Source organism: Myotis myotis, unplaced genomic scaffold (genome assembly GCF_014108235.1).
Source record: "Myotis myotis isolate mMyoMyo1 unplaced genomic scaffold, mMyoMyo1.p scaffold_m19_p_24, whole genome shotgun sequence".
NCBI classification, from domain to species: domain Eukaryota; kingdom Metazoa; phylum Chordata; class Mammalia; order Chiroptera; family Vespertilionidae; genus Myotis; species Myotis myotis.
In genome coordinates, this window is record NW_023416329.1 from 5,499,048 (window position 1) to 5,620,404 (window position 121,357).

General features: G+C 41.0%; 1 protein-coding gene across 4 annotated transcripts; it reads left to right on the plus strand.

Moving 5' to 3' along the window:
- Positions 1-1,874: 1,874 nt before the first annotated feature.
- ZFAND4 (zinc finger AN1-type containing 4) lies at positions 1,875-105,157 on the plus strand. Of its 4 annotated transcripts, none has more exons than XM_036356041.1 (9): positions 1,875-1,937; positions 13,846-14,143; positions 52,067-52,142; positions 60,897-60,964; positions 65,221-65,407; positions 76,324-76,471; positions 86,714-87,868; positions 88,875-88,929; positions 103,539-103,946. In XM_036356041.1, the coding sequence occupies exons 2-9, from the start codon at positions 13,963-13,965 to the stop codon at positions 103,667-103,669; spliced, it is 2,001 nt and encodes a 666-aa protein (XP_036211934.1). In that variant the 5' UTR covers positions 1,875-1,937; positions 13,846-13,962; the 3' UTR covers positions 103,670-103,946. The 4 variants fall into 4 exon arrangements, with proteins under 4 accessions (XP_036211934.1, XP_036211933.1, XP_036211936.1 ...); XM_036356040.1 differs by lacking the exon at positions 1,875-1,937 and adding an exon at positions 1,962-2,221; XM_036356043.1 differs by lacking the exon at positions 1,875-1,937 and adding an exon at positions 104,627-105,157 and having other exon boundaries at positions 13,903-14,143; positions 103,539-103,656.
- The last annotated feature ends 16,200 nt before the right edge of the window (positions 105,158-121,357 follow it).

The window sequence follows — 121,357 nt, forward strand, 5'->3', positions numbered from 1 at the left end:
ATCATTAGCTGATTCTTGCTCTCAGGCATCCATTTCCATTCCTTGGAGCTTTGTATTATTTTGTCCAAGAGGCAGAATGAACCTCGGTAATTGTAAGGAGAAGTGCTAAGGGTGGACATGTCATCCTCTAGAGCAGTACTTAAGGGAATGTCCTGTAATTGTTGCCACATAGATGGCTGTCCCTCCCAGTCTGTGTTTTCCTGTGCTGTGCCATCTCGGTGCTCAGTGGTCAATCTGTAATCCCGAAGCCACCAATCCCGAAGCCACTTCTTCCTTGCCCACTTTTAAGATTGAACTGGGAGTTGCTTATCTCCTAGCCAAGGGTTTTGTACAGCTGCCACAGACCAGCTCTGCTTACCCTATGACTGGAGAGGGTGTTACTAGTTGCCTATTCTTTTTCTCTGATCCTTTTGTGCATCTGATATTGTTGTACTTAACCCAGTTATTAATTAACTGGAAAGGAACAGAGGAAAGGCCAAATATTATAGGCATGCTCACCAAAGTCTAAATGATGTAGAGGGTGCTTGCCTGTCTGTTATACCTGGGAATAGGGCATTGGCCAGAGTAGGCCTGTAGGAGTGGCCACTGCAAGTGCAGGAAGATTTGATATTTAAGCTCCTGAACAAAGGGGCTCTTGTGCTCTTGCCTGCTCCTTGCTGCTGGGGTCTGACTCCTGGCTTGGGCTCACCACATGGCCCACAGCCATGTGGACCCCACACACATGGACTGTGACTAGCCTGACACTACGCCGGGTGGAACGGAAACTGGATGCTGGCTTTGCTTTGGCTCTGCTGACTCCTACCTGCGTGTTTTCCAGGACTGGTTTAAGGGGAAAGGGACTTTGGAAAATGAGCGATATAATTCCATACAAATAAAGTTTTCTACCACATCTCATCCTCATGGGGCATCTGGAAATTCTTATTCCAGAGGAGCCTCAAGAACCCCACTTCCACTAGCAACGGAGAAGAGCAGCCCATGCAATTATCCGATAACACATATATGTTCTGTCCCCTATGTACGTAGTTTCCTGCTCTGAGCTCACTGTGGTGGGTGGCCCAGGAGCATTTGTTAAACATGGTTTTCTTTGGGAGTGAACAAATCTGATCTGTTCTTATGATTGATTCCAGGGAATTCAGGAGAGTTAGAAATATGGTTAAAAAATAGGAAAATTGCTATTTTGAGAAGTTTGAAAGGGGAGGGAACTTATATTTATTGGCCCTGTGGTGAGCATTTATGTTATGTTATTACAGAAAAGGCTAACATCTGGAAGCAGTGTAGAATGGTGGAACAGGTTTGGATCTTTTATTATTATTATTATTTTATCTTTATTGTTGGAGGTATTACAGATGTCCCCTTTGTATGTCTTTCCCCATTGACCCCCCTCCACCCCATACCCAAGTTTGGATCTTTTTGAGACCTAGATTAAATCTGACTCTCCACTCAGAGCTGTTCGAATGTAGGCAAATTGTTTCCCTTTCTTAGCTTTTATTTGGTCCTTTGTCAAGTAGGGTTTTCAGTACCGACTTTGCAGGATTATGAGGGGAGCGCATATGCAACGCGCACATTCAAGGCAGGCGGGGACGCTGGAGGCGCTGGGCTCTGGAAAGCCCGCCCCCGTGGCCTGGGACCCGGCAGCCGGAGGCCGGCGCGCCGCTCCCGGCAGCCTGTGCGCGGTCGCCAGGCCGCCCCGGGCGCTGGGCAGGTGTCCACTTCAGTCATAAAGGGTCAACATCCGGGCCACTCCCAACCGACGGCCGCCACCGAACCCGGAGAAAGCCGGCGCCCAGCAACCGCCGGCGCCTGCGGCCGGGCCTGATTGGAGGGCGGCGTGAGCGGCGGCGGGCGATTGGGTGGGTGTCACAAAGGGGCGGGGCGCGGCCGGCGGCGGTGCTCCCAGTGCGGGCGGCGGGCGACCGAGCGAGCGCACCCGACAGCCGGTGAGGGCGAGCGGGCCGGATGGGGAGGGCGCCCCGGGCCGCGGGCCGCTGAGCCGGCCGCGCTGCCGCCGCTGCCGCCGGGGGCCCTAGAGCAGCGCGGCCTCCGGGCGCAGCGCAGGCGGGCCGCCCCTGCGCTGCTGCCGGAGACCCGCGCCGGGCGTCGCCGCCGGGTCACAGCCTCCACTTCCCCCCGCGCTGGGCGCGACGCCAGCCCTGACCGGAGCCGAGCGCCGTCCTCGGCGTCTGTGGAACCAGCTGCTCCCGGAGGAGCCCGGGCCGCGCAGGTGACTCGGGTGCCTGTTCCCGCGGCGCAGGATGCCCGGTGCCATAGGAAATGGCTGCAGGCTGCAGTCTAGGGCACAGGCAAGGCGTAGGCATGTGATTTCGGTAGCTTGTGCCGGAAGCTCAGGGGTTAGTGACAGCAGCTCATTAACATCACCATTTTAATGACCGCATATCACCCGGATCTCTTGACGTTGGAGGGAAAGTTTAAAAGATAACTGCTCTTATGTGGCTAATACTCTTTAGGACGGGATAAAGCGGATTCCGAGTCACTGACATTGCTTATTTGGCGCTATTATTGTTGCCTTACCTCTTTGGTTGTATTATTTTTAAAAAGTTATATATTTTTATTGATTTCAGAGAGGAAGGGAGAAACATCAATGATGAGAATCATTGATCGGCTGCCTCCTGCACGCCCCCTACTGGGGGTCGAGCCTGCAACCCGGGCGTGTGCCCTTGACCCGAATGGAACCCGGGACAGGCCGATGCTCTGCCCACTGAGCAAAGCCAGCGAGGGCTCTTTGGTTGTGTTTTTAAGAACTCTTTCAGCCCCGCCAGTGTTGCTCAGTGGTTGAGCATGACCCATGCACCAAGCGGTCACAGGGCGCATGCCTGGATTCCTAGTAGCGGCGTGCATGAGGCAGCTGATGGATGTTTCCCTCATAGATGTTTCTATCGTTCTCCTTCTCTCTCTTCCTCTCTCTCTAAAATCAACTAAAACTTATTTTAAAAAAATTTTAAAGATCTTTTTTAGAAGGAATGAGAAATGTTTTGGGAATTTAGATATGTTTTTCGATTCCATTACTCTACAAATATATATACCTTTTTATTGATTTCAGAGAGGAAGAGAGAGGGAGAGAGAAACATCAATGATGAGAATCATTGATCTGCTGCTTCCTGCACGCCCCCTAGTGGGGATGGAGCCCACAACCCGGGCTTGTGCCCTGACCCGGAAAGGTGAGCTCCTGGTTCATTGGTCAACGCTCAACCACTGAACCACGCAGGCCGGCTGATTCCATTACTCTTAATAGCTAAGTCTGTTTTTTAAATTATTGGTAAAAATTCTGGAAGAACTCTTTTTTCTTTATCTGCCTTCCTTTCCTCTTCCATTTTTTACCTTCTTGTTCTTGCATCATTTCCCATCCTTTAAGTCTTCAGTGCCCTTTGCTTTCCAACATCATAGGGTTCCGTAATAGGCTCAGCTGAGCATGACCACACAGCACTTTCAGAAGCTGCCATGGACCCTGCTTGTAATACTGGCTGGGTCTTTGGCGTGGTGAGCTTCTATTTGACCCTCTACCATCATGTAGTCCTCCGGTCAGTTTAACAAGATTTAATGGCCTAAAAGTGTCCTCTGTTACAGTCATTTCTACTACTGAGGAGAAATATATTTTCCTGAGGCATATATTTCAGTTTTTGATTTGGTTACCAACCTTGCTTCTTTTTGGACATTGATTTTGCTCCATTGATGAGGGCCCACAATTATGTTGGGCGTTCCAGCACAATTAATGCTGTCCTAGGGTGCTGTTTTTCTTTTAGCCCATACTTTATTGATTCTCCTGGTAGATGGACTTCCAAATCTGTCTTTCCTCCCATCCCCAGCTTGTCCCATTATTACATTCGGGGTATTGCTATGGAAGAGTATTGTGTGCTCCTTACATCTTCTGCCTCCAAATTCCTTGTTCAGGCACTGGTCACCCATTCCTTTATTTCTGTAACATTCATTTCAGCATTCCTGACCCCTGACTTCTGTTGCTAGAGCTGCTACCATATATGTAGGAATGCTATTGGCTTTGGGGGAACAGATACTGCTAGTTCTAAAGTACATTTCTTATTTAGTATATCATGATAAGTATGCTCTTAAGAATCCACATGTTATCTAAAATATTAAAAAAGAAGTTTCAGTGAGGAGGAGGAAGGGTCAGGGGTTAGCTTCATACAGAATAATTTTTTCTATAGGCATTTCATTGTATTAAAGATATAAGAAATAAAACCTGAGCAATAAGGCCATTTATTTGGCTTATATTTAAAAGCAATAATCTTTCTCTACTATCATCAGCAGTATTATTAGCACAGTACTTTGTATCCTTATATTTATTACTCATTATTTTGATAAATATATAACTATACTCAAAACAGCTGTGTTGCTAGCAACAACTTTTCTTCCTGTGATGCCATCTCTTTAGGACCATTAGCAGTTTGCACAATGCAATTCAGGTTCCTTATTAAATTAATTATACTTCATTAGTATTATAAAAATTCATACTATAGCAGAAATCACTGTATGTGCTTGTATGTCATAAGTTGTATAAACTTTGGTGGACTTAGTTTGGAGTGAATCATAACATGATTCCCATAGGAAACCAACAAATATTTGGAGCACAACCAACCATTCCTTCATCTTTAAATCAGGGATAATATAGTTCCTATATCACAGGTTTGTTCTAGGAGCAATTGAAAGACTGAATATTTATGTACTTTTTCATTGAACAAACCTTTAGTGAGTACCAATATGTACAAAACACTGTCCTAAGTAAGTAGTGTACAGTTCAGTAGAATAAGAAAGCCATGTAAAAGATGAAATTGATTGTAATGGGTGCAATATATGATAGAGGTATATGATAGAGGTGCAAAGGAGAGTAACCATAAAAGGCTTTGTGGAATAGTTGCCACTTGAGCTGAGTCTTGAAAGATGATTAGGTATTCTCAGGTAGCCAGTTGTGTTGATGGCAGTGAGTAGAGCAAAGCAGGAGGAATGATATAGAGCAGTGGTTCTTAACCTTGGCTGCACATTAGAATCACCTGGGAATCTTTTTAAAATCCTGATTTCTGGGCCTCATCCTCCAGAAATTCTGTTTCTTTGTTACTAATGTTGTGGCCCCACCCCATAACAAAGAAACAGAATTTCCAGAGGATGAGGCCCAGAAATCAGGATTTTAAAAAGATTCCCAGGTGATTCTAATGTGCAGCCAAGGTTGAGAACCACTGATATAGAGGCTATGTGTTCCAAAACTGCAGGTGCAAATGATTAGAGGAGAGAGGTACCAAAGGTGTTACAGGGTGGGATGAAGTAAGTATATGAATAATTACCAAGGTGGAGACTGCAGACACGAAGTAGGTTTGTAGGAAAGATGATAAGTTTTGAATATAGTGGATTTCAGATGTTTGTCAATAGTTAATATTGCAGATGCTTATGGGATATAATGGCTATAGAATGGAGATGTAGGTTACTAGTAAAACCACAGCCTTTAAAAATAACTGCTCTTTTAGACAACATTTCTATGAAAAGTGCAGTGACTTCAGTGATAACTCATATTCTTTGAAAAAAAAAGTATATAATTTATCACCCATTTTTCTTCTTTACTCTTTTTTAACTTCCCTAGTGTTCATTTTTTTATTCACCTAGGCTTACTTACGGTATCCTTCCACTCTGAGGCTTTACCCATTCTGAAATACATTTAAAAGTTTAACCACTTCTGGACTACATCAAACAAAAAGTTTTTGCACAGTGAGGGGCACCATCAACAAAACAAAAAGTCAACCAACTGAATGGGAGAACATATTTGCAACTTATACATCTGATAAGGGGTAATATCAAGATTATATAAGGAACTCATACACTTAACACCAAAAAAGAAAAAAAGAATACAATTAAAAAATGGGCAGAGGACCTGAATAGACATTTCTCTAAAGAGGGCATGTAGATGGCCAACAGATATATGAAGAGATGCTCAGCATCACTAATCAGGGAAATGGACATTAAAACCACAATGAGATATCATCTCACACCTGTCAGAATGTCTGTTATCATTAAATCAACAAATAAGTGCTGGTAAGGATGTGGAGAAAAGGGAACCCTCCTATGTTATTGGTGGGATTGTAAATTATTGTAGCCACTATGGAAAACAGTACAAAGATTTCTCAAAAATAAAAAATAGAAGCCCCATATGGTCCTGCAATTCCACTTCTGGGTATTTATCCAAAGAATACAAAAATACCAATTCAAGAAGGTATGTATGCACCCCTATGTCCTTACAGCATTACTAATAATAACTAAGATATGGAAGCAACCTAGACATCCATCAATAAATGAATGGATAAAGAAGACGTAGAATATAGATATAATATATATATAGACAATAAGCTTATGGTTGCCAAAGGGGATGTGAATTTTTTTAAAAAGGTCCATTAAAAAGAAACACCAGCTTTGTATCCCTAGTGGTTGGTACATAATTGATACCTCAATAAATACTTATTGGAAGAATACTTCATTTGCAAATAATGCATTTAGATAACATGAGTGAACAGGTTAAAACATTTATCCACCTCTAGGAAATACTTCCCAACTTATTCTATGAGACCAATATCACTTTGGTAAGAAAATCAGAGAAAGGCATATAGAGAAAATTAGGTCAAGCTTCTGGTAAAGATGGCTGAGAAGGTAAATGTGATATTCGCAGCCTCCCACAACCACATCAAAATTACAACTAAATATAGAACTACCATCATTCAGAACTGCCTGAAATCTGGCTGAATAGAAGTCCTACAACTAGAGAAGTAAAGAAGAAAGCACTTTGGGATTGGTAGGAGGGGCAGAAGTGTGGATGGGCTGGTCTGACACCCATGTGTAGTAGTTTTTTAATTGGAAAGGATATCTTCAAGGCCTTATGTGAGAAGCAGGGGTCCCCAGTCCCACACCAGCCCCCCAGCCCCCAGAAAAGAAGAGCTGGGAAGAGAAGTCCTCATAACTTCAGGCTGTAAAAACCAGCAGGGATTGTGACTGAGTGACATGGAGGCTGCTAGAGTCCCAGGGCCAGTGCACAAACTTACAAGGTCCTGCTTACTCTGAGCTCCAGCGCGGAGCGGCAGCTTTGGGGGAATCCAGGGACATATGGGTAGGAACTGGACTATCTGGCATCAAGGCAGGAATCGGGGGTGGCTTTTTCCCAGACAGGGGTGCTAGCAGGGGTCATTGTTCCTCTGCTGGAACCTCCCTGTCACAGAGTTGACTGGCAGCCAAATCTGAGTTTCCATCAGCATAGCCCACATTGTTCGCTCTACCCTGCTGATTCCCTGAGACCCTGCCCCATCCAGTTTGCAGCCCCATCCAAGCTGCAGTTGCTTTTCTATATGAATGACCTGTCCTTGCTAAGGCTCCAGACTTTGCTAAAATCTCTTAAATAAGCAGCAGCTTGAGTCAGCGTGCCCCAAACCCATTTACCAGGCTGTTTTGCTTCACAGCTGGGCCTCACCTGGGCACTTCCTAATGAGGAAGTAGCAACCACCTGCAGATCTCTTGGTAGCTCCTGCTGAGTGGCCCCAGGCAGTTGCTGACTTTGCACCTCCCAGGAGGCCCCAGAGCCAGGGCACCAGTGGGCAACTTCAGAACATACCAGATTACAACTCTACACATCCACAAGTGACACACTGAAGGGAGAGACTTGGTGAGTACCAAAGCCCCACTGAAGCAAGTCCTGCTCTATAGGTTGTCTCTTGCACAGCAGCTCTTCCATTGTACACCCAGCTGGTCTTCACAGTCAATTCCTCCCAGTGACGCCAACAGCAATCAAGGCTCAACTATAACAAGACTGTGCACACAGCCCACACAGGGGTGCAGTGTACCTAGAGTGCCCAGCTCAGGTAACTGGGGAGGCTGAGCCACTGGGCCCTACAGGACACCTACTACCCAGGGCCACTTTACCAATTCCAGGAAACATAACAATTCTACCTAATACATAGAAACAAACATAGGGAAGCAGCCAAAGTGGAGAAACAAAGAAACATGTTACAAATGAAAGAAACGGAAGCAAGAAAACTACTGGATACAGAGTTCAAACCAATGGTTATAAGGTTACTCAAGGATCTTAATGAGAGCCTCAAGGGACTTAATGAGAGTTTTAAGGGACTTAGTGAGACTTTCAAGGATCTGAATGAGAATGTCAAAGACATGAAAAAAGGACCAGTCAGAAATTTAACATACACTAACTGAAATAATATATTACAGAGATTCAGTAGTAGAGTAGAGCATTCAGAGAATCAAATCAAAGATGTAGAATATGAGGAAGCAGAAATCACCCAATCAGAAGAGCAAAAAGAAAAAATAATCCAAAAATATGAAGGTAGTGTAAGGAGCCTCTGGGACAACTTCAAGCGTATCAACATTTGCATCATGGGGGTGCCAGAAGAAGAGAGAGAGCAAGATATTGAAAACCTCTTTGAAGAAATAATGACAGAAAACTTCCCCCACCTGGTGAAAGAAATAGACTTACAAGTCCAGGAAGCACAGAGAACCCCAAACAAAAGGAATCCAAAGAGGAACACACCAAGACACATCATAATTAAAATGCCAAGAGCAAAAGATAAAGAGAGAATATTAAAAGCAGCAAGAGAAAGAAAATCAGTTACCTGCAAGGGAGTACCCATACGACTGTCAGCTGATTTCTCAACAGAAACTTTGCAGGCCAGAAGGGAGTGGCAAGAAATATTCAAAGTGATGAATAGTAAGGACCTACAACCAAGATTACTCTACCCAGCAAAGCTATCATTTAGAATTGAAGGTCAGATAAAGAGCTTCACAAACAAGAAAAAGCTAAAGGAGTTTGTCACCACCAAACCAGTATTACATGAAATGTTGAAGGGTATTCTTTAAGAAGGTGAAAAAGAAGGGGCGGGGGGGAAGAGGGGAAGGTGAGAAATAAAAATATGAAAAATAAAAATGGCAATATCGACAATTCAATCTAAAAATCAAACAAAAGGAACAAGAAATCTAATGAACAAAATAAACTGATGAATAAAATAGAATCAGAGCCATAGAAACATGGAACCTACTGATGAATCTCAGAGGGAAGCGGGCTGGGGGAGAGCGGGAAGAGATTAACCAAAGATTTTATATGCATATATGCATTATCTATGGACACAGACAACAGGGTGGTGAAGGCCAGGGCAGAGCGGGAACTGGGTGGAAGGGGGCAATGGTGGAAAAAAAGGGGACATCTGAAATAATATTAAAGATTTTTTTAAAAAAGCAGCCAGGTGAAGACTGGTGGGAGGGGCAGAGATGGAACTGGTTGGTGTATGTGAAATACAGAATTTATTCTTGTATTATTTATTTATTATTGTATTAATTACTTTAGCCTACCTCTGTATGTAAAGGATTATACACCATATACAAATAGAACTTACCTTAGGAATACAAGGTTTGTTCAACATCAATGTAATACACTATGTTATAGAATAAGAGACAAAATCCACATGATTATCTCAATAGACTGGAAAGAAAAACATTTGTCAAAATCTAACACACTTCATAGTTAGAAAAGAACAATTACCTAAACACCTGATAAAGGTAATCTGTGAAAATCCATAGCTAAAATCATATCTTATGATGAAGGACTGAGTGCTTGCTCCCTACAATCAGGAATGAGACAAGAATGTCTGCTCTCATCCCTTAGCTTCTTTTATTTATTTATTTATTTTTACCGTCACCATCTCACCATTTATTTCAACTTTGTGTTGGAGATTCTTGTTAGGACAATTAGGTAAGAAAAGGAAATAGCCATCAATTGGAAGGGAAGAAGTAAAGATCTCTATTTATAGATCACATGATCATGTATGTAGAAAACCCTAAGGAATTCACTAAAAATACTTTTAGAAATAATAAATGTTTTCAGGAAGGTTGCAGTGTACACGATCAATATATTAAAAGCAATTTTACTTCTATACACTAGCAGTGAACAATCTGAAAGTGAAATTTTATTTCAATAGTTTCAAAAAGGATAAATTTCTTTGGAATAAATACATTTTTTAAAAAAAATTCAAAACTTGTACTCTAAAAAGCATAAAACATTGTTGAATTTTATTTTAAAATATTAACAAATATTTTTAATTGACTTCAGAGAGGAAAGGAGAGGGAGAGATAGAAATATCTTTGATGAAAGAAAATCATCCATCAGCTGCCTCCTTCACTCCCCACAGTGGGAACTGAGCCCACAACCCAGGTATGTGCCCGACCGGGAATTGACCCGTGACCTCCTGGTTCATAGATCGATGTTCAACCACTGAGCCACACTGGCTGGGCCACTTTGATGCCTTTGATGTTGAACTTAGGAAGTCTCTGTGGTCAGAGTCATTGTCCAATATCAAAAGAACTTTAAAAGGCAGTCTCGTACTGGCGAGGTACTGTCTTCAGGGGAAGCATCGATAGAACCTATCCAGAAAAAGGATTCTCATCCAGGCCATCTGGTGTACAACCAAACGCTGGAAGCCGGTTTTTATCTTTTCCCTTCAAGGCTCAGGGGTGAGCAGCTTTATAGAGAAGGCAGTCCTGATTATAAACGCTATTGCATTTGCACAAAGCAGGAGAGTTAGCTTATCCCTTCCTTTCTTAAATACTGGTGTTTGTTTTTCTTCCCTACTAATAAATGCCTTTTTTGGCATCCCCTCGGCCCACCCCCCCCAGAATAGGACACCTTTGTCTGCATTAAAAAACTTGTGACGTAGACACCCTTTCTCTTCATTGATTTTCTTTTTTGTTCTTCTCAATAACTTTCTTAATGGCATTTGGGGACTGGTCTGCTGCTTCTTGGTTAGCTGAAGCTCCTGTTATCTTGACATTTTAAAAATCAAACCTCTTTCTAAAATTATCAAACCATCCTTTCCTGCCATTAAATTCTCCAGCTTTAGATCCTTCACCTTCCTTTTGCTTTAAGTTGTCATATAATGACTGTGCTTTTTCTCGAATGGAGTCTATAGGTATGTTTTTCTAGTAGCTATCTTGCCCCAACATAAAAGCTACATTTTCAATCCAAGATCAAAAGGTATTTCACAAAAAGTGCAAGGTTTTTGTGCCTGCTGGTGTAACTGCAGCAGTGGGTTCACAAATTTCATTCCCTACCCCCCCCCTTTTTTTTTTACAAGGGTCCTTATACTGGATTCATTTATCTTGAAATGGTGAGCAACTTCAGCAATTCAGCTTTTTCTTGTAAAATGACTTTACTTCTTGGGAATACTTCTAGAATCACTAGTGGCACTTTGGGTCTTATGATGATAGTCAAGGTTTATGGTATTATACTGACCATGATGAAAAATATATGAGATCCTTGAGAGATCACTTTTAATAGCAATATGCAATCTATTGGAGAGACGAAGCGCTTACATGGCGATGATTACTATCATGGTATTTTAAGCAGATTCTCACAACACGAGCTCACCACTTATAGAGGTAGGAGGTAACTACAAAATTATTATAGTAGTACAGTATGTACTACAGTTAATTTTATAAAGTTATGATTTAATATATATTTACATTTGTTTTTATTTCTCTCAACTGAATGGTGTGTATAGTCTGGTTTGTGTGCTTAAATTTTGATAAATCTTAACTGTGTAATAGATTTGTATATATTTTGTGGCAGTAAATTACAAAATAAATTAGTTTCTACATATATTTTTTTATATTCATGACATACCAAACTTTTTTTTCAATATTTCAAGGCACCACAGTTTGTGAGTTGAGTTTTTCAAATTGTCACAAATCTCCCTGCATATAAGTGAACCTGCACAGTTCAAACCTGTGTTATTCAAGGGTTAGCTGTAACATAAAACTTTATTACTTTGGATTAGGCAAAGCTTTTAAAATATGACACCCAGCCAAAACCGGTTTGGCTCAGTGGATAGAGCGTCGGCCTGCTGACTGAAAGGTCCCAGGTTCGATTCCGGTCAAGGGCATGTACCTGGGTTGCGGGCACATCCCCAGTAGGAGATGTGCAGGAGGCAGCTGATCGATGTTTCTCTCTCATCGATGTTTCTAACTCTCTATCTCTCTCCCTTCCTCTCTGTAAAAAATCAATAAAATATATTTTTAAAAAAATAAAAATAAATAAAATATGACACCCAAAGCACAAACAGCAAAAGAAAAATAGCCAAATTGGACTTTATTAAAATTAAAAATTTTTATTTAACCATCAAGATAGTTAAAAGACAACCCTTAAAATTTAAGAGACTTCTATTTAGAAAACAAAAAATCCTTACAACTCAATAACAAAAAGACAACCCAGTTAAAAATGGACAAAGGATCTGAATAGACTTTCTTAATAGACATTTCTATTAAGATATACAAATGACCAATAAGCACATAAAATGATGCTTAACATCATTAGTTATTAAAAAAGGCAAGTCATAACCACAATGAGATACTACTTCATACCAACTAGTATGGCTTTAGTAAAATATACAATAAAAGTATTGGCAAGGGTGTAGGGAAATCGGCATCCTCATTCATTGTAGGGGGGAATGTAAAATGGTTCAAAACTTGAAAACTTTTTAAAGCAGTTTGATAGTTCCACAAATTACTAAATGTGGAGTTATCACATAACCCAGTAATCCCACTCTTAGATATATCTATGGAAGAAAAAGGAAAACATCTCCACACAAAAACTTGTAATTGAGTGTTCTCATAGCATTATTCATAAGAACCAAAAATTAGACACAACCCAAAATGCCCATTTACTGATGATTAGGTAAACAATATTTATTCATTAATTTAAAAAAAGAATGAAGTACTGATACATCCTAAAACATGGATGAACTTTGAAAACATTATGTTAAGTGTACGAAACCAGTCACAAAAGGTTACATATGTAATTTTCTACTTATGTGAGTGTCCGGAATAGGCAAAATTATAGGGACAGAAAGTAGATTAGTGCTTGCCTAGGGCTGAGAGGGAAAGGAGAATTTGGTAGTGATGTCTAAAGAGTTCCTTTCCTAGGTGATGAAAATGTTCTAACAAGGATTGTGCTGATGGCTGTACAATTCTGTGAACATACTATAAACCAGTAAGTTTTAGACTTTAAATAGGTGAATCCTATGGGATGTAAATTATATCTAGGGAAAGCTTTTATAGGATCTACCTACCTTTCCAGGAAGATGTATATAATCTGTTCTCTCGTTTAAGTTCAAGGCCCCCTTCCTTTACAAAGTTTTTGCTGATTAATAGCAATTTATTTGATTATTCCTATTCTTCTAATTATACACTGGTCATTTACCTTACTACTACTGTTGGTTATGTTTGCCTCTCGTATTTATTAGTCATTTTATGTTTGTGTGTAGAGATTATGTTTAATGTCCATTACCAATATTAACTATCTCAATGCTATACTGATAGATAACCTGTAAATCCAAATCCTCATTGATTATTTAGTGATTCTTATTTTTAAGGAAACTATTAAGATGATTGCTATTCCTTTTATTTAGTGTGATTCAAATGTATAGTGGTTATGAAGTTATGCTTTGTACGGGTTAGAAAACATGATTTACATATTTTAGAAAAGGATATGCATAAATTTTTGAAAGTCCTGCAAATGTATACCTATTAATAAGAAAATATTTGTAAGCAACTGTGCTGAGCTCTAGTAAGACACAGAAAATTATTGCAAATATACAGTTTAAAATGATCTTTTAGTCTAATGGAGTGGAGGAGTGATTTCAGAGGCAAATGTGAGAAGCTTAGGATTAGACAAATTAAGCACTTAAAATGAATTCTGGGGTGTGGAAGACGGGGCCATAGTTCAGAAAATGTTTATGGAGGAGTGAGATTTTCAGATAGGCTTCTTAAAAAATTCTTGTTTTTTAGGTACTAAAGTCAAAACATGAACAATGATATATATTACCAATGTTCAAAGCTGATTTGGCTAGAACTGGAATATAGTTGCCTACTACATATTCCAAAGGATTTAACAAAGTCAAAGTAATGGATAACAAAAAAGATCCTCCATTCTTCAATGAAGATAATGTGGGACCACTTTACTACAAACTTCTTTTTTATACCATGGAGCTCTTCATTGAAACATTGACTGGGACATGTTTTGAACTGAGAGTTTCACCATTGGAAGCTGTTATTTCTGTGAAAGCAAAAATTCAAAGATTGGAAGGTACTCATCTTTCTTTTTTCCTTCTTTTTTTAATTTTTAGGATATGAGGACTATATTTGTTCATCAAGAGTGTATAAATAACTTTAACTTTTCTTCCAGAGAAAATGCCAAACATACATGGATTTAGAAAATATAGGATAATGAACCCCCATATATAGCCCTTACTCAGCTTCAACAGTTATCAACTCATGAGCTATCTCATTATCATTTCTGCATTCCTCTACCTCAGTTCTCTTCTACCCAGAGTTTTTTTTTTTTTAAGCAAATCCGTGGTATCATGTTAGTGGTGTGAAATAATATTTTAAAAATGGTTTTCCAACAGGTTATGATGACATGCAAATTCTTCCATAACTACCTTACAGTTACTTTTTTAATTTCTTTTTTTTTATTGTTTAAAGTATTACATATGTCTCCTTTTTCCCCCCATCGACCCCGCCCTGGCCACTCCCACCACCCAGGACAAGCCTCCACTGCCCCAGTGTCCAGATCCATTGGTTATGCTAATATGCATGCATACAAGTCCTTCGGTTGATCTCTTACCCCTTTCTCACTTCCCTCCCCTGCCTTCCCTCTGAGCTTTGACAGTCCATTTGGTGTTTCTTTTCTTTTCTTTTTTTTAAATATATTTTATTGGTTTATTAATAGAGAGAAAGGGAGAGGGATAGAGAGTTAGAAACATCGATGAGAGAGAAACATCGATCAGCTGCCTTCTGCACACCCCCAACTGGGGATATGCCTGCAGCCAAGGTACATGCCCTTGCCCAGAATCGAACCTGGGGCCCTTCAGTCCACAGGCTGACGCTCTACCCACTGAGCCAAACTGGTCAGGGCCATTTGGTGTTTCTTTGTCTCTGGATCTGTTTTTGTTCATCAGTTTATGTTGTTCATTATAGTCCACAAATGAATGAGATCATGTGATATTTATCTTTCTCCAACTGGCTTATTTCGCTTAGCATAATGCTCTCCAAATCCATCCATGCTTTTGCAAATGGTAAAAGTTCCTTCCTTTTTACAGAAGCATAGTATTCCATTGTGTAACTGTACCACACTTTTTTAATCTACTCATATGCTGATGGGCACTTGGGCTGTTTCTAGATCTTAGCTATTGCAGATTGTGCTGCTATGAACATAGAGGTACACACATCTTTCTGATTGGTGCTTCTGGTTTCTTAGGATATATTCCTAGAAGTGGGATCACTGGGTCAAATGGCAGTTCCATATTTAATTTCTTGAGGAAACTCCATACTGTTTTCCATAATAGTTGCACCAGTCTGCATTCCCACCAGCAGTGTACTAGATTCCCTTTTCTCCACATCCTCGCTCACAAATGTCATTTGTTGATTTGTTGATGGCAGCCATTCTGACAGGTGTGAGGTGATACCTCATTGTCTTTTTAATTTGCATCTCTCTGATGATGAGTGACTTTGAGCATTTTTTCATATGTCTTTTGGCCATCTGTATGTTCTCTTTGGAGAAGTGTCTATTTAGGTCCTTTGTCCATTTTTAAATTGGATTGTTTGTCTTACTTTTGTTAAGTTGTATGAGTTCCTTATATATTTTGGATATTAATCCTATATCAAATGTATCATTGCCAAATATGTTCTCCCATACAGTGGGCTCTCTTTTCGTTTTGTTGATGGTTTCTTTTGCTGTGCAGAAGCTTTTTATTTTGATGTAGTTCCATTTGTTTATTTTTTCCTTAGTTTCCTTAGCCTTAGGAGATGTATCTGTAAACATATTGCTACAAGAGATTTTGCTGCCAACGGTTTCTTCTAGGATTTTGATGGTTTCACAGCTTACATTTAAGTCTTTTATCCATTTTGAGTTTATTATTGTGTATGGTGTAAGTTGGTGGTCTAGTTTCATTTTTTTTTGCATGTATCTGTCCAATTTTCCCAACACCATTTATTGAGGAGACTGTTTTGACTCCATTGTATCCTCTTATCTCCTTTGTCACATATTAATTGAGCGTAATGGCTTGGGTCGGTTTCTGGGTTCTCTGTTCTGTTCCATTGGTCTATATGTCTGTTCTTGTGCCAGTACCAGGCTGTTTTGATTACAGTGGCTTTGTAGAATAACTTGAAATCTGGTATTGGATTCCTCCAACTTTGTTTTTTCTTCTTCTCAAATTTGCTGCAGCTACTCGGGGTCTTTTTTGATCCAAAAATAATTTATGGAGTATTTGCCATTGGTATTTTAATAGGGATTGCATTAAATCTATAGATTGCCTTGGGTAATATGGACATTTTAATGATGTTGATTCTACCAATCCATGAACACAGTATATTCTTCCACTTATTTATAGCTTCTTCTATCTCTTTTTTCAACGTCCTATAGTTTCCCGGGTACAGGTCTTTTGCCTCTTCGGTTAAGTTTATTCCTAAGTATCTTAATTTTTTTTGTTGCAATGGTAAGTGTGATTGTTTATTTAGTTTCTCTTTCTGAGAATTCATTATTGGTGTATAAAAGAGCCATTATTTTTTGTTTAAATGTACTTTTCTGAGAAGAGTTTTTGGCTTACACTTACATATATTTAAAGCTTTGTCATTATAGCAGGGCTACTGAATATTGTACAATATCTCTTTTGTGGTTTGTATATTTGTGTAATGTGTCATAAATTATGTAAAATTTGAGTCTTCTTCTTTATACTTTGCAGATTCCTGAAATAAATGGTATTTTCCTTTGTAGTCAAAAATCCAGTTTTGATTAGAAAGTTAAAGTCCTCCATACAACACTAAATGGATTTTTGCTTTTTGAGTCAGCTGGAATTTGCTTGTAAAGATAGTAACATCATTGCCTTTCAGCACTGTTTAAATTCAAAATTGTAGAAGGATGAGGAGGGTTGGAGTTTTTGATTGGTAAAATCAAGAATCCTGGTATCTGATCTTCTGAGTAACTAACTTCTTGTCCTCTGTAGGAGGGGGCAATGGCAGGGTAAAACCAATGGCTTTGTAGTTATTAGATAGTTGAATCCTAGGTTATATAATTAGAAATGCAGTTATTGGGAAATTAAATGAGGTAATATATAAAAATGCCTATTGTCTTAGTCTGCTTGGGCTGTCATAACAAAATACTATAGACTGGGTGGCTTAAAGAACAGAAATTTTTTTTCTCGCAGTTCTGTAGGCTGAAAGGCAGATCAGGATACCAGGATGGTCAGGTTCAGGTGAGGGCTTTTCTGACCTGTAGACAGCCACCTTCTCACTGTGTTCTCACCTGGGAGACAGGCAGAGGGAGAGGGAGAGGAGAGGGAGGAAAAGAGAGTGCTCTGGTGTCTCTTCCTAAAGGGCACTGATTCCACCATGAGGTGGTCACCCTCATGACTTCATCTAAACCCAGTTATCTCCCAAAGGCTATCTCCAAATACTATCACAATTGGGAATTAGGGCTTCAGTCCATAGCACCTACCACTAGTGGTCAGTAGATCACAATTCCTATTTGCATTCCTCATCCTCATACCCTCCAATGCTTTCTTGTAACTTCTTGCAGTCCATGGGCAGTGACCGTCATTCTGTTCTTCAGGAGACTACAACCAGTTATTGAATTAGTCTAGTCTTTCCTCACTAATGTAATTTCATATCTGTCATGTATAACATTTTTTATACATTGCTCTTGTGATCACTCGATCTTTGTTTAGCTTTATCTATGACAATATTATACTCTCTTATTTATTACTAGAGGCCCAGTGCACGAAATTCATGCACTTGGGGGGCGGGGGTTGTCCCTCAGCCCAGCCTGTGCCCTCTCGCAGTCCAGGAGCCCTTGGGGGATGTCCAACTGCCGTAGAGGTGGGAGAGGTTCCCACCACCGCCACTGCACTTGCCAGCTGTGAGCCCGGCTTCTGGATGAGCGCGCTCCCCCTGTGGGAGTGCACTGACCACCAGGGGGCAGATCCTGCATTGAGCGTCTGCCCCCTAGTGGCCAGTGCATATCATAGCAACCAGTCGTTCCCCTGTTTGATCGATTTGCATATTAGCCTTTTATTATATAGGACTAGAGGCCCGGTCGTGCACCAGTGGGGTCCCTCAGTCTGGCCTGTGGGGATCAGGCTGAAATCAGCTGTCGGACAATCCCGAGGGGTCCTGGATTGTGCGAGGGTGGTTCTCGGGTGACGCACCCTGGAATTGGGCTCCCTTCTCTTTGGTTCCAGGTGCATCACCCAAGAACGGCAGCTACCAAGTCACCGCAGCTCAGCAGCTCCTGTGTTGAGCATCTGCCCCCTGATGGTCAGTGCATGTCATAGCTACTGGTCAGAGCGTCTGCCCCCTGGTGGTCATTGTGCATCATAGCTACCGGTCGGACAGTTGAATGGTAGGATGGTTGCTTAGGCTTTTATATATATAGATAATATAATTTATGTTTTATTTTCATTTTTAAATATATTTCTGTAGATTTCAGAGAGGAAGGGAGAGGAAGGGAGAGAGAGACACATTGGCTGCCTCCTGCATGCCCCACACTAAGGATCAAGCCCGCAACCCAGGCATGTGCCCTGACTGGGAATTGAAGCATAACCTGCTGGTTCATAGATCAGTGCTCAACCGTTGAGCCATGCTGGGTTATTTATTTATTTATTTATTTATTTATTTATTTATTTTTTATTGCTTAAAGTATTACAAAGAGTATTACATATGTCTCCTTTTTTTTCCCCCACCCTTGACAATCCCTTGGCCTCCCCTACCCCCCAGTGTCTTATGTCCATTGGTTATGCTTATATGCATGCATACAAGTCCTTCGGTTGATCTCCTATACCCTCCTCCTGCCCCCCCCATCCTTCCCGGCCTTCCTGCTATAGTTTGACAGTCTGTTCAAGGCAGCTTTGCCTCTGTATCTATTTTTGTTCATAAGTTTATAATGGTCTTTATTATCCATAAATGAGTGAGATCATGTGGTATTTTTCCTTCATTGACTGGCTTATTTCACTTAGCATAATGCTCTACAGTTCCATCCATGCTGTTGCAAATGGTAAGAGTTCCTTCTTTTTTACAGCAGCATAGTATTCCATTGTGTAGATGTACCACAGTTTTCTAATCCATTCATCTACAGATGGGCACTTTTATTGCTAGAGAGAGGAAGGGGGAGAGAGAGAGAGAGAGAGAGAGAGAGAGAGAGAGAGAGAGAGAGAGATTCATTAATGTGAGAAGGAAACATCCATGGCTGCCTCCTGCACACCCTCCTATTGGGGATCAAGCTCACAACCCAAGACGTGCCCTGACTGGGAATCAAACTGGCAACCTTTTGGTGCACAGGACAACACCCAACCAACTGAGCTACCCCGGCTAGGACTATCTATATATATAAAAGGTTAATATGCAAAGTGTCCCGTAGGGAGTTTGACCGTGAGACCAGGAGTTTGATCGCTCGCTATGACGTGCGCTGACCATGAGGGGGCAGTGCGGAACATGGTGGACGACCAGTGGCAGCAGCAGGGCACTGAAGGAGTGAGGAAAAGAGGAGGCGAGGAGGTGGGAAGGCAGAGGGAACCGCGCGGGTGGCGGTGCACGGATGGTGAGGGAAGGGGGAGGCGGGGAGGTGGGGAACCCTACCGGCCACGCCTAGGGACCCTACCCATGCGTGAATTTCATGCACCAGCTCTCTAGTAATTTATAAGTTTTGATAGCTGATGGTGCCTGTACATTAAGGATTATTATGTCTTCTTGGAGAATTGACTCCCTTATCATTATGTAATGCACCTCCATCCCTGATAACTTTCCTTGCTCTTAAGTATACTTTATGTACAATTAATTTAGCGACTCTCGCTTTCTTTTGATTAGCATTAGCATGGCATATCTTTCTCCATCTTTTTACTCTCCCCTCCCTTTGAGGTATAGTTGAAAAAACTGTATCAGCCCCTATTCAATCAGTCCTCTGTATCGTAGGTTTTACATTGATTAAAAATAGTTTCAATCTATGGTTAGGAATCCATAGATGTGGAGAGCTGACTATATGCATTGTTTTATGCCATTTCATTTCTTATTTATTTATTTATTTATTTATTTTTTATTCCTTACCTGAGGATATTTTTCCACTGATTTTCAGAGAGACTGGAAGAGAGGGACAGACAGAGAGAAATAGTGATGTGAGAGAAACACATTGATTGGTTGCCTCCTGCATGTGCACCTACTGGAGCCCAGGCCCGGGAGGAGCCTGCGACTGAGGTATGTGCTCTTGATTGGAACTGAACCTGGGACCCTTCAGTCTGCAGGCCAATACTCTATTGACTGAGCCAAACCAGCTAGGGCTTTTATGTCATCTATACTAATAAAAGAGTAATGTGCTAATTAGACTGGGAGACCTTCCGGGAGACCTTGCAGACGTCCTTCTGGACAAAGCCTTGGTGGCAGGGCTGAGGCAGAGGTGGTTAGGGGTAATCATGCTGGCAGGTGAGAGAAGTTGGGGGTGATCAAGCTGGCAGGGGGGCGCAGTTGGAGGCAAGCAGGCCAGCGGGGGGTGGGGGGCAGTTGGGGGCGAGCAGGCTGGCTGGGGGGCTGTTGGGGGTGATAAGGCCAGTGGGGGGGGCATATGGGGGTGAGCAGGCCAGCAGGGGGGTCAGTTGGGGGCGAGCAGGCTGGTGGGGGGGCAGTTGGGGGCAAGCAGGCTGGCAGGGAGGCAGTTAGGGGCAAGCAGGCAGGCAGGGGCAGCAGTTGGGGGCGATCAGGCCAGCTGTTGGGGTAGTTGGGGGTGAGCTGGCCGACAGGGGGGCAGTTTTGGGGGATCAGGCCGGCAGGGGGCACTCAGACCAGCGGGAGGGGGCAGTTAGGGGTGATCAGGCCAGAGGGGGGGCAGTGGGGGTGATCAGGCCGGCAGGCAGAGTGGTTAGGGGCAATCAGGCAGGCAGACAGGTGAGCAGTTAGGAGCTAGCGGTCCCAGATTGTGAAAGGGATCCCAGATTGGAGAGGGTGGAGGCTGGACTGAGGGACACCCCCCCTCCCGTGCACAAATTTCGTGCACCGAGCCACTAGTTTTACATAAGGGACTTGGGCATCTGCAGATTTTGATACCTGAGGGTGGTTCTAGAACCAATCCACATGGATACCAAGGGACAACTACTTTTAATCTTATATGTATCTGTATATTTAAAGTGGTTTTATTATAGACAACATATAGTTGGGTCTTACTTTTTGATCCAGTCTGATGATCTCTAATCATTTTATATGGTTCTATTTTATCTCCTTTCTTAACATCAGTTATATATAAACTTTTTTTAATGGTTGCACTAGAGTTGACAATATGCATTTATAGCTAATCTAAGTCTGCTTTCAAATACTACCTCTTCACAGGTATTGTAACTATCTAGTAATAACTAAATATTCCTAATTTCTCTCTCTCACTTGTATCATTGTTATCATTCATTTTATTTATAAGCCATAATCAATGATACATTGCTGTTATTATTATTTTTAACAAATTATTATCTGTTAGATCAACTAATATTAAAGCTAATAAAAGTTTTTATTTTATCTTCACTTATTCCTCCTTTGGTGCTCTTACTTTTTTTTATGTAGATCTGACTTTCTGACCTATATCATTTCCTTCTCTCTGAAGAACTTTTAACATTTCTTACAAGGCAGGTGTACTGGCAACAAATTGCCTCAATTTTTGTTTATGGGAGAAAGCCCATTTCTCCTTTACTTTTGAAGGATAGTTTCATAAGGTATAGGATTCTAGGTCAGTGGTCTTTTTCTTTCAACACTTTATATTTCACTCCACTTTCTTTTTTGTTATTTCTGATAAATTCCCTGTAATTATTATCCATGTAATTTTTCCCTCTAGCTTCTTTAAAGATTTTTCTCTTTGTCTTTGCTTTTCTGCAGGTTTTTTTTAAAATATATTTTATTGGTTTTTTACAGAGAGGATGGGAGAGGGATAGAGAGTTAGAAACATCAATGAGAGAGAAACATCGATCAGCTGCCTCCTGCAAACCCCCCACTGGGGATGTGCCCGCAACCAAGGTACATGCCCTTGACTGGAATCGAACCTTGGACCCTTGAGTCCGCAGGCTGACGCTCTATCCACTGAGCCAGACCGGTTAGGGCACTTTTCTGCAGTTTGATATGATGTGCTTAAGTATAGATTTATAAATTTTATCCTACTTGATGTTTTCTGAGCTCCTTGTCAATCTGCTTTGGTGTATCTTATTAATTTTGGAATATTCTGGCCACTATTATTTAAGATATTTCTTCTGTTTCATTTTATCTTTTTTACTAGTATTCCAGTTGTACTTTATGAATTTTTCCCACAGTTCTTGGGCGCTCTGTTTTTGTCTTCATTCATTTTTTTTCTTTACATTTTAGTTTGGGAAAGTTGGTATTGACATTTATTTAAACTCACTGATTTTTTCCTTGCCATATCCCATCTACTGATGAGTGAACCCATCAAAGGCAATCTTTATTTGTGTTTTTTTATTTCTAGAATCTACTTCAATCCTTTCTTACAGTTTCAGTCTCTGTCATTACCCATCCGTTTTTGCATGTCATCTACTTTTCTGCTAAAATTCCTAACATATCAATCATAGTTATTTTAACTTCCTTGTCTGATAATTCCAAAATTTCGGCACTGATGTTTATTTTGTCTCTTCAGACTGTATATTTTTTCTTGTCTTTTAACATGCTTTGTAAATTTTTTTTGTTTAATGTTGGATATAATATATCAGATAATAGTTACTGAGGTAAATGGGCTTTTTTTATATTCAGATGTCTAGGAAGATGGGCTATATTTAATGTTTGTTGTAGCTATCTATAAGTGCCAGAGATTTCAAATTCTTCTAGCTTCCTTGTTTTGCCTTCCCTGTTGTTTTTAGGTTTCCCTAAGAACTTCTCCTTAGGAAGAGTCTGTGTCTTGTAGTTTTTTCACCTGTAATCCGCTATTATACTAGAGCCCTGTTAGTGTGCTGATAAAGTACTGAGGGAAAAGACCATCTATAATCTTTGGTTAAATCTCAATCTTTTGGTGGTTCTGTGTTGCAGGGCTGTGACCTTTAAAGTGTTTCTTAGCCTCTCCCCATCCCCCATCCTGTAATTACTTATGATAGGAAAACTAGAGGGTTTTACACTCAGTGAAATAGCCTTCCCCCAGGTGGGATAAGGCTCTGATAAAGTCAATAGGCCTTTAATATAGAGAATGAATGCTCAGGGCTTTTTTTCTTTTTTTTTCCCCCCAATGCAAAAGCAAAGAGTCTTTATTCGAACTAGTTCGGCTCCCCGACCACCCTCACCGATGCAACGGCAAGCCAAGTGGCAGAGAGAGAGAACTCTGTATGGAGAGAGGTTTTATAGGGAAGGGGAGGAGAAAGGACTGTGGGCCCTGCTGATTGGCCAGGCGCAAGTCAGTGTCTCATTACACAGGATGTGGTCATATCTATTGCGACTTCACTCAGGGCTTTTTATAATGTTTACTAGAGGCCCAGTGCATGAGATTTGTGCATTCGGGTGGGTCCCTCAGCCCGGCCTGCGTCCTCTTGCAGTCCGGGAGCCATCAGTCAGCCAACCTTAGTGCTTCCATGGAGGCAGGAGAGGCTCACGCCTCTGCTGCTGCACTCTCCAGCTGTGAGCGCTTCTGGCTGAGTGGCACTCCCCTGTGGGAATGCACTGACCACCAGGGGTCAGCCTGGTGGTCAGTGCGCATCATAGTGATCAGTCGTTCTGCTCTTTGGTTGATTTGCATATTAGGATTTTATTATATAGGATGTTTCCCCTCCCTCTGCCTGAGCTACAAGGCCATCTTTCTTGACTCTTCACAGTGATAACCAGATAGTTTTTCTAGAGATAAAAGTATCAAAAGTATGAAGGCTCCCTAAGACTGTGGCCCCCAGGGATTCTTATTTGTTGTTGTTAATACTCACCTGAGCATATTTTTTCCATTGATTTTTAGAGAGAGTGGGAGGGAGGAAGGGAGAGGGAGAGAGAGATCTGAGAGACACATTGATTGGTTGCCTCCTACATGCACCCCAACTGGGTGGGAGAACAAACCTGCAACCCAGGTACATGCACTTACCAGAAATCAAACCCATGACCCTTCAGTGCACCAACCACTGAGCACACCAGCCAGGGCCCCAGGAATTCTTAAATCTTATGCTAGTCCATCTTCAGCCTCTGCCAGATTCTCAAAGTTACCATTTAAATGTTCCTTTCGGTTGATGTCTCTAGAGCAACCGTGGGCAAACTACAGCCCGTGGGCCGGATCCGGCCCGTTTGAAATGAATAAAACTATTAAAAAAAAAGACCGTACCCTTTTATGTAATGATGTTTACTTTGAATTTATATTAGTTCACACAAACACTCCATCCATGCTTTTGTTCCGGCCCTCCGGTCCAGTTTAAGAACCCATTGTGGCCCTCGAGTCAAAAAGTTTGCCCACCCCTGCTCTAGAGTCTTCTGTTTCTATGTCAAGTAAGCAGATCTTAGCTGTAACTCTCTGGATTTGCCAAACTCTGTAGATTCTGGGGTGGAGTTTTGCCCTTCTACCTCATTTCTCTAATGGCTCCAAGAAAAGTTGTTGGTTTTTATTTTATTCAACTTTTTTCTTTTTGTAAGGATGGTGGCAACATACAAGCTCTTCACATGTTGTAATTGAAACTGGAAATCTTAACTTTTAACTGTAAGAAGTTATGATTTAAAATTTCCTTTCAAGAATTGTGTTATAACCTACATGTTCTAAAAAATTAATTTTAGAGAGAGAAAGGGAGAGGGTGAGAGGGCTAGGAACATCAATAACGAGCAAGTGTCATTGATTGGCTGCTTACTACACGCCCCCTGGGGATTGAGCCCGCAACCTAGGCCTGTGCCCTGACTAGGAATTGAACCGTGACCTCCTGGTTGATGGGTCCATGCTCAACCACTGAGCCACACCAGCCAGGCTAACCTATAAGTTTTTAAGTTGAATTTTATTGTCATTAAATTCTAAGTGTTTGTTTTACCAATAATATTTTTTTTTATCATTTTAAAATTGTAATGGTCATGGGCTCTGTAACCACAGAAATATATAGGGTTAAATAGATTTGATCACTTTTTGTATTTTATACACATTCCCAATATTCTGACTAATAATACTAAACATGTTTTCAGAAGTTTAGCAAACTCTTTTTCTCCATTTTTAATTTACGTATTATAAAATTCACTATTTTTCATATTGTATTAATTTACTAGAGATGCCAAAGCAAGGTACCACAAACTGAGTTGCTTAAGAGCAGAAATGTATTCAGTTCCAGAGGCTAGAAGCCCAAGATCAAGGAGTTGGCATTACTGGTTGCTCCTGAGAGCTCCTAGAGAACATCGGTACATGCCATTGCCTAGCTTCTGGTGGTTTGCTGTCAGCCTTTTTTGTTCCTTTGCTTCTAGAAGCATCATCCCAGTTTTCTCACATGATTATCTCTCTGTGTATGTGTGTTTCCAAATTTCCCCCTTTTTATAAGGACACCAGTCATATTTGATTAGGACCCTCCCTAATGACCTTATTTTAACTTCATTATATCTGTAAAGACCCTATCTCCAACTAAGGTCACATGGTGAGGTACTGAGGATTAGGACTTCGATACAGGGACTTTTGGGGGACACAGTTTAACCTCTAACTAGTACATAGTTGTGTCATTATTGGAAAACATTACTGTCATGTTACCACTACCTAAATATATGTATTATTGATGTGACAAGTTAAAGTGTAATGTCTTCAAAAGTAGAATCAAACAGGTTTCTGATTCTGACCATATGGTAGAAACATTTCCTAAAACAGAACACAGAAATTCTGGGTAAAGGTTTTTTAAAATACATTTTCAATGTCTGTTTCAACTTGTATTAATATAATGGAAATAGAAAGAGGCCTGAGATGACAATATGTAATTCTTCAAGAACAGGTTAGTATAGCAGATTTTGTCCCTAAAGCATCTTGCTTGAGGCAAAGGGGAAAGGAGAAAAAAATCTGGAACCTCAGTACAATGCTCAGAGATAAATATTTGTTCCCCAAACCCCTGAACCAGTATGTTTGTGGTTATTTTGTTTTCTTTTCCCACTTACTTTGTGGCACTACAAGGTGATTTAGGATCATCTTGTGTATTTCTTCCCCTGTCTTAGAATCAGCCATTTCTTTTTTGTTTTATCTTGCTAACCTTCACCAAGGATATCTTTCCATTGAATTTTTAGAGAGAGTAGAAGAGAGAGGGAAAGACAGAGAGAAACATCAATGTGAGAGAAACATCGATTGGTTGCCTCCTGCAAGCACCCCGACCAGAGCCTGGGCTGCGGAGGAGCCTGCAATCAAGGTACGTGCCCTTGACCAAAATCAAACTCCGAACCCTTTGGTCCGCAGACCAGCCCTCTATCCACTGAGCCAAACTGGCTAGAGCAGCCATTTCTTTAGCGAGCCCTGGTTCCATTTATTGGACTATGGTATTAGAAACCACGATTTGGGCATAACAATGGACTTTTTAATAATAATAGAAACCAGAAGACAGTGGAATATTATCTTTACAGTGCTGAGAGAAACAACAGTCTCTACCTAAAATTAAATTTATTTTTCAAGGATGAGGACAAAATAAAGACATTTCCAGAAAAACAAAACTTGAATTTCCCAACAAAAAATTCTTGCCAAAGGAATTTCTGAAGGATATATCTTAGAAGGCAAATCTTTAAAGGAAGTTGATGATACAATGTAGAATATTTATCAAAATGGCACACTTGTGGGTGAATCTAAAAAAATTTTTACTTAATAAAACAAATAAAACAATAATATATGACAGTTTGAAAAAATCTATTTAAAATCCTGGTAACAATGACATATAATTCAAGGTAGATCTGTGTGTAATGAGAGTGCTAAGGCTCTTAGTATTATTCATGAAGAGGTTAAAGATGTGATTTACTTTAGGCTTTATTTTATTAAATCTGATTACTTAAATTTCTATAGTAAACATTAGAGATTAGAAATAGTTATATAATTTCTAGATGATAGAAGTGCCTTACCTTCTGCCATCTATCTAAATTAATACATGAAGGAGGCAGGCAGTTAAAGCAGGACAATTAGAAAATTCAAAGTAAGATAGTGAAAATGAATAGATATATGTCAGTAATTCCAATAAGGTAAAATGGATAAATCTCTTTAATTGAAATACAACTGATAGATTGCTTTTTAAAAAAGTTCATATGAGCCGAGACCGGTTTGGCTCAGTGGATAGAGCGTCGGCCTGCGGACTGAAGGGTCCCGGGTTCGATTCCGGTCAAGGGCATGTGCCTGGGTTGCGGGCACATCCCCAGTGGGAGATGTGCAGGAGGCAGCTGGTCGATGTTTCTCTCTCATTGATGTTTCTAACTCTCTATCTCTCTCCCTTCCTCTCTGTAAAAAATCAATAAAATATATTAAAAAAAAAAAGTTCATATGAAATGCTTCTTCTTTTTTTTTTTTTTTTACAAGAGACCTAATCTAAAATGTAAGGACAGCAAATGTTGAAGGTAAAGGATTGAAAGATACACCAGTAAAATACTAACCTGTAGAAAGTGGATATTTCTGTATTAATAAAGTTATATAAAATACGTTATAAAGTGAAACATGTGAATAAGTTATGTAAGAGGGATATTCATAGTAGTCTTGTTGGTAATGTCAAAATTCTAGAAACAACTCAAATGAGTACACTAGACTGGATAAATTGTGGTATATGTAAATATATGTGCCATATATTGTAATTGAATTCTATAGGATAGTTCACAACAGAGAAACTAATGGAATAATAGTCCCATGCATGACATGGATAAATTAAAAACAATGGTGAATAATAAAAGCAAATCATAGAGAAACACATACTATGATTCCACCTATATAAAGATCAAGAATAAGCGAACAGAGAAGAACTATAAAAATAAAAAAAGAATAAAATGCAAAACTACATGCCTATTGGTAATTACTTTAAATGTAAATAGATTAAATGCTCCAATGAAAAGGCATAGGGTGGCCCTGGCCAGCGTGGCTCAGTTGGTTGGAGCATCGTCCTCTACACCAACCTGGCAGGTTCCATTCTGGTCACCAGGTTGCGGGTTCGATCACCTGTTGGAGTGAATATAGGAGGCAACTGATTAATGTTTCTCTCTCACATTGATGTGTCTCTCTCTCTCAAAAAATAAAAAATAAAAAAGATATAGGGTGGCTACATGGAGAAGAAAACAAAACGATTGAATATACTGTCTACAAGAGACCCACCTCAGAATGCAAAACACACACAGCCTAAAAGTAAAGGGATGGAAAGAAGTATTTCATGTATATGGAAATAAATTTAAAAAGCTTGGCAGAATACTTACATCAGACAAAATAGACTTTAAAATAAAGGCTGTAACAAGAGACAAAGTGGCATTTCATAATGATAACTTCAAGTTATGCAAATATACCTCTTTCAGGGGAAGACTAGGAGATGTGTGTTTCTTTTTTTTTTAATTAAATCTTTATTGTTTAGTTATTACATTAGTTACTCTTTTTTCCCACCATAACTCCCCTCCACTCAGTTCCCACCCCACCCTCCGCCCTCACTCCCCACCCACTGTCCTCATCCATAGGTGCAGGATTATTGTCCAATCTTTTCCCTCGCCCCACACCCCTTCCCTCGCCCCAAGAATAGTCCATCCATTCCTTTTCTATGTCCCTGATTCTATTATAATCACCAGTTCATACTGTTCATCAGATTATTTATTCCCTTGATTTTTAGATTCACTTGTTGATAGATGTGTATTTGTTGTTCATAGTTTGCATCTTTACCATTTTCTTCTTCTTCCTCTTCTTAAAGGATACCTTTCAGCATTTCATATAATACTGCTTTGGTGGTGATGAACTCCTTTAGCTTTTTCTTATCTGTGAAGCTCTTTATCTGGCCTTCACTTCTGAATGCTAGCTTTGCTGGATAAAGTAGTCTTGGTTGTAGATTCTTGGTATTCATCACTTTGAATATTTCTTGCCACTCCCTTCTGGCCTGCAAAGTTTCTGTTGAGAAATCAGCTGACAGTTGTATGGGTACTCCCTTGTAGGTAACTGATTTTCTTTCTCTTGCTGCTTTTAGGATTCTCTCTTTGTCTTTTGCTCTTGGCATTTTAATTATGATGTGTCTTGTTGTGTTCCTTTTTGGATTCCTTTTGTTTGGAGTTCTCTGCGCTTCCTGGACTTGTAAGTCTATTTCTTTCACCAGGTTGGGGAAGTTTTCTGTCATTATTTCTTCAAAGAGGTTTTCAATATCTTGCTCTCTCTCTTCTTCTGGCACCCCTATAATTCTGATGTTGGTACGTTTGAAGCTGTCCCAGAGGCTCCTTACACTATCTTCGTATTTTTGGATTCTTTTTTCATTTTGCTTTTCCGTTTGGGTGTTTTTTTGCTTCTTCGTATTTCAAATCTTTGACTTGATTCTTGCGATCCCCTGGTCTGCTGTTGGGAGTCTGTATAATGTTCTTTATTTCAGTCAGTGTATGCTTAATTTCTAGTTGGTCCTTTATCACAACATTGAGGGTCTCATTAGATTTCTTGAGGATCTCACTACATTTATCGGCAGTCTCACCAGTCTTCTTGAAGATCTCACTACATTTATCGGCGGTCTCACCAGTCTTTTCGAGGGCCTTATTAAGTTTATCGGCAGCTTCTAGACAGTTCTTTAAAGACCTTAAAAGTGTGGTTTTGAACTCTATATCCAGCAGTTTGCTTTCCTCCAATTCTGTCGTTTGTTTCCTGTTTCTTTGTCTCAGCATTTTTTATGCTTCGCTGTGTCGATAGAGTGCCTTTCTGTGCTAAGTGTCCCAATTACCTGAGGTAGACACTCTTGGTGCACCACTTTGTGCACAGTCTTCTTGTAATTAAGCCTTGATTGTTGTAGTTATCACTGTGAGGAATTGACCTCTAGGCCAGTTGGCTGTGAGAATCAGCTGTGTCTGCAGTGGGAGAACTTCTGTGCTGGAGACACCCTTCTGGGGGTAGACTTGCTTTGATGGGGCTTTGCTGCTCAATGAGTCTGCCCCCTGAGTGTGTCTTTTATGGTTCCACGGAGCTGCAAACTTGATGGTCCCAGTCTGACCTCTGGGCTTCCTGGCTCCTGGATCTCTAGGGAGGTGCTAATCTAGCCTTTGCCTGAGGCTATCCAGCAAAAGTCTCCCTGCAGGGCTTGGGCAGGGCAGATCCCACGGGATCAACAGGGTGGGGTTAGCAATTATGGCTGCTCTCAGTCTTGCCCTCAGAGGCTCTGCTTCTCTGTGTCCCAGTAATTGCTGCAAGCCCCACGGAGAGAAAGCTGCCCTAGGGTTCTGAGCGATAGCAGACAGTCCCGCTTCTCCTGTATGAGTCTGGGTCCCTAGAGACTCGCCTAGAACTGGAGCTCAGAGCCTGAGACTCCCTCCCGATTGAAAACAACAACCACGCCCTCAGCCGCCAGCCCGCTCTGCATGCACTCCACACCTTAGTATTTTACTTCAGCACTGCTCCTCCTCTGAGTCTCGGTATGTTTTTCTCTTTCCTCCTAGTTGTAGGACTTCCACTCAGCCAGCCTTCCTGTGGTTCTGGATGATGTCCGTTACATCTTTTAGTTGTATTTTTGAAGTGGTTGTTTGAGGCAGCAAACTCCGGTGTTTACCTATGCCGCCATCTTGGTTTCCTTGAGATGTGTGTTTCTATCTGCTGCCTCTGCACTGTGCCCTAGGATAGCTCTTTGTTTGTCACAGTCCCTTGGTGTACATATTAACATAAGGCCTGCTGACCACCAGGGCCAGGCAATCAAGGGGTATACCATGGACAGCAGCCAAAACCACCAGGGTGCCAAACAAGAGCATAAGATTGTTTCTAGGAGATACCAGCGACCTGGAGCAAGGCAAAGGGAGCGTGTGAAGATGGCACCCACAGGCTCAAGACATTCTCATCACCTCAAATGAAACCCTATACCCATTAAATAATCATTTTTTTCATACCCTTCTCCAATCCCCTATCAACAACTAATAATATACTTTCTATCTTTATGGATTTACTTATTCATATAACTGAAGTTATGTAATATGTAACCTTTTATGTGTGACTTGTTTTACTTAGCATAATGTTTTAGGGGGTCCATCTGTGTTTTATCATATATTAGTCCTTTCCTTTTTATAGCTGAATAATATTCCATTGTATGGGTGGATATATACTACATTTTATTTATTCATTATTCAGTTGATGGACATTGATGCTCCACTTTTTTTTTAAAAATATATTTTACTGATTTTTTTATAGAGAGGAAGGGAGAGAGATAGAGAGTTAGAAACATCGACGAGAGAGAAACATCGATCAGCTGCCTCCCGCACATCTCCTACTGGGGATATGCCCGCAACCCAGGTACATGCCCTTGACCGGAATCGAACCTGGGACCTTTCAGTCCGCAGGCCGACGCTCTATCCACTGAGCCAAACCGGTTTCGGCCTGATGCTCCACTTTATGCATAATATGTATAAAGCTGTGAACATATGTGTACAAGTCTTAGAGTACCTGTTATCAATTCTTTGGTTATACCTATGAGTGGAATTGCTGGGCCATATAATAATTTTATGCTTCAGTTTTTGAGACACTTCTTGTTTTCCCTGATCTATTTTGAGCTGATTTTGTCTATGGCTTAAGGTAGGGAGTCCAAATTTAATACTTTGCATGTGGGACAATATCCTGTTGTCTTATCACCATTTTTTAAAAGACTATTTTTTCCCTTTGGAATATTTTAGAACCCTTGTCAAAATTCAATGAACACATACATACGAGTTTTTTTCTGGTTTCTCAATGGTCTTCCATTGATTTATATGTCTTTCCTCATGCCAGACCCATACTGTCTTGATTACTGTAGCTTTGTAGTAAGTTGAAATTGGAAAGTGTAAATCTTCCACCTTTGTTCTTCCTTTTTGGGATTATATTCTTCCTTTTTCGGATTATATTGTCTCATCTCTTGCAAACTCAAGTTACTGGTATAGTAGGTTGCTTGAAATTGTCCCACAGCTCACTGATGTTTTCTTCTGACACTTTTTATTGTTTCATGTTTCATTTTGCTTAATTTCTCTATTGCTATACCTTTTAAAAATTATTTTTATATTTTAGAGAGAGAGTTACTGGGGATCGAGCCTGCAACCCAGGCATATGCCCTGACCAGGAATTGAACTGGCGACCTCCTGCTTCATGGGTCAACGCTCAACCACTGAGTCTCACCAGCTGGGCTATGATTAATTTTTTTTAAGTGGGACTGGAGCAATATTCAGTCTAGGTCTAATGATTCCCTATTACTGAGGCAAGATCTTCCTAAATATGCTGCCCATTACCAGATGAATTGTGAGATTTCTTTTGAGTCTGGTTGCTGGGTTTCCTGTTTTCTATTCCTTTGTGAGTGGTGGGCAGTGTTCTCTCTCTGATGTTTTTTTCTTGCCTTGGGGTAGTTTCCTTATATGGTCACTGTTTTGCTGAATACTTGAATAGCACCTTCTGCATATTTCTGTTTTGCGGTTTTTTCTCTCTGGTACTTTTTTTTTTTAATTAAATTTATTGGGTGACATTGGTTGACATGATCATATAGCTTTTAGGTGTGAGTTTCTATGTTATAAGATCTGTATATTGCACCCTGTGCCCACCATCCAAAGTCAAATCTTCTGCTGTCACCATGTATTAGGACTCCCTTCTCTCCTCTCTGCCTTTGTGGCCTTGGACTCTGAGCTCCACTTTCAATTCTCTGAGCCTGCTGATATTCACCTCAATTTCCCATCCCTCTACATGGCTTGGACCTTCTCTCAGAGCAGTTCCAACTACTGCTCTCACAAGTGTAACAGTGAGTGACCTCAGTTACTAGAAATGGTTCCTTTACCTTCTACTAATTCTCATGTACACCCTTGTTACCTTGTGAGAATAATGTGTTTTAAATTTTTTTGGTAGATTCCTTTTCTAAAAGTTAAGGAAGTGTCTTTCTATTACTGATATTTGAAAACATGCATTATTACTGTAACAACTGGCTCCAGAATTTTTCTTCGAGTGAGAACTTTGGGAAGAATCTAGACTAATAAAAGACAAAGATACTAATTAACCATACCATCGCTATGCCCCAAGCCACGCCCACCAGCCAATCAGAGCGACTATATGCAAATTAACCCAACCAAGATGGCAGCCGGCAGCCACGAGCTGGAGCAAGCAGGAGGCTTGGTTGCCCGGGTGATGGAGGAAGCCAAGCTTCCCACCTGCTCTGAGCCGGCTGTGGCCTCCGCTCATGGCAACAAAGTTTCAATTATAGAAGACAAATAAATCCCAGATACCTGCTTCCAGCCAGCCTCCACTGGGAGATTGGGTGGCTGGGGGCCATGGCCAGCCTGCAGCCAGCCATCAGCTCCTCACCCAGGATGGCCACATCATGGGGTGAGGGTCCCCGCTGGGGGGCTTGGCCAGCCTGCAAACAGCCATCAGCCCCTTACCCAGGCTGGCAACACCCTCTTGGGGTGAGGGTCCCCACTGGGGGGCTTAGCCAGCCTGAAAACGGCCCTCAGCCCCTCACCCAGACTGGCCAGGCACCCCAGCAGGACCCCCCACCCTGAAGGGGCTGTGGCCAGCCTGCAAATATCCATCAGCCCCTCACCCAGGCTGGCCAGGCACCCCAGTGGGGACCCCCACCCTGAAAGGTCTGTGGCCAGCCTGCAAACAGCCATCAGCCCCTCACCCAGGCTGGCCAAGCACTCCTATATAATAAAAGGGTAATATGCTAATTGACCCTAACAGCAGAACGACTGGGAATGACTGGTCACTGGCACACACTGACCACCAGGGGGCAGATGCTCAATGCAGGAGCTGCCCCCTGGTGGTCAGTGCACTCCCACAGGGGGAGCTCTGCTCAGCCACAAGGCTGCCAGTACAGCGGTGGTGGTGGGAGCCTCTCCTGCCTCCTCAGCAGCGCTAAGGATGTCCAACTGCAGCTTAGGCCTGCTCCCTGCTGGCAAGTGGCCATCCCCCGAGGCCTCCCGGGCTGCCAGAGGGATGTCTGACTGCCAGCTCTGGCCCAATCCCCCGGGGAGCAGGCCTAAGCTAGCAGGTGGTCATCCCCCAAGGGGTCCCAGACTGCGAGAGGGCACAGGCCGGGCTGAGGGACCCACTGAGTGCACAAATTTTTGTGCACTGGGCCTCTAGTACTTAGATAAGTTACTCGGAGTAGAAGGCAAGTCTTTAAAGCATGAACATCAGAAGAGGACCACAGCCTTCATTCCCCCAGTGATGTTAACACATTTCATACTGCTCAGGAGTTTTCTTGTGTTTCACGCGCCATCTGTTAAGGACTGCTCACGAGTGTTCTCGTTTTTCACGCCCATGGAAAAAGGAGCAAATCTAGATACTTATGTAAATTTTGTTTGGTCCCTCTTCATAGAGGGAAATGTTTTACGCGGTACCATATGTTAAAAAAGTACTAGGAACTTTAATTGTTTAGTTGTTTATGTAAATAAAAATGTTATAATTATTGAAAAACAACACCTAAAGTGCATTATGATGATTTAAATAACATGCAGTTTGCCCAAAAACGTGCGGTCCCTGGCGTATGTCTTAGAGATTTCTATGCGGTACACAATGTGTTAAATGATGAGTATGCTGTTCCCATGAAAAGAAAATGGGAGAAATTTTTTTGGCTTATTGGAATGAGAAAAGTAGAAAATAGAGAGGTTCTGAGGCTAAGGTGGAAAACAGAAGTGGTGAGATTGTGTGATGGTTCATTTTATGTGTCAACTTGACTGGGCCATGGAATGCTTAGATATTTGGTCAAACATTATTCTGAGTGTTTCTGTAAGGGTGGTTTTAGCATTTAAATCAGTCTTCTTTGAATAAAGCAAATTTCCTTCCATAATGTGGGTGAGCCTCCTCAAATTAGTTTAAGTATTACTAGAATAAAAAGACCAGCTTCCCTTGAGCAGGATAGAAATCCCCAGATAGCCTTCAGACTTAGTCTGCAACATTGGCTCCTGGTTCTAGAGCAGAAGCATTTCAAACTCATGCAGGAATTTTAGCTCTTCGGGTCTCCACCCTGCTGGCTTCCAGACTGGAATTATAGACTCAGCTCTTCGGAGTCTCCAGCCTGCCAGCATACCCTGCAGATTTTGGACATTCCTGCCTCCATGAGCCAATTTCTTATAAATCTCTCTTTCAATCTCCCCCTTCCCCATCCCTCTACCACCACCACACACACACACACACAAACACAAACACACACACAGCCTTTGATTCTATTTTTTTGGAGATCCTGACTAATACAGACGGTGTGAAGCTGAAATATTACATGTACTAGTATTAGTCGATGAATGGAAAACCCCTAGAACAGGATAGCTCAAGGATGCTAAACACATCCGTTGCATTTAAATTCTTTCTAACACATATCTTTAACCCTGTCTGTCATTACTCTCCATTTTAGTAATTTTACTTGAGGCACACTTACTCCTTTTTCAGTAAGTCCAACTTCTTCCTGCCTGAAGATATCTGCTCTTCCAGATATCCTTATCGTTCCTTCCCTACTTTATTAAAATTCTCACATGTCATTTTCTCATGTCTGTCTTGACAATTTTTTTCAAAAATACACTCCCCACCTGTGCAAATCACTCTCTATCCCTGCTGTATTGCTTTTCATTGCATTAAGGAACCTATAGTTATATTATAGGTAAGTGTATGAATGAATGTTTCTGTCTTAAGTAAAATCTAAGCTTCATGAAGGCAGGGTCTTCTTCTGATTCACCAATATATTTTTAGCTCAGAATAATGCCTCATACAGAATAGGCATTGAAATATTTGATGAATGAATGAGTAAAGGAAATCAAAATGATGTTTAATAAATAGTTCTTATCTATATCTAATTGAAATATGGTCTTCTGGTGTAGATTATTTTTCTATTTGTGACTTCAAAATATGTAATCCTCTTTAGGTATATACCATTCCTTCTCTAGTTCATTCTGATAACACTTTTCCTACAATTACTTTTTTTCCTGAAGTGACTACATTCCTAGAGTGTTTTCAAAAGTACTTTCAAAGTTTTTGTTTTAAGAGTTTGTATGTAATGTATGTACTTGTCACATAATGTAACCTTAAGAAGTAAAGTTGTAATTGACATGTGCTTTCAGTATAACAAGCAACCAGGAATGGAAATGATTTTCAGTATATTGATTTCCTCAATTTTAAAAAAATATATACTTTCATTTAAGTTAATAAACTTTATGTTAGAGCAATTTTAGGTTTACAACAAAATTGAGCAAAAGGTAGAGCTCTCATATACTTGATATACCACAGACAACTTCCCCACTATCAACACCCTACACCAGAGTGGTTCTTTTGTTACAGCTGATCAGCCTACATTGACACATCATTTTCACCTAAAGTCTGCAGCTTACATTAGGGTTCACTGTTGATGTTGTACATTCAGTGGGTTTTTACAAATGTATAATAACATGTATCCACCACTATACTATTATAGAAAACTAGAGGCCTGGTGCACAAAAATTTGTGCACTCGGGGGGGGTCCCTCAGACCGGTCTGTGCCCTCTCCCAGTCTGGGACCCCTCGGAGGATGTCCACCTGCTGGCTTAGGCCCTCTTCTTGGGGGATCGGGCCCAAGCTGGCAGTCAGACATCCCTCTGGCAGCCTGGCAGCCCTCGGGGGATGGCCACTTACCAGCAGGGAGCAGACCTAAGCTGCAGTCGGACATCCTTAGTGCTGCTGAGGAGGCAGGAGAGACTCCCGCCACCACTGCTGTGCTGGCAGCCATCAGCCTGGCTTGTGGCTGAGCAGAGCTCCCCCTGTGGGAGCACAATGACCACCAGGGCACAGCTCCTGCATTGAGCGTCTGCCCCCTGGTGGTCAGTGTGTGTCATAGTGACCAGTCATTCCCAGTCGTTCTGCTGTTAGGGTCAATTTGCATATTAACCTTTTATTATATAGGATAATTTTATTGCCCTAAAAATCCTCTGTGCTCTGCCGTCCTTCCTCTGTGCAACCCCTGGCAACCACAGTCTTTTGCTATCTATTGCATAGTTTTTCCTTTTCCAGGATGTCATACAATTGGAATTATATAGTATGGACTAGCAACCTTTTCACATTGGCTTCTTTCGCCTAAAGATGTTTATTTACATTTCCTCCATGTATTTTCATGGCTTGATAGATTTTTTTCTTTTTGTTTTATCTTTAAAATCTTTATTGTTGGAAGTAGCACATATATCCTCCTTTCCCCCCCATTGGATAGTTTATTTCTTTTTTAAAATATGTTTTTTTTTTCATTTTTTAGAGAGAGAGGAAGGGAGAGGGAGAGGGAGAGGGAGATATAAACATCAATGAGAGAGAAACATTCATTGGCTGCTTCCTGCACACCTCCTACTGGGGATTGAGCTCGTAACCTGGGCATGTGCACCTGACGGGAATTGAATTGGTGACCTCTTGGTGCATGGGATGACACTCAACTACCTGAGCCACACCAGCCAGGTGATGTTTATTTCTTTATAGCACTGAATAATATTCCGCTGTCTTCATATACCATAGTTTATTTATTCACCTACCAAAGGACTTCTTGGTTGCTATCAAGTTTTGGTGATTATGAATGATACTATAAACTTCTGTGTACAGATTTTAGTCTGGGCATAAGTTTTAACCCATTGGGAAAATACCAAGGAGCCCTATTGCTGGATCGTATGGCAAGATATGTTTAGTTTTATAAGAAATTGCCAAAGCGGCTGTACTATTTTTTTTCTTTTTCCCCCCTTTATTGATTAAGATATTACAAATGTGTCCTTATCCCCCCAATGTCCCCTTATCCCCCCAATCCTGCCCTCACCCTCACCCTCACCATGGCTGTACTATTTTGCATTCCCACCAGCAGAGCCTGAAGTTTCCTGTTGCTGCACATCTCATTAGCATTTGATATCAGTGTTTTGGATTTTGGCCATTCGAATAGATGTGTAGTGACATCTCACTGACATTTTAATATCCATTTTCCTAATGACATATGATGCTGATCATCTTTTCAAATGCTTACTTGCTGTCTGTACATCTTTTTGGTGTCCAGGTTTTACCCCATTTTTAATTGGGTGGTTTGTTTTCTTACTGTTGAGTTTTAAGTGTTCTCTATAGTATATATTTTGGATAATAATCCTTTATCATATATGTTTCTTGCAAATGTTTTTTCCCAGTCTGTGACTTGTCTTCTCATTCTCTTGACATTGTCTTTCATAGAGCATATTTTTTTAAAAAATTTTAATGGTCTAGTCTAGTTTATCATTTATTTCTTTCATGGATCATGCTTTTGGTATTTTTTTTCTTAGTTAAATCTTTATTGTTCAGATTATTACATTTGTTCCTCTTTTTCCCCCCCATAACTCCCCTCCTCCCAGTTCCCGCCCCACCATCCGCCCTCACTCCCCACCCACTGTCCTCATCCATAGGTGCACAATTTTGTCCAGTCTCTTCCCGCATCTCCCACACCCCTTTCCCCCCCAAGAATAGTCAGTCCATTCCCTTTCTATGTCCCTGATTCTATTATGATCACCAGATTATTTATTCACTTGATTCTTAGATTCACTTGTTGATAGATGCATGTTTGTTGTTCATAATTTGTATCTTTACCTTTTTCTTCTTCTTCCTCTTCTTAAAGGATACCTTTCAGCATTTCATATAATACTGGTTTGGTGGTGATGAACTCCTTTAGCTTTTCCTTATCTGTGAAGCTCTTTATCTGACCGTCAGTTCTGAATGATAGCTTTGCTGGATAAAGTAGTCTTGGTTGTAGGTTCTTGCTATTCATCACTTTGAATATTTCTTGCCATTCCCTTCTGGCCTGCAAAGTTTCTGTTGAGAAATCAGCTGACAGTCGTGTGGGTACTCCCTTGTAGGTAACTGAGTTTCTTTCTCTTGCTGCTCTTAAGAGTCTCTCTTTGTCTTTTGCTCTTGGCATTTTAATTATGATGTGTCTTGGTGTGGTCCTCTTTGGATTCCTTTTGTTTGGGGTTCTCTGCGCTTCCTGGACTTGTAAGTCTATTTCTTTCACCAGGTAGGGGAAGTTTTCTGTCATTATTTCTTCAAAGAGGTTTTCAATATCTTGCTCTCTCTCATCTTCTGGCACCCCTATAATTCTGATTTTGGTACGCTTGAAGCTGTCCCAGAGGCTCCTTACACTATCTTCGTATTTTTGGATTCTTTTTTCATTTTGCTTTTCCGGTTGGGTGTTTTTAGCTTCTTCGCATTTCAAATCTTTGCCTTGATTCTTGCGGTCCTCTGGTCTGCTGTTGGGAGTCTGTATAATATTCGTTATTTCAGTCCGTGTATGTTTAATTTCTAGTTGGTTCTTTATCATAACATCGAGGGTCTCATTAGATTTGTTGAGGATCTCATTAAGTTTATCAGCGGCTTCTAGACAGTTCTTGAGAGACCTTAAAAGTGTGGTTCTGAACTGAATATCCTCCATTGACAGTTTTGTCCTGTTTCTTTGTCTCCGCATTTTTTATGCTTTCTTAGTGCACCCCCTAGTGGTCTTTGTGTGCAGTCCTCCTGTAGTTAAGCCTTGATTGTTGTAGTTAATACTAGGGGGATTTGACCTCCAGGCCAACTGGCTGTGAGAATCAGCTGTGTCTGCAGTGGGAAAACTTCTGTCCTCTAGGGAGGTGCTAATCTAGCCTTTGCCTGAGGCTATCTGGCAAATGGCTCTGCGCAGGGCTTGGGTGGGGTGGGTGGGTCGCTCGGGCTCGGGATCAACAGGGTGGGCCGGAGAGAGCAGTTATGGCCGCTCTCAGTTCCGTCCCTAGGGGCTCTGCCTCACAGAGTCCCAGCAACTGCTGCAAACCTCGGAGAGAAAGCTGCCTTCGAGTTCCGACTGAAGCCAGACAGTCCCACTTCTCCCGTTTGAGTTTGGGTCCCTAGAGACTCGCCCGGATCTGGAGCTCAGAATCTGAGACTCCCTCCCGATTGAAAGCACCAACCGCGCCCTCCGCTGCCAGCCTGCTCTGCACGCACTCCGTACCTGAGTATTTCACTTCAGCACTGCGCCTCCTCTGAGTCTGGGTATGATATTCTCTTTCCTCCTAGTTGTAGAATTTCCACTCAGCCAGCCTTCCTGTGGTTCTGGATGATGTCCATTCCATCTTTTAGGTGTGTTTTGATTTGGTTGTTCAAGGCAGCAATCTCCGGCGTTAACCTATGCCGCCATCTTGGTTCTCCACTTTTGGTATTGTGTCTAAAAAGTCACCACCATACCCAAGGTCTTCTAGGTTTGTTTGCATGTTATCATCTAGGAGTTTTTTAGTTTTGCAATTTACATTTAGGTTTCTGATCCATTTTGAGTTAATTTTTGTGAAGGGGATAAGATCTGTGTGGAGATACGTTTTTTGTTTGTTTTTTAAAAAAGTGAATATTCACTTGTTCCAGCACTGTTTATTGAAGAGACACTGTATTGGGGACATGTTGAATGGCTGGATATGTTTGCCTTGGGTTCAGGGAAGATATCTATGCTAGGGAGAGAAATTTGAGAGGCTGATATTTAGCTGGTAGGATGAGCTCTCAAAAAGATAATCTACATCAAGCATGTTAAACTCAAAGGCTAACACGGGCCAAATAAACAAGATTTTAGTTTATGTGGGTCACAAAAAAACAAAAGCTTCAATTTTCATAGAAACGTAGGTTTATTTCGATAGAGACATGCTGAATACAAAGGGCTGAAATAAATGAGTAATTGTTAACATAAAATAATAGAACTTTTAAAAAAAATTGATACTTTTTCTTGAACATTAATTTACCAGACACTGAATAACTACACAAATTAGTAAGCATAATGCAAATAAACCAATTTTTCTTGTTCTCCGAAAGCGAACTATTTCCTGTTGCGCAAACCAAACAAGTCAGCACAAGATTAATGATGTGGCAATCAGCTGCTAAAATATTTGCTGCTGATATTAGTGGACAGAAATGGTGCACCTGTGCATAAGGCGCTTAAGGGAAATGAATGCGGCACGATTATAGTAATCAGTCATTAGCGAACGTTGTAGTTTGTTATTAATAACTAGAGGCCCGGTGCACGAATTCATGCACCAGTGGGGTCCCTCGGCCTGGCCTGCAGGATCGGGCTGAAACCAGCTCTCCAACACCGCCTGAGGGGTCCTGGATTGTGAGAGGGTGCAGGCCAGGCTGAGGGACTCCACTGGTGCACGACTGGGGCCGGAGAGGGATGTGGAAGGTTGGCCAGCTGGGGAGGGACCGCAGGAGGGCTCAGGGTGTGTCCAGCCTGTCTTGTTCAGTCCTAATTGGCCAGACTCCAGCAGCAAGCTAATCTACCGGTTAGAGCATCTGCCCCCTGGTGGAGAGTGCATGTCATAGCAAGCAGTTGAGCAGCCTTAGCGTATCATTAGCATATTACACTTTGATTGTTGAACAGATGACTGGATTACTAGACACGTAGTATATTAGGCTTTTATTAATAGGATTATGTGTAACAGGATATTGTAAAAATTAAATTACAAAATATTTATTAAAACATTTCTTACCGTTATATTAGCTGAGCTGCAAAAATATTCATTGTGTGTTGCATGCAGCCTGTGGGCTGTGAGTTTGACATGCTTGGTCTACATTGAAAAAGAAAAGAGATCTGAGGGTACTGCAAAATTAAGAAGTCAGGGAGTTGAGGTTGAGCAGCCTGGGAAATTGAGAGGGAGTGGCTAAAGAGGTAATAATAAAACCAAGGGAATGTGGTATCTTAGGAGTAAAATTTTTCTAGGAGGAGTAAGTGACCAGTTGATTTGATAAGCCCAGGAGGAAGAGAATTACCATTGACCATTGGATTTAGCAAATAGAGTTTAATTGGTGATTTTGATTGCATAGGTAAGTTGGTATTGGACAGATTTCTCCACTGAAAAGTTACTGTTTTTATCTTTGTAATCCTATCTAATAAAAGAGAAACATGGTAATTAGCATACGACCACTACCCTTCCCATTGGCTAATCAGGGCGATATGCAAATTAACTGCCAGCCAAGATGGCGGCCGGCAGCCAGGCAGCTGGAAGCGAACAGGGAGGCTTTCTTGCTTCAGTGACAGAGGAAGCCAAGCTTCCCCGCCTGCCTTGCCGGCCTCTCAGCTGCACTCTAAGCAACATTGTAGCAAATATAGAAGTTAAACAAAACTCCTGGCTTCAGCCAGCAGGACCGCAACATTGTTTCAAATACAGAAGGTAAACAAAGGCCAGAAACCTGGTTTCAGCAGCAGAGGTCTCATAGTTGGAGCCGAGCCTCAGAGCTAAAGCTGGCCCAGAATTAATAAAAAAGGAAAAAAGGAGCGGTTGGGAGCTTCAGTCACCTGCCAGCCTGAAAACGGCCCTCAGCCACTCACCCAGGCTGGCCAGGCACCCCAGTAGGGACCCCCACCCTGAAGGGGGTGTGACCAGATGCAAACAGCCATCATCCCCTCACCCAGGCTGGCCAGGCACCCCAGTGGGGACCCCCACCCTGAAGGGGGTGTGACCAGCTGCAAACAGCCATCATCCCCTCATCCAGGCTGGCCAGGCACCCAAGCGGGACCCCCCACCCTGATCCAGGACACCTTCAGGGCAAACCAGCCGGCCCCCATTTGTGCACCAGGCTTCTATCCTATATAGTAAAAGGGTAATATGCCTCCCAGAACCGGGATCAGTGGAGCAGCGAGGCCTCCTGGCACCGGGATCAGCGTGAAAGGGGGCAGCGACCAAACCCCCTGATCGCCCTGCGGCTCTGTGTGTGACAGGGGGCGAGGCCACAACCTCCCTATCCGCCCTGCTCTGTTCGTGATAGGGGGAAGCTCCTCAACCCCCTGATCGCCCTGCTCTGTGCCTGATAGGGGGGAGCTCCCCATCCCCCTGATTGCCCTGCGGCTCTGTGTGTGACAAGGTGCGGCGCCCCAACCCCCTGATCGGCCCTGCTCTGTGTGTGACAGGGGGGAGCTTCCCAACCCCCTGATCGCCCTGTGGCTGTGTGTGACAGGGGTCGGGGCCACAACCTCCCTATCCGCCCTGCTCTGTTCGTGACAGGAGGGAGCTCCTCAACCCCTTGATCAGCCCTGCCCTGAGTGTGACAGTGGCAGTGCCCCAACCCCCTGATCCGCCCTGCTCTGTGTGTGACAGGGGGCGGTGCCCCAACTCACCTATCGGCCCTGCTCTGTGCGTGACAGGGGGGAGCTCCTCAACCCCCTGATTGGCCCTGCTCTGTGAGTGACAGGGTACGGAGTCCCAACCCCCATGATGGGCCCTGCTCTGTGCGTGACAGGGGGCAGCGCCCCAACCCCCTGATTGACCCTGCTCTGTGTGTGACGGGGTGGGGCCACAACCTCTCCATCGACCCTGCCTTGAGTGTGAAGGGGGCGGTGCCCCAACCCCCCAATCGGCCCTACCCTGAGCATGACTAGGGGTGGCATCACAACCTCCTGATCCACCCTGCTCTGTGCATGACAGGGGGCGGTGCCCCAACTCCCCAATTGGCCCTGCTCTGAACCCGACCAGGGGCTGCACCTAGGAATTGGGCCTGCCCTCTGCCACCCGGAAGCAGGCCTAAGCCAGCAGGTCGTTATCTCCCGAGGGGTCCCAGACTGCGAGAGGGCACAGGCCGGGCTGAGAGACCCCCTTTCCCCCCCACCCGAGTGCACAAATTTTTGTGCACTGGGCCTCTAGTCCTATATAATAAAAGCCTAATATGCAAGTGGTCCCCTCGACTGACCGGGAGTTCTGCTGGGAGTTCAACTGCTTGCTATGATGTGCACTGACCACTAGGGGGCGGCGCGGACCATAGCGGGCGTTGGTGACGTGGTACTGGCAGCAGGTGGCAAGTGGAGTTGCTGTAGGCTCTCATGGGCCCCAATGAGAGCGGGACCAGGGTGGGATGGGGGAACAGGTGAGTGGGCGGCACCAGGCCAAGGCAGGTGCAAGCCACTGGTTGCCGGGTGGAGGCCTGATTGCCCTGCTGATCTGATTGCAGGGCGACCAGTGGTGGCAGCAAGGGGGCGTCAGCGTGATTGGTGGGGCAATCGGGCCCCCACAGGCAGCAACCAGCTGGGGCGGCGGGGGGTAGAGTTGCTGCCCTGCTCCCTCAGCACCTGGAAGCCGGGCAACAGCTAGGCAATCAGTGGGGCATTCGGGCCCTGCAGGCGGTGACCAACAGCAGCAGCAAGGAGGGGGTGGGTGCTGCCAGTCTCCCTCAGGGTTTGGGAGCCGGGCGGTGGCAGCGGGGGTGGGGGGTGGCAGCAGCACAATCGGCCAGGTGATCAGGCCCTTCCAGGCGGTGACCAGCCAGGGGGGTGGGGCCACCGCCCGGCTCCCAGACACTGAAGGAGAAAGGGCAAATAACAATATTAAAATATTTCTTCTAATTATTTTTGTTCAATGTGCATGAATCGGTGCACCAGGCCTCTAGTTAATAAATATCTTGTGAGGCCTACCTTGATCTTGTTCTTATTATTTTGGCCAATAATTTTAGTATTCATTGATGACTTTGCCAGGTACATCTGTTACTGTAGTATTTGCCTGGTGATGATTTTTCTATTTCCCTTATTGCTTCTGCATTTATTGGCATTCTACTGTAAGGAAATGCTGCCCATTAGCCTTTATTATTTATTTATCCAGTTATTTATATCAGCATGGGCTCATGGATATTTATTTTATTCTATGGGTTATGCTATATTACTGTTGTTATTTTATTGCTAAAATTGGTTCATATGTTCTTTGGAAATGTCCCCATTATTTTTTAGGCATATCCTTGCTTTGTGTGATACCACAAAATATTCCAGGTTAATCTTATATTTTTCCTGCCTCAGTCCTGCCATCAGTCATTTCTCTAAGGTTATTTTTATTGGAATTCTAAGGTTACTTAATGGAAAGGTATGTAGAAACCAAGATCCAGTGCTAAGTGTGCACACATGGCTATTGGGGTATAATTGCTTCTAGGCCTTCATAATGGACAGAGATAGGAAATATGTATATTTACTACACATGTATACTTCTTTATCTATCCAAATCTTATATATATTAAAAACCAGGATTTCATACAGATACCTCTAATTTCAATTTATTACCATAGTATTCATTCTAGCCTTTTCTCTTTCCTCATTTATAACTTCTTTCTTGCACAGTGATAAACTTGGTTCACATTATTCACAATCTACGTATTTGCTCAGACTTACCATACACATAAATTAGTTTACAATCACTAACCCATCTATCCTCTATAATAAAAGGCTAATATGCAAATCGACTGAACGGCAGAACAACTGGTCACTATGACGTGTACTGGCCACTAGGGGCAGATGCTCAATGCAGGAGCTGCCCACTGGTGGTCATTGTGCTCCCACAGGGGGAGCGCTGCTCAGCCAGAAGCCTTGAGCCGGGCTCACAGCTGGCGAGTGCAGTGGCGGTGGCAGGAGCCTCTCCCACCTCCGGGGCAGCGCCAAGGATGTCCGACTCCCTAAGCGGTCCGTTTGACATCCCCCGAAGGCTCCTGGACTACGAGAGGGCGCAGGTAGGGCTGAGGGATGCCCCCCTCACCCCCGGGTGCACGAATTTCGTGCACTGGGCCTCTAGTATATATATATATATATATATATATATATATATATATATATAGAGAGAGAGAGAGAGAGAGAGAGAGAGAGAGAGAGAGAGAGAGAAAGAGAGGTAATATGCAAATTGTCCATTGCGGCGTCACAGTAACCGTTCAACAGGCTGCACGTGCATAGAGCACCTCTAGGTCCCCCCCCCCCTCCCCCGCCGTTACTGTGGGTGGCGGTGGCGGGGGCTCCCTTCCACTTCCCAAAGCAGCACGGCTCCCTCCCACCTCCCATGGGTGCTGGCAGCTTGCTCCTGCCTCTTGTGGAAGTGGCGCGGCTCCCGTGGAAGCAGCATGGCTCCTGCAGGCGTGCTGCGGCTCCCGCCGGCTCCCGCAGGCACACTGTGGCTCCCGCAAAAGTGGCGGGTGACCTACTGCATGTGATATCACACACTGGGCCACTAGTATCTACATAAGAAAGAATTTTACTAACTAGAGTATTATATTCCTGTACAGTTCTTAGCCTAATGTATACAGTCAACATATAGTATTTTCTTTATCTATTTGTGTCAATAAACATTTAGGTTGCTTCTATCTCTTGACTGTTTTGGATAATGCTGCAATGAACATGGGTGTGCAAATATCTCTTCCAGATCCTGATTTCTTTTGATATATACCAAGAAGTGAAATTTCTGATCATATGGTAATTCTAATTTTAATTTTTGAGGAGCAATAATTCTAATTTTACTGTTTTCCATTGTGGTTAATTCTGTATTCCCCCCAACACTGCACAAGGGTTCTAATTTCTTCATATCCTTGCCAAAATTTATGATTTTTCTGAGTTTTTTTTTCTTTGCTAGTGGACATCCTAATGGTTGTGATATCATATAGTGATTTTGATTTGCATTTTCCTGATGATTAGTGATGTTGACTATCTTTTCGTATAAAAGCCTAAGCAACTGTTATGACCAAATGGCCAGAACGACCAGTCGACCAGTTGCTATGACGCGCACTGACCACTAGGGGGCAGACACTCAATGCAGGAGCTGCCCCCTGGTGGTCAGTGCACTCCCACAGCCAACCTCCCCATGGCCAGCCAACCTCCCTTTACTAAATATGTACTTGAGTTGATTATCTCTTGTAATTTATTCTTATTTTTGAGGTAATTTTATCTTTTTCCTTCATTTCTTTTCTAAGTTTAGTCAGCTCTTTTTTAGTTCTATTTTTTTTGTGTGTGGACATTTTCTGTTCTAATTAAAAATATATATTTGAAAAATTGATTTTACAGAGAGGAAAGGAGAGAGAAAAGAAACAAACAAACATTGATGTGAGAAACATCAATCAGTTGCCTCCTGCACATGGCTGATCGGAGATCAAACCCACTACCTGGTTATGTGCCCTGACCACAAATTGATACTGCAACCTTTTGGTGTACAGGATGACACTCCAACCAACTGAGCCACACTGACCACGGCTCTAGTCTTAATTTTTGGACTTCTGATTCAAAGCATTTTCTTAAATATCTTCAAATGCTTGAGTAAGTTGTGGGTGTGGCTCTACAGTGTTCTTCTTCACAGCTATTTTTTTTTTTTTTTTTTTTGGTAAAATTTACCTTGGTTGATAGGTGTGGAATTTTGTTTGCTAGTTTTTACTATTAACTCTTTATGGATTTGTTAATTTTTACCTTGTTGATTTTTGTGGTATTGGGGTGTTTTACAGATTCTGTTTAATAGTGCTCTCCCTATTAGTAGAGCAATGTGCAGATATTTTAGTAGATGTTTTATGTTTTGTGGTGATGGGGGAATTGTGAGTCCTAAAGTCCTTTTGTCTTTTAGGACTCTTGAGTTTTTCATCCCTTATTCCTTTTCCCCTTGACTGCTAGATTACTGAAGGGTTCTCTCTCTCTCTCTCTCTCTCTCTCTCTCTCTCTCTCTCTCTCTCTCTCTCTCTCTCTCTCTCTCTTTGCCCTCTGCCCCACAACCCTTTTCCCAAGCTCCTTCCATTGCTTGGCTTTAAAGTCCCTTCCTTGTAGCCAGTGCTCTAATCTACCTGAGTTCCTTTTGTAGACTTTTCGGACTTAGAATGGCCTTCTCTTCTTTGTGATGATTTTATGCTGAATTTATATAATGTCACTTGCTTCTCTCTCTCTCTTCTCCAAAATTTTTCTCAGTGAGCTCTGCAGGGGCAGAAGCATGAGACATCCTGCACTGGGAATGAGTGATTGCCCCTTTTTATTTCCAGTTATTTTGAAATTTGAACATTAGCTGATTCTAAGTTATAAGGGCTAAAGGCATGGTTTCTTTGTATCATTTCTCTTCTCTTTATTCTGTATTGTTTTGGGAGGAGATATTTGGAGATGGGAACTATGTTTCAGCGTTGTCTTTAGTTATCCATAAATCCTACTGATTCTGGTTTATTTTCTAAATGCAGATATGAACATGTTGTCAAACACAAATGTATCTGTGTGAAAACTCTAAAAAAGACAAAGCCATGTGCTTGAGTAATTATTAGGATTAGATGAGGTCATGAGGATGGGCCACTCTTGATGGGATTAGTACCTTTATGAGAAGAGACACAAGAAAGCTCCCATTCTCTCTGTGTACACTCAGAAAGAAGTAGTCATGTGAGCACACAGGAAGATGTCAGATGCCTACAAGCCAAGAGAAGAGGCCTCAGGATGAAACCTACTTTGCTAGAACCTTGATCCTGGGCTTTCCAGCCTCTAGAACTATAGGATCTATTCATAACATTTGGGGTATATTTCTTTTTAAAACATTTTTTTGTGTGTTTAACAAATGGCACTTTAATATATATTTGTCATAATTTACTTACCCAGTCTTCTATTAAGAGATATTTTTACCTATCTAATTATTTATTATTATAAACAAAACTGTGATAAGTAATATATGGGTGCTAGTGTATTTGCAAATAGCACTTACTGTTACTATTCTAGTGAATTTATTTTATAGTATCATAAGCAAAAGTAATTAAAGAAGGCAGTGTGTGACATGTTTGGAAAAGATTTTCATCAATATCAGTATCCATTAAATGCTGTCTGTGTATATAATGCTCATTCTCTGGCTAATATAGTGCAAATATTCTTTGGACATTCAAATGTGCAGTTTGCCCCCCGCGCCCCCCCCCCGCCAAAAAAAGGTTACTTATGCTGGAGTGTGGGATCTACCTTAATATTCCTTTAACATCACAAAAATGTAAAGAAACTGTCATTCAGACTATTATTTTTAGCATTGAAAATTGTTCATAATATACTTTTTTCCTTCCAAGACTGAGTTATTCTGTAATTAGTATTCAAGCTCTACAAAAAAAGGATGTTAATATACAATTATAACTATAATCACAGACAAACACTGAAGTGGAATGAATTTTCTAATATATTAATGTTTTTTTATTGGAAATTGTATTTTCTGCTTTCTCTTTTCAAAGTTACTGGCATTTCCATTCACAAGAAATGTGAAAGATGCCACCTTAATCACTAAATAAATTCACATATAAGCAGTCATCATTCCATGTGAACATGTTACTCTGGGAACATATTTTTAGAATACAAACCCCTAAGGACAGTAAACTAAATGTTTTATATACTGCATATATATTGGGTTTAATGTATGTTTACCAGGGTTATATCCTCTTGTTGTGTTAATCCCTTTAGTATTATGTAGTGGCCATCTTTGTCTCTTTTTACAGCCTTTGCTTTGAAGTCTATTTTGCCAAGTATAAGTATTGTTACCCCTGCTTTTTTTTTCTTTTCCATTTGCATGGAAAATTTTTTCCCATCCCTTTACTTTCAGTCTGTGTGAATCTTTTGTTTTGAGGTGAGTCTCTTATAGACAGCATGTATATGGGTCATGTTTTCTTATCCAATCAGCTACTCAGTGTCTGTTGATTGGAGCATTTAATCCATTTACATTTAAGGTTATTATTGATAAGTACTTATTTACTGCCACTTTTTTCTTTATACATATGTTCCTCTCTCTCTCAATTTCTTCTTCTTCTTAAAGCACTACCTTTAGCATTTCCTGCAATCCTGGCTTAGTGGTATATACTCCTTTAGCCTTTTTTTTTTTTTTTTTTTTTTTGGTCTGGGAAGCTTTTATTTCCCCTTCAATTTTAAATGATAGCCTTGCTGGGTAGGGTAATTTTGGGTTCAGGTCCTTGTTTTTCATTACTTTGAATACTTCATGTCAGTCCCTTCTGGCCTCAAGTGTTTGTTTTGAGAAATCAGCTGACATTCTATATTCTAAAGTTACCTTGTCAGTAACTTTCTGTCTCTCTCTTGTCGCCTTTAAGATTCATTCTTTGTCTTTAATGTTTGACATTTTTATTATGATGTGTCTTGGAGTGGGTCTCTTTGGGTTCATCTTGATTTGAACTCTCTGTGCTTCCTGAATTGTGTAACTTTTCCCTTCACCAGGTTAGCAAAGTTTTCTGTCATTATTTCTTTGAACAGGCTCTCCATTCCTTGCTCACTTTTCTCTCCTTCTGGCACCCCTATGATGCAAATGTTATTACATTTCATGTTGTCCCCAAGTTCCCTTAAACTATCTTCCTGCTTTTCAATTCTTTTTTCTTTTTTGCTGCTCTAATTAGGTTTTGTTTATTTTTTTACTTTGTCCTCCAAGTCACTGATTCAGTCTTCTGCCTCATTTAATCTACTTTTGTTTCCTTCCAGTGTATTCTTGATGTCAGATATGTTATTCTTAATTTTCAACTGATTATTATTTCTGGTTTATATTTCTTGTTTTATACTATTGTAGTTCCCACTAAGTTTCTTGAAATTCTCACTAAGTTCATTGAGCATCCTTATAACCATTACTTTGAACTCTATATCTGATAAATTGCTTGCTTCCATTTCATTTCGCTCTTTCTGGAGTTTCCTCCTCTTATTTCATTTGGGGGTTGTTTCTCTGTCTCTCCCTTTGTATTTGTTTCTGTGTATTAGAGCAAATTGCTGCCTTATATAGCTGGATGTTACGTGGGTTACTGGTCTTGGCTGTAGTGCTCTAGAATGAGGAGTGCAGCCTGGGTCCTGGGCCTCCATCTTCTCAGGGGAAAAAACCCTCCCATAGCTGAGAACTCCCTCTTCACTCTTGGCCTGCTACCTGTGAAAGCCGGGTCAGCCTTTCTCATGACCTCGCCCTTCCCACTGGTCACCAGGTGTTTTCTGTCTTTCCTTGATATAAGCCTTCTCAGCTGGACCTCAGTTGGTAATTCCAGATGAATGTTCCCCACTTTAGTGGTATTTCTAGTCTGGCCCTGGGAGGATGTGCAAGAAAGGTCTGCCTATTTGGCCACCACCTTTCTGTCTCTTGCTGTTTTTTTTATTTAGCTATTATTGACATATATGAGTTTCAGGTGCACCACATAATCCTATATAATAAAAGGCTAATATGGAAATCAACTGAATGGTGGAATGACCAGTCACTATGATGTGCTCAATGCAGGAGCTGCCCCCGGTGGTCAGTGCACTCCCACAGGGGGAGCACTGCTCAGCCAGAAACCCTGAGCCGGGCTCTCAGCAGCACCAAGGATCACTGCTGGTGGGGAGTGGGCCTAAGCCATCATTTGGACATCCCCTGAGGGCTCCTGGACTTCGAGAGGTTGCAGGCCGGGCTGAGGGCCCCCCCCGCCCCGAGTGCACAAATTTCATGCACTGGGCCTCTAGTGATTTAATATTTGTATGTATTGCAAAATGATCTCCACAATAAATCTAGTTAATATCCATCAGCATAAAGTTACAAAAGTTTTTTTTAATTAAAATTTTTATTGATTTTTAGAGAGAGGAAGGGGAGAAGGGAAGCATCAAATTGTCATTCCCCTTATTTATACATTCATTGGTCTGTTTCTGTATGTGCCCTGACTAGGGATCAAACCTGCAACCTTGGCATATTGGGACAGCACTCTAACCAACTAAGCTACCTGGCCAGAGCAAAAGTTTTTTGGTTTTTTTTTTCCTCTGATGAAAACTTTTAAGATCTCTCTTGGCAACTTTTAGATACACAACACAATATTATTAATTCTAGTCTCCATATTATACATTACATCCCCATGACTTATTTTATGGCTGGGAATTTGTACGTTTTAACTGCCTTTACCCATTCCCACTCATACTTTTAACCTTGACAATAACCCTGAATGAAGACTTGTACTTTGCAGCATTTAGAACTGTCTTCCAGTTTCAAGGTCAGAGAGTTACTGAAACATACTGTTCTTTTCTAAAGTGAGTGGATTGAACTATATCTACGTTTAGCTATGTCTTCTATCTGTGATTCTGTAAGTGTTAGTTAAGCACTCAGCATTCAATATAGAAGTGTGTTTAATTTCTTGTTGTTGTTATTATTATTTTCATTTCATACATAGCTTTGTATCATACTTTTAAGATTCTATTGCATTTTAAACCATTTTTTATAACCTTTCCCTAAGGTATTCCCATCTGTCAGCAGCACTTAATTTGGAATAACGTGGAACTTGAAGATGATTATTGCTTGAATGATTACAAGTGAGTGTAATTGCGTATTAATTGTTTTATAGATGCTCAGTATTGCAACTTCATTTAGTACCATTGTTTTTCTTCTGAATCTGTGGATCATGTCTCTTCTTCTGAATAGTTCTGTTTTTTAGATTTCAGTGTAAATCCCGAACTAAATAAACTGTTGAACAAAACAGAAACAGAAGCATGGAAACGTGTGGAACAGACTAACAGCTGTCAGAGGGGTGGGGAAGCAGGGACTGGATGAAAGAAGGTGAAGAGATTAGCCAAAAAACTTATATACATACCATACAGACACAGACAACAGTATGGTGATAGAGGGAAAGGAGCAGTGGGGGGTAGGTGGATCTGGGCAAAGGGGAAGAAAATGGGGACATAAAGAGATTTTGCTTGGAGTGATGGATACACAATGCAGTTTGCAGATAATGTGGGTTTTTTTTGCCAATTTATTATTTTTTTAACTAGAGGCCCAGTGCATGAAAATTCATGCACTGGATGAGGGGCCCCTTAACCTGGCCTGCACTCTCTCACAGTCTAGGACTCCTCAGGGGTGGGAGATGACCCAGAAATCAGGGGAAGGCAACACCCCATCACACCTCTGCTGCTGCCACTGCTGGCAGCGCAAGCCTCGGCCGGCCCTGGTTACCTGAGCCTCCGGCGGCCTGGGGCGGCTGGGCAGCCACCATCTGAGGCTTGCCTGTGCCTTGGGCCAGCCCTGGTTGGCTGGGGGGCCGAGGGGACTGAGGGACTCTGGAGGCAGGCATGTGGCAAGGCCGGGTGGGCGGGCCCGGCCTTGCCGCACACCTGCCACCCCAGCAGGGTGGAGAGGACTGGGCACCACCATCTTGTGGCTGTGAGTGCTGCCATCTTTGAGGGTATGGCAGTCAATTAGAATATTCCCTCCTGATTGGCTGTGGGTGCCGCCATCTTTGAGGGTGGGGCAGTAATTAGCATATTCCCTCTTTATTGGCTGTGGGCACTGCCATCTTGCAATGGCATAAGGGTCAATTATTATATTCCCTCTTTATTAGATAGGACTAGAGGCCCGGTGCACAAAAATTTGTGCACTGGCGGGGGGGGGGGGCGTGTCCCTTAGCTCGGCCTGTGCCCTCTCGCAGTCTGGGACCCCTCGGGAGATAACGACCTGCTGGCTTAGGCCTGCTCCCGGGTGGCAGAAGACAGGCCCAATCCCTAGGTGCAGCCCCTGGTCGGGCTCAGAGCAGGGCCGATTGGGGAGTTGGGGCGCCACCCCTTGTCATGCACAGAGCAGGGCGATTGGGAGGTTGTGATGCCACCCCCAGTCACGCTCAGGGTAGGGCTGATTGGGGGGTTGGGACACCATACCCTGTCACACTCAAGACAGGGTCGATGGGGAGGTTTCAGCGCCACCCCTGTCACGCACAGAGCAGGGCCGATCAGGGGGTTGGGGCGCTGCCCCCTGTCACGCACAGAGCAGGGCTTATCAGGGGGGTTGGGGCTCCGTACCCTGTCACACACAGAGCAGGGCCGATCAGGGGGTTGGGGAGCTGCCCCGTGTCACGCACAGAATAGGGCCGATAGGGGAGTTGGGGCACCACCCCCTGTCACCCACAGAGCAGGGCCGATCAGGGGGTTAGGGCACTCCCCCGTCACACTCAGGGCAGGGCCAATGGGGAGGTTGCAGCTCCACCCTGTCACACACAGAGCAGGGCCGATCAGGGAGTTGGGGAGCTCCCCCTATCGGGCACAGAGCAGGGTCCATGAGGGGGTTGGGGCGCCGCACCCTGTCACACACAGAGCAGGGCCGATCAGGGGGTTGGGGAGCTCCCCCATCAGGCACAGAGCAGGTCCGATCAGGGGGTTGGGGCACCTTCCCCTGTCATGAACAGAGCAGGGCGGATAGGGAGGTTATGGCCTCACCTCCTGTCACACACAGAGCTGCAGGGCGATTAGGGGGTTTGGGCACTGCCCCCTGTCACGCTGCTCCAGGGGCCAGGAGGCCTCGCAGCTCTGCTGATCCCAGTGCTGGGAGGCCTCGTGGCTCCGCTGATCCCGGTGCTGGGAGGCCTCGTGGCTCCGCTGATCCCAGTGCTGGGAGGCGTTGCGGCTCCGCTGATCCCGGGGTGTGAGGCCTTGTGGCTCCGCTGATCCCGGGTTCGGGAAGCTTTGCAGCTCCACTGATCCCGGTGCCGGGAGGCATATTACCCTTTTATTATATAGGATAGAGGCCTAGTGCATGGGTGGGGGTCAGCTGGTTTGCCCTGAAGGGTGTTCTGGATCAGGGTGGGGGTCCCGCTTGGGTGCCTGGCCAGCCTGGATGAGGGGATGATGGCTGTTTGCAACTGGTTACACCCCCTTCAGGGTGGGGGTCCCCACTGGGGTGCCTGGCCAGTCTGGGCGAGGGGCTGAGGGCCGTTTTCAGGCTGGCAGGTGACTGAAGCTTCCAACCTCTCCTTTTTTCTTTTTTTTTTTTATTCTGGGATTTATTTACCTTCTATGGCTGGAACTGAGAGCCGGCTTTAGCTCTGAGGCTCGGCTCCAGCTCTGAGACCTTGGCTGCTGAAAGCAGGAATCTGGGTTTGTTTGGCTTCTATAATTGAAACACTGTTGCAACTCCAGCTCGGCTGGCTGGCTGAAAGCATGGGGTTTGTTTAGGTTCTATAATTGCAACATTGTTTCTTTGAGTGCAAGCTCAGAGCACAGCAGCGGCAGGCGGGGAACCTTGGCTTCCTCCTTCACTGGAGCAAGCAAGCCTCCTGTTCGCTTCAGCTGCCTGGCTGCCGGTCGCCATCTTGGTTGGCAGTTAATTTGCTTAGCGCCCTGATTAGCCAATGGGAATCATGTCGGAGGTACGGTTAATTACCATGTTTGTCTATTATTAGATAGGATGTGTGTTTTTGTTGTTGATGGTATTATAGTTATCTCCCATTTACTCCCTTTACCCCCTGCTCCCAGCCCCAATGCCACCCTATTGCCCCTGTCCATGGGCTATGCATATAAGTATATACGTTCTTTGGTTTATCTCTTCTCATTCCCCTAACCCCACCTCAAGATATGTCAGTCTGTTTCATGCCTCCATGCTTCAGGTCTTATTTTATTGGTCAATTCATTTTGCTTATTAGAGTCCACAAATAAGTAAAATCATGTGATATTTTTCTTTCTCTGTCTGGCTTATTTTACCTAGCATAATATTTACAGGTCCTCCAGGCTGTCCCAAAGGGTAAGAGATCCCTCTTTTTAATAGCTGCATAGTATTCCATTATATAAATGTCCCACAGCTTTTTTATCCATTCATCTACTGATGGGCACTTGGGCTGTTAAAAAAATCTTAGCTATTGTAAATAACGCTGCTATGAACATAGGGATGTATATATTCTTTCTAATTGATGTTTCGCGATTTTTAGGATATGTTCCCAGAAGTGGGATCACTGGGTCAAACAGAAGTTCCATTTTTAATTTTTTGAGGAAACTATACTGTTTTCCATAGTGGCTGCACCAGTCTGTATTCCCACCAGCAGTGAACTAGTATTCCCTTTTCTGTACACCCTTGCTAGCACTTGTTTATTTTTTATGATAGCCATTCTAACAGGTGTGAGGTGATATCTCATTGTGGTTTTAATTTGCATTTCTCTGATGAGTAGTTATTTTGAGTATTTTTTCATGTGTCTCTTGGCCATCAGTATTTCCTTTTTGGAGAAATGTCTATTTAGCTCTTCTGCCCATTTTTTAATTGAATTGTTTGTCTTCCTTTTGTTGAGTTGTATGAGTGCTTTATATGTTTTGGATATTAACCCCTTATAAGATGTATCATTGACAAATATGTTCTCCCATTCAGTGGTTCCCTTTTCATTTTGATAATGGTTTCTTTGCTGTGCAGAAGCTTTTTATTTTGATGTGGTCCCATTTGTTTATTTTCTCCTTAGTTTCCATTGCCCTAAAGATGTATCGGCAAAAATTCTGCTGTGTGAGATGTCTGAAATTTTACTGCCTATGTTTTCTTTCAAGATTGTTATGATGCCGAAACCGGTTTGGCTCAGTGGATAGAGCGTCGGCCTGCGGACTGAAGGGTCCCGGGTTCGATTCCGGTCAGGGGCATGTACCTGGGTTGTGGGCACTTCCCCGGTCGGGGATGTGCAGGAGGCGGCTGATCGATGTTTCTCTCTCATCGATGTTTCTAACTCTCTATCTCTCTCTCTCTTCCTCTCTGTAAAAAATCAATAAAATATATTTAAAAAAAAAAAAGATTGTTATTTCATGCTTTACATTTAAGTCTTTTATCCATTTTGAGTTTATTCTCTCTGTTTTTGTTTTTGTTTTTTAATTAAATCTTTATTGTTGAGATTATTACATTAGTTACCCTTTTTTCCCACCATAACTCCCCTCCACCCAGTTCCCACCCCACCCTCCGCCCTCACTCCCCACCCACTGTCCTCATCCATAGGTGCACGATTATTGTCCAATCTCTTCCCGCATCCCCCACACCCCTTTCCCCCTCTCCAATAATAGTCAGTCCATTCCCTTTCTATGTCCCTGATTCTATTACAATCGCCAGTTCATACTGTTCATCAGATTATTTATTCCCTTGATTTTTAGATTCACTTGTTGATAGATGTGTATTTGTTGTTCATAATTTGTATCTTTACCTTTTTTTTCTTCTTCCTCTTCTTAAAGGATACCTTTCAGCATTTCATATAATACTGGTTTGGTGGTGATGAACTCCTTTAGCTTTTCCTTATCTGTGAAGCTCTTTATCTGACCTTCAATTCTGAATGATAGCTTTGCTGGATAAAGTAGTCTTGGTTGTAGGTTCTTGGTATTCATCACTTTGAATATTTCTTGCCACTCCCTTCTGGCCTGCAAAGTTTCTGTTGAGAAATCAGCTGACAGTCGTATGGGTATTCCCTTGTAGGTAACTGATTTTCTTTCTCTCGCTGCTTTTAGGATTCTCTCTTTGTCTTTTGCTCTTGGCATTTTAATTATGATGTGTCTTGGTGTGGTCCTCTTTGGATTCCTTTTGTTTGGGGTTCTCTGCGCTTCCTGGACTTGTAAGTCTATTTCTTTCACCAGGTAGTCGAAGTTTTCTGTCATTATTTCTTCAAAGAGGTTTTCAATATCTTGCTCTCTCTCATCTTCTGGCACCCCTATAATTCTGATGTTGGTACGCTTGAAGCTGTCCCAGAGGCTCCTTACACTATCTTCGTATTTTTGGATTCTTTTTTTCATTTTGCTTTTCCGTTTGGGTGTTTTTTTGCTTCTTCGTATTTCAAATCTTTGACTTGATTCTTGCGATCCTTTGGTCTGCTGTTGGGAGTCTGTATAATGTTCTTTATTTCAGTCAGTGTATGCTTAATTTCTAGTTGGTCCTTTATCACAACATTGAGGGTCTCATTAGATTTCTTGAGGATCTCACTACATTTATCGGTGGTCTCACCAGTCTTTTCAAGGGCCTTATTAAGTTTATCAGTGGCTTCTAGACAGTTCTTTAAAGACCTTAAAAGTGTGGTTTTGAACTCTATATCCAGCAGTTTGCTTTCCTCCCATTCTGTCGTTTGTGTCCTGTTTCTTTGTCTCGGCATTTTTTATGCTTTGCTGTGTTGATAGAGTGCCTTTCTGTGCAAAGTGTCCCAATTACCTGAGGTAGACACTCTTGGTGCACCCCCTTGTGGGCTTTGTGCACAGTCTTGTTATAATTAAGCCTTGATTGTTGTAGTTATCACTGTGAGGAATTGACCTCGAGGCCTATTGGCTGTGAGAATCAGCTGTGTCTGCAGTGGGAGAACTTCTGTGCTGGAGACACCCTTCTGGGGGTAGACTTGCTTCGATGGGGCTTTGGTGCTCACTGAGTCTGCCCCCTGAGTGTGTCTTTTATGGTTCCACAGAGCTGCAAACTTGATGGTCCCAGTCTGACCTTTTGGCTTCCTGGCTCCTGGATCTCTAGGGAGGTGCTAACCTAGCCTTTGCCTGAGGCTATCCAGCAAAAGTCTCCCTGCAGGGCTTGGGTGGAGCAGGTCCCACAGGATCAACAGGGCGGGGTTAGCAATTATGGCTGCTCTCAGTCTTGCCCTCAGTGTCCCAGTAATTGCTGCAAGCCCCAAGGAGAGAAAGCTGCCCTAGGGTTCTGAGCGATGCCAGACAGTCCCGCTTCTCCCGTATGAGTCTGGGTCCCTAGAGACTCTCCCGGAACTGGAGCTCAGAGCCTGAGACTCCCTCCCGATTGAAAACAACAACCACACCCTCAGCTACCAGCCCGCTCCCCATGCACTCCACACCTTAGTATTTTACTTCAGCACTGCGCCTCCTCTGAGTCTCGGTATGTTTTTCTCTTTCCTCCTAGTTGTAGGACTTCCACTCAGCCAGCCTTCCTGTGGTTCTGGATGATGTCTGTTCCGTCATTTAGTTGTATTTTTGAAGTGGTTGTTTGAGGCAGCAAACTCCGGTGTTTACCTATGCTTCCATCTTGGTTTCTCCCGAGTTTATTCTTGTGTATGGTGTAAGTTGATGGTTTAGTTTCATCTTTTTCATGTGTCTGTCTAATTTTCCCAGCACCATATGTTGAAGAGGATGCCTTTTCTCCATTGTATGTTTTTGCTTCCTTTGTCAATTATTAATTGACTGTATGGTGTGGGTCAATTTCTGGGGCTTCTGTTCTGATCCGTTGATTTGATTATAATGACTTTGTAGTATAGTTTGATATCCAGTATTCTGATCCCTCCAACTTGGTTCTTCTTTCTTTTCTTTCTGCCACAGCTATTTGGGATCTTTATGGTTGCATATAAATTTTTGGAGTATTTATTCTAGTTCTGTGAAGTGTGCCATTGGTATTTTACTGGTAATAGTGATTGCATTGAATCTATAGTTTTTTTGGGTAGTATAGACATTTTAATGATGTTAATTCTTCCAATCCATGAACATGGTATACGTTCCCATCTTTTTGTATCTTCCTCTATTTATATTTTCAATGTCCTATAGTTTTCCAAATACAGGTTTCTTACCTCCTTAGTTAAGTTTGTTCCTAGGTATCTTTTTGTTGTTGTTGTTGTTGCAATGGTAAATGGGATTGTTTTTTTAGTTTTTCTTGCTGAAAGTTCATTATTGGTGTATAAAAATGCCATTCATTTCTAGATGTTGATTTTGTATCCTGCTACCTTACTGAATTAATTTATTATGTCCAGTAGTTTCCTGGTGGAATCTTTAGGGTTTTTTATGTACAATATCATGTCATCTGAGAGTAATGAGAATTTTACTTCCTCCTTTCCAATTTGGATGACTTTTATCTCTTCTTTTCTGATTGCTGTGGCTAGGACTTCCAATACTATGTTGAATAAGAGTGGTGAAAGCAGACATCCTTGTCTTGTTCCTTTTCTTAAGGGAAAAGCTTTTAGTTGTTGACCATTGAGTATTATGTTGGCTGTAGGTTTGTCATATATGGCCTTTATTATGTTGAGATATGATCCCTCTATTTCCACTTTCCTGGGAGTTTTTATCAAAAAAGGGTGTTGCATTTTGTCAACTGCCTTTTCTGCATCTATTGATATAATCGTGTGATATTTATCTTTCAATTTGCATATGTGATGTATCACATTTACTGATTTGTGGATATTTAACCAGTCTTGCATTCCCTGAATAAATCCCACTTGATCATGGTGTATGATCTTTTTAATATATTATTGGATCCGATTTGCTAATATTGCAGATGATGTTTTATTGAGTTGTACACATGAAACCTTTTTGGTTTGGGGAACCAATGTCACCCCAATACATTCAATTAAAAAAAGATGTGTTGGCTAAGTACCTCATATTACCTGATCCTTGTCCTTTGAATCTTTGTTTTACTTTTTCATTATTGACTCTAAGCCAGTGGTTCTCAACCTGTGGGTCGCGACCCCTTTGGGGCTCAAACGACCCTTTCACAGGGGTCACCTAAAACCATCGGAAAACACATATATGATTACATATTGTTTTTGGGATTAATCACTATGCTGTAATTATGTTCAATTTGTAACAATGAAATTGGGGGTCACCACAACATGAGGAACTGTATTAAAGGCCGCGGCATTAGGATGGTTGAGAACCACTGCTCTAAGCTATTAATCTCCTTCCTTTTTAGATCTTTCTCTTCTGATCTTGCATTCTTTGCTTTTTTCTTTGAATATTGACCCAATTCTCACCTGACTAGGTTCCTTTTCTTTCCATTTTCACAAGTATTGAGTGAGAGAGTATTGCTCTTCACCAAGTCTTTCATTTTCCATTAAGGACTTCTTCCATTACTAAGTGGGACTGTGCATACCAATAACTGCAGATATACTGTCTGACATTTTACCTTTTCCCCCTCCTATAAATCTTCACTCTTAAGAAAAGAGCAAAAAGGCAATATGGAATAGCTGAAAGAGCACTGGGAGACCTTGTAGATGTGCTGTTTTTCTGTTTCCTATTTTACTAAACATATCTGCTATTTTCTAATACTTTGGGTCTTGAATAAGAATCTCTTTTTCTTAGGGCCTCTTTTTCCTTACATGTAAAATGAAGAGGTTAAACCGCATGGTCACAGATCCTTTCCAATACTTTTATTCTGAAATTTAATGTCATATTTAAGGATTATGAAAACTTCTTCACTTTTTCATTATTTAAGAAGTAAATAAATTAACATTTTATATTTATGCACATTGCTATATCTATTTTTAGAGGACAGGCACTATGCCTGGTAAAGCAGCAATAATTATGTACATATTTAACAGTGAGTGTATTTTGATGATTGTATTTTATTTTTTTATTAATTATCCACAGCATTTCAGAAGGCTGTACCTTGAAGCTGGTACTGGCTATGCGTGGTGGACCTATAAATACTAGAAGAGGTAGGCATATGTTAAAATTATGTATATTAAGCACTTCCACAATAACAATCTTTAAGCCAGTTGGTGTTTTTATGTTTTGTAGTAAGGTTCTCTTTCTGCTCTCATGTTTAGAAGAACCACATTTGTTTTTATAGGCATTGTTCTTTAAAGCCTAAATGAACAGTGGCAGGAACTCATATACTAGAAAGTCTAATGATTCATGATTCTGTCCAGTGAGATTTAAAAATAAACCTCATCGTCCTAGCTGGTTTGGCTCAGTGGATAGAGTGTTGGCTGCTGACTGAAGGGTCCCAGGTTTGATTCCGGTTAAGGGCATGTGCCCAGGTTGCAGGCTTGATTCTCAGTAGGGTGGTGCAGGAGGTGGCTGATAGATGATTCTCTCTCATCATTAATGTTTCTCTCTTTCTCTGAAATTAATAAAAATATATTTAAAAAATAAATAACTAAAAATAAACCTCATCAGTATAGGGAAGGGAAATGGACTGGCATAATACAAATATGTTGTTATTGTGATTAGGTTCATGCCAGTCTTGTTTGTTTTTATCCACTGATTCTTTAATTCCTGGAGTAATGTTTTTTTAAAAAATATATTTTTAATTGATTTCAGAGAGGAAGGGAGAGGGAGAGAGATAATATATAAACATCAATGATGAGAATTATTGATTGGCTGCCTCCTGCATGCCCCCTACTGGGGACCGAGCCCACAACCTGGGCACGTGCCCTGATGGGGAATCAAACTGTGACCTCCTGGTTTCTGGGTCAACACTCAATCACTAAGCCACACCAGGTGGGCCTGAGGTAAAGATTTTTGTAGAAACTTCTTGGATATCTGTTAGCCTTGTCTGTGATGTATTTGGGTGTCATGGATATTATCATGGCCCTGTTGAATCCTTTTTCAGAATGTGGGCAGTCCTTGGGAGTTTATTTATTCGTTTGTTCATTCATTCATTCAACAAATACATTTTGAGCATCTACTAGATGTTCAGTGCAATATTTTATGGGAGAAAATGTCCCTAATTCATGAAGGTCCCCACAGTAAGTGTGTTAGGAATGGATGTCATTTTAAGCAGTCATAAATGCTGTGGAGGAAACAGGGTAGTATGATAGAGTCTGTGGAGGCAGGGTGATAGGAGGATGATTGGGGAAGGGCCCTGGGAGAAGATGATGTGAGCGGAGACTTGATCAATGAGAACATTCTAAGCATGGGGAGAATTGGGAGTGTTTACATTGGTCCCTGATTCAGGTATGCCACATGAATCCCACCAGATAGAGGCTCCCAGAGACTGCTTAGAGTAGTCCTCATTTTGGGAAAGGACTTCATAGTTGTTTGAGCCTTCTTTAATCAGAAAACTGAATTAAGTATTGAGTCCACTGCTGGCTTATTTCTTCCACAAGTCAAATTTTATCCCCATGCTTCAAATTTTAGTTAAAAAATAAAGGTATTACCATCTTGTTCCAAACTACTTCAAGAGGATTTTGAGAGATATGTTTTTTTTGCTGTTTAATTATTTTTGGATAAGTTATAAAAGATGAAAATAAGGTTAGAGCTGATTAATTAGCACTCCTAATATTAGGGGCTGTCTATTAACATGAAATTCTCATATGTGACATAAGTTGATGTCTGTAGTACCGATTCTGAGGGTAGTGCAAGACCCTAAAGCGTTTGCTGGGTCATTATTGTAAGATAGAATTATACAGTGTTTAATGACATGTGAACTCCATTGTATTATATTTTTGAAAGTTGGTTATTTGTGTATACTATTTTCTTTAAACCAGGGTTTTAATCAGAACACCTATTTTTCTTACTAGGATTAAAATTGTTTTATGTTTATGAGGAGGAGTGTAAGTGCTAAGATTCTGAGTTAGAAATATATGTATTTTTAAAACTTAAAAAATTTAAAATGAAATGCATCACCACCCTTTGGTAGTTGAAGCTTTGTAATACCCTTTTTCCCTACAACATTTTGTGCCTTATTTGTAAATTGAAAAATCAGCACTTAGAAATTATCTGTTTTTTAATATTTTAAATTAAGTTTTTAATAATTTTGCCTTTATCGAATCAACATTTTTAAAATTAAAAGCTTGATATTGTCTACCTTACATCATTAAAGTCTTTGTGAACCCAGATATAAAACTTCTCCATATGGTATTTGAGAAACCATGTTTTTTTTTTTAGCTCTTTAGTCTTATTTAAAACTTATGGTTTAGAAAGTACCTTTATCATCTGAGTTCCAGTAAGTAATATTTAGCTTAAAAATTTTTTTTAATGAACCATTATTAAAACAACATAGAAAATACTTTCTTTCCTAAAACTAAATTTTATCTTAAACTATATATACAATGTTTTATACCTGATATAATCTAAGTGATTTTTCTGTTATGAAAATGTGTGGACATATATATACATATGTGTATAAGCATATTAAATCCCAGTGCCTCCCTAAGAAAGGCACACTATGTTGATTTAAGTAAGGCTTTCATGTGGCATTAGTAATGACAATAGCATAGGTTTTTATTTCTCATGAACATAATGTGGAAAATATATCATTAACTTAAAACTGGCAAGAACTTGTTTTAAAAATGTCTTTTAATATTTATGCATTTTGTGTCTATGAAAGAGTCAATCAAAACATCTGAACATTTAAAAACTATTTTTATTGATTTCAGATAGGAAGGGAGAGGGATTAAGAGATAGAAACATCAATGATGAGAGAGAATCATTGATCAGCTGCCTCCTGCACAGCCCACACTGGGGGTCGAGCCCACAACCAGGGCATATGTTCTGACTGGGAACCGAATTGTGACCTCCTGGTTCATAGGTCAATGCTCAACTACTGAGCCACACTGGCCAGGACCCAAACATTTTTATAAAATAATCTAAATCCTATTATATTTCTAAAGATTTTGTGTTTTAGTAGTGGTGGTATTGAATTTAGGATATGAGAACATCTTTAATGTTTTTACCTTGTTACTTTCAGAGTTCAACTTTTCTTATAATTTTTTAAAAGAATAGTGCAGCACTGTGATTCTGGTAATAAATAAGCTACTTGAATGAGAGTTATGGAGTTTGAGAAATTATTGCTTCTTTTAGGAAAGAGCAAATGTTTCTTTAACTTATCATGAGAATGTCTTTAGGAACTATTTTATTTGCTGTAACCATTACTTAGACACCCAAGTGTGGAGTTCAGGGGCTTTTAGAACACTCACCCTATGAGCCAACAATCTCTTCAGGCCAATTCCCACCACAGGAGCAGAATCCGTGGCTGCTGTGGACAAGAGCAGGTTGTAATATCATTCAAACCCGAGGACATCTTTGTCTTCTAGAACCCATCAGTAGTGAGGGCTTTGCCCCAGTCCTGTGCTCTGCCTGGGCACATGGCTGTATTCTATTCAAGAACAACTCGGCTCCTGGGAAGATGCTTTTAATAAACAACATTCTGACCGTTATACACATTGCGGTTTCAGTACTTAAGTGGCACCCTTGATTCTGAATTACAGGGTACTTTTAAAAAATATATATTTTATTGATTTTTTACAGAGAGGAAGGGAGAAGGATAGAGAGTTAGAAACATCGATGAGAGAGAAACATCGATCAGCTGCCTCCTGCACACCCCCCACTGGGGATGTACCCGCAACCAAGGTACATGCCCTTGACCGGAATTGAATCTGGGACCCATCAGTCTGCAGGCTGACGCTCTATCCACTGAGCAAAACCGGTTAGGGCCTACTGTGTACTTTTAATTACCTGACTGCACATCAAGAAATAGCTCTAAGAGGACTCAGCCTCTATATAAAACGAGAAAGAAGAAGGATTCAGCTGCTTCTCACTTCTAATATGTCTCCTAATTATGTGTGTGTTTATTTTTTAATATAAAGTAAGTGGGATTTATATTGCTTTTAATTGTTGGTTGATGGAACCAATATTGGAAAATATAGGAAGCAGAGGTGTCAAGTGAAAGCAATCATAGATAATTATGTCATAGAGTCAGCAACTATACAGACTAGTGGTATAGGAAAAACCTTGTGTATCTTTGTACCTAACAACACAATAATGCATTTCATTTATTTCATATTAATACAACATAGGGAGTGCTGTATTAACTATAAAAGACCAGAAACTTTTTGAGGAATACTATATATATATAATATATAGTATGCACAGGGCTGTTCAAATTCATAACATTATGTCCTGTCACTACCAAGATTCATAAAACGATATAAATTGAAAACTTGTTTATCAATTTTTCCATTTGTAGTTCCTATGGAAGACCCACTTAGGGAGATGGCTGAGTACATGGATTCCAGTCAAGACGAGGTCTGGGAGAAGACCTCCTACAACAAACAAGTTACATTTTTGGTATACCGAGAAGGAGAGCAATTGAATTTCTTTCGTGTAGTAGATAGGGGAGATGGCACTTTAACACCATTATCTGAATCTTTAAGGTAAATAAATAGGTTTTCATTTGCATGTTTAACTTAGAAAAGGATAACATCATACAATATACTCCTTAAACCTTTATGTTTACCTTGTTTTGTCAAAATAATCTTATTATATTCACAAGACTGACTAAATTTCCCGCATTCTTCTCTATTCCTGTGGCCCCACGTATGTGATTATGAAATTCCCCTTTATATGATTAATACTTAGAGAGTAATTTTTAAAACTGAAATTTATTTTTTAAAAAAATATGTTTTTATTGATTTTAGAGAGAGATGAAGGGAGAGGAGAGGAGAGGTGAGTAGAGGAGAGAAACATCAATGTAAGAGAGACATTGATTGGCTGCCTCCCATATACACCCCAGCCTGAGATCAAACCTTCAACCTGGGTATGTGCACTGACTGGGAATCAAACCAGCACTGGATGATGCTCAACCAACTGAGCCATACTAGCCAGCGTTGAAATTTCTTTATGGAATAATATTTTTCATATAAAATATTTATTTCTGTAACATTATGAAACTAAGATGCCTACTAGATTAGAGTCTTGTTATAATAGTGTTATTATAATAGAAAGGATTGAATCTAAAATTACTAGCTTTTTTCAAAATTTAACTCTGCTGCTTAAAGGTGTATAAATCTTGCCCTAACCAGTTGGGCTCAGTGGATAAAGCGTCGGCCTGCAGACTGAAGGGTCCCAGGTTCGATTCCGGTCAAGGGCATGTACCTTGGTTGCGGGCACATCCCCAGTGGGGAGTGTGCAGGAGGCAGCTGATCGATGTTTCTCTCTCATCGATGTTTCTAACTCTCTGTCCCTCTCCCTTCCTCTCTGTAAAAAATCAATAAAATATATTTTTAAAAAAGGGTGTATAAATCTTACTTCTCCAGTCTTGTTTTTCTACTCTAATAAAGGGGGGAAGTTATATTACTTATAAAATTAGAAAGATACAACCTAAAGGTACTTAGCTAGGCAAAAAACATTTAGAAGTCCGACTAGGTAACCTATAGGTTTTTGTGCACTCTGTCTTACTATGATTCTTTACTGCCTTTCATTTAAGTCACTAAACATATACTGAACTTTTTTTAGCATGTTTCTACACTAGGCACTAGGTTACACAGATGATTACTCCTCCCCCATGGAACATGCAATCTGCTATAAATATATCTGTAATACACTGTTGGCAATTGTTAAGGATAGCAGCATCTCTGGAAAATCAGATGAGAGGGGCTTCATTTTGCTTGAAAGGAGGGGAGTTAGGGACAACCTCTGAAAAGAAGCAACTGTGAAAGAAGAGTAGGAATTTGCCAAACAAAGAAAGGAACAGTGTTACAGGTAACTAAATTAAATCCACAGCATAAAAAGCTAATGGCAAATCATTCATGGAAAAGATAACTGTAGCCTGGAGAACAGTGTCTGAGGGTCTGGAGTCCTGGCACAGTTTAGCTGGGTGCTCTGCTCAGGGTTCCACAAGCTGCAATCATGGTTTTGGCAAAGGTGCACTTTTCTCTGGAGGCTTGGCTGGGGGGACATAATCTGCTTTCAAGCTCAGTCACAATGTTGTCATAATTCATTTCCTGGTGGCTCTATGACTGAAGGCCTGGTATTTTTTTGCTGGCTATTGGCTACTAGAGGCTGCCCACAGCTCCCTTTTGATGAACTCAAAGTCAACTGATTTAGGACCTAACTTACATCTGCAAAATCCTTTTATTTTTCATCTAATCTGTTGGCTAGATGTAAATCATAGGTCATGCCCATGCTCAAGGAAGGGTAGGAGAGTATACAGGTGTGAGCATCAGGGATCAGGAATCATGGGGATTCCTTTAAGATTCTGGCCACCACAGAGTGCTGTGGGGAAGGAAGATTAGACTCCTTCTTTGTGGCCACAGAGAACAGACTGTAACAAATGAGTGTTGACTGTTGATTCTTTTTTTATATATATAATATATACTTTTATTGATTTCAGAGAGGAAGGGAGAGGGAGAGGGAGAGTAAGAGAAAAGAGGAGGGAGAGAATGAGAGAGAGAAACATCGATGTGAGAAACATGGATTGGATGCATCCCCTACACACCCTGACTGGGGCTGAACGAACAACCTGGGCATATTCCCTGACCAGGAATCAAAGTGGTGACCTTTCAGTACATGGGACGATGTTCAACCAACTGAACTATTCCAGCCAGGGCTCGCTTAAATTTTTAACTTTTGAAGACATGACTTTATATATGTGATCACAGTAATGCTAGTTGTCAAAATGACATTACTACAGTATCAGTTTCTCATGTAAGTACTGTTTTTGCCTTGTAATATTAGGTGGAATTCACTAAGAAACATTATCAAGTTCACAGCAAAAGCTAATTTCCAAAGGCACTTAGTGTTTATATTAGCAGTTGAAGGCAGTTCTTTTCATTCAGAAAAATTCATTATCATCCCTGAGCTAAAAAAACACACAATAAAATTACTATCAAGCCATTAAACTGATGGCTAAATCCAGGAGACAAATGAAGTTTACCATTGAATTACTGGTTCAATAACACATGATAGATTCAAATATTGGCTCTAGAAGACCTGCTTATGAATAATACAATGAGTAACCTTAGGTGTTAAACACCTTACATTTTCATTACCTTTGTAAATTTGCTAAGCTCTTTTTTTGTTCTACACATATTTTTACTCCATTAATTGTAGCAGATTTCGCTTCAAGTTGTACTGAATTAGTGTTTTAGCAACTTCTTTGAAAATATTCTTAACTCCAGTTGTTTTATGCAGCCTTTTCAAAGAGGCTAGTTTTTTCACTTCAGACTTGGTATTGCTGCCGGGAATAAATAAAAACAGCTGAACAGTCTCAATAACTTATGTTGACTCATCAAAAGCCAAGCAAAACAACTCCAAATAACATGCAGTATTTTTTGTTTTTGTTAATCCTCACCCAAAGATATTTTCCCATTGATTTTTTTTTAGAGAGAGTGGAAATGAGAGGGAGAGACAGAGAGAGAGAAACATCGGTGTGTGAGAGAGACATCAATTGGTTGACTCTCGCATGTGCCATGATCAGATGGGTATCAAGCCTGCAACTGAGGTATGAGGTATGTGCCCTTGACTAGAATTAAATTGGGACCTTTTAGTTTGCGGACCAATGCTCTATCCACTGAGGCAAACCAGGTAGGGCAACTTGCGGTATCCCATATAATTAAAGCCTAATATACTAAGTATCCAGCCATCCAATTGGCCAACCAATCAAAGCGTAATATGCTCCAGGCTCACCAAGAAGCAAATAGAGAGGACCCAAATAAACAAAATCAGAAACGATAGAGCAAAATAACAACAGACCCCACAGAAATACAAATGATTGTTAAAAAATACTATGGATAGCTCTACTCCAACAAACTAGACAACCTGGAGGAAATGGACAAATTCCTAGAAAAATACAACATTCCAAAACTCAATCAGGAAGAATCTAAAAATCTCAACAGGCCAATAACTATGGAAGAAATTGAAGCAGTCATCAAAAAGCTTCCAGCAAACAAAAGCCCAGGACCAGACGGCTTCACAGGGGAGTTTTACCAAACATTCAAGGAAGAACTAAAACCTATCCTCCTCAGACTATTACAAAAAATTCAAGAGGAAGGAACACTTCCAAGCTCATTCTATGAAGCCAGCATCACCCTAATACCAAAACCAGGTAAAGACAACACAATGAAAGAGAGTTACAGGCCAATATCCCTCATGAACATAGATGCCAAAATCCTCAACAAAACCTTAGCAAATCGGATCCAGCAGTACATCAGAAAGATCATACACCATGACCAAGTAGGATTTATCCCAGGGATGCAAGGATGGTACAATATCCGCAAATCAATAAACGTGATACATCACATAAACAAATTGAAAGAAAAAAAACACATGGTCATATCAATTGGTGCAGAAAAAGCATTTGACAAAATCCAACACCCATTTTTGATAAAAACTCTCAGCAAGGTGGGAGTAGAAGGATCATACCTCAACATAATAAAAGCCATATATGACAGGCCCACAGCCAACATCATACTCAATGGACAAAAAATAACACCATTTTCCCTAAGAACAGGAACAAGACAGGGATGCCCACTCTCACCACTCCTGTTCAACATAGTACTGGAAGTATTAGCCTTTGCAATTAGACAAGAAGAAGAAATAAAAGGCATCCAAATTGGAAAAGAGGAAGTAAAACTGTCCTTATTTGCAGACGACATGATATTATACATACAAAACCCTAGAGACTCCATCAAAAAGCTACTAGACTTAATACATGAATTTGGCAATGCAGCAGGATACAAAATTAACCCCAAGAAACCTGAGGCATTTCTATACACCAATAGTGAACTTTCAGAAAAAGAGATTATAAAAACAATCCCACTTACCATCGCACCAAAAAAAATTAAGCTACCTAGGAATAAACTTAACTAAAGAGGTAAAAGACCTCTACTCAGAAAACTACAGGACGTTGAAAAAGAGATAGAGGAAGACATAAACAGATGGAAGAACATACCGTGTTCATGGATTGGTAGAATCAACATCATTAAAATGTCCATACTACCCAAAGCAATCTATAAATTCAACGCACTTCCCATTAAAATACCAATGGCATACTTCACAGATTTAGAACGAATTCTCCAAAAATTCATCTGGAATAAAAAAAGACCCCGAATAGCTGCAGCAATCCTGCGAAAGAACAAAGGTGGGATCTCAATACCAGATATCAAGCTGTATTACAAAGCCACTGTTCTCAAAACTGCCTGGTACTGGCACAAGAACAGACATATAGATCAATGGAATAGAATAGAGAGCCCAGAAATCGGCCCGAACCATTATGCTCAATTAATATTTGTCAAAGGAGGCAAGAACATACAATGGAGCCAAGATAGTCTCTTCAATAAATGGTGTTGGGAAAATTGGACAGATATATGCAAGAAAATGAAACTAGACCACCAACTTACACCATACACAAAAATGAACTCAAAATGGATAAAAGACTTAAATGTACGACGGGAAACCATAAAAATTCTAGAAGAATCCAAAGGCAACAAAATCTCAGACATATGCCGAAGCAATTTCTTCACTGATATAGCTCCTAGGGCATTGGAATCTAAAGAGAAAATAAACAAATGGGACTACATCATAATAAAAAGCTTCTGCACAGCAAAAGAAACCATCAACAAAACAACAAGAAAACCCACTGCATGGGAAAACATATTTGCCAATGTCATATCTGATAAGGGCCTAATCTCCAAAATTTATAGGGAATTCATACAGCTTAACAAAAGGAAGATAAACAATCCAATCAAAAAATGGGCAAAGGACCTAAATAGACACCTCTCAAAAGAGGACATTCAGAAAGCCAACAGACATATGAAAACATGCTCAAAGTCACTAATCATCCGAGAGATGCAAATCAAAACAACAATGAGGTACCATCTCACACCTGTCAGACTGGCTATCATCAACAAATCAACAAACGACAAGTGCTAGAGAGGATGTGGAGAAAAAGGAACACTCGTGCACTGCTGGTGGGAATGCAGACTGGTGCAGCCACTATGGAAGACAGTATGGAGTTTCCTCAAAAAACTGAAAATGGAACTCCCATTTGACCCTGTGATCCCACTTCTAGGAATATATCCCAAGAAACCAGAAACACCAATCAGAAAGGATATATGCACCCATATGTTCATAGGAGCATAATTCACCATAGCTAAGATCTGGAAACAGCCTAAGTGCCCATCAGTAGATGAGTGGATTAGAAAACTGTGGTACATCTATGCGATGGAATACTATGCTGCTGTAAAAAAGAAGGAACTCTTACCATTTGCAATGGCATGGATGGAACTGGAGAGCATTATGCTAAGTGAAATAAGCCAGTCAGTGAAGGAAAAATACCACATGATCTCACTCATTCATGGATAATAGAGACCATTATAAACTTTTGAACAATAATAGATACAGAGGCAGAGCTGCCTCAAACAGATTGTCAAACTGCAGCGGGAAGGCCGGGGAGGGTTCGGGGTCAGGAGGGAGGGGGGTAAGAGATCAATCGAAGGACTTGTATGCATGCATATAAGCATAACCAATGGACATAAGACACTGGGGTATAGGGGAGGCCAGGGGATTGTCAAGGGTGGGGGGAAAAAAAGGACACATATGTAATACCCTTTGTAATACTTTAAGCAATAAAAAATAAATAAAAAGAAAGCGTAATATGCTAATATGCTAAGGTCATTCAACTGCTCGCTATGACATGCACTGACCACTGGGGGCAGACAGTTGACTGGTTGACCAGTCACTATGAAGTGCACTAATTGCCAGGGGGCAGACACTCTGACTGATAGGTTAGCTTGCTGCTGGGTTCCAGCTTATCAGGACTGAGGGAGATGGGCCAGACACGCCCTGGAGCCCTCCCGCAGTTCCTCCCCAGCTGGCCAACCTCCAGCATCCCTCCCCAGCCCGGATCATGCACTGGTGGGGTCCTACGGCCTGGCCTGCACCCTCTTGCATTCCAGGCTGAGTGACCCCCCCACCCCGAGTGCATAAATTTCGTGCACCGAGGCCTCTAGTTTTTAAATAAACTATTGATGTTACTTCCAATGATGTCAACTCTTTGAGAAATTGCTCTTGCTGAGGAGTAGTCTTTAAACAAGTTTATTTTTTTCTGGACATGGTTTAGTTAATTCTGTATTGGGAAACAGATTTTCTTGCTTGCTTAGTAAATAAACCACTTAGAAACTTTTTTTTGGTTATAGTCTCATTTATTTATTTGCTTGTTTGCCTGTTTATTTTAATCCTCATTCAAGGATATGTTTAGAAAGTGGAAGGGAGGAGCAGAGAGACAGAGACAAAGAGAAAGAGAGAGAGAGAGAGAGAGAGAGAGAGAGAGAGAGAGAGAGAGAGAGGAGAGAAATACCAATTGGTTGCCTCCCATGCATACCCCGATCTGGGATCAAACCCACAACCTAGGTAAATGCCCTGGGAATCAAACCACAACCTTTTGGAGTACAGGATGATGCCCCAGCCAACTGAGCAATCTGGCCAGGGCCATCTTTTATTTTTTTTGAGGCATTTTTTACTATGATGAGATGTTCCATTTCATATTTTTAAAATTTTCTGACCATTGCTTTCCTGCAATGAGACCTTAGTCTAGTAATGTCCAAATACGTTGTTTTTCTCTAGCATAGCTACAGTGTTATTACATAATAAACAAAATGCTTTGCCATTTAATTGATAGCAAAATACTTCACTCTCTACTGTGCCTTAAAACTGCAGCATTCGAAGTCTACTTTTCTTGTTTTGACATGTTGGATATGTACTGGTAATTAAAAAAAGTCACTGTATAGTGATACACATGGCACTCAAAATGCTGTTGAGTTATGACTATGCCACTGTGGTCTGCAGTGTGCCAAGCCACAGTGCAAAGCAAAGACAGCCCCATACAATTCTGTTGTGGTTTTTCAACTCTGCCATTGTAGTGCAAAATCAGCCACATGTAGTATGTGATCAAGTGATATGTCTATGTTCCAATAAAACTTCATTTATGGACACGAATCAGAATTTCATATAATTTCCGCATGTTATAAAATATTATTTTGAGTGTTTTTCAACTCTTTAAAATTGTAAAAACCACTCTTGGCTCACGGGCATACAAAATAAGTGGTGGACTGAACTTGGCCTGTGGCTGTAGGTTGCTTACTGCTGCTTTAAGAAGAAACAGAGAACTGGGTGCTTATTGGATTCATTGCAGGACAAAGTCTGGTATCGTTTTTGGTCTCAAATCTTTTCAGCTAATCATGTCACCTTCCTGCTTTTCTAAGTGTGATGAGATAGAGGGAGGCATTGCAAGACCTAATTAATAGGTAACTTTTCTGTGAAAGTCGTATGAGGACTTGGATTCTTGATGAACAATATTCATCTTAAAATAAATATTACATTTGCTCATCTCTTATTCTTTAATCATAGCATTAGATTAAAAGATATAGATAAAGTTAGCTTCATCTGGCTCAGTGGACAGAGCATTGGCCAGTGGACTGAAAGGTCCAGGGTTCGATTCCGGCCAAGGGCACATACCTTGGTTGCAGGTTCCTCCTTGGCCCGGGCCCTGGTCAGGGCTCCTACAAGAGGCAACCAATCAATGTGTTTCTCTCACATCAGTGTTTCTCTCTGTCCTACCCTCTCTCTTCCACTCTCACTAAAAATCAATGAAAAAATATCCTCAGGTGAGGATTAACAACAAAAAGATACAGAAAAGGTTAAATATAAGCATTCAAGAAAATATTGAGGGAATTTGTATTCCTAAGTGAATGCCCCATGTGCATGTATTAAAACTTGATTTTCTACTGGTAAAAAAGAAAATATTTAGAAATTCAAGAAAATACTTAGAATATTTAAATATAAAGAAGGATATTTTAGATTACATTTATAAATTACTATGTTATCCTAGTGTAGTTATATTTTTCCAACTAGAAAAAAATTATGATTGACTTCTAACTGATCTCATGAATCTAGGCTTTGTGAGGGAAAAACACAAACACAGTTGTGTGATTGTTTTAAAAAGATTAGGTGAATTTAAAAGTGTTTTTACAAGTAATCCTCTAAAACGTATCTAGTGAAATATTTTATCATAATTGTACTTTTTTAGGTACACACACAGGAAAACAGTAAAGGACCAGCTTGTTAGCTTTTTTAATTTTTAAAATACTTTTAGTGAGGTTGAGCCACAAGCCTCTTTCAATAGCCAGTGGGGTAAGCTGAAGCTAAAATACCACAGAGCAGTGCTTAAGTTCAATTGTTTCAGGGTAACCAAGAGCAGAGTACACTGAGGCCTTCCTTCCACCTCTGAGGGTGAACTGGCAGGAATCTTCACTCAAGCCTCCATTTCAGGTAGAGTTAGCCTCAAGACAAGGCCTTCACATACTACAGGCTCTGTTCCTTTTTGGGGTACTGTTGTTTGGTTCCTGGGAAAGCAACAGGAAATAGCATAAAGAGTAGACTTTGGAACCAGATAGATGGGGATTTGAATCTTAGGTCCACCATTTATTAGCTTTCCGGTCAACAAAATTACTTAACCTCTCTCAACTGCAGCTTTATTTATAAAATGTGATATAATTTTATATAGTTTTGTAAAGGTTATAAATAATATGTGGAGAGTACCTGGCAGAATAGGCACTTAGTAACTATTAATTTAGTGTTGTGCCTCTTGTGTTGATTTTCATGCGGTAGAAGGCATCTACAATAGGTAGAAGTAGTAGTCACAAGGCACACACTAGGAGATGAATTGGTTATGGGATTAATTCCTACCATTCTTCCTTCTAATAGTCATGCCAGCTGTGCATGTAACCAGCCCTCAGTTTCACAATGTCATTTCTTTCACCACATAAAGTTTAGGAGTGGATTATTCACCCTCTTCTTTGCCTTTGTGTGGGAAGTGCTATGAAATATGCCTTATCAAGGCTATCCAAATAGTTTTCATTCTCATTGCCATATAGAATAGGAAATCTTATTAACCCTCAGATTCTTTAGCACAGATACATTAGATTTCCTATAAGTAAACAAGCCACAGTGACTAACACACATTTTTTTTTTCTGTTTCATTTAAAACTTTAGTCATTCTTCAAACATGGTGAGCTTGTGTTTTTTTTGTTTTGTTTTGTTTTTCAAACCTTTACCAACTTAATTTTCTCGTTGTTGAAAAAGCTAAATTTCTCCCTGGCTGGTGTTGCTCAGTTGGCTGGAGTGCCATCCCTTACACCAGAAAGTTGCAGGTTTGATTCCCGGTCAGGACACATATCTAGGTTGCAGGTTTGATCCCTAGTGGGGAAGTTGGCAGTGTACAAGAGGCAACCGATCAATGTTTCTCTCTCTCTCTCTCTCTCTCTCTCTCTCTCTCTCTCTCTCTCTCTCTCTCTCTTCCTCTTTCCCTCCCTCCCTCCTGCTCTCTCTCAAATTAATAAAAACATATCCTCGAATGAGGATTAAAAAAATTAAAAAGAAAAATCTGAATTTCAATAATGTTTGTGTTCAATTCAACAGACATTTTTTTTTGAATATGTGCCAAGCGTTGTGCCAGGTGCTAAGACTAGGAAGATGAAAAAGCCTAGCAACTGCTTTCAACTTATACCTACGGTGGAGAAAGAGGGATAGATACGCAAATATCAACATGAAGATGGTGTGATAAATGCCATTGTGTTATGTAGTCAAAGAGAAGGGATCCCAAATAATAATTGTTAAGATTTGAACAAATGTCATGATGATTAATCAATAATTGAAATGTTTTACATGGTTAATAATTTGTGTCATGACTTGCCTGGGGTGTCTTTTTCATTTAAAATGTATGCTGTTCTAAACACACTAAGAAAAATCTCAAGTTATCTGCATTTTTTTGTTGTTGTTCTTTAAGAACGGAAACTGTTCAGATAACACCTATATGTGTGAGTTCCTTTTTTAAAAAAACTTTTAAGTGAGAATCCTCTGAGGATGAATAAAAATCAAGACTTCTTCTCTGTGTCAGTTGCTTTTTCATTCTGGTTAATGGAAATTTAATCAGCTTGTGGTCTGGGTTGCACATTACCAGCCTTGGCTAATAAAATGAATCAGATCATTCTTGTGGATTTTGCTCCTGTGGGAATGGTATAGCCAAAAAGAAGTTCACTTATGCTCTCTCGACTTCAGAAAAGCTCAGCTGTACTAGAATTTTCAGTAATGCTAGATTGTGATACTTAGCCCCATTAACTTTTTTCTCCTAAACTATCTTTTTAAAAATACATTTGTCTTAAATTTACATTGACAAGATGGGTTTATTGCTTTGTCATTAGCAGCATCTATAGTTTCTATTGCACACAGAGTATTTGTAGTCATTGGGCATGTATCAGGCACAAAACAATAGTAATTGTCATTGTCTTTTCAGTGGTGGGTCAGTGTATAATTTGTACACTGATGAGGATGAAGAGATTGAGCCTTCTCCTTCTGGGCAACAGATCATTGAAAATTCAATCACTATGAATAAGATGAAGCTGCTGAAGGCTAAGATGGAGAACATGAATCTCAGCAAAAAGGTGAAGCTGTCGGCAGTTGGCCAGGCCTTTCTCTAGTTTATCCCTGCAGGGCTCACGTATTGATGTCTGCTAGGAATTGTGAAAAATCATTTGTAAATATTATTCATCTCAGGTTTGTGGCCTCAGTAATTTATTGAGATGTTAAAAGTGATGAATTGTTTTGTATAGACTAGCAACAAATTTAATGTGATTATATTGCACTTAAAGTAATTGATGATTTTAAAATTGTCATCCTTCTAAAGCTGAGGATAATAATAGATAGCCTAATCTTAATCTTACAATTATTTTAAATGCGGCATTTATATTTACTTATTATGGATATCTTTGTCTGGGTGTTGACAAAGAGTATGCCTATGTTCAGCTTCAGTAGATATTATCAGTTTTCCAATGTGATTCCAAAGTAATTGAATCAATTTACATTTTGTCCCATAGTGAGTGAGACTTGCAGTTTTCATGCATTCTTACTAGTGTTTGGTAGGTCATCTTTTATTTTTATCATTCTGGTTGATGTGTAGAGCCATCACATCACAGTTTTGATTTGCATTACTTTGACTAATGAGGTTGAGTTCCCTTCAGATGTTTATTGAGTATTTCGATATTCTTTTTTGCAAAGTGCCTTTTCAAATATTACCCGTTTTTCTATTGAGTTGTATGTTTTTTGCTTATTGATTTTTTTGTTGTTAATCCTCACCCAAGGATATTTTCCCATTGGTTTTTTTTGTTTGTTTGTTTTTTGTTTTTTGTTTTTTTTAGAGAGAGTGGAATGGAGGGGGAGAGACAGAGGCAGAGAAACACATCAATTGGTTGCTTCCCACACATGCCCCAACCAGGGCTGGGGATTGAGCCTGCAACCGAGGTACATGCCCTTAACTGGAATCAAACACAGGACCCTTCGGTCCAAGGGCCGATGCTCTGTCCACTGAGCCAAATTAGCTAGGGCCGCTTATTGAAATTTTTTTTGATATCTTCATATATTCTAGATATAAGTCCTTTGTCTCAAATATAATACATATATATGTACATACACACCTCTGTTACTTTGCTTTTCACTCGATTAATAGCGTGCCCCATTTTCTTTATTGAACTATTATATGTACATATAATAAAATTCACAAATCTTTAATGTACAGCTTAATGAATTTTTACATTAATGTAAACTCATGTAGGAACAACTAAAATTAAAATGGACCTTCCTCTCCAGTTTTCCTTATAACCTTTCCTAGTCAATACCTACCTTTTCCATTTCCAGAAATAACTACTGTTCTTATATTTGTCACCATAAATTAGTTCTGCCTATTTTTGAACTTTGTATAAGTGAAATAATATGTGCCCTCTGTCCTTTTTTTGGCCTGGTTTCTTTTGCTCAACCCATAACAGTCATTATAGTCAACAACTCATCGTGTTGTTGTATGCATCAGTTCATTCTTTTTTACTGCTGTGTACTATTCCACTGTATGACTATACTTATGATTGTTTCTTCTCCTTTTGACAGACATTTGGGTTGTTTCTAGTTTTTGGCTTTTCAACAATAAAGCTGCTTTGAACATTCTTATACATGTCTTTGGTGGACATACACACTCTTCTTTGGGGCATGTACCTAGGAATTGTCTTATAGTCCTTTGTCTCAAATATAATACACATATATGTACATACACACCTCTGTTACTTTGCTTTTCACTCGATTAATAGCGTGTCCCATTTTCTTTATTGAACTATTATATGTACATATAATAAAATTCACAAATCTTTAATGTACAGCTTGATGAATTTTTACATTAATGTAAACTCATGTAGGAACAACTAAAATTAAAATGGACCTTCCTCTCCAGTTTTCCTTATAACCTTTCCTAGTCAATACCTACCTTTTCCATTTCCAGAAATAACTACTGTTCTTATATTTGTCACCATAAATTAGTTCTGCCTATTTTTGAACTTTGTATATGTGAAATAATGTGTGCCCTCTCTCCTTTTTTTGGCCTGGTTTCTTTTGCTCAACCCATAACAGTCATTATAGTCAACAACTCATCGTGTTGTTGTATGCATCAGTTCATTCTTTTTTACTGCTGTGTACTATTCCACTGTATGACTATACTTATGATTTTTCTTCTCCTTTTGACAGACATTTGGGTTGTTTCTAGTTTTTGGCTTTTCAACAATAAAGCTGCTTTGAACATTCTTATACATGTCTTTGGTGGACATACACACTCTTCTTTGGGGCATGTACCTAGGAATTGTCTTATAGTCATGGGGTAGGTATATATGTAACTTTAGTTTCTGTGCTAAACCGTTTTGTCAAGTGTCTGAATCAACTGACACTCCCATCAGCAACACTAGAGTTCTAGTTTGTACCACATCCTTAACACTTGATATTGTCAGTCTTTATCATTTTAACCATTCTGGTGGGTGTGTAGTGATTTTCATTTACATTTCTCTGATGAGGAATAATGTTAAGTTTTTCATATGCTTATTGGCCATTAAGATACTGACTTTTGTACCAACTGTTTTTATATCATTTTATATATACATCCTATTTAAAAAAAAAATCTTGACTTGTTAGTACCTATTAAAGTCTTTTGCTTATTTTCTAAATTGGGTCGTCTACCTTTGCTTATTGTTTTTTATAGGCATTTTGATATTATGAATATAAGTTTTTTTGTCAGAAGTGTGAGTTATACACAGTTTGCTCTTTTACTTTCTCATTCTTTTAGTAGGTATTCTTTATTTTAATGTATGCTAACTTACCAGTTTTCCTTTATGATTATCAATTTTTATAGCCTTTTAATAAAGTCTTTACCTTCCACAAGGTCTTGAAGACATGCCTTGTGTTTTTCTTCAAAAGCTCTATGATTGTTCCTTTCTCACTTAGGTTTACAATCCATTTGAAACAAAACCTTTTTTAAAATATAATATGAGGTAGGGTGAAGAAAAATTTCCCACAATCCTAAATGTTTATGCACCTAACAATTAAACTTCAGAATATATGAAGCAAAAGCTACAAAGATAAGTAGACAAATCTATAGTAATATTAGAATACTAGAGGCCCAATGCATGAAATTCGTGCAAGGGGCTTGGCCCTTGCAGACTGGTGGCTGCCTTGGCCCTCACAGCCCTGGCTTCATCTGGAAGGTTGTCCAGAAGGATGTCTGGAAGGTCGTTCAACTGTCCTGTCTAATTAGCATATTATACTTTTATTACTCTAGAAGATTTCTACATTTCCACTCTCAGAAAATGGATAGAAAAGATAAACAATCAGAAAGGACACAAAAAGGCTTGACAATACCTCCTTGTCCCAACTGACATTTATAGAATACTCCACCTAATGACAGCAGAATACATTTTTAAAAAGTGCACTCAGAACATTTACTAAGATAAACTGTATACATCTAGCAAATAAGTCCCAATATTTTGAAAAGATTCAAATTACATAGAAATGCTTCTTTTTTAACTTTATATTTATTGTTGACACTATTACAGATGCCCCTCATTTTCTTTTGCCCACCTCCACCCAGCCGCCACACCTTCCCTCTGGTCATCACCACACAATTTTCTGGGTCTATGAGTTCTTTAGCTAATTCCTTCACCTTCTTTCATCTAGTCTCCCCCTACCTCTCCTGTGACAGCTGTCAGTCTGTTCCATGTATCCATGCCTCTGTTTCTGTTTTGCTCATCAGTTTATTTTATTCATTAGATTCCACAAATAAGTGAGATCATATGGTATTTGTCTTTCTCTGACTTGCTTATTTTACTTAGCAAAATCCTCTCTTACTACAATGACATAAAACTAGGAGTCAATAACAGAAAGATACCTGGAAAGTCTAATATTTTAGAATAACAGATTTATAAATAACAAGTCAAATAAGAAATCCAAAAGTATGAAATCATTCTTATATTCTTCGAATGAACCACTCTTGGCTGTGAGGATTTTCCCTTTTTATGTCTTTAGATTTAGTTTGCTATTATTTTATACTAGAGGCCCGGTGCACGAATTTGCACACCATTGGGGTCCCTTGGCCTGGCCTGCGGGATCAGGTCAAAATGGCTCTCTGACATCCTCTAAGGCAGCGGTTCTCAACCTCTGGGTCGCGACCCCTTCAGGGGTCAAATGACCCTTTCACAGGGGTCGCTTAAGACCATCCGAAAACACATATATAATTACATATTGTTTTTGTGATTAATCACTATGCTTTAATTATGTTCAATTTGAAACAATGAAATTGGGGGTCACCACAACATGAGGAACTGTATTAAAGGGTCGCGGCAGTAGGAAGGTTGAGAACCACTGTTCTAAGGGGTCCCAGATTGCGAGTGGGTGCAGGCCAGGCTGAGGGACCCCACTGGTGCAAGATCAGGGTCAGGGAGGAACGCAGGAGGTTGGCCAGCTGGGGAGGGACTGCAGGAGGGCTCCAGAGCATGTATGGCCTGCTTGCGCAGTCCCTATTGGCCAGACCCCAGCAGCAAGCTAACCAACTGGTTGGAGCGTCTGCCCCCTGGTGGTCAGTTCACGTCATAGCAAGCGGTTGAGCGGCCTTAACATATCATTAGCATATTATGCTTTGATTGGTTGAACAGACAACTGGACACTTAGCATATTAGGCTTTTATTATATAGGACTAGGTGTACATGTTTTTTCCATTTTAGTGTTTTGGGTTTCTTCAGATAAATACCCAGAAGTGGAATTGCTGGGTCCTTCTTTGTCTTTTGTTGTTATAGCCTTTGATTTGAAGTCTACTTTGTCTGGTACAAGTATTGATATCCCACTTTTTTCTGTTTGTTCCCATTTTCATAAAATATCCCAACCTTTTATTTTCAGTCTGTGTGTGTGTGTCTTTCAATCTGAAGTGAGTCCCTTGTAGACAGTATATGTAAGAGTCTTGTTTTCTTATTCACTTAGCCACTCTCTGTCTTTTCATTGGAGCACTTAACACATTTACATTTAAAGTGATTGTTAATAGATATGTCTTTATTGCCATTTTTATTGTTCATATTTTTTACCCTTTTCCCCTTCTTAAAAAAGACCCTTTAATATGTCTTGTACTACTGGTTTGTTGGTGATTAATTTCTTTAGCTTTTTCTTGTCTGGGAAGCTCTTTATCTGTTCTTAAATTCTAAATGATATTCTTTCTGGGTGGAGTAATCTTGGTTGTAGGTCCTTGACTTTCATAATTTTGAATATTTTATACCAATCTCTTCTGGCCTATAAAGTTTTTGTTGAGAAATCAGCTGACAGTCTTATGGGAACTCTTTTGGAGGTAACTAACTGCTTTCCTCTTGCTGCTTTTAAGATTCTCTCTTTGTCTTTAACCATTGCCATTTTAATTATCATGTGTCCTGGTGTGGGTCACTTTGGGTTCATCTTGTTTAGGACTTTGTCCTTCGTGGACTTATGTGTCTTTTTCCTTCACCACATTAGGGAAGTTTTCAGTCATTATTCTTTTCAAGTAGGCTTTCAATCCCTTGCTCTCTCTGTTCTCCTTCTGGTACCCTTATGATTTGGATGTTGTTATGCTTGATGTTGTCCCAGAGGTCACTTAAACTATCCACATTTAAAAATTCTTTTTTTTCCTGTACTGATTGGGTGTTATCTGCTACCTTGTCTTCCAAATCACTGATTTGCATCCTTTGCTTCATATAATCTGCTATTGGTTCATTCCAATGTATTCTTTTTAAAATATATATATTTTTATTGATTTCAAAGAGGAAGGGAGTGGGAGAGAGCTAGACACATCAATGATAAGAGAGAATTGTTGATTGGCTGTCTTCTGCACACCCTCTAGTGGGGATCAAGCCTGCAACCCAGGCATGTGCTTTTGACTGGAATCGAACCTGGGACCCTTCAGTCTGCAGGCCAGTGCTCTATCCACTGAGCCAAACAAGCTAGGGCCATTCTAGTATATTCTTAATTTCAGTTGTGTTTCTGGCTGGTTCTTTTTTATGGTTTCTGTGTTTTCTTTTTATGTGGTTGAAGTTCTCACTAAGTTCCTTGAGCATCATTATAATCATTGTTTCAAAATCTGTATCTGGTAGTTTGCTTGCCTCCATTTCATTTCGTTCTTTTTCTGGAGATTTTTTCCGTTTTTTTTCATTTGGGACATGTTTATTTGCCCCTTATTTGATCCCACCTTTTTTTGTTTTTTGTTTTGTTAATCCTCGCCAGAAGATAATTTTTTCTATTGATTTTTAGAGAGTGAAGGGAGGGAGCAGGGGATGGGAGAGAGAGAGAGAGAAATAACGATGTGAGACATTGATTAGTTGCCGCCTGCATGTATCCTGACTAGGGTGGGGGTTGAACTTGTAACCCACATATGTGCCCTTGACCAGGAATTGAACTCGTGACCCGTAGGTTTCAGGACTGACACTCTAACCACTGGACCACATTGGCCAGGGCTGATCTCTCCTTCTATTCTTTCTTTGACCCAGTCATTCTTTAGTAGCATGTTGTTTAATCTTCACACATTTGTGGGTTTTTCCACTTTTTTCCCAGTTGATTTCTAATTTCAAAGCATTGTGATTAGAGAACATGCTTGGTATGATTTCCATCTTTTTAAATTTGATGAGGCTACTTTTTGTGTTGTAGAATACTGTACATCCTTGAGATGGTTCCATTTGTACTGGAGAAGAATGTATAATCTGGTGTGCTGGGATGAAAGGCTCTGTGTATGTCAATTATATTCATTTGGTCCAATGTGTCATTTAAGGCCAATATTTCCTTACTGATTTTTGTTTGGATGCTATATCCATAACTGTCAATGGGATATTTGGGTGCCCTACTGTCATTGTGTTTTTGTCAGTTTCTTCCCTTAGTTCTGTTACTGGTTGCTCACTGAGTCTGCCCCTTGAGTGTGTCACTCATGGATGTGTAAAGTTGTCATCTGTTATGGTCTGAAGCTGTTTACCAGGCGCACTGGCTCTAGGGCCTCCAGGGAGGTCCAAAGTCAGCCACTGGCTGAGGCCACCCCACCGGTGCTACAGAGAGATTTGCAGATGCTTGTTATTGGGTTTGGAAGTGCCCAGGCAGGACCCAGCTGTGAAACAAGGCAGGCTGGGTGCTAGTGCTGGGTCTTGGGCCTTTTATTGATGGGTTTGGAGCATGCTGACCAGCTGCAGCTTGTTTCATCTAAGTGAAGCCTGAGCCAGGACAGGCCATTCAGATGGAAAAGCTGCAAATTGGATGGGGCAGGGTCTCAGGGAATCACTAGGGTGGAGCCAAAGTGTGAGCCTGGCTGATGAAGACTCATATATGGCTGCTGGTCAGCCCTGTGACAGGGGAGGTGCCAGCACAGGAACAATGACCCCTGTGAGCACCATCATCTGGGAGAAAGCTGTCCCGGAGTTCCTGCCCCGATGCCAGACAATCCATTTCCTCCCCGTATGTGTCCGGGAACCCCAAAGCTGCCTTGTGCTGGAGCTCAGAGGGATCGAGTCCAAGTAAGTTTGTGCGCCAGCCCTTTAAGAGAAACACCTGGGTCTCCAGCAGCCTCCACGTCATGCAGCCACAATCCCCACTGGTTTTTACAGCTCAGAGTTATGGGGACTTCTCTTCCCAGCTCTGGAACCCTTAGTTGGGCGTCTGGTGTGGGGCTGAGACCCCTTGCTCCTCAGGGCAGCCTCCGTAGCGAAGATCTCCCTCCAGACCAGCCCGTTCCGCGCCTCTGCCCCTCCTACCTGTCTCGATGTGCCTTCTTCACTTCTCGAGTTGTAGGACTTCCATTCAGCCAGCTTTCAGGCTGTTCTGAATGATGGCTGTTCAGTATTTTAGTTGTAATTTTGATGTGGCTGTGGGAGGCGGCGAGTATGGGCATTTACCTACGCTGCCATCTTGGTTTTCCCGTTTATTGATTTTAGAGAGAGAGAAAAACTTCAATGTGAGAAACACGGCCTGGTTTCCTCTTGACATGCCCTGAGTGGGGATCAAACCCGCATTTCAGGCCTATGCCCTGACTGGGAATCGAACCCGCAACCTTCTGGTGGACCAGATCATGCTCCAACCCACTGAGCTGCCCAGCTAGGGCCCAAAGTGAGGATTGTGTGTGGCCAAGTAAATTACTTACGTCAGTACCCGCTCTTCTCTCTGTATAGTGAAATGCAGTGTTTTAAATCAATGGCAGTTTATTGAAAGGTGGGGTTGATGTGTTTACGATTTTGTGGTTCCCTTTTGCGTATAGGATTCTTTCACTTTCTTGCTGCCTCTTCACCTTCACTGTCAAGTTCTAACTGGGTGCCTTTTCCTTCCAGCTCCCCACTTGCTAGAGAAGTGGTGCCTTCTGGAAGCTGTCACCTCAGGTCTCGAACAGTTTAAGTCACTTTTTTTCTATTTCCTAGGATATTGGACCTGCTGCTTTCAGCATTTTTCATAATGAAGTGGGATTTTCTCTTTGGGGGTTTATTTTATACTTGTTCCATTAGCCCTAGTTTATCCACATCTGTTTTTCTCTTCTCCGTTTCCTCCCCCCTCCTTCCTCCTCTCCTTCCTCCTCTCCTTCCCTCCTTTCTGACTTCCTTTCTGACTTATTCCACGCTCTCACCATAGGCATAGGATTTGCAGATGAGTTTCCTGGATTTGAGTATTTTTCTACTTACAGGTAATTTTAAGTTAAATTTGTCTGTCTTTTAGTTTTGGTGAAGGTATGGTTTATGGGTGATTTTATTTGCTTATGTTGTTGATCTGTATGGTTTTTGGAAAATTCATGGAGAAATTCAGATTTAGGCAAGCACCATTAATCTCTACAGCCCTGAAGTCAACACCTGTTTTTATTTATTTATTTATTTATTTACTTATTTATTCCTCACCTAGGACATGCTTATTGATTTGAGAGAGAGGAGAAGAGGGAGGGAGGGAGGGAGGGAGAGAGAGAGAGAGAGAGAGAGAGAGAGAGAGAGAGAGAGAGAGAGAGAGAGAAACGTCGATATGAGAAAGAAACATCAATCTGTTGCCTTTCCCATGTGCAACCTAAGTATGTGCCCTCCTGACCAGGAATCGAACCCACAGCCCCACAGCCTTTTGGTGTATGGTACCACATTCCAATCAATTGAGCCACACCAGCCAGGCCACCTTCATTTTTGAAGAATATTTGTGCTGAGTATAAAATTGCAAATGTGCCAGACAATGGCCCTAAGATAAAAGCAGCTATAGGAGCCAGCATATCTTTCCAACATTCTTTCTTCTTGGGATTTTTAGCTCCTTACTTCTTGCCTCAAATGGTATCCACTGAATTATCTAGCTTTTGTTATATTTCTAGGATGGAAGTATTGGTATGTCATCAGGTATTCCATTCCATCCGGATACTCATATCATCTTTAATTTTCAACTTTATCCGTAACATTGTGAATTGTTGTGATACTTTTATTAAAATCTAGAACCTACTGTATCAGGGACTCAGAGACCTCCCAGGTTGAAAGGTTTGCTAGGAAGACTCGTAAGACTAGCATATAGTTGTGTTCATGGCTAAGATCTTTACAGGGAATGGGTATAAAGCAAAACCGGCAAAGGCAAAGGGAAACCAGGCATAAGCTTCCCAGATCCTTTCCTGGTGGAGTCTCATAGGATGCACTTAATTCCTCTATCAGTCAGTTTTGTCGGCACGTGTAGAATGTTGTCTGCTGGGGAGGCACATTGGAGACTCTGTGCCCAGGTGTTTTATTAGGGGCTGTTTATGTAGATACCCTCTGCCTCGCATGTACCAAAATTACACACTCCCAGAAAAGCTGGTGTTTGGCATAAACCATATTGTTTGCACAAACTGGTTAAGCACAATGGGCCACTCTTATCATCCAGGGGGGAGGGAACCCTCTTCAATACAAGTTCCAAGAACCAGCCAAGGACCAGCATTGCAAGCAGGGCTTTTCACGGATAGCAGTTTGGTTCTGTTAACTCTTTTCTGCAATACCTACCTTGCCAACCACTTACTCATCTTACTAGTAAGAGTTGTTTGGGATCTAAAATAGGTCAGCAATGTCATATCTAATATAATCAATGATGTTTCTTTACAGCCAAAGTCTGATAATTAGATGCGAGAAAATCAAATTATTCTCAGAAAATTATAGTTAATGAAGATAGCAAAATTCTTCTCTACCATAAGCTTAATATTTTAATATTTTAAATTAAGGTAATCAAAATGCCAGTGTGTTACAGCAAATCACATTTCCTTCATTAATTTCTGTTAATGGCCATATAAAATGAATTATATAAATGAATAATGTAATGAATTCATGTAAAGGAATTATGTATTCACTCTTTTCTTTTAGCCTAAGAAAGCTGTCAAGGTAAAACCTCGCCCACCTGTAGCTCCTCGATCTTCTAGTAGTTCCACGGCAGCTACTCAGCACAGATTGCTACGAGTTCTCCCCCACATCGGGCAGTCTTGTTTACCATCTCCTGGGAATGCCTGTCTGCCTGAAACATCCAGCAATGCAATTGCAAGTTTGACAGCCCTGCCTGCTGCTGATAGGCCCATATCATCTATAGCTGGTGATTTCCTCAAGGAAGATACTAACTGGGAGAGTAACACACTGCCTCATTCCAGTGGTAGCACCAAACTGTCACCTCAAATACCCCATGTGGAGTTGGAAAATGACAAAGAGTTTGCTGATTCTATGCTCCATCTTGGACCATCCCTGCCTAGGCGGACAAAGCACTTTTCGGGAAATTTGTCACCTAATAATGAGGATGACACTGTTTTATTTCCAGCTCCTGAAGAGTGTGTAACTGAAAAACCCCTTCTACCTGAAGTGGGTTCGTTTCCTTTGTTTTCAGAAGGAAATATTGATGAGCAGAGCAGCGGCTTAGAAGGCACACGGAAGGTAAATCCTGACAAAGGGTTGAAAGCTACAGAGCAGCATCTTAAACACGTTGCGAGAATGTTGAGTGGTGAATCAGTAGAGACTACAGTTCTCAACAACCGTGAATTAAGTCCTCACAAGAACAGACTCTTGTCACCTCTTCACTGTTCTACACCAATGTCACTCCATCATTCTCTGGTGAAGCCACAGAGACAGTCGAAATGTTTTGAGTCTCGGACTCTCCAGTCTTCTGCTTCACAAAATGTGCTCCGGTCATTGGATGTTCGAAATATGGCTGACTCTTCTTTCTCTAGGACTACTCGCTTTCGAGCTGTTAAAGTTGATTCACCTGGGAAAAGATCTGATATTATTTCTAAAGTTGAGGCTCGGGATATCACAGAAATGGCTAACAAGGCTTCCAAAGAGCCTGTTGGCTGTGTAAATAATATAGGTTTTCTTGCTTCGCTGGCCCGGAGCGCAAGCAGAGACGGGTTACAGAGCTCGCGTGGGGTAGGTAGGCTTCGGACCTCTGGAATTGGGCTGTCTACAAACCTCCAGCATTTTCAGGAAGAATGCATTAGGAAAAGCTCTCCCCAGTTAGAATCTACAGATTTTTATCTAGTAAGTATCTACTTTTCAATATGTTCTAGTAGTTGTCCTTGTAATGATTCAACATATTTAAAGTTTATTTTTTTGTTTACATAAATAAGGAGACCTAAGGTTGACTTCTTTTAATAGTTTCTTTATCTACTTTGTAGAAAATCTTTTTATAGTTGATTTTTAAATAATTTTATAGTCCTAAATTGCAAATTGTAACTTGAAAATAATTTTGTGTAGACAACTTATTGCAGCAGTCCCCCTGCCCCCCAATGTGTGGGGGATATGTTTCAATACCTGTAGTGGATCTCTGAAACCATGATAATACCAAACTCTATATATACTATATTTTTCCTATACATACATATTTGTGATAAAGTTTAATTTATAAATTAGGCACAGTAAGATATTAACAACAATGACTAATAAAATAGAACAATTATAACAATATACTGTAATAAAAGTTATGTGAACATTATTTTTCTCTCAAAATATTTTATTGTGTTGGGCTCACCCTTCTTCTTCTTGTGATAATGTGAGATGGTATAATGCCCATATGAGATCAACTGAGTTTGGATATTCTGGACAAAACCATGATTCACATCCTGGGCAGGATAGAGTGAGATTTCTGCTACTCACGCAACTGAAAATTTGTGAATTGTTTATTTCTGGAATTTCTCATTTAATATTTTCAGACTAAATATCAGTTAACTTTAGGTAACTGAAACTGGCAAGCAAAACCATGGATAAGGGGAGAAATACTTTATTTTTAAATGCTATTTTTATTAATTTTTCCCCAAATGAGAACTGTTATTTGAGCCATTACATTATACTCTTTTAAAAATAATAAGTACAATATTGCTGAATGTGAGAATCAGGTTCCAAGTTAATTTAATTAAAATTCGGTTAGATAATTTCAAATGAAGTCCAACAGCATTTTTGTAAGAAAGTACAAGTATTCCATGCTTGGTGGTCTTTAATTCTGTTCTCCATTAACTCACACCATAGATGTTTTCTGTTTCAATTGTAGTCTGCCCGTGGTATTGGAATGAATGGAAATAATGCAGCAGCAGGTAAAAGAGTAGGTAAGCTATAGATAATTTTAAAAACAATATAAGACTAATAATCATATCATTATGCATATTGTTGAATTTCACAGAAATGCGAAGAACCTTCTCTGTAGTATATACAGAGTAAACTCTCCCTAAACTTTGTTCCACTTAAGAAAATCACTATTGGAACTGACTGTAGGATGTATTTGACAAATAAAACTAAAATGAAATTTAGATGTCTGCTGCCTGGGAAGGAATATGGTCTATGTGAAAAGAAAAGATGAGTGAAGAATTAACATGTAGTCCCCAATGCTCCCAGGCACTGGCCACTCTAGAGCCATACTGGGTTGCGGGGTGGGTTTTGACAAAGTACCCTAGAACAGTGGTTCTCAACTTTCTGGCCCTTTAAATACAGTTCCTCATGTTGTGACCCAACCATAAAATTATTTTTGTTGCTAATTCATAACTGTAATGTTGCTACTGTTATGAATCGTAATGTAAATATCTGATATGCAGTATGGTCTTAGGCAACCCCTGTGAAAGGGTCATTCGGCTGCCAAAGGGATCGCGACCCACAGGTTGAGAACCACTGCCCTAGAAAGTCGTTTCTTAACATTACATGATCCAATATCAAGGTTGGTATAAGAGTTCCTTTTGATGAACTGGATAAAAGAAAAGGACCATTTCTAGGACCAGCCCTTTCCAAGGAATAGTAGCAGATCTGACTATAGCATTAGCACCCCATTGTACCAGTAACACCTTAAAGCAGTGATTCTCAACCTTCTGGCCCTTTATTTTTTTAAAAATAATTAAATATTTATTGTTCAGATTATTACAGTTGTTTCTCTTTTTTCCCCCCATAGCTCCCCTCCACCCGGTTCCCATCCCACCCTCACCCTCACCCCCGCCCCCCCCCCACTGTCCTAATCCATAGGTGCACGATTTTTGTCCAGTCTCTTCCCACGTCCCTCCCACCCCTTTGCTGCTTTTAAGATTCTCTCTTTGAAAAAAAAAAAGATTCTCTCTTTGCCTTTAACCTTTGCAATTTTAGTTATATGATGTGTCTTGGTGTAGGTCTGTTTTTGTTTATCTTGACTAGGAGACACTGTGCTTCCTGAACTTTGTATGACTTTTTCTTTGATTAGGTTGGGTAAATTTTCAGCCATTATTTCTTCAAACAAGTTTTCAATCATTTGCTCACCCTCTCTTCCTTCTGATACACCTATAATATGGATGTTGTTACCATTAATGTTGTTCTAGAGGTCCCTTAGATTCTCCTCAATGTTGTAATTCTCTTTTCTTTTTGATGTTCTGCTTGGGTGCTTACTGTTATCTTGTCTTCTAAATCACTGATTTGATTCTCTGCTTCACCTAACTGCTGCTGATTCCATCTTGTGTATCTTTCATTTCAGATATTGTATTTTTCATTTCTGACTGTTTTTTATGGTTTCTATGTCCTTTTTAATGTTTACCTTCTCTTTGTTTAAGTTCTCACTGAAATCATCCATTCTTCCCTTAAGATCCCTGAGCATCCTTATAACCATTATTTTAGACTCTGCATCTGGTATCTTGGTTGTTTCCATTTCATTTAATTCCTTTTCTGGGAATTAATGTGTGCTTGGAGGGGCCAATCTGTGTACAGGGATTTCTCTTGTTCTTTCATTTGGGGCATATTTCTTTGCCTCCCCATTGTGTCTCTGTATACTGTCAAATCTTATTTCTCGAACATCTCCCATCTTGAACAGTTTGGTTCTCCACCAAGTTGTTCACAAAAAATATATATATACATATGTCTCAGTTGTTGAATCAAACTTTGAGTTTCGACCTGACAACCCTTTCATGCTGATACCTCAGCATGACAGAAAATGTCTCTTAGGCAACAAAGGAGAGAATGCTCTTATTGCTGGTGAAATCAATCAATTAGCACAATTTTAAAACACAAAGAGCCCATCAAGAGTGCTAATGTTTTTAAGGGTGTGAAAGAAACAATGATAACAGGCAATTGAAGAGGTAGAAAAACTTCTGTTGATTTGGATAAACAAAAAGCAGTTCGCCAGTGAGAGCATTTCAGAGGCAATGATATGTGAAAAAACGAGGCTGCTTGCTGACCTGAAAGACATCCCTGGCACAAGCCTAAAAGTGATTCCTTTAAAGCTAGTAGGGGGTGGTTTGACAAACTTAAGAAGTGTTAGATTAAATAGTACATTAGACATGTACTGTATATAAGAAAGGGTAAAACAGAATATTTTAGGGGTCTGGAATGGATTAATTCAACTTATATTATTTCTAATGAGAAAAAATGATTCAATTTTCGAGCGAATCATTTCTCAAACAGCCTTCTGGAATGAATTAAGTTCGGGAACAGAGGTTCCACTGTATTAGGTTGATATGCTATGACTCCCAAACTTGTTATGATGGTTTCATGATGTAGGTGTCTTGTTGGGCTTAGTGGCATAAACTTCCAGATCACCTGGGCTCCAAGAATGTTTCTTGTTGGTTATGTGCACCCTCCTGTTGTAACTGAGTCTTGAATTCTGTTGATTCTTTCTTGTGTGGAGTTAACCCTTCAGGGTGGCTGGCTATTAAGATAAACCTCAATCCTTGTGTATGAGTCATTGTGCAAGGCTGACCCCCAAGGTGAAATTGTTCCCAGCAGAGTCTGGTACCTGCCAGAATCCCCCTTTGTGTGGCTAGTTGGGTCAAGTTCTGGTATTGTCTGAAGCCCACCACTGGTTGTGTTGGCTCTGGTTTCACTTGGGCAGGGCTCAGGTACAGGTTGATGTCAGATGTGTATAACCAGCCTTGGGCTACCAATTTGTAGCTACCATGCTATTTACTGTTTGTGTCTGCATCTACTGGGCCTGGGTGTGCTTGGAGGGGCCAATCTGTGTACAGGGGTTGCCTTTCTCCAGCTTAGAGCTGGGGGGCAGATCTACAAAAGGTCTTGGGCTCCCTGAGGTCTGCCTCTACATGTCAGCTTCTCTCGCTCCCCCTACCTTCCCCAGGTGTTACCAGGTCTTCCTCCAGAGCTTTTCAAAGCAAGACTGTAGAATGGGCCCAGGCTCGCTGCAACACCCAGACCCTTCCACAGGTCAAAAGCTTAGTAGGGAGGGGTAACTGGGGTTAGGACGACAGGGCTAGTGGTCCCCTACTTGGGAGCCACAGAGTCAAGCACTCAATGAGGGAATCCCTGGCTCCAGAGCCAAGCCACTAAGTCTCTGCGAGAGTCTCCAAGTCTGGCTTCCCCAGGAGGAGCACACCATAGTTTTAGGTCATCCCATCTGCAGGAGCAAGCTCAATAGGGTAAAGCCACCAGGGCTCTGGAGAGCATACCAAAAGTCTCCCACAGGTGGGGGCCAAGGACTTCATCCCAGTCCCAGACAGTAGCCTCTGAGGGAGACACACTCTGCATGTCCCAGCTCAGAGCGGCACACTTTTCCCCCACAGAAGTGAGCTCAGTGGGGTGGGGCCACTGGGACTTGGGAGGGCTCATTCAGTCTCCTGTTGGAGGTGTTGCTGGAAAGCCTGTAGGAGGGGCATGAGCACCACTTCCCACTCCCATGATAGGGTGGGGCTGAGCTCCTAAGGGAGATAGGAGTGCCCTTCACCCCTGCTCTTTCCCCCCTCCTGCCACTATGTAGCTACACACAACCTATCACCAGCCCTTCGGTTTCCTGGAAAAAAGTCTCCCTGGGAGACCTTTTGAAAGTCCCAGCCCTGCACGGCCCTCAGATCCCCCTGGGAGACGGAACTCAGCAGGGCAGTGCCACAGAATGGTAGGGCATGCTAGTGACTCAGCAGGTGAGGAGGGGTGCACCAGTTGTGTGCTTAAGGTGGGAAGAAATGGTCACCTTTTTAAAGTTACACAGTTCAATCAGTGCCTGAGTCTGCTCCAAGAACTTCTCCAGAAAAAGAGCTCCCCAAAGGTCCCCACTAGCTGCAGCCAGCAGACCCCTCTGCAGGACCTGCTCATGACAGAGTGGTGTCATCACTAGCTGGAGGACCAGGCAGGTGCTGTAACAATAGGAGTGCTGGACCCTGGGAAGGAGGCATGTGGGTCTCTAGCTGACTCCCTTTTCTCCCAGGTGGGCTGAATCCTCACTGATTTTCACTACCAGGTGCTCTGTGGGCTCCTCTTCCTGTCTCTGCTGCCCTGGGTTGGGGATCCATGTGTGGGGTTGATACTCCTCACACCAGGAGGAGAGAGCTTTGCAGCCAAGATATCTTCTGGCTTCTCGGCTGTTGCACATGGGTGTGGGGTCCAGCTCTCTTTGGGTCTTCGCACTTCTTACCAGTCTCTATGTGGCTTTTTTGGTAAATCCTTGGTTATAATATTTCAGTTCAGTAAGACTTCAGTTGATTAATCAGGTTAATTGCTTTATAATTAGATGCAAATCTGGTTTTTACCTGGAGCAGGTAAGTGTAGTTTGCACCTACTCTGAAGCCATTTGGAATCTCTCTAGAAGTTTCTTTAACATTTCCTATAATACGAGTTCATTGGTAATGAATTTAACTTTTTCTTGTCTGGGAAGCTCTTTATCTGTCCTTCAATTCTAAATGATAGCTTTGCTTGGGAGAGTAAACTTGGTTGTAGGTTCTTACTTTGAATATTTTGTGCCAATCCCTTTTGGCAAAGTTTATATTGGGAAATCAGGTGACCTCCCTTGTAGGTAACTGACTTTCTTTTGCTGCTTTTAAGAATCTTTCTTTGTCTTTAACTTTTGACTTTTTAATTATGATGTGTCTTGGTGTGGGCCTCTGGGTTCATCTTGTTTGGGACTCTGTGCTTCTCAGGCTTGTATGCCTATTTCCTTCACCAGGTTAGAGAAATTCTCTGTCATTTCTTCAAATAGGTTCTCAATCCCTTGATCACTATTTTCTTTTTCTGGTACCCATATGATGCGGATGTTGTTACACTTCATGTCCCAGAGGTACCTTAGACTTTCCTTATTTTCTTTTTCTTTTTTTTCTTTCAGCTTTGTGTGGGTGTTTTCTTCTATCTTGTCCTCCAAATTTCTGACTCAATCCTCTGCTTCATGTAACCTGATATTGATTCTTTCTAGTGTATTCTCCATTTGAGATAATGTATTCTTTATTTCTGACTTTTTTATGGTTTCTATATCCCTTATAAAAAGGGATAAAGCTTACTCTGTTTAAGTTCTTACTGTGATCATCCATTCTTCCTCTAAATTCCTTGAGCATCCTTATAACCTTCATTTTGAACTCTGCATCTGGTAGCTTGGTTGCCTTCATTTTATTTAGTTCTTTTTCTGGGGATTTATTGTGTTGTTTCATTTGGGCCATGTTTCTTTGCCCTCCATTTTAGTTGCCTTGCTGTATTTGTTTCGGTGTATTTGGTAGATCTGCTGTGATTCCCAATCTTGGTATGGTGGCTTATATAGAAAATGTCTTCTGGGGCTCAGTGGCATAATCTCCCTGGTCACCTGTACTGGATGCTCCAAGAATGTTTCTTGTGTGGTTTGTGAGCCCTCTTGTTGTAGTTGTGTCTTGATTGCTATTGGCCTGTTTGTGGGTGGAGTTGACTTTCAGGCTGGCTGATTATGAGGATTGACCCCAACAACAGTGTTCAAGCAGCTGTTGACAGCTGACTCCACAAAGGGGAATTGGCCCAGTGTCTGGTGCCCACTAGGATCTCCTGTTTGATGTGCCACTTGTGAAGCTAATTGGATTGTGCTCTGGTGTGGTCTGAAGCCTGCCACTGGGTGTGCTGGTTCTGGGGACTTTTGAGAAGAATTCCAGCACAGCTCAATGTCAGACACTATCTGTGATCAGCCCTGGGGTACTGTGTAGAGCTACCAAGTGATCTGCAGTTGGTGGCTGCCTCTGCTGGGTGTGGGTGCACGTGAGGGGGTGCAGCTGTGTAACAAGGCTGGATTCCACCAGTTCCAAATCTGATTTTTTAATTGCCCAGAGCACCTCAGAGTTCACTGTTAGGAGTGTGAACTCAGCTTCAGTCTGGACCTGCCTTTCTTACCTCCTCTGTCCATTCAATTTGTACTTCTTAATCTTTTCTCCCTTTTCACCCATTCCACCCAACCTTCCTTCCATCTTGCAACCATCAAAATGTTTTCTGTATATATGAGTTTGTTTGTCGGTTTATTTATTTATTTGATTACACATATAAATGGAATCATATGGCATTTGTCTTTGCCAGACTTATTTAACTCAGCACAGTATCCTCTAGGTCGAGTCCATTTGTGTTGTTCCAGATGGCAAGATTTCATTTCTTTTTGTCACTGAGGGATATTCCATTGTGTATATGTAGCACTTTTTTTATCCATTCATCCATTGATGAACAGTAAGGTTGCTCCCATATCTTGACTATTGTAAATAATGCTTCAGTGAACATATAGATGCATATGTCATTTCAAATTAGTGTTTTGGGTTTCTTTGGATAAATACCCAGAGGTGAAATTGCTGGGTCCTACTTTTCTCTTGTTATAGCCTACGTTTTAAAATCTGTTTTGTCTGGTATAAGTAATTTTTTGTTTGTTTCCGTTTTCATGGAATATCTTTTCCCAGCCCTTTACTTTCAGTCTGTGTGTGTCTTTCCATCTGAATTGAGTCTCTTATCAGTAGTGTATGTAAGAGTTTTCTTTTCTTATCCATTCAGCCACCTTATGTCTTTTGATATTAACATTTAATGCATTTACATTTACAATTATTGTTGACTAGAGGCTCTATGCATGAAGACTCATGCAAGAATGGGCCTTCCTTCCCTTGGCTGCTGGCACCACCTTTGCTTCCGCCGGAGCCACCTTTCTGCCTTTACTGTGGCCCGGAGCCGCCTTTCTGCCTTCCCACGCTGCCCAGAGGCCCGAAGTGGCTGGGGCGGTGCAGAATGCCTGCGTCGTCACCATGGCGATAACGCAAGCGTCCCGCCCCACTTCCGGCCGCTTGACGCCTGCGTATGCAAATTAACCCGCCATCTTTGTTGGGTTAGTTTGCATACTCATTCCTGATTTGTTGGTGGGTATTGTGAAGGTACGGTCAATTTGCATCTTTCTCTTTTATTAGTGTAGATAGCTATGTTGTTACTGTCATTTTATTATTCATATTATATATTTATATATATATTTTAAAGAAGCCTCTTTATCATCCTATATAATAAAAGGCTAATATGCAAATCAACCAAACAGCAGAATGACGAGTCACTATGATGCACACTGACCACTCGGGGGCAGATGCTCATTGCAGGAGCTTCCCCCTGGTGGTCAGTGCGCTCCCACAGGGGAGCGCCACTCAGCCAGAAGCCAGGCTCACAGCGGCAGTAGTGGGAACCTCTCCCACCTCTGTGGCAGCGCAAAGGACCCCTTGGGGGATGTCTACCTGCTGACTTAGGCCTGCTCCCTAAGTGGAGCAGGCTTAAGCTGGATGGCGGATATCCTCTGAGGGGTCCTGGACTGCGAGAGGGCGGCAGGCTGGGCTGAGGGACCCCTCCCACCACCCGCCCCAGTGCATGAGTGTCATGCACCGGGCCTCTAGGTTCTTATAATACTGGTTTGGCGGTAATGAAATCCTTTAGCGTTTTTTTTTGTCTTTGAAGCTCTTTATTTGTCCTTTGATTCTAAATGATAGCTTTTCTTTGTAGCATAACAGTGCTTGTCAGTCATACTGTTTTCCATAGTATCTGTGCCATGTTGCATTCCCACTAACAATGTACATGGTTTCCAATTTCTTCACATTCTCACCAATACTTGTTATTTCTTTCCTTTCTTCCTTTCTTCCTTCCTTCCCTTCCTCCCTCCCTCTCTTCTTTCCTTCTTTCCTTTTTTTTGTAGTGGATATCCTAACAGGTGTGGGGTGGAATCTCATTGTGGTTTTAACTTTCATTTCCCTGATGATTAGTGATGTTGACTTTCTTGTTGTATGTATATATAGCCATTCATATATCTTCTTTCGAGAAATGTCCATTTAAATCCTTTGCCCATTTTTTAGTCAGGTTGCTTGTTTCTTGTTGTTAAGTTTTAGCCCTTCTTTGTATATTCTGGATATTGATCCTTTATCAAATACTACAAGCCCAGCATGTGAAATCGCATGGCCCCGCCCACCTGTGCAGCCTCACAGTACTCACAGCTCCACCCATCCATGCGCGCCTCACAGCACTCACAGCCCCACCCACCTGTGCCGGTCTTTGGTTGTTACGGCGATAGGGCCATGGGCTTTTTATATATATAGATACTAGAGGCCCAAAGCATGAAATTCATGCATAAGGGTGGGGGGTCCCCTTCAGCCTGGCCTGAGCCATCTCACAATCCAGGACCCCTCGGGGGAAGCCTGACTGCCAGTTTAAGCTTGATCAGGTCTAAACTGACAGTCGGAGATCCTTCTAGCGATCCGGGACCCCTCACTCCTAACTGCCCGCCTGCTTGCTCCTTACCGCTTGGCTCGCCCCTCCTTAGTGCTGCCACAGAGGCGGAAGAGGCTCCTGCCACTGCTGCTGCACTCGCCAGCTGTGAGCCCAGCTTCTGGCTGAGTGGCGCTCTAGCTATGGGAGCGCACTGACCACCACAGGGCAGCTCCTGCATTGAGCATCTGCCCCCTGGTGGTCAGTGTGTATCATAGTGACCAGTTGTTCTCGTCGTTCTACCATAATAGTCACTGGGCTTTTATTAGATAGATGATTTGCAAATATTTTCTCCCATTCTATAGGTTGCCTTTTTACTCTGTTAATAGTGTCTTTTGATGCACAATAGTTATTAATTTTCATGAAGTCCAATTTGCCTATTTTTTCTTTGTGGTCTGTGCCTTTGGTATCATGTATAATAAATCATTGCTAAATCCAGTGTCATGAAGATTTTCACCTATATCTGCTTCTAGGAGTTTTATAAACTTAGGTCTTACATTTAGGTCTTTGATATATTTTGAATAAATTTTTACATGCGGTATAATGTATGGGTCTAATTTTACTTGTTTCCATATATATACATTCATTTTTACCAGATCATTTGTTAAATTAAAAAGACTGTTCTTTTTCCATTGAATGGCATTGTCACACTTACCAAAAATTATTTGACCGTATATGTGAGGGTTTAGTTCTGGATTCTCTAACTGTGTTCCACTGATCTGTGTGGCTGTCTTTACGCCAGTGCCACACTGTTTTTATTATTGTCATATATTCACTTTTAATGATATAATTATTTTTCCTGACCCATGTTCAAGTCTGTCCTGTGTTAATCCACAGCTCGGCCTTTTGTGTTTCACTTATTTCTTTTCTCTTAACTTTAATTCAGGCCTCACTGCTTTCTTCACTTCTCTTCTCACTGCTCCTCTGAAACTTCTGTTGCTGAGGTTGCTAATGATCTCCAAAATTTCAAATCCAGTGGATGCTTTTGTATTTTTATCCTGATTGTTGTGGCCATTTTTTTTTTTAAAGTGGGTTTTTACTTATTTTTTTAAAGAGAGAGGAAAGGAGATGGAGAGAGAAAGAGAAAAAGATCAGTGTGAGAGAGAGATATGTCAATTGGTTGACTCCTGTAGGCCCCCTGACTGGGGACTGAACCCACAACATTGATGCGCAGGATAACATTCCACCGAGGCACACCGGCCAGGGCTGTGGCCATCCTTCTTGAAATGGGTTTTTGTTTTTTGGTCTTTTTCTCAAACTCTCTTTTTCCCTCTCTCATTCTGGTCTATCACATTGTTGTAAATTTTTATTTTAACCTCATTTTTCTGTTGTATTTGTTTTACCAGCCCTCTGGTATATACTCTTTTGGTTGACTTCATTTAGGTCAAGATATCTGCTTCCTACAACTAGAGCTCTGTAACTTCCTGCCATTTCCTTTCAGTAATAACTGTATCATTCTGAATTACCTACAAGAACCTGTGAAAGTTTTGGTATAAGTTTTATTTGATTGACCTACTAAGTTCTTCTTTGGTCCTCTTTGCTTTTCACTATTAGTTTTCCCTTGGAAATTTTATCCTCTTTATAGCTTTAGTTATCATTTTGGTAGATGGTTACCAAACTTGCATCTTGAGCACTACTTTATTACTTTTTTGACTGCATTTTCTGTTGGGTGAATTTTTTTAAAATATATATATATTATTGATTTTTTACAGAGAGGAAGGGAGAGGGATAGAGAGTTTGAAACATCGATGAGAGAGAAACATCAATCAGCTGCCTCCTGCACACTCCCTATTGGGGATGTGCCCGCAACCAAGGTACATGCCCTTGACTGGAATCGAACCCAGGACTCCCCAGTCAGCAGGCTGATGCTCTATCCACTGAGCCAAACTGGTCAGGGCAAGGGGTGAATTTTTTATAGATCATTGTGCTAGATAAAATATTAGACCTGGAAATACCGAACAAGTGAGTTAATCCAAATATATTTAATCTTTTTCTCAAAAGCAACTCTTCACATCAACATTACTTTATTGACTTTTTTTTAATATATTTTTTATTGATTAAGATATTACATATGTGTCCTTGTCCCCACGTTACCCTCTACCCCCCCCCCCCCCCGCTCATGCCCTCACCCCCCCGTTGTCCATGTCCATTGATTAGGCCTGCTTGCATATAAGTCCTTTGGTTGATCTTTCCCCCTTACCCCCACCCTCCCCTACCTTCCCTCCAAGTCCCGACAGTCCAATCAATGCCTCTCCGTCTCTGGATCAGTCCTTGTTCATCAGTTTATGTTGTTCATTATATTCCACAAATGAGTGAGATCATGTGGTATTTATCCGCTCTCCAGTTCCATCCATGCTGTGGCAAATGGTAAGAGTTCCTTTTTCTTCTCCCTCCTCTTCTTAAAGAATACCTTTCAGCATTTCATATAATGCTGGTTTGGTGGTGATGAACTCCTTTAGCTTTTTCTTATCCGTGAAGCTCTTTATCTGACCTTCTATTCTGAATGATAGCTTTGCTGGATAAAGTAATCTTGGTTGCAGGTTCTTGCTATTCATCACTTTGAATATTTCTTGCCACTCTCTTCTGGCCTGCATGGTTTCTGTTGAGAAATCAGCTGACAGTTGTATGGGTACTCCCTTGTAGGTAACTGACTGTCTTTCTCTTGCTGCTTTTAAGATTCTCTCTTTATCTTTTGCTCTTGGCATTTTAATTATGATGTGTCTTGGTGTGGTCCTCTTTGGATTCCTTTTGTTTGGGGTTCTCTGCGCTTCCTGGACTTGTAAGTCCATTTCTTTCACCAGGTAGGGGAAGTTTTCTGTCATTATTTCTTCAAAAAGGTTTTCAATATCTTGCCCTCTCTCTCCTTCTGGTACCCCTATAATTCTGATGTTGGTACGCTTGAAGTTGTCCCAGAGGTTCCTTACACTATCTTCATATTTTTGGAATCTCTTTTCTTTTTTCTTTTTCGGTTGGGTATTTTTTGTTTCTTTGTATTTCAAATCTTTGACTTGATTCTTGGGATCCTCTTGTCTGCTGTTGGATCTCTGTAAATTATTCTTTATTTCAGTCAGTGTATGCTTAATTTCTAGTTGGTCCTTTTTCATGTCCTCCATGGTCTCACTATACTTATTGAGGGATTCATTAAATTTATTGGCGGTTTCCATAAAATTCTTGAAAAACCTTATAAACGTGGCCTTGAACTCTATATCCAGTCGTTTGCTTTCCTCCATTTCTGCCATTTGTGACCTGTTTCTTTGTCTCCGCATTTTGGCAGCTTCCCTGTGTTGATAGAGTGGCCCTGCGCGCCAGGTGTCCTGTAGGGCCCAGTAGCTCAGCCTCCCCAGTTACCTGGGGTGGACACTCTTGGTGCACTCTTGGTGCCTTGGTTGTTGTAGGATCACTGGGAGGAATTGACCTCCAGGCCAATTGGCTGTGAGAATCAGCTGTGTCTAAAGTGGGAGAACTTCTGTGCTGAAGACACCCTTCTGGGGTAAGACTTGCTTCAGTTGGGGCTTTGGTGCTCACTGAGTCTGCTCCCTGAGTGTGTCCCTTATGGATCTGAGGAGTTGCAATCTGGATGGTCCCCCTCTGACCACTGGGTACAGTGGCTCCTGGATCTAAGGAGGTGCTAATTCAGCCTCTGCCTGAGGCCACACAGCAGGAGCCACGAAGAGGCTCAGCTGTGAAGCAATGCAAGCCGCTGCGGGGCCTTGGGCCTTCTCTTGGAAGTTCTGGGTCTGCCTGGCTCGGCTGCAGTTAGGTACATTCACATGCAAAAGCCTCTGCCGCAGCCTGGGTGGGGCGGGGTCTCAGGGAATCAAAGGGCGGATCAAGGAGCTATGGCTGATTCTCCGCCCGGAGTCTCGGGTCTCAGTGACCCGCTAATTGCTGCAAGCACCTCTGAGGGATAGCCGCCTTCAAGTTCGCCCGCTGCCGGACAGACCAGCTTCTCCCCATATGAGTCCTGGGTCCCCAGAGACTTCCTGGAACCGGAGTTCAGAGCAGTCGGTAGCTTGTGATTCAAAAAGACAGCCGCGTCCTCAGGTGCCACCCCCATTACTCGCGCGCGCGCGAGCCGCCGTACCTCTGCACTTGTACCTCTGCACTTCACCTCTGCAGCTCCTCTGGCTCTCAGCGTGCTTTTCTTTCCTTCTAGTTGTAGAATTTACACTCAGCCAGCCTTCCTGTTGTTCTGGATGATGTTTGCTCTGTCCTTTGTGGTAATTTTCAATTGTTGTGAGAGGCGGCAATTTCCCGGTGTTTACCTATGCCGCCATCTTAGTTTCTCCCTACTTTATTGACTTTTTAAAGATTTGTATGACACACATTTGAGAGAAAGCTTCAGAGAGGAGTTGATGATTGATATCTTCTTATAGGATAAGTCGAGTTTTCTTAGATTGGCAAAGTAGAATAGAGCACTTTAGAAGAGACTGTGCATGTAATGTGTCTGGTGCATCATTCAGAGTGGATATGATGTGGTAAATGACTTTGGAAAGTTAAGTATTATGTTGGACATAGCATAGTTTGAATGCCAGTCCAAGGACTTTGACTTTTTTCCGATTTGTTGTATGAAACCTATGTATTAGCCGGGAGTAGGTGACTACAGAATGGTTTTCTCTGATGGGAAAGGCATATGGAAACTGTTCTCATAGAAGATTGCAGTTATGTTTTGGTGCCACTTCATTCCTGATACAATGATGTTCTCTGTCTTAGCACATTCACAAGAGTTCTTGAATGAAAAAAGTTTGGGAAACATTGAGTTAAGCACCCCTAACAAAAGAAAAAAAATGAAAATATGACTCCACTGAACTAAGCTCTATCATCAATAGATTTTTTACTTTATTTAGAGGAGAGTTTTAAACCTGAATTTCAGGGATAAGTGCCCTTTGATGAGCTGATAGAGGATATCCAGTAGTGTGTGCCTTCCTTTTGTGTGCTGTGAAATGTGTACTTTATTTTTACTTTTTAAGATGTGGAAAGTATCCCCATCACCTGTGTGAAATGTTCTTAATAGGTAAGTGCACTTGAAGAAGAAAGTGAATGCTGAGTGGGTGCCCAGCATTATTAGAATCATTCAGTTAGTTGTTTGAAATGTTTCCAGTATGGGGCAAGATCTGGGCGTGCATTTTAGACTGGTAATAGAGCAGATATGATTTTGTCAGGCTGGTATATCCAGCACCCAATCCAGGTTGTGAAAAAAGGTGTGTTTGTAAATCCAATTTTTTGAACTCTTAAAGAGTTTTTAGAGACTTTTAGCTGCCATATAAACATTAAGCCCAGGCCTACCAAACCTTTCTCAATAGCGCATGCAAAATAGGGGCCTGTCCATTGGCACGGCAATTTTCCTTCTCATTTCTTCCCCTTGTTTTTGTTTTCTTTGCCTCTTGCTTCTTGAACTTTAAGTGCTACCAAGCACTATGTACTTGCATTGTTGTAGCAACTATGGACATGAGGTTGAGCCTCTCTACTTATGAGGGGTTTGTTGGAAATTTGCTCAATTCTAAAAGCATTCCAGTTAGTAATTAAAGAAATAGATTTATTCTTTCTTATAACAGATATGATAGTACGACATTTAGTAAATGTTACAATAATACAGAATTTAGTAAATGTTTTTTGAAAAGGTTGTACTGTGAAATCAACCATATTAGTAATTATTGCTAGTATGTTTTATATAATTATAACATTTAAAATTTCTAGAATGCTTTTTATATATTAGAACTGAGTTGACCTTAAAACACTTAGAAGTCTAGAGAGAAAAGTAGATGTTCCGGTATCTTAAAAATGAACAAATTGAAGTTTTGAAAGAATAAGTAACTTGATTGCTGAATTTGATTTCTATGGCATAATTATGACTAAAGGATCAATTTCATGAGACTCTGCTGCTCCTTCTTGGTGTGAAAAAACAGGGTGACTATATTACATATTATGTTGTTTTTCAGAGGCCTCATAAAAATAATTTTGAATCAGACATTTTTCTTGATTCACTGTCAAATTTTAATGCACTTTATATATGCTGATTGTCCTGGAAATAATCACTAATGTGTTGGTGTGTACAAACATTCTAAAAATATGAGTCACAGTTAGTTGAAAGCTTCCACATCTTAAACATATAACAGTTCTGCATCTTCACTTGCAGATTCTATAAATAATTTTAGATAAAAAAATAGCACAAATTAATTTTTATGGAATAGACGTTTGCTTGTGTTTTGCTTAATAGCATTTCACATTTAGAATTCTATGCCTGTATTAATCAAGGTTTCCTTTCTCTAAACAGGAGAATGTACTCATCTCCTCCCACCTGTGCAAGCCCCTATTCAAACAAAGAAGAAAACAGCAAAGCATTGTTTTCTTTGTGGGAAGAAAACTGGACTGGCTACTAGCTACGAATGCAGGCAGGTTGGCTAGCTGGAAAAGTTGAGATGCTTTCTTTGTGATAGCCCAACTTGGGAAAACAATGTTCTTTAAGTTGGTTATTCAGAACATCATGAAGATGCTGTTCATAAGGCAGACCTCTGTTTAACTCCTTCTAATTGGCTCAAGTAAAGAGCAACTAGATAGCTCATGAATTTCCAAACTCATGAGATCCTGCCCTGCTCTTTAAATTAGAAGGTTTAAACCAATGGGAGACTATACTTTTTTTTATGATAGATATACTTATTTTTTGTTATTGTAATACAGCTTGGAAGAATCCCTCTAATATTCTATTTTAAATATAATAAGAAAGGACTACATTTAAAATTAATGTAGTATAAATTTTAACAATTATATAGTATGCTTTTTATTTCAAAACAGATGAATAATATATTTATAAAAATTAATGAATTTCTTTCTATCCATAATTATTTTATTAGTATAGATTAATATGCTTCAAGGATGGTGTCTGCCCTTAGGTTGAGGACAGATATTAAAAATAACTGCTGCTTTTTAGAGTGTATTTTATTCAAATGGGAACAGCTTATCTTGTTGCTAGAAATATTTTTTAAATCCATTCGTGGTTTAGTTAGCTTTTACATAATTTAATTTTCCTATCAAACAAATTTCTCAGAAATTCATAGTTCTCCTAGGTTTAAATAGTTGGACTATTTATCAGTTTTTGCAATTTTACTACTTCCCAAGGTCTACACCCTATTTCATTCCATAATGGATTCTTTATTATAACCTCTCATGATTATGGACAATTAGCTTGTTCTTTTGGGGGTGGTGCTTGTGCTTGTCTATAAGCAGAAGGGAAAGGCCCGTGCTGAAATGGCTCAAGAGAACCACAGGGCTCCTGTTGGACTCTCCTGAAGTCAAGCGCTGATCTCCCAGAGAAGAGCCTCTAATAAAAATGTGACTATTCATGTGAACTTTTTTGTGCTTTAGATGTGGAAACAACTTCTGTGCATCTCATCGCTATGCAGAAACTCATGGCTGCACCTATGATTACAAGAGTGCAGGGAGGAGATACTTACAGGAGGCAAATCCTGTGGTTAATGCACCAAAACTTCCAAAAATCTAACTCTTGCTCTGCACCTAACTGTTCTGCCCGAGGAATCGTATTACAATGACAGCCAGAAGAAATATTGTTAGACTGCATTAATTTTGTTCCATACCAAAAGATTTACCAAATAACAAAAGCATACAATGCACACTGTTGGAGAATGAGAATGCTACTGTATTTGACATCTCTATTTTTCGGTGAATCAAAAGTTTTAAAAGTAGTTTTAAAAACTTTAAATGAGTTAGCTTTGTTGTTGCATGTCTTATGTTAAGTATCTATATATTTGATATTGCAATTTTACTAGACAAGTCTTCAAAAGACGCACTTTAGGAAGTGACCATTGACTGCATAACTGTCCTCCACACTGTACAGAAGTGGCCTGTCGTGTAATGGCACTATTCAAACCGACCACTTTTTTTTCTGGGGGTGGGGTGGGTGGGGATTTGTAAAAGAAAAATCCCATGTGCGAAAGTTTATTCAGTTCACTAGCAAGTTCCTTTTTATTTCAAGCTGCTTTTTATAAAAAAGAACATTTGGTTTTCCAGTGTGTTTTTAATACATATAATTCTTCCGTATTCACATTGGCATTCGGATATGTATCCATTCTATAAAACACATCATGTTAATCATAGTATATATTTCTTAAAATACTACTTTTTGAATGGTAGTTTTAAAATGGATGTCCCACTTGTTGCCATTAAATTCAGAACCCAACTTTTCAATTTTTGAAAAACAAAATCTCACAACTTGCTTTGTTTTTCTTATATGTTGAGTGCTATTACAAGGAGAAATTAAAATAAATATTCAATTTCATTATGAGTTTGATTATTTAAAATAATTTTTGAGTTGTTTTTTGCTTGATCTCTTCACCTTTATCACTAAATCCCCCAAACCCTTCCCTCTGATAGCTCTCAGTCTGTTCCATGTATCCATGCCTCTGTTTCTATTTTGTTAGTTTATTTTTCACTAGTTTCCACATGTAAGTGAGATCATATGGTATTTGTCTTTCTCTGACTGGCTTATTTCACTTAGCATAATACTCTCCAGGTCCATCAGTACAGCTGCAAAGGGTAAGATTTTCTTCTTTTTGTGGTCGAATAGCATTTCACTATGTAAATATACTAGAGCTTTTTAAGTATATATATATATATATTTTTATTAATTTCAGAGAGGAAGGGAGAAGGAGAGAGAAATAGAAACATCAATGATGAGAGAATCATTGATCAGCTTGCCTCCTGAACCCCGCCCTCCTGCCCCAGGGGATTGACCACACAACCCAGGAATGTGCCCTGACTGGGAATCGAACTGTGACCTTCTGCTTCAGAGGCCGACGCTCAACCACTGAGCCACATCAACTGTACCTTTTTTAGTCACTTATCTACTGCTTCCAGATCTTGGCAACTGTAAATAATGCTGCAGTGAACATAGGGGTGCATATATTTTTTAAGTTGGTGTTATGATTTCTTTGGATATATTCCCAGAAGTGGAATCACTGGGTCATAAGTAGTTACATTTTTATATTTTGAGGTAAGTCCATGCTGCTTCCCACAGTGGCTGCACCAATTTGCATTTCCACCGACAGTGCACTAGGATTCCCTTTTCACTGCATCCTCGTCAACATTTATTGCTTGTTGATTTACTGAAGGTAGCCATTCTGACAGGTGTGAGGGGACATTTTATTGTGGTTCTAATTTGCATTTCTCTCGTGATTAGTGACCTTGAGCATCTTTTCATATGTCTATTGGCCATCTGTATGTTCTCTTCAGAGAAGTGTCTATTCAGGTCCTGTGTCCATTTTTTTAATTGGATTGTTTTGTTGAGTTAAGTTCTTTATAAGTTTTAGATATTAACCCCTTATCAAATGTATCATTGGCAAATATGTTTCCCCATTCATTGGGTCCCATTTTCATTTCGTTGATGGTTACCTTTGCTGTGCGAAAACTTTTTAGTTTTATGTAGTCCCATTTGTTTACTTTTTCCATCATTACCTTTGTCAGAGGAGATATATTAGAAAAAATATTGCTATGAGAAATGTCTGAGATTTTACTGCCTATATTTTCTTCTAGAATTTTAATGGTTTGGGGTCTAAAATTTAAGCCTTTAATACATTTTTAGTTTATTCTTGTGTAGGGTGTAAGAAGGTGGTGTAGTTTCTTTTTTTTTTGCAACTATCTGACCAGTTTTCCCAACACCATTTATTGAATAGACTATCTTTATCCCATTATATGTTCTTGCCCCCTTTGTCACATTTTAATTGGCCATAAAGGCATTGGTATATTTCTGGGCTCTCTATTCTGTTCCATAGATCTCTATGTCTGTTTTTATATCAGCTAATATGCTGTTTTGATTTCCATAGCCTTGTAGTATAGTTTGATATTAGGAATATGATTCCTCTAACGTTGTTCTTCTCTCTCAAGAATCTGTGGCTATTCAGGGTCTTTTGTGGTTCCATATAAAGTTTTGGAATATACTGGTTCTGTGAAATATGCCATTGGTAACTTGATAGGAATTACATTGCATTATAGATTGCTTATTATAATTTGGAGATTTTATTTTCTTAAAAAATCTTTATTGTTGAACATATTACAGATGTTCCCTGTATTCTCCCCATTGTCCCCCTCCACCTGGTTCCCACCTCACCCTAGGCCATCACCACAGTATTGTCTGTGTCCATAGGTAATGCATATATGTTATTTAGTTAACCTCTTCCCATCGCCCCATACCCCTTCCCTCTGAGATTTGTCAATCTGTTTCATACCTCTGGCTCTATTTTCTTCATCCATTTATTTTGTTCATTAGATTCCTTGTTCATTTATTTTAATTCTTAGATTCAATTGTTGATAAATATGTTTTTATTGCCATTTTATTGTTCATATTTTTTATCTTTCTCCTCCTCCACTTCCTCCTTACTAACTGTTTTTCTCTTGCTACTTTTAGATTATCTCTTTATCTTTAACTTTTGGTATTTTAATTATGATGTGTCTTGGTGTCGGTCTCTTTTGGTTCCTTGATAACTTGGTAACTTGTTTGGGACTCTCTGTGCTTCCTGGATCTGTAAGTCTATTTCTTTCACCAGGTAGGAGAAGTTTTCTGGCATTATTTCTTCAAATAGGTTTTCAATATCTTGCTCTCTCTCTTCTCCTTCTGGTACCCCCATGATGTGAATGTTGGTATGCTTGAAGTTGTCCCAGAGGATCCTTGCACTACCTTCATATTTTTATTCTTTTTTTTTTTTTGCACTTCTGATTAGGTGTTATTTGCTTTTTCATAGTCCAAGTCATTGATTTGATTCTCAGGATCTTCTACTGTACTATTGAATCCCTATAAATTATTATTTACTTCAGTTAGTGTATGCCTAATTTCTGACTGGTCCTTTTTGATGTCATTGACATTCTCACTGAGATCCTTGAAAGTCTCACTAAGTCCCTTGAAACTCTTATTAAGAACCTTGAGCAACCTTATCATCATTGTTTTAAACTCTGTATCTAGTACTTTCCGTGCTTCCATTTCATTTAGTTCTTTTTTTGAAGACTTCTTCTATTCTTTCATTTGTGACATGTTTCTTTGTGTCCACATTTTGGCTGTTTCCCTGTGTTTGTTTCTATGTATTAGGTAGAGCTGCTCTGTCACCTGGAATTGGTAGAGTGGCCTTGTGTAGTAGATGTCCTCTAGGGACCAGTGGTGCAGCCTCCCCAGTCACCTGAACTGGGCACTCCAGGTGTGCCCCTGTGTGGGCTGTGTGTACAGTATTGTTGTAGTTGAGACTTGATTGCTGTTGGCAGCACTGGGAGAAAATGACCTCCAGGAGAACCAGCTGTGAGTACAATGGGAGAGCTGCTGTGCAGGAAATACCCTATGGAGCAGGACTTGCTTCAGTGGGGCTTTCGTGCTCACTGAGTATACCCCTTGAGTGTGTCACTCATGGATGGGTAAAGTTGTAATCTGGTATAGTCTGAGGCTGTCTACCAGGTGCACTGGCTCTGGGGCCTCCTGGGAGGTGCAAAGTCAGCCACTGTGGCTATAGTGCTGGCAGGGGCTACAGAGCCATTTGCAGATGGTCGCTACTTGTGTTGGGCTTGGAAGTGCCCAGGAGAGCCCAAGCTGTGAAGCAAGGCAGACTACTGTTAGTGCTGGGTCTAACACCAGCTGCTGCTTGTTTGAGAGATTTTAGGAAAGTCTGAGGCCTGAGCCAAGACAGGCCATTCATATGCAAACAGCTTGGGTGGGGGTACAAATTGGATGGGGCAGGATTTCAGGGAATCACCAGGGGGGAGCAAAACAGTTTGAGCCAGGCTGATGGAAACTCAGCTATGGCTGTCAGTCAGCTCTGCAATGGGGGAGGTCTCAGCATAGGAGAATGAACCCTGTGAGCACTGCTGTCTGGGAGAAAGCCATCCCAGAGTTCTTTTTTTTTTTTTTAATATATTTTATTGATTTTTTACAGAGAGGAAGGGAGAGAGATGGAGAGTTAGAAACATCGATGAGAGAGAAACATCTATCAGCTGCCTCCTGCACATCTCTTACTGGGGATGTGCCCGCAACCAAGGTACATGCCCTTGACCGGAATCAAACCTGGGACCCTTGAGTCCGCAGGCTGACGCTCTATCCACCGAGCCAAACTGGTTTCGGCATCCCAGAGTTCTTGCTCTGATTCCAGATGATCTAGTGCCTCCCAGTATGTCCCTGGATCCTCCCCAAGCCCTTGTCCCAAGGCTGGAGCTCAGAGTGAGTGAATTCAAGTCAGTTCATGTGCCGGCCCTTTAAGATGAACTGCCTGGGTCTCTAGCAATTTTTGTGTCACTCAGCCACAATTCCCACTGGTTTTTACAGCCCAAAAGTAAGGGGACTTATCTTCCCAGCTCTGGAACTCTGGGCTGGGGGTTTGGAGTGGGGCTGGGACCCCTTGCTCCTCATGGGAGGACTTTGCAGCCAATATATCCCTCGTGATAAAAAAAAAAAGCCACATGTGGGTGTCGGGCCCACCCATTCTGTGCCTCCGTCCCGCTACCAGTCTTAGTGTGCTCCCTCTTTCCTGCTCTAGTTGTAGTGTCCCATCCAGCTAGATTGAAGGCAGATCTAAATGATGACTGTTCTCTATTTTAGTTTCAATATTTATGTGGTTGTGGGAGGCAGTAAGTTTACCTATGCTGCCATTTAGGTTCTCAGTATGGACATTTTAATGATGTTAATTCTTCCTATCTATGAATATGGGATATGCTTCCACTTATTTATATCATCTTCAGTTTCTTTCTTCAGTGTCTTATAATTTTATGAGTACAGGTCTTTTACATCCTTGGTTAAATTTATTTCTAGGTATTTTATTTTTTTTTACAATTGTAAATGAAATCATTTTCTTAGTTTCATTTTCTGATAATTCATTATTGTATAACAACGGAACTGATTTCTGTATATTTATTTTGTATTCTGTTACTTTACTGAATATATTTATCAGTTCTAGTAGTTTTTTGGTGCATCTTTAGGGCTCTCTATATACAATATCTTTTTTATTGAATTTATTAGGGTGACACTGGTTAACAAAATTATACAGGTTTCAGGTGCACAATTCTACATCATCTATGCACTATATTGTGTGTTCACTAGCCCAAGTCAAGTCTCCATCCATCACCATTTATCCCCGCCCCGAATCTCCTCCACCTCTCCCAATCCTCCCTCCCCACCTCAGTCACCACACTGTTGTCGGTGTCCATGAGTTTTTCCCCCGCTTTTTTCTTAATCCCTTTACTCCTCCCCCTTTCCCTACCCCATAGCCATCAGCCTATTCTCATCTGTGAGTCTGTCTCTGTTTTGCTTGTTAGTTCATTTTGTTCATTAGATTCCGCATGTAAGTGAAATCATATGTTACTTGTCTCTCTTTGATTGGCTTATTTTGACTTAGCATAATGCTTTCCAGTTCCAGTATCATATCATCTGCAAATAATGACAGTTTACTTCCTCCTTTCCTATTTGGATACCTTTCCTTTCTTCTTCATATCTGAATGCTGTGGCTAGGATCTTCAGTACTATCCTATACAATAAAAGCCTCGGTGGCATCACGCCCTTGCGCAGCGTCATCACAAGATGGCCACCATAAGATGGCCTCTACAAGATGGCTGTGCGCACAGCGGAGGCGGGCTGGTGGCCACTCCGTGCAGTGAGGCCTGGAAGTCCCATGGCTCTGTGTGGCGCAGAGGAGGCCAGTCCTGGCATCTCCGCCACCTCGTGTAGAGGAGGTGGGTCCTGGCAGAGGAGGTGGGTCGTGGCAGGGAGGGCAGTTATGGGCGATCAGGCCAGCAGGGGAGGGCAGTTGTGGGCGATCAGGCTGGTAGAGGAGCAGTTAGGCGTCAATCAGGCCGGCAGGGGAGCAGTTAGGGGGTGATCAGGCTGGCAGGCAGAAGCAGTTAGGGGCAATCAGGCAGGCAGGCAGGCGAGCGGTTAGGAGCCAGTGGTCCTGGATTGTGAAAGGGATGTCCAACTGCTAGATGTCCGACTAAACCGGCAGTCAGACATCCCCCGAGGGGTCCCAGATTGGAGAGGGTGCAGGCCGGGTTGAGGGACACACCACCCCCCGCGCCATGCACGAATTTTGTACATCGGGCCTCTAGTGTTGAATAAAAGTGGAGAAAGCAGACAATCCTGTCTTTTCCTTATCTTAAGGGAAACACCTGTACTTTTTGCCCATTGAGTATGATGTTGGCATGGGTTTGTCATATATGGCCTTTATTACATTGAGGTATGTTCCCTCTAGTTTCAGTTTGCTGAAACTTTTTATTATAACCTAGAGGACCAATGCATGAACTTCGTGCAAGGGGCTCGGCCCTTGCAGCCCTGGCTGAGTCTGAAAGGTCGTCCGGTAGGTCATCTGGATGGTCATTCCGCTGTTTGGCCATCCAGTCTAATTAGCATATTACCCTTTTATTATTATAGGTGGGTGCAGGATTTTATCAAATACATTTTCTAGATCTATTGATGTAATTATGTGGTTTTTATCATTTTTTTGTGTATGTGGTGTACCACATTTATTGATTTGCAGATGTTGTACCATCCTTGCATCCCTGGAATAAATCCCATTTGATCATGGTGTATGATATTTTTAATATATTGCTGGATTCGGTTTGGTAATATTTTGTTGAGAATTTTAGCATCTATGTCCCAGGATATTGGCCTGTAATTTTCTTTCTTTCTGGAGTCTTTATCTGGTTTTGGAATTAGATAAAGCTGGCCTCATAAAATGAGCTTAGGAGTCTTCCCTTCTCTTGGATTTTTTTGGAATAATTTTTAGAAGGGTAGGTGTTAGTTCATCTTTGAATGTTTGGTAAAATGTATCTGTGAAGCCATCTGGTCCAGGACTTTTTTTGTTGGAATTTTTTAAAATTACTCATTCAATTTTACTAGTTGTAATTAAATACTTTAAAAAAAACAAACCACTCAATTAAATACATCAATTATTTCTACTTAGAAAAAAATAACTATCACTATAAAAGTTTTCTGTTAGGGAATAAATGTTCTCCTCCCCAGATTGTAACCCATATAATACCTCAATCTTTTGGGAGGCTACTAGCTTTATGGAAACTTAGTTGCAAATGATGCTGAACTCTGGTAAACTCTGGCAGACAGCCCAAACGGTATCTGCAGAGGTATCAGAAGGCTAATATGGTGCTCCAAAAGCCTTTCTCAGTGCGAGGTTGAATGAACTGGCGAGTTCTCTTAACCCTTCCTCTACTTCCTATAAGAGATTGACTGTTGAATGGAGAAAGGTGCCGTCATCTTTCTTAAGGCATCTGAAGCTGTTCTTCAGAGCAAGAAGAAAATACATTTCCAAGATGGAAAAGGTGAGAAGTTAGTGGAGTAATGACACAATCAGGGGTTGATGGCATACTTTTATGGGAGGCTATAGAGGCTAATGAAAAATATTTCTGTTGGGTAGTTCAACTTTTCCTTCCTTATGAAGACAACATGTACTTTAGACAATTAAAATCTAAGAACTCTATTACATGGAAAGGCTGCTGAAAAATAGTCTAAAACATATGTATTCCATAAGTTAATATGAACACATAGGGTATGTATGCTTGATATATGTTTAGTTCACTATACTTTTTAAGCCAAGACCATGTAGAAATATTTTGTTTTACGTTTACCAAAGATCTTTGTCAAGTTGAGTCTTTTTACTAACTTCTAAGTCACTGAGAGATTAAACCAGTTTATTTCAAGAAATTATATTATTATTGGGAGGCATTTCTTTATTCTTTAAATTCTTATAGAGAAGCGGTCATAATTTTTGAGACCTCCGATCTCTCTTTAAATTTCCAGTAATTAGGAGAGTGCCTTATATAGAGGCTCTGATTGAACATTAGTTAAGTAAATTAGTAGTATTATAGCTTAACCATGATATAAAATAAAGGTATTTATATTGTTTATATAACTAACTGATTTTATAAGATAAAATTCAGTTTCTGCATTTTTTAAACAGTATTTGATTTTAGCAACAATAAAACTTTTAACTTAGCTAGGTGAATGATTTTCAACATAAGTTTTTACCATTTTTAACCATTCAAACATGGGAATTTCAAGTAACATATGTTTTAAAATTTTGTCAGTGTTGTAACTTGTGGAGGGATTTAATGATAAAAAAGACATGAATTAATTTTCTGATGTATTTAATTCCTTCATTTGCTCAAAATTATGACATTTTGTTTTTTTATTCCTTTTTATACAGCTCATGCTTTTGTTTCTACTTACTTTTCTTTTCCTGAAGACAAAGAAAATGTACTTGTATCTTGTTAGATTAAGATTGTCAAGGTTCTTCTATTATTGTTATATTATTATATTTAATCTTTCAATTTTGGTTGACATTCAGTATTAGTTTCAGGTGTATAGCACAGTGTTTAGACTTGAGATAACTTATGAAGTGACCCACCTGGTAAGTCTATGACCCACCTGGCACCTTATGTAGTTATTACAATATGATTGGCTATATTCCCTATGCTGTACTTTACATCCCTATGACTGTTGTGTACCCACCAATTTGTACATCTTAATCTCTTGACCTATTTCAACTTGCCCCCGCAACATCTCTCCCATCTGGCAACCATCAGTTTGTTCTCTGTATCTATGAGTCTGTTTCTGTTTTGTTTATTTTGTTATTTTAGATTCTACATATAAGTGAAATCATAGGTATTTGTCTTTCTCTGTTTGACTTATTTCGCTTAGCATAATGCCTTCTAGGTCTATTCATGTTTTCTCAAATGGCCACATTTCATTCTTTTTTACAGCTGAGTAATACATAATTATGTATGTGCCACAGCTTTTCTGTGCACGCATCTGTTGATGGGCACTTGGGTTGCGCCCATATTTTGGCGATTGTAAATAAAGCTGCTGTGAACTTATGGGTGCATATATCTTTCAAAGTAGTATTTTGGATTTCTTCTTGTTTTAATTTATAGTGATTTATAAACTTAATCCAAAATATCATTCTTTATATTTAAATATATATAAGTGGAATAGTAGGGCCATGAGGCAGTTCCATTTTTAATTTTCTGAGGAACCGCCATACTATTTTCCATAGTAACTGCATCAATTTGCATTCCCACCAACAGTGTACAAGGGTTCTTTGTTTTCCACATCATCGACAACACTTGTTTTTTGTTGTTTTTTTTTTATATTTGGATGATGGCCATTCTGACAGGTGTACTAGTAAGGTGATATCTCATTGTGGTTTTAATTTGCATTTCTCTGACTAGTGATATTCACCATCTTTTCATATGTCAATTGGCCATCTGTGTGTATTCCTTGGAGAAGTGTCTATTCAGGTATTCTCCACATATTATTTATAATCTTCACAAAACTATATAAGATTATATTATATCACATTTTATAAATAAAGCTGCAGTTGAGAGAGGTTAAGTAATTTTGTTGACCGGAAAGCTAATAAATGGTGGACCTAAGATTCAAATCCCCATCTATCTGGTTCCAAAGTCTACTCTTTATGCTATTTCCTGTTGCTTTCCCAGGAACCAAACAACAGTACCCCAAAAAGGAACAGAACCTGTAGTATGTGAAGGCCTTGTCTTGGGGCTAACTCTACCTGAAATGGAGGCTTGAGTGAAGATTCCTGCCAGTTCACCCTCAGAGGTGGAAGAAGGCCTCAGTGTACTCTGCTCTTGGTTACCCTGAAACAATTGAACTTAAGCACTGCTCTGTGGTATTTTAGCTTCAGCTTACCCCACTGGCTATTGAAAGAGGCTTGTGGCTCAACCTCACTAAAAGTATTTTAAAAATTAAAAAAGCTGCCGAACCGGTTTGGCTCAGTGTCCCAGGTTCGATTCCGGTCAAGGGCATGTACGTTGGTTGCGGGCACATCCCCACTGGGGGGCGCGCAGGAGGCAGCTGATCGATCTCTCTCATCGATGTTTCTAACTCTCTCTCTCTCCCTTCTTCTCTGTAAAAAATCAATAAAATATATTTTTAAAAAAATTTTAAAAAGCTAACAAACTGGTCCTTTACTGTTTTCCTGTGTGTATGTAAAAAAGTGCAATTATGATAAATATTTCATTGGATACATTTTAGAGGATTAAAAACACGTTTAAATTCACCAATATTTTTAAAATAATCACATAACTGTGTGTGTGTTTTTCCCTCACAAAGCCTAGATTCATGAGATCAGTTAGAAGTCAATCATAATTTTTTTCTAGTTGGAAAAATATAACTACACTAGGATAACATAGTGATTTATAAATTTAATCTAAAATATCATCCTTTATATTTAAATATTCAAAATATTTTCTTGAATTTCTTAATATTTTCTTTTTTGCCAGGAGAAAAATCAAGTTTTAATACACGCACATAGGGCATTCACATGGGAATACAAATTCCCTCAATATTTCCTTGAATGCTTATATTTGACTCTTTCTATATCTTTTGTTGTTGCTGTTAATTCTCATTCAAGGATTTTTTTCCATTGATTTTTAGTGAGAGTAGAAGAGAGAGGGAAAGACGGAGAGAAACATCAATGTGAGAGAAATACATTGATTGGGTGGAGCTAGTAGAGTTCATGAGGCTAAAGCAGATTAAGATTTGGCCATGTGAAGAGAGGGCTTAACACAGGAGAGCTGCTGCCTATGGGCTATGGAGGAAGACAGCATTCACCCCGAAGCCACACAACTCATTTTCTCTGGCATCCCCTGAGCTTGACTGGAATTCCTCAAGAGTTTTCAATAAGAAATGCAAGACAGGCCTATGCTGGCTGATGCTGAGACAGCCACTGGCCATGGGAAAATAGGCCAGGATGGGGCCCCAGGGAGTCATCCGGGTGTAGCTAGGATAGCTCACCAGGCTACTGCTATGTGGGTGATCTTATGTAGTAGATGATCTCATTGTTAACCCATCGGTTGTTTAGGTTCTCATCACAGAAAAGGTGGTGCTTTTTGGCATTCAAAACAGCCCTTGCCCTGAGCCACACAACTCAGTTTCTCCCTGTGTGCACCTCCTGAGGGTAACTAGAATTCCTCGAGAGCTTTACAGGAAAGACTGCCATGTGGGCCCAGACCGGGTGCTGCTGACAGAGTTCCTGGCTGTGTTAGCCAGGGCTGGGCCCCGTGGAATCATCAGGGCAGGGCTAGTGTAGCTCACCAGGCTGATGCTGTGTGTGTTTAACCCAGGAAAGATGGAGCCCCTGGTGTGGTAGGAGGACTAAACACAGGCACTGGAGGCTTCCTTTCCAACCCTTGCCCTGAAGCCACACAACTCAGTCTGTCCCTGTATAACTCTGTTATTACCTTTGCTGCCATTCTTCCGCAGGAGCACAGGTGAGTGCCTAAGAGTGTGCATTGTCGCTTTAAGAGGACACCTGGGTTTCCATCAGCCATTCATCTCACCTGGGCAGATGGAATCCTTGCTGATTTTCACAGCCAGATGCTATGTGGTCTCTTCCCAGCACTGAACATCTGGCTGGGGAGCCTGGTATGGTGCTGAGACCCCTTCATTCTAAAAGCAAACCTCTGTAGCTAGAAATGCCTCCAGATGCTCAACCACCACAAGTGGGCGTGGGGCGAGCTTACTTAACATCACCCCTCCTATCATTCTGAACATGGCTTCTTCTGCATATCCTTGGTCATATGTCTTCTGTTCAGCGGAACTTCAGTTTGTTACTCAGGTTGATGGTTGTAAAATTCATTTGTAATTTTGATGTGGTCATGGGAAGAGGTGAGTTTAGCCTCCATTTACTCTGCCATCTTACATCTTCTCTCAAGGTATGATTTTATTTCTCATACCATTGTGTTTGGAGATGCTTTTTTGTTTTCTGTCTGGATGGTCTATCCATTGATGTCAATGGGGTGGTAAAGTCCCCTACAGTTACTGTATTACTGTTCCTCTCCCCCTGTATGATCATCAGTATTTGCTTTATATATTTAGGTGCTCCTACATTGAGTGCATAAATGCTTACAAGGGTTATATCCTCTTATTGGATTAATCCCTTTATTATTATAAAATGTCCTTCTTTGTCTCTTGGTATAGGATAAGAACAAAATCCAAGCAGAGTAGGGTGACACAGATAGGACTGCTGTTTTAGAAAGGGTGGTCAAAGATAGCCATTTCTGAGAAAGTTACATTCAAGTAAAGTCCCAAAGGAAATGAGAAATTGGGGAAAAGTGTTCTATGCCTGATGAAACCAAGCCATAGCAAGGAAGCCAGGTGGCTGGAGCAAAGCAAGTGAAGAGGATAATAGGAAATAAGGGGCTACATCATAGAGGACTGTATAGGCAAGAATTTTGGATTTTATTCTGATTTTGGAAATACTGGGGCTTTACATAATTGGACTTAAATTTTGAAAAATCACTCTGTTGGTTATGTAGAAAAAAAGACTATAGAAGGCAAGGATGGAAGTCAGGAGACAGAAAGATCCAGCCATCATCCATGGGGGAAATGATGGGGCTGGGGCCAGATGTAGCACTCTTTTGGATGATTTTCATCCTTTCTTTTATCTCCTTAAACCACCAGCACCTCTCTCCCTCGCCTCACTCTCAGCTGCTTATGTGACTAAACTATGAACAATTGGAAAAGAAATTGCACATGCGTTTAACAACAACCCTACCAAGCTCTCTGTATCTGTGCCTGCCCACTCCCTCCTCTACCTGTCTATGGGTGATCCCTCCAGACTACTCAAGATTTTCTTCCTACAGTTTTCACACACTACTGCATCAGTATTTTCTCATTACTAGGTTTTCTATAATGCACAAATATTTAAACAGAAAACCTGACCCCCAATCTCATTTGCTTTGCCCCATTCCCCAGCTCCTCTTTACAGCAAAAAGAAATAGATTTGTTACCATTTATCTCTACAATCAGATTTGTATCCCTACAGTTTATCTTAATCTCCGTGTTCAGACATACTTAGATACTGCCTTCTTTCTAAAACATTTTCTTCACTGAGCCTGGAGGACTTCCCTGCTTTGTTTCTCCTCTTACCTCTGGTTGCTCCTACTCAGTTTCCTTTGCTAGGCTTCTTATATCCAAAGTGCCTCATGCCGAGCCTTTGGATTTTTTTTCTGTCCTAGGTCAGCGACTTTGAGAGATTTACCAACTGTAGGCCACAACTATTACTTGGTTAAAAAGGTCAATGGATTTGGGAGAAGAAGTTTTAAAAAATAGAAAAGAATAAAGTAGAAGAGAAAGGAAATAGTGCATTACATACAAGGAGGCTAACTTTGCTTCTTTTCATTGTTGTTGTTAAGCTTCACCTGAAGATATTTTTTCCATTGATTTTTACAGAGGAGAAGGGAGGAGGCGAGACACACAGAGAGAAACATCAATGTGAGAGAAACATTGATTGGTTGCCTCCTTCATGCACCCTGGACCAAGACCGGGGATCAAGCCTGCAACCGAGGTACATGCCTTAGACCAGAATTGAACCCAAGTTCCTTCAAATCTATAAGCCGACGCTCTATTCATTGAACCAAACTGGCTAGGGCTAAATTTGCTTGAAACTTTTAAGATATGTATATGTATTTGGTCAGTATATAAAAATGTATTTTTGATCCTGGGTTGAGGGCAGAAGGTATGAAAGTTTCTGCTCTGTGGAACTCATTCAATCCTGTGGCTTTAAATACCACTGACCAATCAATTTATATCTCTACTAGAGGCCTGGAGCACGAAATTTGAGCATGGGCAGGGTCCCTAGGCCTGGCCTGCGATCAGGGCCGATCTTCCTCCACTGCTGGCAGCCAGCCTCGCCCCCCACCACTGATGCCAGTTGCCCTGTGTGTGTGGGGAGACTGGCGGGGCAATTGGGGCCCCACTTGCTCCCACCTGCCTTGGCCTGGCGCTGCTTGTATCCGCTGCCACCCACCCCCTGTTCCCTGTTTCCCTTCGGGCAAGCAGGGCCTGCTGGCTGGGGGCAGCTCCTGCGTTGAGCGTCTGCCCCCTGGTGGTCAGTGCGCATCATAGCGACCAGTCGTTCGGCCTTCAGGTCAATTTGCATATTATGCTTTTATATATATAGATATAGCTCCTCAGAATTCCAGTGTCTTCTATCCAGTTGCTAATAGTACACCTCTATTTGGATGTCTAATAGGTATGTAAAATTTAGCATGTCCACAATGAAATTCTCAATTCTCCCTGCCCCAGTGCAGATATCCCTTCTCCATCTAAACGACAATTCCATTCTTTTGGTTGTTCAAGCCAAAAACCTCAGTCATCCTTCACTCTGTTTTTTTCACATCCACCTCCAATCAATCTGCAAATGCTGTTGGCTCTAGTTTTGAAATACATCAAACACTATGTGAAGGAAAATTGTAACCAACACAGCATAGGAAGGCCAAAATCAAGGTATAGATAGAGAAAATGAAACCACATCTTTATGATTATTGATACAAAGGAAAAGGTGCTTAAACTTGGAATTAGGAAATGTTAATTCAAGACTAGCTCTACCATATTCCAGCTTTGTAGCACCTTAGTTGGTTATTGTTCACTTCTTTGCAAATCACCCATTACTCCTTCCATTCATCATCCGACCTAGTGGAACATTGTGTCAGGTGAGTTGCCATTAGAGAGCCATAAACATTTGCAGTGTATCTTACCAGACACACCAACGCATTTGCTTCGCAGTGAAACCATAACAACAAAACTAGAAATGGTTAGATATGTTTAACCATTTGGTGGACAGTCAGGTTTGACTGATTCTTGGGTTAACGCTGGCCACTTGGCTCAGGCCTGACCTCTTTCTCTAGGAGAGGGAGGCGGTTTTCCTATGTGGGCTGAGGCAGTGGAAAGGTAGTATATTAGGAGTCCCCATCATCACATACAGGATTTGGAATTAACCTGCTGCCACAAGTGATCACCTCACCACCAATGAGCAATCCTCTGTGGCAGTTTTCCATTTAAAGTGCAAAGTCTTCCCAGTTGCACTTGATTTCCTTGCTGGTAATCCTATCCTCAACTCCAGTTCAGGTGGCAAGAATCCAATCCCAAGACTGGGACATGTTCCAGTTGTCAGCCCCCTTTCCCTTGGGACTCTGACCTCCTTATAACTACACTCTTGCCAAAGGCTGTACGTATGTATTTAACATTTATTGATTCCTGTGTTGGGCACTTTAAAATGTTGTGCCAGTGTTATTTCATTTCAACTTCATTCTGCTCTATTTAGGAGATAAATGAAGAAAGAGGCTCAGAAAGGTTGGGTCAATGGCCTAAGAGTAATGGCTGAGCTAGGACTCCCTTTAGCATTGTCCTCTTGAATTCTGCCTAACTCACAGATCCCTCTGATCTACTAAGGTTCTCTGCCACTGCTGACAGGATGTCAGGATTCCACATCCACTAATCAACTGTTTTGTTTTCTAGGCATGGTTTAGGCATAAGAGGTACCAATGAAAGATATTGCTCCTGCCTTCATATGGAACATCTGCTGCCCAAAGCAGCGGAAAAAGTCAACCAGGTGTGGCAATTGGCCTTGTAACCCATTTTCAATAGTAAAAGAGCCCAGCCAGTGTGGCTCAGTGGTTGCCTGGCTCAGTGATTGAAGGTCGACCTTTGAACCAGGAGGTCTTGGCTCGATTCCTGGTCAGGGCCCATGCCTGGGTTGCGGGCTCAATCCCCAGTGTGGGGTGTGCAGGAGGAAGCCGATCAATGATTCTCTCATCATTGATGTTTCTATCTCTCTCTCCCTCTCCCTTCCTCTCTGAAATCAATAAAAATATATTTAAAAATTAGTAAAAGAGCATGGAGAAAATCATCACTGCATTTTGTACTCTCTGTAATAATGTTGCAGGTGCGACAGAAATGCAGAGGGTTTTGAACTTGTTGTATTGATAGAGAGTAAGCCCAACCCACTGATTTGACCCTGTCGATTTGCTATTGGACAGCTAAGTATGCACAGTGACCAGAATTGTGGTGAGGGACTCAACTCTCCCATAGATCACTCCTGGACAACAGAACAATTCTGGAATACCGAGGGTATTGGCTCAATATTCACTCAAGAACTTACTAGGAAATGATACAAACTTTTGGTCTTTTATGCAATTTGTAATGAATATTATGGAAGAAATGGGCAGTGGCTGAAACTTTTGCAAAGTTTGATCGGGGAAAACTGGGCTTGGGAAAAATAGTCACTAAAAACCAAGTGA

What these genes read in the sequence shown, in the direction of transcription:
- ZFAND4 (XM_036356043.1), top strand. Translation starts at nt 13,963, where the DNA reads ATGGATAACAAAAAAGATCCTCCATTCTTCAATGAAGATAATGTGGGA. An exon ending in AAAAATTCAAAGATTGGAAG is followed by an intron (nt 14,144 to 52,066) that starts GTACTCATCTTT and finishes CCTTTCCCTAAG; the next exon opens with GTATTCCCATCTGTCAGCAG. An exon ending in ACATGAATCTCAGCAAAAAG is followed by an intron (nt 76,472 to 86,713) that starts GTGAAGCTGTCG and finishes CTTTTCTTTTAG; the next exon opens with CCTAAGAAAGCTGTCAAGGT.